This window comes from Anolis sagrei, chromosome 4, assembly GCF_037176765.1.
Source record: "Anolis sagrei isolate rAnoSag1 chromosome 4, rAnoSag1.mat, whole genome shotgun sequence".
Classification (NCBI taxonomy): domain Eukaryota; kingdom Metazoa; phylum Chordata; class Lepidosauria; order Squamata; family Dactyloidae; genus Anolis; species Anolis sagrei.
In genome coordinates, this window is record NC_090024.1 from 195,856,278 (window position 1) to 196,000,456 (window position 144,179).

Here is a 144,179-nt window from a genome sequence, read left to right on the forward strand (position 1 = left end):
GCAACATTGATGATCCATACTTGGTTTTTAACATTATTATTATTATTGTTGTTGTTGTTGTTGTTGTTGTTTTCTGGGCACTTAAAAACCCAGACAGATCAAATAGATGTCTTAAAATCCTTCTACCACCATGTTAATTACTTAAGTTAACTCAAGGAGAAGATTTGACACAACACATTGCTACTTATTTAGTTTTTAATTACAGTATATTTACTGAAGGATAGCGACAGGTGCCTGTGGGATTTTCTGCCTTACGCATCCAAATAACTGGGTTGGTTTTAGATACCATGTACCTTGAACTGGGCAGATAAAGGGTAATGTTTGCTTCCCCATGCGAGCCATCAAAATGTCTTTGACTAGCTCTAGTTTTGAACCAAATCTGAGCCTCACACAGCTATTTCAAAGTAGAGTATGACAAGATATGACATGATGGATCAACTGTATCTCATCTGCTCCGGTTGGGAAGTAGGGGCAAATTAGTCAGATTTTAGCTAAGCATATACCACTTGGTTGGTTTTTTAAATTTAAATATTTACTCTTATATTTATGTCCTTCCCTTAATCCAGAGATCTCAGGGCGGCTTACAATAAATTCAACTTAAAACAGTAATTCATTACAAAAGTGTAAAAAATTAAAATATATATTAAACAGTTTTCCAATTTTAAAACAGCCAGTTTACAAAAGCTGAAACATTTAAAATAATATAACTATAAAACAAGTGCAGCCTGGATAAAATCAGTTTGGCCTGAAGGCTTTAATAAAAAGCCAGGTTCATCTTGCTGAAATGATTTTAATGTTGGCGCCAATCAAGCCTCCAGAGGAAAGGAGGGATGTGATGAAAAGGTAGCAAATGATTATTTAATGTTTTATCATTAGTTTTTTTTATTCCCACAGAAAAACACTTCTGGGAATTTCTGCTTGATATATTCAAGTAATTGGCCATCCCTGGATACTGTGCAAGTTGACTGAGCAGGTTATGGTGGTTCACTGGTATCATTTGCTTTAGGCAGCAAAAGATCTTTGACTAGGAAACTATACAGAACACAACACACATTTAGGTGTTTTACTCCATCCTTTGTCTGCAACATGCAGCTGTCTTGGGAAGCATTTTTTGAAGTAATATTTTTTGGCATATACTACTATATTCTTACTTTCCAAAGAGATGGACCCAATCAGTTACTCTTAATAAGTATGGGACCTCATAGCTCCCATGTGGTTATTATGACTTCGTGTGTGTCTACATCAAGCATGGGCCAACTTCAGCCCTCCAGGACTTCAACTCCTACAATTCAAGGAAACAACTGGAAAGCCTGAAACTACTGAAAGACTACTAAAATGTTTTTGGTTTGAGGAGACATCTTTTTTTTTTAAAGCAGCGAATGTAGAACAGGCATGGGCAAACTTCGGCCCTCTGGGTGTTTTGGACTTCAACTCCCACAATTCCTAATAGCCAGTAGGCTGTTAGGAATTGTGGGAGTAAAAGTCCAAAACACCCGGAAGGCCGAAGTTTGCCCATGACAGGTCTACACTGTAGAATTATTCAGTTTGAAATCAGCTTAACTGCCAAGGCTTGGTGCTATGAAATCATGAAAGTTAAGCTGTACAAGCTCTTCCGACTTCTCTGCCAAAGAGTGCTGGTCCCGTACAAAACCACAATTTCCATAATGCACAAAATTATTAAAAATATTGTATAAAATAACCTTCAGCTCTGTGTATAATAAGGTGTGTGTGTGTGTGTATCATAATGCATATATACATAAATGCAGATACTTTAAAATCTTAAACCCCTGAATTCTCAGGTACTTCAAGTATTTTGAATAAAGGATACTCAACCTGTAACAAAAAAGAGAAGACACAAATCTGTTTAAATTTGCACATTTAAAATATTATTTTTCTAAATGTAATGTGCATATTTCTTTAAAATTCTATAGGAATTTGAAATATTTTATTACATGCAAAGCTGCCTGGGAATAAATGGATCAAGCCATGTTAATATCAATGAAATGTAGCTGAGATACCGCTATTCTTCATTTTACTGAGAAAGCCTATGACTAGGTGGCCTTTGTGCCTGGTCAGTCTCCAGATGCTGTTGGTGGGCAACTTGGTGCCCTTGTTTAACTGTTTTTTTCCCCTTCAAATTGAACAGTGCTTTCAAGCAGTGGATGTCTTTACATGGAAAATTAAGGGTGGAGCTGCACTGTAATGCAGTTTGACACCACTTTAACTGCCATAGCTCAATGCTATGGGATCCTGGGAGTTGTAGTTTGGTAACACACTAGCACTATTTGAAAGAGTAGTCTAAAGTCTGTGAAACTACAACTCCCATGATTCCATGGCATAGAGCCATGGCAGTTAAAGTAGTGTCAAACTACATTAATTCTGTAGTGTAGTTGCACCCTAAATGCAACCTCGGCCTTATCTAGATGCCAAAGGACTGAGGCATCCCCACAAAGTCTGCTTTGTGTGAAGAAAGAAGTCATAGTTTCTGGTCAATAGCACTAGTTTGGCAAAGAAACACCTCCAGGTTCAATCTCTAGTAGGGAAAGAATTATATTAGAAGGGCCGGAGCGGTATTGCAAGTCAATGCAGATAATACTGATCCAAATGAGCCACTGGCCTAATGCACTTTATTTTCTTGAATAAATGTTCCGCATTGTATCCATTGTGTCTATATTCGCTCCTCACACAACTTTTACAAAAGGAGATTCTGAAAGCTAAGCTCATCCATAAAGCAATTCCACGCAGCAGCTGCACTTAATATTCTTTGATCTATCTATATCTATGATTTTATGCTGGCCACATAAAAAGTCACAACACATACATTTGCACAGTTTCAGACCCTATGGTGATCAGGGCAACACATACTGGATGAGCTGGAACACATACTCCATGAGAAGCTGTATGCTATGTATGTAATTAATGAGCTTTTTTGATAGGAAAAAGATTAATTTGCCATGAACACTTAACTACTAACATCATTGGAAATGGGTAATAACTAAGTTCCTGCTGTTTTCCAGATTTTAAGGCCTTCCAGGCAAAAGACATTGATTCTGCAGAACAGGCTTTGTAATTTATATGCAATGTCTGGGAATGAATGAATTCAATCACTTTAATATCTAATAGATGCCACTAGTGTGGAGGGATAGCTTCTCTGTCAACCATTCCCAACATCTGTGCTGTTAGTAGCTAAAGGCAAAAAAAGTGATGGATTTGGCTAGGTGAAAGCTGACAACACACACTCTAAATTTAAACATTTGGAATTACACACATACACGCGCGCGCGCACACACACACACATTATACCTGAACAAGACAGCTTAATTGCTCCCTTTCTTCCAAGTCCTTTTTCCTTTTTTGTGAAAAAAAAAACCAACCATAAACAATAGCCAAGATCCTGGTAGGGTGCTTCCAGATAGTGCCAAAACCTGCGTTTTAAACATGGGTAAAGAATCCTGAGACCTGGCTGCACGTCCCCACACAAACCTGTTAGTCCTGGGATTGGGCCCCCCACCATCCTCACAGGTTGGAGGGTGGATGGGGAACATCTGCTGGAAGGTTTTTTTTAATCACTCTGTTATGTGCTGGACTGTATATGTGCACATGTGCATATCTTAATATAAATATAAGCAGTTTTGCATCTGCACATATAAAGTTCAGCCCATAACGGAGTGAATTTTTTTTAAAAAACTGCAGTCGGATTTCTCTCTTCCCCCAATTGTTTATTCAAGTTCTGTTTAATATTATAAAGTTTAAAATAGTTTCAAAGAGTTCTAATTGTTCTCTGTTTGTACTTCCTTTAAACCACCTGCGTGTCTGTTTCACAGCCCAATCAACTGATCAGCTGTTTCGGGCTTTTAAGTAAAGCACGTGTTTCATCCTGAGTGCAGGGATATACAGTGATGCAAATATGTGCATTTTCCAGACAGAATTGGGATATGCATTTTAAACTCCCTCATTTTAGGCACAGTGAAGAAGGGCCTGTAGTTGGAGAGACCACTAAGGATCATGTCACACCTGCTTCTTTAATGTACCCATGACTGGGAGACCACTTTGGATATAATTTCCCAGTACCCCAATTTGCAGCTCCTAAAAAACTCTTCATTTGGGATGCTGCCTGAGTGAAAAAGTAGGCTTTGGGAATTTCATAATTTTTCATTAATGTCCATAGACGTGAATCCCCAAAAATATCAGATTAAGTCAGTTTATGATCTCATGACTGCTGAACAGGATTCCAAAAATTGTTTGCAAGGAGCTATCCTATGAAGTTCTTTTGGGAGGGAAGGATTTTTTTTACATGCTAGCCCATGAGAGGAAAATCTGGACCACTTGACAGCCTATTCTGAATAACTTCCATAGCACTTGCCAGATACATTGTCTCAGAGACACTCCAGTTTGGAGGCTAACATTAATACAGATACAGTGTATGTAAGTTTGATAGGTGTTGTTGTATACTTTCATGTTGTTTCTGACTTATGGTGATCCTAAGGGTCCGTTCCTCCCCCCCCCCCCCCGCCCTGAGGCCAAGGGTGTGTGACCAACCCAAGGTCACCTACCTTGTTTTCATGGACAAGCAGAGATTTGAACCCTATTTTCCAGGGGCATAGTCCAATGCTCAAATTACTACGTTATGGTAGATATGGATGCTTTTAAAAAATTATATGGACTGAGGATATTGACTGTGTTCTTGAACAAGTGAGAGCCATCATATGCGTGCATTTCAGATCCTTGCACTTCCTGGCTTACTAGAAAACTCAGAGAGAGACTGACTCAAGTTAGTAAAGAGAGTAGTTAATGCCTTCTTAATGCAAAGCAGAGTTCAGATATGCTTGCTATAAGACCATTGTTGAAAATACAATTATAAGCTGTTATAAGATCATTGTTGAAAAGGTCTTTTCTCACTTCAGTCTATTTTCAGGCTTGACTATGGGACTTGGTGGATGATGAACTGGATGGGGGAGCATATTCCTGCGGTTAAGCTGGGCTTCTTAGTAGTTTTAAAAATAATTGACCATAGCATTCTCCTGGGCTGGAATTGGACTTGGAGACACTGTTTTACAGTAGTTGCTTTCCTTTCTGGAAGATCAAACCCAGAATGTGAGGCTGGGGGATTCCTGTTTGACTTCCTAGCCACTAGCTTGTGGATTCCCTCAGGTTTCTGTTTTGTACCCTGTGCTAATTAACACACACACACAGACGAAACTACTAGGAGTGATTGGGAGAAGTTGACCAGTATTTTCAGAGTCTGGTGCTACCAGTACATGTGTTATATCCAGCTCTACTACTCCTTTCCATCTCAATCCGAGAAAGTTGTCTAGGTTTTGGTTCTGTTATTAGTAATGTACTGGATAAATGTAAGCATAATGAAACACATTTCTGGTTGTTGGTTATAATGCTTGTTTTACTATTATTTATAATGTTTTTATGTTGTTTTAATATTTTATTTGCTATGTTTCAACTGTATGTGTTTGGGCTTGGCCCCATGTAAGCCGCCCTGAGTCCCTTTGGGGAGATGGAGGTGGGTATAAAAATAAAGTTCTTCTTCACACTCCCAGTCAGTCAAAGGGAGATCAGGGAATAGTTCAACCTGTGCTGGATAAGTTTTGGCAGAAGCCAAATTAGTATTTCTTCAGTACTCCTTCAGAACCCATTTCCCGACATTCTACATCAGGCATGGGCAAACTTCAGCCCTCCAGGTGTTTTGGACTTCAACTTCCACAATTCCTAACAGCCTACTGGCTGTTAGGAATTGTGGGAGTTAAAATCCAAACACCTGGAGAGCCAAAGTTTGCCCATGCCTGTTCAACATTCACTGCTTTTAAAAAAATATGTCTCCTCAAACCAAAAATACATTTCAGTAGTCTTTCAATAGTCTCAGACTTTCTAGTTGTTTTCTCTAGGAGATTCCAGGTTGCTGAATGATAAATTGGCTCCCTGTGTTTGTCCCTTATCTTTAAAGCCCAGCATAGAGAATGAGGGAGAGAGAGGAAGTCCGATTCTGGGAGTCCTTGGCTTCTTTATTGAATTCAGTGTTACACATGGGTGAGTGCATTAATCTGATGACGCTGGGATGTGCTTTGTTCCAAGCAGATGTGCTTTGTTCCTAGCAGAACTCATTCTCACCTCTTGGCCTTTCTTTGACACTCTGGTTTGTCCTCACTGTTATTCATGTTTCTCCTCTTCAACTGAATTGATTACAGATAAACATTCATCTGAAAACAGGACGCTTTGGCAAATATAATTATTAACTCATTGACTCTTTCATTTGTGACACACCTGACATACAGAGGCTGAAATCGCATGAGGCATTTGGAAAGTGAAATCACGTTTGGAAAGAGAGTTCTTGGACTAGATAATTTTTAACATTGTTTGGTTTGACCAATAAAACAGTAAATAAGGTTTTGATATTCTCTGTGTCTGAGATAATTTCATTACTGTTTTTCAGAGCTCTTATCTGTTGCCTTCCAGCCCATCAAGGCTTCCAAATCAACAGAAGAAAAAAATTAAAGTGTTAAAATACCGCCTAAAACAACTGATTTAAAAAACAAAAACGCTAAAACACTATAGGAGTCTCCCCTGTGTCTAAGGAACAAAGACCACACAAAATAAATAGTTTTAGTATTGTACTGGATACCCAAAAGGGATAGGAAGTCACAAACATATTTTTCTTCTCAATTTTAACAGCAAGCACTATGCCATTTTCTTTAAGTGTCCTGAAAATTATAGGAATGCACCTGGGAAACTGCAAGGGTCCTGGCATACTGCCTATTCTGGCAGACTCCATAATACAAAACTAGCATGGGCTCTGCCCACCACCACCACCAGCAATTATTAGTTGTTTTTGCTTGAGCAACCCATCAATCAATCAATCAAAATGTGTGTGGGAGACAGCTTTGGCTGTGTGGGTGGGGGGAAAGAAGGAATGCCCCACCAACTACTCAGAGGTGGGTGGAGAGGCCAGGAAGCTTGCTGCAGATTTTTCCTACCAACCATTTAGCTAAACTGGTTGCAAAATTCTATTCATACCTCTGTTGTACCTCAAAGTACGTTTTACTTTGAGTTATGGTCATTTATGTTTCTGATCACACTTTACGGCATTGAATGTTTGCCCGTTTGTTGTGAACCGCCCTGAGTCCCCATAAGGAGATAGGGCGAGACAGAAATAAGTTGTTGTTGTTGTTGTTGTTGTTAATATTACTATTAATATTATTCTCCTTGATTTTGTCTCATTTTATGGGCTTCTGGGACAGAAGCAGAAGAGACCATCAACAGAGGTTCCAATCTTAGATTCTTAGATTTGTTCCAGGTTCTAGGTAAAGGTGGGAATCATGTGGCCCTTCAGACACTCCCAGTATTTGCTGCCAGCATAGCTGATGTCAAGGAATGCTACAAAGTAGCTGAGATTCTGGACAAATTTTATTTCATCCATAAATGATTAAAATTTGGGAAACATTTGGTTGTGGATTTCAACTCCCAATATCTTTCGGTCAGCATGACCACTTGTGGTACTAGTTGGGGTATTCTTGGAATTGTAGGCACTTCTACTCAGAGTTTATGATATGTACCCTAACAATGCCTCTGTCAGAAATATTTTAAAAATCAACTATTTTTAATTACAAAAATGTAAATCAAGCTCTGAAAGGGTTAAATGGATACAATGACTCAGCAAAAACTGTAGCAGGTGTGCCTGTAGCCTAGCAGACCTCAGTCTGTGAGAGGTCTCTGTGGGAGAAGGCCCTCAGTATGAGAAGGCCTCAGTGTAAGTTTGCCTCAGTGTGTGACAGGCCTCAGTCTGAGAGAGCACTCAGTGTGAGAAGGTCTCAGTGGGAGAAAGACCTCAGTATGAGGTAGGCCTCTGTGTTAGTAGGACTCAGTATGAAAAAAAAAAAAACCTGGTGTGAAAAAGGCCTGGTGTGAGAAGCTTCGGTGAGAAGCCCCAGGTGGAAGGCCATCATGTGAGAAGCTCCAGTGTGAAGGCTGCTGTGTGTAAAAAGCTACTGTGTGAAACTTCTGTGTAAGTTTGTTGTGAGAAGAAGCTCTGTGACAGCAAAGCTACATGAGAAAGATGGCCAACATGGAAGCAAAGAAGGAAGTATAAAGAATTTTGTTTGTAAATAGTGCAACCATGTTATTTTTGCTATAAAGAAAGCCTCCTATGGAAGAGATAACATTGGTCAGTGTGTTTTCGTTTTTTTAATCACTTTTGGCTGTGGTGCTGGGTCATGCTGCTGTTAATAAGTTACTATGCTGTACAGGCCTGTAGCCAGGATTTTGATTGGGGGTGGGGGGGGGGGTTGAGTTTGATTCGGGGGGGGGGGGGGCTGAGTCTGAGTGAAAGAGGGTCTACCCTAGCAAATCTTTTGAATCATTACCCCAATACCCCCATGCATATGGGATATATTGAGCATGGTGATCAGATCATGATATGAATAAACATAACTGTTTAAATAATGTACCAGTAAGGCCTACTCACGGACCACCATGAGAATTTCGGGGGGGGGGGGGGGCTGAAGCCCCTCAAGCCCCCCCCCCCCCCGGCTACATGCCTGATGCTGTACATTTATGAGGAGGGTCTTTTGTTAACAAGCCCATTTGCACAAGAGCCTCCACTCTCCAATGAGAGCCTTAAACCTTAGAAAAGTTATTACTTACTATAAATTACACCCCCCAGCATCTGATATTTTCCTACCACAAAGGATATTTTCTTGCTTCAATTCTATCATGCAGAACAAGAGAGAGACTTTAGAGCTGCTAGTATGTTCTTTTGCATGTCTGTTGGCATCCTTTCAGACAGAAATAATATAAAAACATTGTTCATGATGGCTGTCTTACACTGACAGCTAGCAAGGGTCTTCCTAGCCTGTTCATGAAGAACATGACAAGTGTGTGCTGCTTTATTCTACCCTTCACTCCAGCTTATGTCAAAAATGAAAGCAGCCTTTCAGAAATGCCAAAGGCTGGCCTGACGTAGCCTTTAATATTTGCCTTCTGTTTGGTTTGTTAGAACAGAAGGGAGCCATTTACTCATTGTTGGCATTTTCTGAATAAAATATCAGTATTATCTCAATCAACATGCTTCGTGTTAAGAACATTTTCATAATTTGTATTGATTCAGCCATCCTTTTCCATCCCACATATTTTAGGCTTGCAAATTGAAGCGTGCTGAGTAAACGGAAGCCTGAGCCCACAGACTTTCTTTTTTTTCAAAAATCCTGACTTCTAGATCAATCTTCTATATGCTATTTTTGTTACTGGCTTATGGTACAATAGCAAACCTCAGCCTTGTAGCATTGTGTTGCACAGTTTAGGATGTTACAGATTTGTGTTTCTAATAGTACTTTGGACTAATTGAGAGGTATAGCTCAGGGCAGGGTGAATGAGGGCATTTCCTCCAATAAGAATTCTGGAATAGTTCTTCAAAAGTCCCCAAATTTCTAGCACGGCAGAATAGTCAGCCCTCTATATTCAGAGATTCAACATCCATAGATTCAACCAGCCATGGCTTGAAAATATTTGACTTAAGGGGCGCTTTTTTTACTATACCGATGTATATAATACTTGAACATTCATGTATTTGATTTTCTTAGACCCAAACTTCAGTGAATACTAAGGGTCCACTATAACTTCAGTTAAGCATTTAGAAATATAGCTCAGTTGTTCAAAGAAAAACGGCTGGCAAAATTACATAGGGATTGTGTGCACAGCAAATACAAAGGTTAGTTATTTGTTGTTATTATCACCTGCCATCAGTTCGACTTTGACATGTCATGACAATGTTATGAATGAGAGACATCTAAGGACCCTTCCACACAGCCCTGTATCTCAGAATATCAAAGCAGAAAAGCCCACATTATCCGAGTGTGGATTCAGATAACCCAGTTCAAAGCAGATATTGTGGGATTTTCTGCCTTGATATTCTGGGATATAGTGCTGTGTGGAAGGGCCCTAAGGCTGTATAAGGCAATGTAAATTCATATAATCCAGTTCAAAACAAATAATGTGGATTTTCTGCTTTGATAATCTGGATTCTATCGCAGTGTAGAAGGGGCCTTAGGGCCCTTCCATACAGCCCTTTATCCCAGAATATCAAGGCAGAAAATCACACAATATCTGCTTTGAACTGAGTTATCTGAGTCCACACTCAGATAGTGGGATTTCCAGCCTTAATATTGTGGGATATAGGGCTGTATGGAAGGGCCCTTAGTGGCTCTATTCTCAATAGCTCTGCTCAGGTTTTGTAGACTCAGGGGTCTGGCTTCCTTGATTTGAGTCTGTTCATCTGGAATGCAGTCTTCCTCTCTTCCTACTGCCTTTTCCCATACCAAGCATTTTTTCCCCTAATGAGTCACGTCTTTCCATGATATGGTCAAAGTCTGTTTACTCATCCTGACTACTTCTAGGGAGAATTTGGTCTTAATTTACTCTAGGTCCCTTTTGTTATTATCTAGGAAGCTTCAATATTGAAAGTATAGTGTTCTCTTCAAACTCTATGATTCTATAAACACCGATGAGAATGTGGTGTCGCCTTCTTAGTTTATGTGCCACTTTTCCAGGATGAAAGTTTTTAATTGATCAAGTATTCAAAATACCAGAGTTATGCAAGACTCTTCTTTATGCTATGTGTTGTTGGGAGTGGTGGTGATAAGAGGACTACAAAGCCAGGTCTATTTATTTTATGTATTAATTTACTTTATTTTTTTTATCCCACCTTTATCCCACTATAGGCAATGAAGGTCTACACTGCAGGATTGATGCCGTTGGACATCTCTATAATTACAATGGTTCAATGCTGTGACAACATGGGAGTTGTACTTTTGCAGGGCATTTAGACTCCTCTGCCAAAGAGTGGCTCACCAAACTACAAGATCAAGAATTCCATAGCATTGAGTTACGGCAATTAAAGTGGCTTCAAACTGCATTAATTCTACAGTGTGTTCACGCAGCAGCATTTCTAGACACATTACACTATGTAACATGATTTTTGGTCTTGGGTTATAAATGTCAGTCCCTAATTGGTTCCATTATAAAAACCTGGGAAAAGTTTATTAAATTGTAAAAACTTTGATTTTGTGGGACATTCTGCAACATATTTTGCTAGAGAGAATGCTTCTGGAACATGGCCATACAGCCCGAAAAACTTACAACCCAGTGATTCGGGCCATGAAGAGTTTTTTTTTCTCCCACCCTGGATATTCCACAGATATATAAATCACACTTGCCTAGTTTTCAACAGACCTCACAACGTATTGTCGAAGGCTTTCAAGGCCATAATCACTGGGTTGTTGTAGGTTTTTCAAGCTGTATGTCTATGTTCTAGAAGCATTCTCTCCTGACATTTCACCTGCAGCTATGGCAGGCATCCTCAGAGGTCATGAGGTCTGTTGGAAACTAGGCAAGTGAGGTTTATAAAAACTCTGGTCCTCACAACCGCTGAGGATGCTTGCCATAGATGCAGATGAAATGCCAGGAGAGCATGCTTCTGGAACAGTGGTTCTCAACCCGTAGGTCCCCTGGTGTTTTGGCCTACAACTCCCAGAAATCCCAGCTGTTAGGATTTCTGGCAGTTGAAGGCCAAAACATCTGGGGACTCACTGGTTGAGAACCACTGTTCTAGAACATGGTCATATAGCCTGAAAAACCTACAACCCAGATGGGCAAAACATCAGGAGAGAATGCTTCTGGAACATGGCCATACAGTCCGAAAAACTTACAACAGACCAGTGATGCCAGCCACGAAAGCCTTTGACAGGCTATGGTCCAGTATTTCTCAACCTTCCTAATGCCGCAACCCCTTAATACAGTTCCTCATGTTGTGGTGGCCCCCAACCATGATATTATTTTTGTTACTACTTCACAACTAAAATTTTTGCTACTGTTATGGATTGTAATGTTATATTGCCTATATGTGAGTTATATTAACTATATGGTTTTACTGGGTTGTTGTAGGTTTTTTCGGGCTATATGGCCATGTTCTAGAAGCATTCTCTCCTGACGTTTCACCTGCATCTACGGCAAGCATCCTCAGAGGTAGTGAGGTCTGTTGGAACTAGGAAAAAAGGTTTATATATCTGTGGAATGACCAGGGTGGGACAAAGGACTCTTGTCTGCTGGAGCTATGTGTGAATGTTTCAACTGACCACCTTGTATGGTTTTATTTGCTTACTGCTTTGTTGTTTTATTGATTTTGTTGGGCTTGGCCTCCTGTAAGCCACCCTGAGTCCCCTTGGGGAAATGGTGGCGGGGTATAAATAAAGTATTATTATTATTATGTAAATATCTGATATGCAAGATGTATTTTCATTCACTAGACCAAAATTGGCACAAATACCCGTTATGCCCAAATTTGAATTCTGTTGAGGTATTTTTTTGGAGGGTGGGGGTGATTTTTGTCATTTGGGAGTTGTACTTGCTGGGATTTATAGTTCACCTACAATCAAAGAGCATTCTGAATTCCACCAATGATGGAACTGAACCCAACTTAAGAGAGAACTCTAATGGCCAACAGAAAATACTGTAAGGGTTTGGTGGGAACCAGGCCTGTAGCCGGGGGGGGGGGGGGGGTGTAGGGTTAGGGGTTCAACCCCCCCCCCCCCCGAAATTTTTCAAGTTAAAAAACCCCCTGGTTTACTCATGAATTTTAACTGGTTAACCAAATCCCCATGCTAAGTCTATGAGGCGCAAAAAATTAAGAGTCCCTCCAGAACTGCAAGCACTATCTCAAGCAAATATTGACAATTTATTCACACTGTCATTACTTGCAGCAATAGCGGATGTAGCGAAGCAACCAAGTTGGGGGGGGGGGGGGCTTAAATGCTCTCATTAAGGAGGCCAGACTTGGTGGAGGCGGTTGACAGGGGCGGAGCTGCAGGCTATTGAAGGCTGCTCTGCCCCCTGCTGTGCTCTTTGCTTCAGCGTGAGCTAGAAGACTGGTTTCAACCCCCCTCCCGAATTTTTCAACCCCCCTCCGCCCCCCTGAAATTTTCAACCCTCCCCAAAAAAATTTTCTGGCTACGGCCCTGGTGGGAACTGATCTTGAATTTTGAAGTTGTAGTTCACTAACATCCAGACATCACTGTGGAGTCAAATAATGATAGATCTGGACCAAATTTGGCACGAATACTCAATATGCCCAAATGTGAACACTGGTGGAGTTTCGGGAAAATAGACCTTGACATTTGGGAGTTGTAGTTGCTGGGATTTATAGTTCACCTACAATCAAAGAGCATTCTGAACCCCACCAACAATAGAATTGGGCCCAACTTGGCACACAGAACCCCCATGAACAACAGACAATACTGTATTGTCAAAGGCTTTCATGGCCAGAATCACTGGGTTGTTGTAGGTTTTTTCGGGCTATATGGCCATGTTCTAGAGGCATTCTCTCCTGACGTTTCGCCTGCATCTATGGCTAGCATCCTCAGAGGTAGTGAGGTCTGTTGGAACTATATATAAACCCATTTTCCTAGTTCCAACAGACCTCACTACCTCTGAGAATGCTTGCCATAGATCAGTGGTTCTCAACCTGGGGTCCCCAGATGTTTTTGGCCTTCAACTCCCAGAAATCCTAACAGCTGGTAAACTGGCCGGGATTTCTGGGAGTTGTAGGCCAAAAACATCTGGGGACCCCAGGTTGAGAACCACTGCCATAGATGCAGGCGAAACGTCAGGAGAGAATGCCTCTAGAACATGGCCCTGTTGTTCATTCGTTCAGTCGTCTCCGACTCTTTGTGACCTCATGGACCAGCCCACGCCAGAGCTCCCTGTCAGCCATCATCACCCCCAGCTCCTTCAAGGTCAGTCCAGTCACTTCAAGGATGCCATCCATCCATCTTGCCCTTGGTCGGCCCCACTTCCTTTTACCTTCCACTCAGGGCCGTAGCCAGAAAAATTTTTTGGGGAGGGTTGACAATTTGGGGGGGGGGGGGTTGAAAATTTTGGGGAGGGTTGAAAATTTCGTGGGGGTGGGGTTGAAACCTGCCTCCTAGCTCCTGAAGCAAAGAGCACAGCAGGGGGCAGAGCAACCTTCAATAGCCTGCAGCTCCGCCCCTGTCAACCACCTCCACCAAGTCCGGCCTCCTTAATGAGAACATTCAACACACACACCCCCAACTTGGTTGCTTCACTACATGGGCTATTGCTGCAAGTAATGACAGTGTGAATAAATTGTCAATATTTGCTTGAGATAGTGCTTGCAGTTCTGGAGGGCCTCTTAATGTTTTGCATCTTATAGACTTAGCATGGGGATTTGGTTAACCAGTTAAAATTCATGAGTAAACCAGGTTTTTTTAAAAAAACCCTGAAACATTGGGGGGGGGGGGTTGAACCCCTAAAACTACCCCCTCGCTACAGGCCTGCTTCCACTTTCCCCAGCAAAATTGTCTTCTCTAGGCTTTGCTGTGGTCATCTGATGTGAAGTGGCCCATTCCAGTCCATTTCGGTTCGCTGACCCCCCGAATGTAGAACATGGCCATATAGCCCAAAAAAACCCTACAACAACCCAGACAATACTGTGCTTTGTGATGGTCTTTGATGACTCCTCTGACACCCCCTGGGGTCCCGACCCACAGGTTGAGAAACTCTGCTAAGGTCGGTCTGTTGAAGCAGCACGTCAGCGAGGCCTCTTGAGCAATCCTCCTCCTCCTCTTCAAAGAGTTGGACTAGGAAGGAAGGAACCCTTCCTGGAACCCCTGAACAAGCCCCGCCCCCTCAGCAGGGACGGCCAATCAGCGCGGGGGGCGTGACGTCACGGGGAGGGGAGCGAGCGCGAGGCTGGTCCGTCGCCTCAGCGGGTCCTTTTCCTGTGGCGGCGGCGCGCGAGGGAGAGGGAGCCGGGGCGGGGGGCCAGCGGAGAGGGGGAGGGAGGAAGGGACTCCCCGTGAGGAGGAGGAGGAGAAGAGCCGGCGCTTTGCTCTGCCTTCGGGGCGGACTGAACAAAGGAAGGGGTCCCTCTTCCGAGTGGGAACGAAGCCAAGAAAGGGAGCGGAGTTTCTCGCCGGCCGTTTGGGCTCAAAGTTCCTCTCGCGGAGGAGAAGGAGAAGGGAAGGGCCCAGGAAAGGGGAAGGCGAGGCGGCGATGCTGTCCAACTCCCAGAACCAGGGCCCTCCCGCCCTGTTCCCCAACCCGCCCCCTCCGCCCCCTCCTCCGCCGCCGCCTCAGCAGCAACAATTGGCCCCCCAACAGCAACAGCAGCAGCAGCAATTCCCTCAGTTCCACCTCAAGTCCGCCCTGCCGATCAAGAAGAACGCCATCACGGATGACTACAAGGTCACCACGCAGGTCCTGGGGCTGGGCATCAACGGGAAAGTCCTGGAGATCTTTAACAAGAAGACCGGGGACAAGTTCGCCCTCAAGGTAAACAAGCATGGCGGCGACAAACTTCAGCCCTCCCGCCCTCCAGGTGTTTGGGACTCCAACTCCCACCATTCCTCACAGCCTCAGGCCCCTTCCTTTTCCCCCTCAGCCGCTTAAGGAAGGGGCCTGAGGCTGTGAGGAATGGTGGGAGTTGGAGTCCCAAACACCTGGAGGGAGGGAATGGTCAAAGTTTATATATCAGTGTTGTCAACCTGGGAGTAGAGACCCCCCCCCCCAAAGACCATCACAAAACACACATTTCTGATATTTTTAGGAACCCAAATCCCTCCAGTATTTTCTGGGGGTCCAGTGTGGGAAGTTTGGCCCAGTTCTGTCATTGGTGGAGTTCAAGGGGCTCTTTGTAGGTGAATCTATACAAATAAAAATTTAATGTTTGTTTGTGGGATTAACATACCTGTATATACTCGAGTATAAGCTGACCCGAATATAAACCGAGTCGCTTCATTTTACCGCAAAAACTGATTCCTGATATTTTTAGGAACCCAAATCCCTCCAGCATTTTCTGGGGGTCCAATATAGGAAGTTTGGCCCAGTTCTGTCATTGGTGGAGTTCAAACGGCTCTTTGTAGGTGAATCGATATAAATAAAAATATAATGTTCGTTTGTGGGATTAACATACTCTATATACTCGAGTATAAGCCAACCCGAATATAAGCCAAGTCACTTAATTTTACCGCAAAAACTGAGAAAACAGATTGACTCAAGTATAAGCCGAGGAGGGTGAGAAATTCAGAAGTTACTGGTATATTTCAAAATGAAAATAGATACCAATAAAATTACATTAATAGGTAGGTTAAATATTTAATCTTGCCCTGGTGGAGGGAGTTGGACTGGATAGCATCAGTAGGTTAAATATTTTTGAATATTTATATAAAATTGTAATTCACGATAAGACTGCTCTAACCTTCTTCAGTGTAAATTTGCTTACGTATCCTTCCAATAATTTCCAATAATTTGCTTACGTATCCTTCCAATAATTCGCTTACGTATCCTTCCAATAATAATAAAGACAGTAAACTAATAAATGGAAAAAACTAATAATAGAGTGAAATAATAAATGGAATAATAACCATCATAGAGTAAAATAATAAATTTAATAACACTGATAAAATAAAATAATAAATGGAATAATAAAGTAAAATGATAACTATCATAATAATTAGAGTAAAATAATAAATGCAATACTACTACTATAATAATAATGACAGAGTAAAATAATAAATAACCTTGACTCGAGTATAAGCCGAGGAGGGTGAGAAATTCAGAAGCTACTGGTACATTTCAAAGTGAAAATTACCAATAAAATGACATTATCTAATTGAGGCATCAGTAGGTTGAATATTTTTGAATGTTTATATAAAATTGTAATTTAAGCTAAGACTGCCCTAGCCTTCTTCAATGTAAATGTGCTTACGTATTCTTTCAATAACAATAAAAAACATTAAACTAATAAATGGAATAATAATAGAGTGAAATAATAAATTTATTTATTTATTTGTCGTGTCAGGGCAACCAGTCAATTATATAATAAATAATAAATGGAATAATAACAATCATAGAGTAAAATTATAAATTTAAATTATATAATAAGTAATAATAATACATTTAAATTATATAATAATAATATAATATTATATTATATAATAAGTAATAATAATATTATATAATAAGTAATAATAATACATTTAAATTATATAATAAATAATAAATGGAATAATAACAATCATAGAGTAAAATAATAAATTTAATGATAACACTGATAAAGTAAAATAATAAATGGAATAATAAAGTAAAATGATAACTATAATAATAATAAATAGAGTAAAATAATAATTGCAATACTACTACTACTACTACTAATAATAGAGACAAAGTTGAAGTACTTTGGCCACATCATGAGGAGACAGCAAAGCCTAGAGAAGACAATTATGCTGGGGAAAGTGGAAGGTAAAAGGAAGAGGGGCTGACCAAGGGCAAGATGGATGGATGGCATTCTTGAAGTGACTGGACTGACTTTGAAGGAGCTGGGGGTGGTGACGGCCGACAGGGAGCTCTGGCGTGGGCTGGTCCATGAGGTCACGAAGAGTTGGAGACGACTGAACGAATGAACAACTAATAATAATGACAGAGTAAAATAATAAATAACCTTGACTCGAGTATAAGCCGAGGGGGACTTTTTTAGCCTAAAACAAAGGTTGGAAAACTAGGCTTATACTTGAGTATATACACTAACTCAAAAACCACTGGACAAATTGCCGCCAAATTTGGCCACAAGATACCTAATAACCCAAGGAGTGGCCATCATTAAAAAAAAAATTGATTTTGTCATTTGGGAGTCATTGCTGGGATTTATAGTTTAATAATAATAATAATAACTTTATTTATACCCCGCCTCCGCCACCTTCTCCTCGAAGGGACTCGGGGCGGCTTACATGAGGCCAAGCCCGTCAAATACAAATACAACTACATCAACAAAACAAGCAAGCAAATAAAACAATATAAATAATATAACTAAACATAAAGCAATAACACGTAAGAGATTTAAAAACACTATGGCAGGGCCAGATGTAATAGATTACAATTTTAAAATAGATTAAAACGCTGGGCTTGTACAGAGTAGGGTATGTCTAGACATGGGGGTTTTAGAGAGTGATGTAGGGAGATCTTACTTACAATCAAAGAACATTCTGAACTTCACCAATGATTGAATTGAACCAAACATGGCACACAGGACTCCCATGACCAACAGAAAGCACTAGAAGGTTTTGAGGGGCATTGACCTTGAGTTTGGGAGTTGTAGTTAACCTACATCCAGAGAGCACTGTGGACACAATCAATGATGGATCTGCACCAAACTTGGCACGAATATTCCATATACCCAAATATGAACACAGATGGAGTTTGGGGGAAATAGACCTTGACATTTGGGAGTTGTAGTTATTGGGATTTATAGTTCACCTACAATCAAAGATCATGCGGAACCCCACCAACTACAGAATTGGGGCAAACTTCCCACACAGAACCCCCATACTTAAGGCTATCCAGTCCAACTCCCTTCACCAGGGCAAGAAAATGTCATCAATGCCCTCCTGACAAAGAGCCATCCAACCATAGATATAGTTAGATATATATGATTCACACACACACACATAGTATCATAGGTTTGAAAGGGACCCCTAAAGAAGGACAATGATATGTTGCATGTTCCAGAGTAGGCAAACCAGACAATCTCCACATCAACACTGACAAAGAAACAGCAAAAAAATACTGTTTACCCACAAGCATAAAGACATTACATACATTAGAAACCAACACTTTCTAATTACTTTATTTTCCAGATCACCAAACTGGGCCACAGCAACGCGTGGCAAATAATAATAAAACGACAGCAATACTAATGATAATACAGGCAGTCCCGGAGTTACAAACATCCGACTAACAAACAACTCATAGTTAAGAATGGGGGTGAGACAACAGGTGAGGAAATCTACCCCTCATCTGTTGGGCCATCTGTCGGGGGTGCTTTGAATGCAATTTTCCTACTTCTTGGCAGGGGGTTGGACTGGATGGCCCATGAGGTCTCTTCCAACTCTATGATTCTATGTGAACTACAACTCCCAGCACCCACAACTCCCAAATGTTAAGGTCTATTTTCCTCAAACTCCCCCAGTGTCCAAATTTGGGCAGATATAGGTAGCAATTTAGAATGACAATGACAATGGACTGACCTGGACTATGATTTCAAACCTGCATTATTTAAACAATTTTAGTAATTTCAAAGCATTAACGAATTGTTTTCATTGCTCCACTGAAGCTTTCTCATCAATCCTTGTTTACACAACAATGCAATTATCACAGGGATGGAAAGTGAGGTGAAATCTTCTGAACAGGATCATACACAACACAAGAAACACCACAGGGGTGGTCAGCCTTTCCTATGCTATCCAAGAATCCCCTGGTAGCAAGGCGGGTAAAACAGTTGAGCTGCTGAACTTGCTGACCAACAAGTCGGCGGTTCGAATCTCGGGAGTGGGATGAGATCCCGCTGTTAGGCCCAGCTCCTGCCAACCTAGCTGTTTGAAAACATGCAAATGTGAGCAGGCCACTAGGAACTGTTCCTGTGGGAAGGTAATGGTACTCCATGCAGTTGTGCTGGCCACTTGACCTACGGACTATGCTGGCTCTTTGGTTGAGAAATGGAGATGAGCATCCCCCCCTCCCCCGAGTCAGACATGAGTAGACTTAATGTCAAGGGGAAATCTTTTCATTTACTTTTTATGCTATCCAAAGTGTGTGTGTGTATATATCTATATCTATATCTACAGCTATAGCTATAGATATAGACCTGGAATTGCATTTCAAAAATGTACCTGTTCTGACTTGCATTCAAATTCAGCTTAAGCAACCTACAGAACCTATCTTGTTTGTAACCTGGGGACTGCCTATAAATAATAAAAATGCAACAACTCAGGTTAGTGTGTGACATCTTTCAGGGGCAGTCCATCATTCTCATGTTGTACCTAGTTAAACACCCACCACTATATATAGCTAAATAAGCACACTCTCTTTTTCTCACAGGAAGAGGAGGTAGAAGGGGGCACTGTTTTGTGGCCTCTCAGGGCCCTTCCACACTGCCCCTTTATCCCAGGATCTGATCCCAGGTTTTCTCTTTATTCCAGGTTATCTGGCAGTGGGGGCTCATATATTCTAGTTCGGAGAAGATAATCTGGGATCCTATCCTGGGACAAAGGGCATTGTGGAAGGCCCGTAAGAAGTTCTCTCCTTCCCATTGGAAACTTTTTTTGAGGGAAAGGGCAGCACTTGGTGATGTCATCCCTCAGAGTATTTTTTCCCCTCCATTCCTCCTAACCAACAGCTGCATGAAAGAGGAGTTTCCCAAGAATGATGTTATCAGGGAGTTAAAATTCCATCTGAAATTACAATGCAGTTTTATGTTAAGGGGTTCAAATGATCATCTCTTGGCACTGCTCACAAAGAGTTGAAAACCACCCTTACCAAGTTCCTTTTGAAATTTTGCCATATTCTCTACTGCTTAAATGTTTAATCCTGTTGAGGGTGAGTGGATTTTTAAGCAATGACAAAGAAAACAAAAAGTCCCAGAATAATAACTTGTTATGAATGTATACATTTTGGGACACCCAAAGGCAGTAGTTCTCAACCTGTGGGTCCCCAGATGTTTTGGCCTTCAACTCCCAGAAATCCTAAGAGATGGTAAACTGGCTGGGATTTCTGGGAGTTGTAGGCCAAAACACCTGGGGACTCACAGGTTGGGAACCACTGCCCTAAAGGCATCCTGTCCTTGGCAACTAAGTAGGGTTAGCCTTGGTTAGTACCTGAATGCGATACTGTGAACAAATTCCAGGTGCTATAGATTATATTTCAGAAGACGGAATTGGCAAAACCACCTATTGAGTATTCTCTAAGAAAACTGTGAAATTCAGGGGATAGCTATAAGTTGACAGGTGACTGGAAGGCATCTAGCTATCTATCTCTTGTCAAAGGCTTTCATGGCCAGAATCACTGGGTTGTTGTGAGCTTTCCGGGCTGTATGACCATGTTCCAGAAGCATTCTCTCCTCTAATAGATAGATAGATAAACATCCAGACGAACCTGGAGGTTGGGATCCCTGGTTGGGGGGGGGCGGTCATGAGGGGGTATCAGAGGGCTCACCGAAGACCATCAGAAATCAGTTTTCTGTTGATCGTGGGGGTTCTGTGTGGGAAGTTTGGCCCAATTCTATCATTGGTGGAGTTCAGAATGCTCTTTGATTGTAGGTTAACTATCAATCCCAGCAACTACAACTCCCAAATGACAAAATCAACCCTCTCCAACCACCAGTATTCAAATTTGTGTGTATCAGGTATTTGTGCCAAATTTGGTCCAGTGAATGAAAATACATGCTGCATATCAGATATTTACATGACAATTCACAACAGTAGCAAAATTACAGTTATGAAGTAGCAACAAAATAATGTTATGGTTGGGGGTCACCACAACATGAGGACTGTATTAAAGAGTTGTGGCATTAGGAAGGTTGAGAACCACTGATCTATACACATACATATATACATATATACATACATGTACTAAGGGTATTTAAAAAACCATATTATGTATTCATATATGTTAACTTTATCCTCATAAGGGATCTAGAGAGGCTTACACCACAGGTTAAAAGAAATATAGTTGGTGTTTTATTCTTGTTTCCACCACATCCCAGTTCCCTTCTTTTGAAAGTCCCATTGCAGTGAGTTCCTGAAACAGAGAAAGTGATAGTTGGTTTCGCCATCATTGTCCTGAGAATTTGCTCATGGTTTTTCTCTCCCTCCCCCCTCCATCTCTGAGGGTGTTCGAAAGAGGAGGATGAGGATGTGAAATTAACCCACAATAGTTTTCTGCTTGACAGTAAAAGGAATGTGTCATTGCCTTTGGGAGAGCTTTCCATGATGAATCTTCTCCTGAGACAGGTCATCTCCTCTTGAAAGGCCATTAAAAAGAAAAACCTTTAAATGCAGACACAGCCCTATATAATAAAGGAAGCTCTTTGTAAAGAAAATGGAGACTCTTATGCTGTCATCTTGTCAGATCTGATGACGGTTCTCTCTCAGTTTGGACAATGGGAATGGAGCATAAGGTGATTTTGCTTTCTTGTGCCTATTAGGGGAGTCTTATTATTATAAATGCTTTTAAACATGTCCTCATGTCCATAACTGTAGGGCCTCTCTGCATAATATCTAAGCACGTGCATTTCTGGAGTACAAAGCCGAAGAAAGCCAGTAAAATCCAGTATTTCTGTAGATAAGGTTCCTTGGATAGAGAGTGACACGATTAGATTGATTTGCATTTTTGTTTCAGTTTAACAATTACATTTCATAGGTTAGCGGACAAAATAAAATGTGATATTTCTATTTGTAAAGTTTTTTGGATAGAGTTCCCAATTTTTTAAAAAATCCCTTCATATTGGTTAAATTAATATTTAAAAAAGGGTGAAATTGCTTGCCTGTATTAGGAAATATAGCACAGAGTCATGTGGACTTTAAAATTTGACATGTGATGTCAGAATGAGATCAAGGTTAGAAAAATGGGAAAGCAAGAAAAACCAAAAGGCAACATTTTGGATGTGCCTATGCTGTAGAAATAATGCAGTTTGACATGACTTTAACTGCCATGGTTCAATGCTATGAAAACTTAGGAGTTGTAATTTGGCAAGATACCAGTTCTATTTAGCAGGAAAGGCTAAAGATCTTGTAAAACTACAGCTCTTACAATTCCATAGCAATGAACCGATAGTTAAAGCGGTGTCAAATGTGTTGTTTCTGCTCTGTAGATGTACCCCTGGTGTAATTGCACACTTTTGTTTCATGTAATGGAGGGGTTGAAATATTCCTTAGAATCTGTGTCTGGTGTAAAAGAGCCCCCTTTGTGTTTTTCATCTGTATTTTAACATTAGTTCATATATAAAGCTGGTAGAAACAATGTCCTTTGTGAATACATTTGTTTATTTGTATAGTTGTTAATGTGTCAAGGACTTTATTTCACGGTTCATACAGAGTTTATAAGTAATTGTCCTGCTATACCAAGAAACAAGGTTTCATAGATTATTAGGAGAGATTTCAACCTGCAACTTCCTTCAGCTATTCATGCCAGAATAGTGGTTGTTTTAAAAGACGCACATGGACTAGGAGACTTACTTTTAAATCCTTGGTTGGCTGTGAAATTGACAAGCCGACCTTCAGTCATGTCTGTCTCTTGGCCTAGAATACCGTATAAAGCAGCTTTGTAAATAAGACTATATAAGTTACTGGTCCACAACAGTTTTACTAATTTGGCTGTCCACACACATTCCTGGATGGGGGCCATTTTCCAGCCTGAGGTAAAAGGCAAAGTTTTCAGCAGGTGGTGGAGCACTTGTTTATAATGAGTGAGTGACCTTTGTGCTTTTGTGAGATGTGGCTGAAGAAAGTGGGAATGAGCTCACAGAACCCTGATGTAACTGAACAGATGCACTACCTTATGTTACATGATTAGTTTTATACTTCTCCACCATGTGTTAAAAAAGTCTACTGACATGTTTCAAACACCTTCCAATAGTGAGAAAAACAGTTCTATGAGGTGTATCTACACTGTAGAATTCATGCAGTTTGATAACACTTTAACTGTCATCGTTCAGTACTGTGGAATCATAGTAAGTCATGTTAGTTTGGTGAGGCACCAGCAGTCTTTAGCAGAGAGAGTTAAATGCCTTGTAAAACTAAAACTCTCATGACTCCTTAGCTGTTAAAGCATAGTGTATTGTTCCCTGTACTTCTGTTTACTGATATTCTGTTTGTCTCGTCCATCATTCTTTTATGACTAAATATGAGAGTTAATTGTATTTTTATATGTTAGAAGCTGCATTTTGAGGGTTGGGCTTTAAAAGGTGGTCTAAATTTTTTTTTAGACAGAATTACAAATTAATGATAAAATAGCCTTTTTAACCTGAGCCCAAATTTGCCTTGGCCTTACGAGCCCATCACCACATTCTGTACTAATTGAGACACTGGCAGATTAGTCCTTGCTTTCTTGATCTATGAAATAGAAAGAATGCAAACCTACCTTACAGCCTTGTTGTAAGAATGCAATAAGATTTGAAGACATTAAATTAAATGATATAATTAAAATGTCCTAGTTTTTCTCAACTTTCTGCTTGATTCTTTCTCAACCTGCCTCCTGATAATGTCTTGAATAATTTATATTTTTCGTGGCTGGCCTTCAATGGAAACTTGCTGTTAAAAAACCCAAGATAGGTTTGGAAGACCTCATATTTCCCAAGGTTTGTTGGATGTTTGTTTTGAAATATTTCCTCATTCCTAACATTTTAAAAACGTGTCTGTGTCAGCTGTCTCTGCCCTTTTTATTGCAGAAATAATTGGGTGTGTGAGTATGGCATACCGTTTACAATATACAAAGAGGAAAGTGCTGTCTTCTGTGTGTTGTTTTTAGGTATTACTATGGCATGTATTTTTATGATAGACGTATAAATCTAGGGCATTAATACACAAAACCAACAAAACTGAATCCCACAGTTCTCAAGAGAAGAATAATTTGAGTATGGGGCAGACACATACCAATACACACCCCTTCATGTTTTTCTTTTCAAGTTTTAAAAGGGAAAGCGAATTGGCAATCAACCATTGCTGAACTTTATGGAATGTCTCCCATTATATGTCCATTATGGTCTTTAAAATGCTGTAGCCCTGGTTATTTATTTATTTATTTCTATTTTTATCTCACCTTTCTCCCAATGTAGTGACTTTGATTAAAGAAATTTGAGTTAGAATTCTGTTTAAGACAGAGCACTGTGGTATCCCATCTATTATATCAAAGGTAGCACATATATTGTGTGTGCGTGATGACTTTAGAAGGACTTCCACTAAACTTTGAATATCTTCAGAAATCAAACACATATGTTTAGGTTAGATGGGTACATTTGGTTTATTTCAGAAGAGCAGAACATTCTGTGTTTTAGACATAAATTTGCTCCCAGACATTAGTTGCTCAGAAATGCTGTGCATTATCCTGTTAATTACAAAGATAAAACAAAAAACAAGAAGTCGCCTCCTGTTGCAAATAATTCTTATTTCCTCTTTTTCAAAAACATCTGCTTTAAAAGCAACTGAAAAAGAAAACTCTGGCATTTCTCATACATGGAGACGTCTGTCTGGCTCCTCCATCAGATTTTCAGTGTAGCAGCGATAAATGCTGAGGCTAAGGAGAAACTTTTTAACAAAGAAAAGAAACATCCACCTCTTTACCTCTGGAGCTGAATGGCAGGTTCCTGCATTTTGCCTGAGAACATGAATGTTTATTGGTACTATTATATCTGAGCCAGGCTAATTCTCCCTCCCAGCTGTAAATGAGTAGGCTCAGTCTCTGTTTTGACAGAATGCTCTTAATCAATTTGGCAGTTGCCTCAGCTACTCTTTATTGTGTCATTCCAACACCCCTATGTGAAATAACCAGTCTTTGACAATAGATCCATGTCCACTGAATCTGCATGAAAATATCAGGAGGGGCTAACCCGTCGTACTATATAGTATCTGTCCAAATGCGTTTGCTAATAGTGAAATGGAGCAGAGGCCTGTGGGGGCCCATTTCCCTTTTGCTGGTGGGAAGAGGTTGCTTCTCCTCTGTATGTTCTAATTTTTCCAGTAGATAATAGTGTTTATGTAAATGTCTATGTATCATGTTGATTTTTCAAAGGGCTTCACTTACATCATTTTTAGTAATCTATACAGCATCCGCATATGAGTGCTCATACTGACTTAACATCATGCTAATAGGTGATTTTTAGCACAGTGGCAACTGCTTCCTCTTCCTTCCCCCCTGCAACATGTGAACAAAGGCTATGGAGAGATTCATAGTCCATGAGAGCCAGTTATGAAGGTGCACAAGTCGAGTCACCTTCTTCTGTTTCAACTGAAACAAGGTCTATCAACAGAACAATGCTGCTTCATCCTATTAATGATTCCAGACTGTGAATTGAAAGTTTTGATTAGAGGCGGTGTCTAGTTTAGTGATAGTATTCTAAGTTTATGGCAAGATGAGATACAGCCAGAGGTTGGCAAAGTTGATTTTATGGACTAAAGTCTCTAGTCAACATGGGTACTGCACATGGACTTATCACTGTGGGGCACTTCCCCTTTGCCTTGATTTCCTTTGTCTCGTAAATGAGATTAAGTAAACGGTTCGGGCAAAAGCAGTCATAAGTGAAGTCTTCCACTTTTATTACAACTACTGAATGGCTGAAACTTTTAGTAGATGAAACAACTGTATTTTCTACACTCTGCTGTGCACCACCCCAGCTTATCAATAGAAGATCATTCTCCTGATAATGGAGGGCATCTTGATGAACAGAGACAGCAGTTGAATGGAAATATATGGTATTCATTCAGTTGTTATCTGTTTATAACGGAAGAGATCAATTTAGCAGTGTCAACACAAAACCAATAAATGAAGAAATCGGATACCAGGAAATAATTGCAACAGAACTTGCCTTATTTCCGGCAATGCTGCTTGTTGCCAGGAGCTAAAGCTGAAACTTCCCTACAGTTTCATATTTCAGTTTCTTTCAAACATTGGCAATGTTTTTGTTGTCATTTCTTGTTTCCAGAACTCATGGGTATTATTAATACAGTTCTTCCCTAACGGGGAATTGAAAACCTCATAAATGTTAGATTACTGTTTATGGTTATGTTTGAACCTGATGGGACTTCCATAGTAAGGACTTGTTGCTGAATCTGTTCTCATTTCATTTACATGGCAGTTCATAGCTCATCTCTATAACTTAGCAAGGAAATCATGACCGTAAACAATGGTACTAGCAGTCATTCTGTTATTAGAGTCATTCATGTTTCTGCTAAATAAAATGGAAACTTTTAAGATAGTCCATGTAAATGAGTTGGGGAATTTATGCTTTTACTTCAGCAGTGAGAAAAAGTCTTGCAGATAACTTCCTTTGTAGAAATGTTGGCTGGTCAGTGATCAATGTGGTATGAAATGGAATTAGAAAAGCACTCAGTAGTAATTAAATCCTAGCCTAGTGTAAGTGAGACTTTTCTCTGGACTCGATGTTTCTCTTCTAGGCAGCAATTCTTTAAATTGGCAAGGGACTGTTCACTTTCCACTGACATTGAGAAAACATTATGAAATGTACTTGCAACTAGCCAAGTTCCTGGATTCTTGAAAGACTCATATTACATTTCCCTCATAAATTGAAGGTGAAGATCATCAGTTATAACAATTATTCCATAAAACGATGCAGAGATACTTCACCCTCACCCTTCTCCCTCAAACTCCAACTGCTGCTGCAAAAAATAAAATAACAAAAGTAGTAGAATGTATGTACTTGATTAAATCTGGAGTATTCAACTTGTGATTGAGATGAGCTCATGTATGATACAGACTTATGAGACAATAAAATGATGTCTCAGACTCTAAATTCTTTTTCTGGTCTGTGTTTACAAATAAGATTTATATGTGATTCAGGATGAGATACATGATTGACTTCCTTAATTCAATGTTTTATGAAAAAAAAATCCAGGTGGTTTGGTGTTGCAAATGCTTGAAGCTTTGTAGCCCTATGTAGATATACACAAAGCTTTTGTTTTGGGGTGTATTTGCACTTTTCCTTGTGGATCTAAATTTGTGTGTGCTTAGAGGTAGGATTTGCCTTGAGCAAATTGGCACTGCTATAGTTTTGAGATAATTTTAGCTGTCAGACTGCATGTAACAGCCTATTAGAAAAATGCCTTTGGATTCCATGGCTCATTTAGCCTTTGATCTAACTCTTCATTATCATTTGTTATTGAAGATGATTTGAAATGACTGTAACAAAAAGTGAGGTGAAATCTTTTGAACATACAAACAAATTCAACTTTTATCAAACCTACAGAACCTATTTTGTTCGTAATTTGGTGACTGCCTGTATATGACATCGCTTTGAGCATAGGCTTAAAGTCTTAATAATAATACCCGTGTTTATTGCAAGTCACCAAATTACGAACAAAATAAGTTCTGTAGATTTGATAAAAGCTGAATTTTTATGTAAGTCATAACAGGTACTTTTTAAAGTGTAACTCCAGCCAAAACTATATCTATTTTTAGCTTTTGATACCACAGGAAAGGGTTAACACCCCTGCAGTGTTTGTCTTGCTATCTGTGTTCCTGTTCAAAAGATTTCACCCCACTTTTTGTGATAATTCGAGTTTGAAAAATTTGGCTTGTTCTGGAAACGAGGATTAATGAGAAAGCTTTAGTCAAGACACCATAATTTGGTGTCTGCCTGTATATGGCAGAACTTTGAGGACAGGCTTAAAGTCTTAATAATAATACCTGTGTTTATGGAAAGTTGAGTGTTCCCCTCCTATCTTACTGAGTTCTCATATGGCACATTGCTGATTTCTATATTTCTCTGACTTTTTGATATGGAAAAACAAAATATGAAAGCTACAAGTACACAAGCCAAACACCCACATTTTAAATGGTCCGGAACAGAACCACACTGTTCGCTGTGATAGGTATATATTGAAGATGTTTATCACAGTATTAAGACAGTCTCATTTTGTTTAGTTTAAAATATTTTATGCTGATGTGGTTAGCCCAATTGCTAGTTATTCGTTATTTAATCAAACATTTCATAATGGCAGTCAGTCCAGTCAATTTCAGAACCAAGGTACTTGGATTTATGCTGATTCACTCTGAAGGGGATTCATTGGTTTAAACACAAGGATGTTTTCATCAAAGGGACTTGGAGGGCCTTTTGTTTGAATTGTGATTTCAGATGTTCTGTATGAGAATGAAAGTAGAAGAGCCATTTTAAGTATGAATGTCAATTTCAAACTGTAGGTTTCTTGTTTCATTTAGATTTAGGCAAAGGGAAACTGCAAAAAACTTTTTGTTTGCTAAAAAAGTATCCTGGCTGGACTGGGATTTGGATTTAACTGCTTTTCTGATTACATTGGTTTGGTTCTTATTTAAAATTCTTAGTGCCTAAGCCATGGTTTGCAGATCAGGAAGGCATTGCAGGTTATTTGTTCATCCCTCACCTGCCATTTTCAAATTCCCTCTTTTCTTTTCTGTTGTAATCCTCTTTTAGTGTTTGAAATTGGGGCACTGAGTTTGAACTGGGTTGGTTTTGTCATTGCTAATTGTTGATTTAATTATTCCACACATAGAGCAGATATATATTTGGACCTCAGAGGAACTGGCAAAACCACCTGTGAGGATGGTTTATTGCCTATGGAAACCATATGAAATTCATGGGGTCTGCATAAGTTGTCAGGTGACTCAAATACACACAAACCATACAACATATTATTGTTAACGTTTCATAAATTATATTCAGAATTTTAAAACCCACATTTTAAATATAGAAATTAAAAAGGCAGCAAATAAAATTAAAATCTGGTTGTGCTAGATTTGGATAGTAGTGTTAATTTTTGTTGTTTAATTCCATTTTACCTTGCATTTTATAAACAATAAAAAAACAGCAAATGAAGACTTCAGGTTAGAAGCAGTAGACCAGAAAAGACAATGCAAAGCCTGTTTTTCTCTTTGAGATCCCAGACAAAAAACGATTTTGAGGTCTCCAAAAAGCCCAAATGCCTTTTTGTAGACCTCAAAATAAAGCAGGGCCAGCATTATTGCAGATATTTCAGTTTATTTTTATATTATTTGGTAATTCACTTGAAATGAAGCATGACTTTCTAGATGAACATCATAAACTGTTGATTGATTTTTTGGCTCACATTTTGTTCTGAATGAGTCTTAAACCTCTTGGCCTGTGGCCATGTTGCTTCTGTATTGACAGCCCTTCCCATCATATTTTTGGCCCTGAATAGTAATTGTCCTATTTTCAAAACGTAGTTTTGTTAGTGTCTTGTGGTGGAACCAGCAAAGTATCTTGAGGCATGTTGCAAGACCATCCTAATAAATACGTCACATTTTACATTGCTCCAAGACTTTGTTGTTTGTCTTGTGACATTGTCTCATTTTCATAACATCAAGTACAATATTTACTTTAAATTCAAGCACAAAAGGTCACCCAATTCGTATTTCACTTTGTCCCTTGGAGTTGCCTTCAGAGTTTGTTCGGAATGACTCTGGGCTCTTCCACACAGCCCTATATCCCAGAATATCAAGGTAGAAAATCTCACAGTATCTGCTTTGAACTAGGTTATCTGAATCCACACTCAGATAATGTGGAATTTTCTGCCTTGATATTCTGGGATATTACTTACTTTCTTACTTAGGCGATCCCTCGTTGGACGAGTAAGATGGTCTTCCATTATGGATTTCCTTGTGGGTCCGTATGTGGCTGTGGAGCCCTATTCTTGCTCTGCATCTTCTTCCGCAGTGAGGGCATTGGTTTCCAGGTGGAAGGCGGTCCCGGTCGGGCTTGGCTTGACGCGCCTTCCTCCTGGCACGTTTCTCTCTTTCACCCTCCACTCGTGCCTCCTCAAATTCTGCAGCACTGCTGGTCACAGCTGTCCTCCAGCTGGAGCGCTCAAGGGCCAGGGCTTCCCAGTTCTCAGTGTCTATGCCAGAGTCTTTAAGGTTGGCTTTGAGCCCATCTTTAAATCTCTTTTCCTGTCCACCAACGTTCCGTTTTCCGTTCTTAAGTTCGGAGTAGAGCAACTGCTTTGGGAGATGGTGGTCAGGCATCCGGACAACGTGGCCGGCCCAGCGGAGTTGATGTTGGAGGACCATCGCTTCAATGCTGGTGGTCTTTGCTTCTTCCAGCACACTGACGTTTGTCCGCTTGTCTTCCCAGGAGATTTGCAGGATTTTCCGGAGGCAGCGCTGATGGAAACGTTCCAGGAGCTGCATGTGACATCTGTAGACAGTCCACGTCTCACAGGCATATAGCAGGGTTGGGAGGACAATAGCTTTATAGACAAGCACCTTGGTCTCCCTACAGATGTCCCGGTCCTCAAACACTCTCTGCTTCATTCTGGAAAATGCTGCACTTGCAGAGCTCAGGCGGTGTTGTATTTCGGCGTCGATGTTGACTTTGGTGGAGAGGTGGCTGCCAAGGTAGCGGAAATGGTCGACATTTTCTAATGTTACACCATTAAGCTGTATTACTGGCATTGGAGAGGGATTGGCTGGTGACTGCTGGAACAGCACCTTGGTTTTCTCAATGTTCAGTGACAGGCCGAGCTTCTCATATGCTTCTGCGAAGGTGTTTAGAGTGGCTTGTAGATCTTCTTCTGAATGCGCACAGACGACATTGTCATCAGCATACTGGAGTTCTATAACAGCTGTTGTTGTAACCTTGGTTTTGGCTTTCAGTCTGCTGAGGTTGAATAGCTTGCCATCTGTCCGATAGATTATTTCTACTCCGGTGGGAAGCTTCCCATCAACAAGGTGAAGTATCATAGCGATGAAGATGGAGAATAGAGTTGGGGCAATAACACATCCCTGTTTGACACCGGATTCCACTTTAAATGGGTCACTTTGGGAGCCATTGCTGTCCAAGACTGTTGCCATCATGTCATCATGGAGGAGCCGCAGGATGTTCACAAATTTGTTAGGGCACCCGATTTTGTGGAGGATGGTCCAGAGAGCGCTGCGATTCACTGTGTCGAATGCCTTTGCAAGGTCGATGAATGCCATGTACAGAGGTTGGTTTTGTTCCCTGCATTTTTCTTGGAGCTGTTGTGCAGTGAAGATCATGTCCATGGTTCCTCTGGAGGGGCGGAAGCCATTTTGGGATTCTAGGAGGGTGTCTTCTGAGAGGGGCAGAAGGCGGTTTGCAAGGATTCTTGCGAGGATTTTCCCAGCGGAGGTTAGAAGGGAGATACCTCGATAGTTTCCGCAGTCTGTTCTTTCCCCTTTTTTGAAGAGGGTGATGATGGTGGCGTCCTTGAAATCTGCTGGGATTTTCTCGGTCACCCACACTTTTTCTATGAGCTGGTGGAGTTGGTGTGTCAGCTCGGGTCCTCCCTCTTTAAAGATTTCAGCAGGGATCCCATCTGGTCCACTGGCTTTGTTATTCTTCTGTTGGCTGATGGCATTGCTGACTTCTTCCAAACTAGGCAGTGCTGCAAGCTCATACCTGGTTTGTTGTTGTGGGATTTGTGAGAGGACCTCTTCGGCCACATTGGAGCTGCGGTTCAGGTGGCTTTGGTAGTGTTCTTTCCAACATAGTGCAATTGAGTTTTGGTCCTTCAGGAGTTTGGTTCCATCTGATGAGCGTAGAGGCTGTATGCCATGGTTTCTTGGTCCGTAGATGACCTTTGTGGCTTTGAAAAATCCCTCAGCATTATGGGTATCTGCCAGGTGTTGGATTTCTTCAGCCTTCTTTGTCCACCAGATGTTCTTGAGTTCTCTTGTCCTTCTTTGGACCTCAGTTTTTGCACTGGCATAGATCTTTTTCTTAGCAGCACAGTTGATGTCTCTCTGCCATGCTTGGAAGGCTTTCCTTTTCTTGTCAATTAGCTGTTGGATCTCGATGTCATTTTCATCAAACCAGTCTTGATGTTTCTTGGCTTGGTATCCAATAGTTTCTTCGCAGACTTGGATGATGGAGGTCTTCAGTTTGTTCCAATGTTCCTCGACATTTTCGGGGTGTACTGTGGGTAGATGGTCCTTGAGTGCTGTTTGGAGATGGGCTCGTCTGGAGGGCTCCTGTAGGGCTTGGGTGTTCATTTTGCGCCTTGTCTTCCTTCCTTGGAGTCTGCGCTTGGGAGCGATCTTGATAGCCATCGAGGATCGAATTAACCTGTGGTCAGTCCAGCAGTCGTCAGCACCTGTCATGGCTCTTGTGAGGAGCACGTCACGGCGATCTCTGGCGCGTGTGATTACATAGTCTAAGAGGTGCCAATGCTTTGACCGGGGGTGCTTCCATGATGTCTTGAACTTGTTTTTCTGGCGGAAGAGCGTGTTGGTGATGACAAGGTTGTGCTCCGCACATTTGGTGAGAAGCAGGATGGCATTTGAGTTGCTGTTTCCAACCCCGTCTTTTCCTATGGTCCCTGGCCACAGGTCGAAGTCTCGCCCGACTCTTGCATTAAAGTCCCCCAGGAGGATGATTTTGTCCTCCTTAGGTATCCCCGATAGGACGGTGTCCAGCTGACAGTAGAATTTATCCTTGATGTCTTAGTCAGCATCTAGTGTTGGTGCATAGGTACTTATGATGGTTGCCCGTTGGTTTTTGGCAAGATCGATTCAGAGGGTTGAGAGTCGTTCGTTGATGCCAGTGGGTGCTTCGGACAGATGTTTCATCAGATCATTTCTGATGGCGAAGCCAACTCCATGCATTCTTTGGTCTTTTTCGGGCAGTCCCTTCCAGAAGAAGGTGTAGCCTCCTTTTTCTTCCTTCAGCTGTCCCTCTCCTGCTCTCCAGGTCTCCTGAAGGGCTGCTATGTCGATGTTGAAGCGTCCCAGCTCCCTTGCAATGATGGCAGTTCTGTGTTCGGGGCGTTCACTGCCACTGTTGTTCATCAGAGTCCGTACGTTCCACGTACCGAAGTTCATTTTCCTTTTTTGGCCGCAGGGTGGTGACCCCACTGGACGCGGCAGTCCAGTCAGGGATAAGTGAGGCAGACTATGTTTAGGGCACCTTTTCTAGCCCCCTCCCCATGTGGGGTGAGCAGAGTGGGTCCTCAAAAGGGCTGCTCAGTTGCGGATACAGCTGCTGAACTACTCAACTGCCTCGGACCTTGAGGTAGAACGACTGAGTCCGTACCCACCGCCCATGTGCCAGTCTGTGACTAGGGGCTTCCAGATTTCACAGTCCTGCCCCCGTCGCCACTCGCTGATCGCCATGGGACTTTGGTTGGTTTGTTTTTATTTTCTTTGGAAGACGCCTGTGCGTGGCTTTTTTTAATGTGTGGAGGTCAGTGCACAACTGATCAACACACAGACTTCACAGAGTGAGGTTCCACTAGTGATGTAGTTTAACACAATGACCATGGCTTCTCAGTCTGTTGCAGCCTTTTTCCGCCTTCGCAGCCGTTGTAACATGTACCATGTTATCCTCCGCCTGCTCCGCCGTTGAGGTCTTTGGGTCTTCGGACTGTGCTTGGTCTGGAACCTCCCCCGCGGCTACTCCTGGGAGTGCACGACTCCAGTTGTTGTGCCTACAGGTTCATCGGAACGCGCAAGCCCCCTCACCATGACAAGGTGACAGTCCATCGAGGGGTAGAGTCCATCTGGGATATAGGGCTGTGTGGAAGGGCCCTCTGACAATCCCCCATGTATGAACCTTCTCCTCATGCACGAGGAGCATCATTGGGTGCACTTTTCCATATCCCTTCCTTGTCTGAGTTTATGAGGATGCTTATTGGAGGGGAGGAAGCTAGTATTGGGGAGGGGCCAAAGGCACTTTGCGTTTGGCATGCTCACCTCCAATTTTGTCTTGCAGATGTCAAAAAAATAACTAATGTACAGCTCTGCTTGATATTATTGATTTTATAGTTTGTCATTGATAAATGTATCTGTTACTTTCTATGTAGTTAAGCATGGGTTCTGTTTTCTGAGTACATTTGATTTCAGCATTAGCTGGAATTAATTCTACAATTTGCTTACTGCAATGTCTCCACTGGCTTTTGGTGTATTTTAGGGCACAATTCAATGTGCTGTTTATGACCCATGAAGCCCTATATGGCTCAGGCCTGGCCGTTTGACAGCCCATATATTCCCATATGACCTTTCATGGCCCCTGAGATACACAGGAGAAGACTTCGTTTTCATTTCACCATCTTCACAGGTTTGGCTGGTAGAAACACAAGAGAGGGTCTTCTCAGTGACTGCCCCTAGACTCTGGAGCTCCTCCTCTTCAGATGTTAGAAGGACCCTCATTGCTGCCTTCTGTCATATTGTGAAAACTTTTTTTATTCAGGCAGGCTTTAAGAATTGAAGGCCATGAGAGTGGAAACTTGGTTGTGTGTTTTTTTTCTCCTTTGCATATATCAGAACAAGTTATGTTACCTACGAAAAAAGCCCAACATCAGGCAATAGATTTTTTAGGGGCAAGTAATTTGCATAAAACTGTTAATAAACTTTTGAGATCTCCAAAACGTCTCCTTGTCAAAGTCATTATTCAGTTGCATTGTCCAGTTATTCCATGATTTTGTATAATTATGTTGCATTAGCGAAGGCCTGCCCAAAAAGCCATGTTTTCCCCTTTCTTCAAAAAGTCAGCAAGGAGGGGGCTGATCTTATATCCCTAGGCAGGGGGTTCCACAGTCGAGGGGCCACCACTGAGAAGGCCCTGTTTCTCGTCCCCGCCAAATGCATCTGCGAGGAAGGTGGGACCGAGAGTAGGACTTCCCCAGAAGATCTTAACGTTCTAGATTGTTCATAAGGAGAGATACATTTGGATAGGTAAGCTGGGCCGAAACCGTTTAGGGCTTTATAGGCTAAAGCCAGCACTTGGAATCTCTAGGTTCTCTAGAGCTACTCTGGGGTCACCATCTTATTTATTTATTATTTATTTGCTTCATTTGTATACCGCTCTTCTCAGCCCTCAGGCGACTCAGGCGATCTTCTAGAACATGAGCATAGAGTCATGCTGGAGGATACTAGAGATTCTTGAAGAGAACATTTCTTTATGAAACCTTAGTCCTCCAGAGCTACTCTGTGGCTCAATTCTTAATTTTTGTCTAATAAGTCCTTTAAAATCGTGTACTCCTGGGTCTAGCAACACCTTGTGCACCTTTGTTTTACATTGCTGCAGTTTTGTGAATACACTGGATAGATTGTGGTCCAAAACTCACTGGATACATGTAATGGAATTTGAGAAGGCAGAAGAGTTAATGAGAGAATAAGCAAACTTGCCAAAGAAGTAAACTAGAGTGTGTTAGGAAATACTAAGTGGGAAAAATAAATTTTGCAGAAACACTTGCAGAAGTAGAATGAGATGGTTAGGGGATAGGTAATTAATTAGTTTGAACTGGAATTTAATAGTTTTGATGGCAAAACAAGGGCAGGGATAAATTGCTTTCATTTTTATTTCCCACAGTTTAAACTCCAGTAGCATTTTAAACTCCAATAGCATAGATAAATGTCTTCAGCTGTGGTTCCCAAAATAGCCTGCAGCAAGGCATCATTTCTTTGGCATCACAGTGACCCGCTTTATTTATCTTTTTGTTTATAGGCAGCAATGACAACTTGATATGACTACAGTTCCTTAACATTATGATTGAGGAATCTTAAATGTGTATCAGTCCTTAGAAAAAAATTCTGTTTGGAAGGTTCAGAAAATGCACCAGCATTTATATGCAGGAAGTTATTTCTGAACAGCATAGGTTTGTAAATGAATTGGTTGTGTTATTGAGATTATTATTACAGTGGAATTGTTCTAGAGCAGCATGTAAGAATGACTATAGTTTTTAATGGAAAAGTATGAGTAATCCATATGATGGAATCTGAACAGAAAAGGGAGTCAAATAGCTAATTTTGTGGTCTGGAATACTGAAGGATAGACTAGTTAGAAAACGTGGAGGCAGTGACAGACTTCGTATTTCTAGGTGTAAAAATTACTGCAGATGCAGACTGCAGGCAGGAAATCAGAATACATTTACTTTTTGGGAGAAGAGCAATGACCAATCTCGATAAAATAGTGAAGAGATCCGCATGGTTAAAGTAGTGGCATTCCCCATAATAACCTATGGATGTGAGAGCTGGACCATAAGGAAGGCTGAGCGAAAGAAGATAGATGCTTTTGAACTGTGGTGTTGGAGGAAAGTTCTGAGAGTGCCTTGGACCACCAGAAGATCAAATCAGTCCATACTCTAGGAAATAATGCCCGACTGCTCACTGGAGGGAAGGATATTAGAGGCAAAGATGAAGTACTTGGGTCATATCATGAGAAGTCAGGAAACCTTGGAGAAGATATTGATGCTGGGGAAAATGGAAGGAAAAAGGAAGAGGGGCCAACCAAGGGCAAGATGGATGGATGTTATCCTTGAAGTGACTGGTTTGACCTTGAAGGAACTGGAGATGGGCTGGTCCATGAGGTCACAAAGAGTCAGAAGCAACTGAATAAATAAACATCCAAAAGTGGTTAGATGGATGACCCTTTGTGAAAACAAGTTAGTGTTGACTAACACTATTTCACCCAGTTCTAGCTTTTGGCGTAAAATGCACCATTAGTTTTGCAAAGGCTATAGTAAGGCAACTTCTGCATACCTTTATAAATATCTCTAATTTAGATAGATTTTTTAAAAAATAAAAAGGTTTCTGAATAATGAGTCTAAGACTCTTTCAACCAGCATTCTGGTAGTTCTAACTGAAAAACAACTTTTCTAAAGCTATGAATTTAGTGGAGAATGTGGTTCTTAATGATTTCTGGTCCAAGCCTTACAGTTGAGGAATGTTTGGGGATCTGTTTTATGTTGCATTGCCAGTGGCCTGTGTAGCTGGCAGCACCAGGTAGAGCTTTTCAGTTAATTAATTTTATATTTACAGCAAATTCACATATGCATATATATTGCTAGAGCAGCACTTAGGAAATGCATGATTAGAATAAATAGTAGCTATGACTGTACAGTAATTATGACTAGCAGAGCCATTTTGTCTCCTCTCCTCCAACACAACACTTCTCATTGAATGCAAGTCCAACGTATATATTTATTCTCCAGTGATTCATTAACATATGCAGATCAGCCCATTAGTTCCTTTCTGTTCTCTTTGAAATCACCTGTGGTGAAGCTTCTGCACAATTCCTCTTCTTGCTTGTCAGTTACTTTCTATAGCCTCTTCTAGCTTGTCTGGGAGTCCCCCTTGTCTTCCTGAGACACATGGGATGTTTCCTCAGCCTGTTTCACAGGTGATGCATCTTTTTAAAAATGTCTTTGTTTAGAGCTAGGAAACATCCTTGGCTTGTAGAATGAATGACTTCACATGGTTTAGTCAGGGTAGTTGGATATCTGACTTCCTGTAGGGATGTCTTTGAGAGATATTAGAGCAACTTTGTTCCTGTTTTATCCTATTTTCTATCCTTGTATTCTCAGTTTTACAGTTTTTAGAATGCAAGTAAACCAGTGGAAGCATTTGTCTGGATTACACCATGCTGGCTCTTTTATAGAACCCTTGCTACATATAAAGAAGGCGGGGCAGCAGGTATAATGGGAAGAACATCTCTGTAGGGAAAACACTGTTGCTACTCACACAAGAATGGTGAAGGAAGAATTAAAAATAGGAGACTGTCAAAACAGTTTGCCTTTCCTGGTAAACCATTGCAGGAAAAACTGGTTTTTCAGCAGATTCGCCTCCATCCATGATCTCAACAAAGGATGCAAGGACGAAGACATGTTAGTGTGGATCAGTATGCAAATTGGTATTGTAAAACATTTAAGTGAGGAAGAACTTGGTAGCATAAGCTATCATAGTCTATGTCTACTTCATCAGACGCATGAAGTGAAGACAGGTACATGGGCAGATGTTTATACACCTGAATGAGCAGGTATGTGTGAATGCCAATTTCATATATCTACGTGTTTTGAATTTCTCCTGCTATTCACATTCACATCGGCTCATTCATGATTATAAATGCCTGTCTATTCTTTTTTCTTTACTCCATAAAGCCGATGAAGTAGATTCAGTCTCCAAAAGCATATACTGCAGACTTCTTTCTCTGTCTCAAAGGTACTACAGTATCCTATTTACAAGAAAGAGTTATCTGTATTATTATTTAGAAATTATTATCTCTTCCCCATTCTCACTATGTGCTCCAGTGCACATCTACTGGAGCAAAGCAAAAATTGATATGTGTATAGTTGGCATATTCACAGCAATATTTACAAATACAAGAAGGATTTTGAGGGAAATGATGACTAAGCTATACCTTTTTCAATTGCAAAATCATCTTGACAAACTCCAGGCTATCATTTAGAAGTTTTAGAAAGAAACTTTGAATGGTCATTCAGGGTCTGGTGCATTTTCATGCTTAAAAAGTTATTAAACAAATGTGCTAAAGTAAAAAAGAAATCTCCCTAGATCTCGTGATGGCTAAAGAACACCGTAGTTTTAATAATGCTGTACTTGCTTTAATTTTAACCCTCTCTTGATTCTTGGTTTTGAGGAAAATGTGTAATATAAATAAAGTGAACAAGAGTAATAACTATAACCATCACTCTACTACAATCTAGTACATTTGGATAGCCTTTCCGTTCAACTATCTCACTATACTATTAAAACAAACTCAATTTTGTCATAAAGAGTTGGGGCTATCAATGTGTTTTAGGCCAGTGTCATACCAATGCTATTCAAAAACAACAAATTTTGCTCTCATGTATCTAACTACATTCTGTCAGGGCATGTTATGTAATGACTAAGTGATGGGTAACCTAAAATTAGAATGCCATTTGAAATGCAAATGGTAGACTCTTCTGTCTAACTTCTAGCCATGTTATATAAATTAATTCATTTTATTTGTTGTAGGCCAGAGTAACAAACAATTACTTTCCAAGGCAATCATTGTATAGTCTAAAAAGGTGCCATAGGTTACTTCTGACATGCAGTCAAGTCCCCTGTATCTACCCTTTCTTTACAGATCCAACCTCCATGGCTCAAAAATGTTTTCCCAGAATCCAAACCTTGATTTGGTCATTTTATACAAGAGACACTATTTTACCACACCGTTGTAAATAATGGGGTTTGAGCATTCATAGATTTTGGTGTCCACGGGGGATCCTGGAACCAAACCATAGTAGTTATCAAGGATCCACTGTGATATGTGTGAACTTTGTAGAGAATGTTCGGTGCCTCACACATCAATCACACATTCAAAGGCTAGGTCCCACTTCATAATTAAGTATGGGGCTATGTGTTATGGAAGCAAAACACTTCATCTTGTCTCTCTAGTGAAAACAAAGCACTTCATTTTGTCAGATGTTTTTATTTCATTACTTGGCAGAGGAAGGTACTATCAGTGGTGCCATGGACATGATTAAACAGTTGTCCATGATCATATAGCATCTAGTGTCTCTTACAAGAGTTTTTGATAGATAGCCATTCATGCCTCATTGCAAGTATTTCCTTTTCTCCCATTACTTGTATGTTTTCTACACTAATTGCTGATAAACCACTGTTCACAAAGGATAGGAGAACTTCCTGGGTGACATCCTTTGGGTAAAAATCATGATCTCAGTAAAAGATGAGTACTGTATTTGGTAAAACCCTAGTTTGGTACAAGCAATAAGCTCTGTAATCAATACATTATTTCTGAACGTCTAATGTTACTTTCACTGTACTGAAACTGATAGATACTCTTTTAGCCTAATTTTGTTTTTGTTAAAAACTATCCATTGCTATGTTGGATGGGCTACACACGAGATGGGCAACCCATCATTTTCTAAATGTTTTGACCTACTTTTCCCTCAATCTTTGATCTTTAGAAATGACCTAACTGAACTCCAAACACTTTGAGGGCACTTGTTAAGAAAATTGAAAATTTAGTTTAATTATTTGTTGTTGATTTATTTTCTTATCTCTGGTTGGGTTTGGGCACCAACTATGTGAAACAGATGAGTTGCACATGCTTGAAAGCTACTGTGGTAGGGTTTCCAAGGATTGAACTGATTATAACTATGTTTGGAGAGGATAATGATGCTGAGGAAAAGAGAAGGAAAAAGGAAGTGGGCCGACCAAGGACAAAATGGATGGATGTTATCCTTGAATTGACTGGCTTGACCTTGAATGAGCTGGGGGTGGTGATGGTAGACAGGAAGCTCTGGCATGGGCTGGTCCATGAGGTCATGAAGAGTTGGAAATGATTGAACGAATAAACAACAACAACAACAACAGCAACAACAAGGGCTGTCAAGCATACAGAATTAAAGGATGGGCGAAGGGTCACTTGGTGTGTCCTCTTTATACACAGATAGAAATGAACAATTCACTGGTGATTGCACCATGCATAGCTGATGTGTATACAAAGCAGAACAACCCTAGTGTTTTGTAGAGCAATTATTTCCTCTGCACTTAAAAAGCCATGCTCAAGCTTACTCAAACTGCTCTCCAAAAACGGTTTGCCCTAAAAACTTAAAGGGTCTCAGGTCCCATCTACATTGCCATATAAATTCCAGATTATCTGCTTTGTACTGGATTATATGGCAGTGTAGACTCATATAATTCAGTTCAAAGCAGGTAATCTGGATTTTTTATGACAGAGTAGATGAGGCCTTAGAGCCAATACTGATTCCTAATTCTTAATCAATGGTGATAATTGTGTCCCCCTTCATTTGATACCCAATTTCTGTCAGTCCCATTAAGCATAGTCAATGATTTGTACATGCAATGGAATTGCATTTCAACAACATCTGGAGCACTACTTGATTCCCATCTGCTCCTCTGAATGAATGGTAGACTGGCTATTTTGCAGAGTGGCATTTTTAAAATAAGCAGACTAGTCCTTAGACAATAGAGTCATTTTCAAGGCTCTCTTTGGGTATCCCAAAACAATAATAATAATATTCCTAAAATTATTGTCAAACATCATTCCAGGCTAATACAGCAAAAGTTTCATTGTTAGTGTCTCCACTAAGTCAACTTGTTTATTTGGCTCTAACTGTGCTGCAATGACATTGTTTAGGAGCTCAGAAATACCCTGTGTATGATCTAGTTTTGGGGTCTTCAGCATGGCCCCATGGACACTCTATTGCTGTCCACCAGGCTTGCTGTCCTTTCCTGTCCCTGGGTTTAAAAGGAAATGCTGGTTCCCAACTCCAGTGTCATGTGAAAGATTCTTTAAAGCCCACAGGTGTTCTTAGAAAGTATACAACAATACGGCACAGTGTTTCCACTCACCCATAAAAGAGAAAAACAAACTGGGAGGGGGCCCTATCCAGAGGAGCTAGAGAAGGTAATTGGGAGCTGTTAAATGTATGTGTTTTCAAGAAATTTGATGTACGGTATTTTCTTGGCAAGATTTGTTCATAAAGAGGTTGCCTTTCTTTGAGGATGAATGTGTGACTTGTCTGTGCTGCTTAAGATCACCCAGTAAGTTTCCACGGTCAAGTAGAGATTTGACTCCTGATCACCCAGTATCTCGCATGCTGGTCGCTTCTGTGGCGAGAGAATCAGCCATCTACGAAGACGTTGCCCAGGGGACGCCCGGATGTCTTGCAATCCTGCGAGGAGGCTTCTCTCATGTCCCCCGGCTTTTGTATTTTTGTATTTTGTCTGTTTTTTTTTTTGCTTTGTTCTGTTAGAAATGTAATATAATCGACTGGTTGCACTGACACGATAAATAAAATACCCAGTATCTCAGTCCACTATATCATGCTTTCTGGGAGTGGAGGGGTGCTTCTCTTGATTTATCTGTCATGTTTTGGAGGGTCTTTTTGATATATAAAATGAAAACAAAAAAAGTCATGGGATCAATGAATAGAAAGAAAAATTAGGGTATTGCAAGCAATATGAACTCTCCAGTTCACCGGAAGCCTGCTTCAAACTTACATTGTCCAAATCCCACATCTTTCCCCCTTTCAACTGTCTAACTCTGAATAAGCATTCTAGTGAATCATAACATTCCGGTATCTTAACAGACCTCAGGAAAATAGTTAGATTGAAGATCTTAGTCCTTGCTGCATTTGCTGGCGTGTATGGGGCTTTCATTTTCTTTGTAAAGGAGGCTTGCCAGTAATCCTCAAATTGGGATGTCTCCCTGAAATCATCAGGGCCATAAAGCGTCCTTTTTTTTCTTTCCTTTTTGCATAAGTAAGGCTGATGATTAAGTCTGTCTGTCTGCGAGCTATGTGGGTTTCCAGCAAAGCTTGCCAGCATCAGCAGCTGTGTAATTATCCAAATGACATCATCATAGTGAAACGATGATTCAGCAGCTTTGAGCCCATGGACTTGCATGCCATGATTCTGATCAAGGCGTTCAGAATATTGAACTGGCTCTATGTCATGGATGAGAGCCATCAAGGGAGTACCTCATACACAGAGTGTATGCGCTAATGGCAGTAGTGAGAAATCCTTTGAAAGGGCTTGCTTATGGATATGAGCAGTGCTGTCTTTATTGACAGCCATGCTTTGATCTGTTGGAGAGCTGTGGAATCAGAGGCTTGTGGCAACCTTGCTGCTATTCTTGTGTCTGCCAATAAACTATCAGATGGCCTGTATGCTCCATCTCCCCTCCTCACATGAACTGGGTAAAATGAGAGTGACTGCTGGGTGATCCAGGCTGTCTGTCTTTATAGTTAATTGGTTTAGCAAGGGTTCATTTTGAAGGTCAGAGTTTTGTGGTACAAGACATCATAGAGCTTGCCTGTGCAGCTTCTTTCATAGATTTTTGCAGCAGTGTTCAAGCATCTTGTGGCTCTCTCTTCCCAGTAAAGTGTTTGCGGTCTGGTAATTAGACAGCATCTCTTGCCAGTTTAAGTGCTGGCATACAGCTGTTGAATGCGGGCAAAAATGGAACGTTCAGTATTGTAGTTCTGTACAAATGATTCTAGACAGCTTGTCTTAAATGAATACAGAGATCAGTTCTGATTACACAACTGCTTACCCTTTGCGAGGAACCGACAGCATTTGTTCAAAGCTAGCATGTGGTTAATTGAATTTGTTAGCAACTGGATACTATGCCTCATCACATATCATCCATAAAACAATTACTGTTATATACTCATGTATAAGTCAGTGGTCCAAAATGTGGATTTTGATATGATCTATAGATAAGTCAAGGGTTATTCGACACAGAGATAAAAGCACTAAGGCCACTCCAGGAGGGCATTTGCCTTGGCTGCCCTGCCATTTTCCTCTGAGGCATGGGAAAAGGCCAGAAGCAGTGCCAAGGTGGAGATAATAGAGGGGATCATTGCCTTTTTGTGATGGACCAAGCTCTTGTCTTTTGCCACTCTGTTCAAAAAAGAAATTGTTACTTTAAAAATATAAAAAATAAAAGTACTATACAGTAATTGCATTCATCTGTGGATAGGTTGACCAAGGTTTTTTGGATTGATTTTTTTGAATAAAATTTCTAGACTTATACATGTGGATATAGGATAGGTAAAGGAATCTGAAACATGGCCATGCTTGCTTTGAAGTTGTGGGAGCTGTTGCTGAAAAAGACAGCCTTTCCTGGCTCTGAAACAAAGGAGTAATAGTGCTATGATCGCCATCAAGCCTGTTCCACCAAAGCACAGATTATTTTGTTGAATTCTTTCAAATATTGGTGGCTTCCTAGCAAGCTTACCCAATATTTGTGGATAGTAGCATTTGCCTCTGCTTAAATGTCCAAGAATGCCTCAGAGCAAAGCTTCTTGGGGAGCACTGTGAGTAATGAAAGTGCCAAATGGCTTGTTCACCCACCTACTGGGAAGTGGAGGCCCCTGAGATCAAATCAGTAGGAAATCCTACTGGGACACTTGAGATTAGACAGCTGCCCATTGGGTGCCAGGTACAAATGCCATACCTTTCAAGATTTGTGTAGATTTGCATTCAACCCTGAAAGATCTTGACCTCTAAGAAAAATAACATAATGTTGTATCCTGTAAAAGCCAAAGTTGAACACATATACAGTGTTAAGAATCCAAACAACTTAAGAATCCAAAGCTTGTTTGATACTAGAAACACATAATTGAAAATATACACATAATATACAAACACACATATGCAAACACACATAACCACAGGTAAACATGTCCTGCTACTGATTGATTAAAACAACAACAGATTTATTGCTTTACTTTACTTCACCTTTTTTGCTTGTAGCTGTTGTCCATTCTTTATATTTTTACCTTTTTTTTGCTTATAATTGTTTTTCATTGTATTTTATACGTCATTATTTAAACATTTCAATAGAATGAAGAGACTACCGGTAATCGGAAATGATCAGTTTTGCTGGTTCATTTCCTAATATCATCACTCCTGAAGTTGTAACCATTCCCACGTCTCTCAACATCTCATTTTTGATGCAAGGACAAGTTGTTTTCCTCTTCATTTCTCACTTTGATAATACATTTGATTAACCTCTAGTTTACCTAGGGGTGAAGAGGCAAGTGTATTTAAGCTACTTATTCAAGCAGTTCATGTAGCTCTATGTGAGCTGCCTGAATAAATAGCTTAAGTGTACTTACCTCTTCATGCCTAGGGTAAACTAAAGGTTAATCAAAACCATCTACTTCCATGACTTGAAAAATGTTGCCAACATAGCCTTCATTTAATCTCTTAGCTTTTGTAATATGCATGAAGCTCTGACATCGGTGTTTAGGAATAACTTTGCACTAACCCAATTCTTACAACTTTGTAATGACCTGAAAACATTCTTAATCTATGCTTTTGTGAAAGTCATTTTTAAATGTGATGCTCGATAACAGTGTTCTGGTACACTGTTATCGATTAGATACCTATGAATAAAGATTGGGGTAGTGAGTACATTTTAAAACAAACCTTGATCCACTTGAAATCATACATCCCTATCTTCATACAATTCCTGTCCTGGTGGAACAAAAATTCTTTGCCTGCTGGTGGAAGGATAACATTAAGAGAGCCAAGCTACATAATAATAATGATAATAATAATAATAATAATAATAATAATAATAATAATAATAATAATATGGTACTTCTTACCAGCTCTTTCTCTACCTTTGAAGGGAGCTCCAGGTGTAGGAACAGAAAGCCATCTGGAGTATCTCCTATTAGAAAATCCCATTGTTTGACCAAGGACCATATGGGAGAATACAGTCCTTGAGATTGCCTGGACTCAAGCAGAATCATGTTTTGTAGCTCTAATAGAACTTTGCATTGTGCCTGGAAAGAGAGTGATGGAAATAATTCCCCTATCCATTTCTGTTTTATCCGTGAATATACTGGTTCAGGGTGGAAGCCATGTAGAACTCTACTTGTTACTGCTCTGAAACTCCAAGCAGTTCTAACCAAGGAAGAAGATTGCTAGGAGTGTGGAGGACCATGTAATTGCTACCGTGCCTCACACTCTGGAGTTTCCTTGCCATTTCTTCTCTTCTCAGTCACACTTTTCTGCTATACTATGAGTTTAGCACCTTGCATCTCAGCTTCTTATGGCAACCAGAAACACACCACTCTATCCACTACTGGATGCCAACATCAACTATACCTTTTGAAATGCAAGTTCTTGGTGGTGTCAGTTGAACAACACAGACACTTGTGACTTCTGGGAAAAATAGGATTAATCCAGAAATTGGGAGCCAAGACTCGATTTTCCTTTAAAATTAATGTTTTGAGACACACTGATGTATATATGGGAAGCTTTGTCCATCAGGAAATAGTGCGCCAGAGTCACTGATTTCTCTGCAGTGTGATTATAAGGATTACAAAGTGCATGATACCCTTATAACATGCCATGTATATACAGTATATATTGCATTTTTACATTTCAGGGTAATCATTGAATTGGATCTAGATTTATTTATAAAATCATAGTATCGGAAGACATGACAAGCACAATCCTCCTGAGAAATGGTCAAGAACCCCATTGATTTCAGTGGGTCCATTTTAAGTTACACTGCAGAACATCCAAATCTTTATGTCATGCCATTGTTTCTTTAGAGGACTTCAGAGTTTTATGGATCCAAAATGTTTAAGAAAGAAAGAAATATCAGAAAGATTAGAAAGAAATGAAGAGAAATGTAAAAAGAAAAACAAACAACAATCACCCATAAATTCACCTGACAAACATACACTTTGATCTTTATACTTTTTCTTTATTGTGTTCTCCTACTTTTGCTGTATTAAAAATCAATATATATATATATATATATATATATATTTGTATTTATAGGATATTTTAATCATTTGTATGTACAAAAATTTTGTTTAATGTCTTTTATGTTATTTGTTAATAAAAATTATTATGAAAAAAAGAGAAAGAAATATTACTGAATTCAAACATCAGTATAATGGGCTACTAAATTGACATGAATGGCTGGGGTATTCTGCTGGACATTGTCTTCTCACTAATGTGGACTTGGGCATATTTTATGTTATGCTTGTATGTTTTATCTGTGTCCGATGGAGAAATGTAGTAATTCTTTAGTAAATCAGCTAAGCCTTACATTGAAATGAGTTGCACATCTCTGACCTCAGATTGCCAAATCAGGCCCTGAATCAAATGGTGGATGGAGTAGATTTGTACAGGTCTACAAATCTACAAATATGAACGTGTGTGGTCTGGTGCTTTCATCATATTCATTTTGTTATCAAATCAAAATGTTTCCCTTTACTAAGGCATTTTCTATTCTTTAGTAAGGCTGTGAATCAAACTTTTAATGGTGGTTTCCTGTTGTTTTATTGATAAGTAAACTGTAAAATGAAGGATAGGCAAACAACTAGTGAAGCATGTATGTGCAGGATTTTTGTATGCTTCAGGAAAAGGCCTTATACTAGAAGCTCTTCCTTGAAAGAAATGAAGACCAATCATGGTTGCAGGAGAGAGGACAGAAATGGTGATACCATTAGCTGGTCCTACCTGATCTGCTTCCCTAACATCCACATTTCAGTCATTTTCAAAAGTGTGTTCCATGTACCTCATGACTCCACAAGTGGCACTATATGTTATACTAGTCCACACATTAGGCAGACAAATGAAATGCACAGAATGGTTGACACCTATTTTGATAACAGTACATGTGAAAGAGATCTAGAACTCTTTAAGACCACAAACTGAACATGAGTTAATAATGTTGCATGGCAGGTAAAAAAATCCAAAGTGATTCTAGACTGTATCATAGGAGTGCAGTTGGTCCCACCATGTTTGTGCTTTTGACATTCATGGATTATTCACGGATTTGATTCAAACTGTTTTCTATAGCAATCACTATGCCCTCCAGTGTGACTCAGTAGTCAGATTCCTTGAGTCATGCTTGAGGACCTGGACATTTCTAGGAAGAACATCTCTTTAGGAATCTCTAGGCCCTCCAATATGATTTATGGTCAGCTTCCAGCAGAAGTTGACCATAGAATAATGCTAGAAGTCCTTAACATTCCTAGTGAGGTCTTCTCATATTTTTTTAAAATAGTTTTTTTTTTGTTTTCTTTCACAGGGGTCCAGTGCCATTAAATGTGGAGGAGTGCCTTTGTATCAGTGGTTCTCAACCTGGGGTCCCCAGATGTTTTTGGCCTTCAACTCCCAGAAATTCTAACATCTGGTAAACTGGCTGGGATTTCTGGGAGTTGTAGGCCAAAAACATCTGGGGACCCCAGGTTGAGAACCACTGCTTTATATTGTCTAGATCAGCGTTTCTCAACCTGGGGGTCGGGACCCCTGGAGGGGTCGTGAGGGGATGTCAGAGGGGTTACCAAAGACCATCAGAAAACACAGTATTTTCTGATGGTCATGGGGGTTCTGTGTGGTAAGTTTGGCCCAATTCTATTGCTGGTGGGGTTCAGAATGCACTTTGATTGTCGGTGAACTACAAATCCCAGCAACCACAACTCCCAAATGTCTAGTCTTGAGAAACACTGGTCTAGATCAAGAGAAGTATAGTACCTCACATTTCTCTCTGTTGAAATTTATTTTGTTAGTTTTGGCTCACCTCTCTAATTTATTAAGAACATTTTGAATTATGTTCTCTGGCAAATTAGTTACGTCTCCTAATTTGGTATTGTCTGTAAATTTGATAAGCATGCCGACTCTTTTAGTCTCTGTTTAAAGTCTGTCATATTCTTTCCCAGTGTTTTGGCTAATGAAAGCATAGGTTTAGAACAAACCTATTACAAAACCTTCTGCAAATAGGCTTTCCCAACGAGATGACTGAGCACTTCCAGGTCAGCTTGGTCTTAAAGCCCCATAGCAACAAAGCTGATTGGCATTTGAACTTGAGAATTCCCGTAGAACAGGTTTGCCGTCTCCTAGGTAACAGAAATACACAAACATCTATCTGTAAAAGGACTGGTAAGGGAAGAATGTTTTTTGGCAGTCAAAAGCACATAAAGAAACTGCAGAACAAATGAATACACATGTGCATACACACATGAATTCATGTGCTTATAACTAACTTGCTGATTCTTGCTGACTTTTAAAAACAGTAATGTGACCCTTAATAAAAGTGGAAGCAGGCCAGACTTTTGAAATTAGTATGTAATAAACAGATTCCTCCCACTTGAAAGGCAATTGTATTACACTAGAAATCATTGACTAAAGCCAGGATTAAAATATGGATAGAAAATACGAACAATAGAAAATTGCATTTCAGTTATAAATTGACTAGGTAGCCCCACACTCGAAGGACATTTCTCTAAATCAGGGGTAGGAAATCTTTGTCCTCCAGATGTTTTGGATTATACGTTAAAGTTAAAAAAACATCTGGAGACCTGAAAGTTCCTTTACATCTTCTCTGAGTCTCCAGTACTTTGGCTAAGAGGTGTGCCATCAAATCCCCTGCCATGCTTGCTGTTGCTGCACTACATTTTGCATCAGCACTAAATAGTATAGCTAAGGGTCAGGGATGCTGGGAGTAGTGGTTCATATCCATCTGGAGAATCGTGTGATCTTCTTCCCTGCTGCACACGATAAATAGATAACCACCAGTGAAATTGTGTGAGGTGGTTCTTCTGAGTATTGTGTGGCTATCATTTTGTGTCATTTTTTATCTGTTTTCCTAACAAATGTTCTGCACCATGAAGTATCTGATCACAGTGGACCCTGTAAGCACTGGGATCAATGTCACATAGGCCTCATAGAAAAGATAACCTTGGCCCAGAAACTCATAGAAGGGGGATTGTTTAAAAGTTGGCTAGGTCCAACATTCCTTAGGCCACAAACTCTTTTCATAATGCTTCTTGTATAACCTGGATTGGAGAAGCTTAAATTCTTATAGTACAATGTTCTGGGGATTTCTCTCTATCAGCTAGGGAATTATTTGGTTTGTGCCCTGAGGCTGTGAAAATATCATTGTTGCTGAATATAACCTCCTGGGACAGGTTTGTGTGGTTAAATAATAACAGAGTGAATTAATAGGCGCCATATATGCTAGATGGTTTTATTTTTAAAGGTTACTTCTGGGTGTTTATGAGGTTAATTGTCTCCAGTGGTTATTGTTAGCCGTCTGTCCTGCTGTGTAGCAAGGACAGGGAAAATTGCCTTTAGTACACTTAAAATAGAAAAATCTCAGTGATGGAGAAGGTCCTAGTTTATCCCCAGTTGATGTAGGGAGTCTTTCATCCTTGGATATTTGGGAATACATATCTCACAAATCCTTATTATTAGCCATAGCAGGTATAGTGGTAGAGCTAAGGACAAAACATTTCGAGAGCCAAAGATTTCTGGATTATGCTTTTAAGTCTGTAATGCTCTCTCAAAGCATGTTTAAAAAGTCTAAATGTTTACAGGGGAGACACTAAAGAGCCACTAGTCATTTCTCTGCTGTTCTTAGATGTTCTATAAATTCTCTAAGGAATCTGAGTTGGATAAAGAAAGTTATTTGTGGAATAGGTTTGGTTGCAAATATGTAGGTTGAGAAAGAACAGAAGTGCTCACTGTCTGGCCCATGTAATTCTGTGCATAATAGCGCCAATACCGTATTGTTAAATACGAGTACAGTAGAGTCTTGCTTATCCAAACTTCGCTCATCCAGCGTTCTGTATTATCCAACACAGCCTGCCTTCCACCTGGATCTACATCTGTTTCAATACATTGTGATGTTTTGGTGCTAAATTGGCAAATACAGTAATTACTGCATTACCTTACAGTGCTTTTTTGTCAATTTGTTGTAAAACATTATGTTTTGGTGCTTAATTTGTAAAATCATAATGTAATTTGATGTTTAATAGGCTTTTCTTTAAACCCTCCTTATTGTCCAATATTTTTTCTTATTCAACGTTCTGCTGGCCCGTGTATGTTGGATGAGCTAGACTCTACTGTATATGTGAATCTGCAGGCAGCATACATGTGTCCTCATCTGTATTTAATATATGGGAGTATTTTCTCTAGACCAGGTATCCTCAAAATGTGGCTCTGCAGCTGTATGGGCCTTCAACTCCCAGAAGTCTTAACAAGCTTGTTCAACTGTTAGGAATTCTGGGAGTTGAAGGCTCAAACAGCTGGAGGGCCGCAGTTTGAGGATGCCTACTGTAGACCAGTGTTTCTCAAATTGTGCTCCTCCAATATTCCAGAAATACCAGCTGGCTTATTAGCGGTTAGGAATTGTGGAGGCTGAAGTCCAAAACATCTGGAAGAGCATCTAGATGGTAGCTGTTTGTCTGGTAAAATAAGAGTAGCATCTATTTCTTGTATTGGTACTAGATCAAACAAGCTGATTGTCAAATGATAGTTAGGAAGTGGTGGTATTTTTGGATATGTGATGGTTGACAGCAGGAAATGTATCAGCTTATGTTACCTAAAAATAGAAGTATGCACCTTTTACATCCCAAAATGCTTTCAATATGCTTTTAACCTACAGCACAAATTATTCGTTTATGCCTTTCTCTCAAGATTTTGAACCTCCCCTATTTATATCTGCTGTGTCATAAAGGAAAATGTGATCAAATAACTAAGGGTCAGAACCAAAGCCACATAGGAAAAAGTTCTAGAAAGCTCACAACTTCAGTGTAAATCAATAAAGATGTGAGATAGTAATGCAATACACTCCATTATGTGTGAATAAAAGAAAACTGACACAGAAGGTATATAAACTCAAAGTTGGAAAATTCCATATAATTAACTGTATGATGATGTAAAATACTAGGCACTAATTTTCATCAGGGAATTTTGTTTTTGACTTGAATTCCCTTTGAAAAGTTAATATATTGATTGTTAAAAGCAATAGTAAATTTTTTTGGTCATAAGAAAAAAAATCAGACTATGTATATGTATTACCTTTATTGGCTCAGTAGAGATGTAGAAGATGGATTTTGAAATACTCCTTTGGTCTGAGAAGCAGAAAACAAAGTATATATGAACAGATGCTTACGGTCAAAGGGGGGAAATCTACAGATGGTGTTTGCCAATGTATGAAAATGTCTTCTTTTTGACTTCCTGTACACCATTCGGTGTGTGAGTTTTTAAAGATAAATTTTTATTCATGTACCAATAGGATTCTATAAAACTAATGACAGTGAAGTCCTATAGATTGCATACTATTTGTCCCATAGACACCCAAGAAATGTGCATGTTGAAGTCCTTATTAATATTTATTTATTTATTTCGGGCTTTTATATCTCGTCCTATCTCAACCTCTGCAGAGGGACTCAGGACGGCTAATATTGCCATAAGGCAACAGCAGAAGTGATGGCAAGCCCTCGTGTCAGGTGTGCCACAAGGCATGCATTCTTCAGGTTCCCCCTGCCTCTGGAGAGCATGCTAACATCCCACTTCTTCCTTTGAGGCACAAGGCAGAAGCAGGTGGCTGGTGGGCTTCTTGGAAGCAGAGGAGCCCCATAAATGTGCAACTTGCAAGACTTGTAGAGAGATTGCTTGAGGAAAGCCTTATACACCCCTATTATAAGTGGCATAGGGCAGCCAGGTGAAATCGTCTGAATAGGTGAGGTGAAATCTTGGGGACTCTCTGTAAATAGTATTTATATATGTTTAACTTGATAGCAAAAATCCCTGTTAGAAGCAGTTTTAAATGTGATATCTTTGTCAGGGTTCACCTATTACAGTTTATTATGCACCCTTCTTTGGTGTTCAAATGTAAGTGGCCTATGCCATAATGGTGTGTATGTTTCCAAAAACAAAATAAATGATGTTCTTCTACACAGACATATGTGCCTAAACAATAAAAGAAGCAACTAGGATTTTGTATTGTCGAAGGCTTTCATGGTTGGAATCACTGGGTTATTGTAGGTTTTTCCAGGCTATATGGCCATGTGGCCATATAGCCCGAAAAAACCTACAACAAGCCAACTAGAATTTTTTATCAGCATGAGAATGAAATGAACAGAAGAGCTGATTATTGGGAAAATATTATACAAGGCCTTATGGTCATCGGAGAACAAAACAAAACTGCCTGGATTGTAGCTTTTCTGGTTTTGTTCTGTCTTTATGTCTCTTCGGATTTTTCAACAATAGGCAGCCAAGAAATAAAATACATATAATAGATTAATTAACAACAAAGTTATAGTATAATCCTCACTTACCGACATTTGCTTGCTTAGTCTAAATAACCCACAAGATGCTGTTGGGATTGGGAACTGACTTTGTGTTTTCGCATCTGACCATATTCGTAGTACAAGAATAAACTCTAGAGCAGACCTGGGCAACTTTGGCCCTCCAGGTGTTTGGACAGCCTACTGGCTGCTAGGAATTGTGGGAGGTGAAGTTCAAAACACCTGGAGGGCCAAAGTTTTTTCAGGTCTTCTCTAGACCCAGGCTTAATATTTGTGACTATTTTAAAATGGGTGATACAACTGTCTTCCCATTTAAAAATTCTGGATATTTGGTTTTAAATGTATAGCTCCCTTTATGGAGATGAAATGAAAAAAAAAAGACACTGTTTAAGGACTCACAGCAAAAATAAAACAAATGCAATTAAAAAAAATGAAGTACTAATTAATATCAGGCACCCAATCAGTTAAAGCCCCCTCAACAGCAACAAATACTAAATTCTTTTGGTGGTATAGCACCAGAGATTAGGCCAGCCTATTTGTTCTCTGCATACAATTTTTATTATGAAGGGAAAATATGAAAAGGTTTGAAACTACATTTCTCATTGAAGGCTCCATATACGTTCTATGAGTAATTTTAGGTCACCACTTCTAGTCACTTTGAAGAATTCTGGAATTTGTAGTCTAAGAGGTAGCTTTTAAAACTCTGTATAATAATAACAATAAAAATATTATTTTATTTCTTACTCTCCTGTCCTTGTGGCTTGAGGTGGGTCGCAGCACAGTACAAGTATTTACAAAGCTGTGTCAAGACTCATTTCTTGTTGACTAATTATAAGTGCATTACCAGCCCATTTAATGTTTGCTAGAAAATTACCCCAAGATAATTCAGTGTGGTCTGCATTTTGAGGTCAGTATGCCTGTAATCATGAAACACTCTTACAACCTCACTGTCTTTCTGATTCCTATGTAGCAAAGAATTTCCTCCACTTGTAGCAACCTAATTTTCATCCTAGCACAAGTGTCAAATCCAACATTTGATTCTGCTTGTGTAAGTCATTGCCCACGCAACTGCACAAGCTTTCTCATGGTCAGGTTGTGCAGTGCATCTTGAATTTATTATGTAGGACAGGGGTGTTCAAAGTTTTAAAACTGAGGGCCAGTTCACGGTCCCTCAGCCTGTTGAGGGGCCAGATTATAGTTTGAAAAATGCATGAACACATTCCTATGCACACTGCCTATGTTTTATTTTTAATGCAAAAAAAAAAAAAAACATGAAAGAACAATACAACATATAAAACGAAGAACAATTTTAACCAACATAAATGTACCAGTCTTTCAATGGAAGGTGTACGCCTGCTTTTGGCTGACGAGAGTCAAGTTAATTAGGATTGTTGCTGTCATGTGCCTTCAGGTCATTCCAGATAGTGGCATATGTTGCCTCAGAGTCTGGTGGAGCCTTCTTCTCTGGAGGTTTTTCAGGGGAGGTGGCATGGCCATCTGTTTGGAGGGCTTTGATTGTGGCAGGTGGGGGCTTATATTTGCTGCCTGGCTCTCCCCTTTTCTTTCCAAGGGAGGAGCCGCAGCGAAGGGTAGCCTTTTTGGAAAATGTGGAGCAGTGATGAGGGATGATGGTGGGGTGAAGAAGTAAGGGAAGGGAAGCCAGACTGGCACTCAGCTTCCAGGGCCCGCCCTTCCTGGCCATGCATCAGAAGTAGCAGCGGTGCCTGGGGCAATCAGGGCAATCAGGGCAGTTGGGGACCCTTCCTTTTCAGAGAAATAAAGAAAAAGTTATAGGGGAATAGAAAGAGAGAGACAAGGGGCCACCGGGACAGGTTGCCAAAGGGCAGAGCCACCCGAGGAGAAGACAACACATAATCAGGGTGAAGGGAGGCTAGAGGCCACCATTTCTCTCTCCTCCTGAGGAGCTCACCTTTTCTGGAGCCGTGATCCCCAAGAAGGAAAGAAGGCATGAAGAGAGGAAGGAAGTCAAGAAAGAGGGGAAGGATGGAGGGAAAGAAGCAAGAAAGGGAGGCCAGGAGAGAGAGGGCCGGTGGAAATTTATACAGGGGGTGCAATTGGCCCCTGGGCCGGACTTTGGACATGTCTGATGCGGGAGGTTATTATACTACAGTGGTGGTATGATCTCTTTTCATTGTTCTAGTTCTACTAGTCAAAAAACATAACTTCTTGTACTTTTTCTACTAGTATAACAGTCTTCAGTTATTCGTTTATTGAAAGGAATCCTTTCCCCTTTTTTTCTCAGTGACATAGAGAAGTGCAAGAGGGAAGGAGCAAAGATAATCCATTAATGCTAGCCATTGGATGTAAGGCAGTAGGACTGTAGCATCTGTTGTTTGACTTTTATTAACAAAACCTGGAGGGTGTAAGTGTAAAATACAATAGAGCGACGGGGCAGGCTAGGGAGGTATGCTTGACTATGAAATCCTAGCTTTTTAGATATTCACTGTTATTTTTCTCTTTCCCCTCTCATTTTTAAAGGCCATCAATATATTGAAAAAGAACGAATGAAAATAGAATTTAAAAACTATTAGCCTTTCTTCCAGTTTCTGTTAATAGTTGTAAGTCAGCATACTTTTTTGTAGGTACTTAGGTATGCTGTCAATTTTAGAAAATGTATCCAAGTGTCAATATTTAAAACAATTCTTATCTCACCTCATTTTTGATTTTTTTCTGGTCTCAGTGAATTAAGTGAACCAGCCATCCTTTCGCCTTTCCTTGCATCCCTGATTTGGTGCTAGTATGACTAATATTGCAATAACTAAAAGGAAATATTGTGGGAATGTCTTATTAGACACTCAAACAGCCTTCACACCCAACGCCTTATACATAATGTTGATCCTGTGCGGTCTTTGCTAATTGCATGCCCGGGCTAGAGATCTTCTTGTTCCTATTGTTTGGTTTAGAGCCAGGTAAATTATTGCAAAATATATAGTTCTGTTCTGCTTTCCTCTAATATTGGATGCTTGGCTTTCAAAAGCAGGCCCTAAGGTAGGGAAAGTTTGGGTCAGAATAATATGTTTTGTCATGAGCCAAAGAATCACCTCTGACTGGAACGTCTTTCTATAAATGAGCTTGTGCTTGTATTTGTGTTTCAGTTTCCCTGAAGGGCAAATGTAGTCAAAAATGAATGCCCTGAAATATTAAAAATGCCTTTTATTCCCTCCACTAGAAAAATAAATCTCTAGAATTGAAATAAAAAAAATCAATTCTAAGATTTCAATATAAAACCAAGGTTAACACGTGTTCAAAGAGTTATACACTATACATTTAAAAGGATGTTGTTTCTTCCCAGCAAGCGAGAGTCCAAAAGTGGCAGGCCCAAACCCAGCACCTCAATTCATGGGTGATACCAGATGAGAGACTCCCCCCTGGGCACTCAGAAGACTGGGCGCCTTAGAAGGCGCTGAACAGATTGCGCTCTGGCACCACGAGATGCAGAGCCAATCTTAAGAAATGGGGCTACAGGGTGGAATCCTCGGCATGCGAGTGCGGAGAAGAACAAACCACTGACCACCTGCTGCAATGCACCCTGTGCCCTGCCACATGCACGATGGAGGACCTTCTTGCGGCAACCCCAGAGGCACTCCAAGTGGCCAGATACTGGTCAAAGGACATTTAACCAAATACCAAATTTGCAAAATCTGCGTGGTTTTTTTTTCTTCCTTTTTTTTTCTTTTTCTTTTTCTTTTTAATCTCTGTGTTTGTTTTGCTCTATTAGAATTGTAATACAATGGTTGCTGATGACACGATAAATAAAATATTCCCAAATAAGGATTTGAAGTGGGCAGCTTTATAAGAAGTTGCAGCTTTTTGGAAGCCAAATGAAATTAGAGTGGCCAGAGGTCCACCGTTTTTCTTAAAATAAAGGGATTTTTAAATTGTAGAGAGAGGAACTGCAATCTGTCTAGTATAATGGTTCCCAACCTTTTTTAGACCAGGGACCACTTATAAACTTTGACTAGGGACCACTCTTCAACATTAGTACCAAAAAGGTTATGAATCAGTTTTTGGTCAACTTTAGATTCAGTTTGATTATTTGGGGTGCTGATTCAGAAAATTGCATTGGATAGTTTTTGATACAGAATATATTCCATCCAGTAGTCACCATCTGCTAGTCCACAGAAAACCATATTTTATAATCTAGAGCTGATGTGATAGTAGTAATGTTACATGGGTAGTCAACCTCTCCCCTCCTGACACCTCAGTTGTCTCAGCACTATAAGAAGGTTTCATGAGACCAGTTGCTCTTGTTGCTGTGTGGTTTTGAGGCAACAATGTAGTAATAGTGAGGCTGCTGACCATATTTTTGTTTTTTGGGAGCACTGGTGGTCCACGGACCACAGGTTGGGAACTACTGGTCTAGTAGATGAATCACAGTTCCTGGCAACTTGCATGAGGGGACACTATCTCTCCTCCTTTTTTGTCAGAAAAAGCACATTGAGAGGGAAATCAGGTCTACGAAATGAATCTTGGTACTGCTGTCTGCTGTGCTGTTTATCCATTTAATTTCTGTTTTCTAAAATAATGCAGTCATGGCAGAGAGGGTGCCCCATTTCTGGAACTGTCCCAGTGCTCCAATTGCTTTTGTTCTGCCTCACTTGCAGTAGAGAGAGTCGGTATTGCTTAAGAGAAAGTGACAAATGTTCGTGAATCTGCTGTCTTTCTCATGCCATTTGGGAACAAGTGAACTGTGTGCTCCACAGAACCAAAAGTGTGCCTGTGATCTTAAGTCGCATCACTTGCTGCAGTAAGTAGTGGCTTTGAATTAGTGATTCCCATTTGTCTCTTTGCATCTTATTGTTCCATAGTTGTAACAGGTATAGGTGTGTGAAGTATGGGGACAAAATTAATAATGATCATATTGTATATATATAAAGAAAGCATGTTGAAGTTGCCATGGGAGCAACAAGTCTAGCATGCAAGGTCATGGAAAGAAGTCACCTTCGCTCCAGTTACTTTGCAGTCTGTATGAATTAAAGTCAGCCAAGCATGCTGAACAATCCTGGAATACTCTTTTCTTGGCTGTCCCATTTGCTTGAATGTGTTTTATTATGAAAAGGCTTGCAACTTTGCAGACATATGTTGTACTACAGGTCTGGATATAGATTCATTGGCACATGGTCAGGCATTTCCCTAGAGAAATAGCATGGTCATTTTAAAATTGAGGAGCAGGTACCTTTGTATTTCTACTGATTTTTATTATGACACAACCATTTAATAGAAACCACATGTTCACTGGGAAGCAAGACCTGTTCATGGTAATAAAATTGGCTTCCCAGAATGCTCAAGGTCACATTCCTGACACAACAACAACAAAAAACTATTTACAAAAGATGTATGGTGCTAACTGTCCAAAGTGGGATTTGTGGGCTCACAAGGCTGTGTTGTTTATGCTAAGCACGCTGGCGATACTTATATAAATGAAGCATTTGGTCATTGAGGCAGAAAGCCCAAACAGCCATTCTGTATCTCTCCTAAGCTGCAATGATTGCAAAACCAACATAAAAATTCAAATAACTGAGTCTTGCTGTCCTTATATTATATCTCGGATTCTGCTGTCTCGCCAGGGTAGATCTTCTTGCCCTCCCTAATATAGTTCTTCACAGGTAAAGGAAAGGAAAGACATGTTTTTCTGAGAGGCACACAATTTTGTGTTGGTGCTGATGAAACTTGGAATCATCACCAAATAAACCTAATGTAATTTTCCTATAACTCAGGAATCATGTTTTTAAAGAACCTGATTAGATTTACAGTTATTTCTGCAGCTTTGGACATGCTGATGATTGATTGCTTCTATACATATTTATTGGTTGTTACTTGCTAACGTTGAGCAAATTACTTTCGTTGAGACTGATCTCATTGGTGGAAGTTATCCATAACAATGAAAGAGGACATACATGTCTCACTTAGGTTGAGATATTTTCAATAAATATATATATTCTGTGTGGCAGAAAGATGTGTGTGTGTGTGCTCATTTCTTTCTTTGGCAACACCATGTGGAAACACAATTGATGAAGAGCAGTGTAGTATAATGATTGAAGTGTCATATTAAGATCAAATAAGTTTAAATCTCTTATCTCATAGCTTTGCCTATTTATCTCATGAAACTGTTTCAAAGAGAAAATGGAGATGTAAGAGAACAAATGGAACAGAAATGTGACAAAAGAGAATTTCTGTGGCACAAAGTGGTATGGAATTAATGTAGCTTTCTGTCAGGCATCACTGTTGCATTTATGTGTTCTATCATGATGATGAAATTCCAACACAGGGAGGAATGGAATGAACCATCTGTATTTAAAATATCTCTTATATTTCCCAGAAACTATGTTACAGTAATTCTTTTGTTAAACTAACTGAAAAATCACAAAACTGTGCAAATTTTCAATTTACTCAGAACTTTATGGTAAAAAGCAAACCCACATGAGGTGAGGAGGAAAATGGTGTCTGCTGTTGAAACCATGGAAATGTAATGAGTATCTGTTAGGGCTTGAAAGGCACATTGACCCTACCTAGAGAACTTTGGAGGGTTGAACCCCACAAAATTGATTTTCTTTTCACCCAGTAGTCCTATTGGGAAGACAGAGCAACTTACAATGGTTTTGGCTGCACCTAACCCAATTTTGGCCTAACAGGTGCATTCTTTTTTTCAATAGGAAGTATTTTAGGCTTAAAACTGGTTGAGAGAAAAATGTCAGAATTGCCTCCCACATAAATCTAGGGGCATTGTGGGCATTTTTATTGAAACATTTTTTTTAAAAAAAATGGCATGGCCATGGGACACAAAAATGACTTTTTTCTGCTCATTCACCAGCTCTACCATAAAATCTGGATTCAAAATGTTTATAGAAACTGGTTTTATCTTGAAACTAGAACTGGATATGGGGGTATCTGCAAACTTTTGGCATTTATAGCCTTCTAGTGTTTTCTTAGTTTTTAATGTGTTCTTTAAAAGGAAAAAAAGTTGTCCAGGATGAATGTTAGAATAGATTTTATTGGAAAATGCTAGGAGTCCTCTTATTCAAAGCACTTGTAAGACTTAAGATGGAATGTGGGAGGGGGCTGTAGATCTTCAATTACTATAAGTTATACTACAATTATGCTGTAATTTGAAAGTCTGCAGCCCAATTACTCTTTTTGGTCTGCAGAGGGATGGAAAGCATCTGAAATCTCTCTGATCCAAATGGGGGCCATATGGAGAGCAGAATTTGGTCCACAAGCTAGATATTTCTTTTTTATTGAAAGAGAATGAGTTATACTCTCAGAGTAGACCGGTGTCTACACTTTGAAGTGAGTCACTGTTTTTAACATTTCCCTCCTGAAAATGTGGTATTAAATTCTATTGTTAACTGCAAGTGACAATTGCTGCCTCTTCTTGGCACCATCCTACACCAGTATGTAGTAATGAAAGGTCCACTGTTGTTTTTGCTTGTGGTTTCAGGCAGATTGAAGTGGTTTTCATGACTCTGATGCCAATGTTATCTTTTCATGAGCCTGTTTCTGTAATGGTTAGCTCCTGGGGGAGTCGAATGGTGGTTTAGATATGACTTTGGTTTGATTTAACACTAAATGGTTCTGGTGTCTCTGGGTACCATGGCAATATTACATATTTCCAGTATTGTTTGTATGAGTCCAGTCTGTGTTTGAGCAATGGTGTTATATAGTGAATTAACGTTATATTAAGATTCTGGAAGACCATGTTCAAATCCTGGCTCATACATTGAAACCCCTAGGCAAGGTACATTCTCTCAGTGTAAGTCGAAGGCAATGACAAACTTCCTATGAACAAATTTGTCAAGAAAACCCTATGATAAGTTGGAAGCACATGGCACCCACCAGCATATATTTAGAATGTAAGAAATATTAGATTGTAATAGATACTTATTTTTATATCCTAAATGGAGAATTTAGTTAAGACCAAGAAATTATGTTTTTTTAACATTCTACTTTTAAATATTATTTTTGTCATTTGTCAATATAGTCCTAGAATTATAGAATCATAGAGTTGGAAGAGATCTTGTGGGCCATCCAGTCCAACCCCCTGCCAAGAAGCAGGAAAATCGCATTCAAAGCACCCCTGAAGGAGCCTCCACCATACTCTGGGGCAGAGGGTTCCACTGCTGAAAAGCTCTCACGGTCAGGAAGTTCTTCCTAATGTTCAGATGGAATCTCCTTTCTTGTAGTTTGAAGCCATTGTTCTGCATCCTAGTCTCCAGGGCAGCAGAAAGCCAGCTTGCTCCGTCCTCCCTATGATTTCCTCTCACATATTTATACATGGTTATCATGTCTCCTCTCAGTCTTCTCTTCTTCAGACTAAATCTTCCCAGCTCTTTAAGCTGCTTCTCATAGGGATTGTTCTCCAGACCATTTATCATTTTAGTTGCCTTCCTCTGGACACATTCCAGCTTGTTAACATCTCCCTTCAGCTGTGGTGCCCAGAATTGGACACAGTATTCCAGGCAGAATAGAGGGGTAGCATGGCTTCCCAGGATCTAGACACTATACTCATATTGATGCAGGCCAAAATCCCATTGGCTTTTTTTGCCACCGCATCACATTGTTGGCTCATGTTTAACTTGTTGTCCATGAGAACTCCAAGATCTTTTTCACACATACTGCTCTTGAGCCACGTGTCTCCCATTCTGTATCTTTGCATTTCATTTTTTTCTGTCTAAGTGGAGTATCTTGCATTTGTCAATGTTGAACTTCATTTTGTTGGTTTTGGCCTGTCTCTCTAATCTGTTAAGGTTAAACAAACATCCTATGAACTTAGCTTATTTTGTATTTTACAGATAGGAAATTAAATTAAAGCTAAGAGACTGGGATGAAGTAGCCAATGATGTGCCTGTGACTGAGCTAGTTTAAAACTGTTTTTCCTGGTCTCACATCTTAACATTACCTTTCTCCAGACCCTCAAAAACCAGAAACAACTTTAAAAATCAATAACTACTTATTGAGCCATCCCTTGTTTCCCATGCATTCCTTTGAAAAGGTTAGGGAGCTGTTGGTTTTTTAACTACAATTCCTAGCATTTCTTAGCCAACATAGCCACTTTCAGTCCAGAAAAGTAACTGTTCCTAGCATTGACACTTCTTGAATATTTCATGTAGTGAGTGGACTCACAGCAGGAGCAGACAGCTGCCTTGATCTTGTGAGGTGTCTGGTTTGATATTGTGAGAAACATAATGCTGAACTAGATAGTCGTTTGATCTGATCTAGCAGAATCTCTTTTAAGCTTCTGTTCTATTAGTGGATGGATGCAGCTAGGTGATGATAAGGAAGCAGCAACATAGGAGACTAAATTGTAAGTTACTGTTCAAGTCAGTGAGGTATCTTTTGACCTTTTATTGGCCCATCTGCCTGAGTATTGTCTACATAATATGGATGAGGTGTTTTGTTTGTTCCAAGAGTGAATTGTTTTGGGACAGGCACGTTGTATTGGGGTATGCTAAAAAGCATTCCACAACCCTCCAAATGATTGTCCAACCTCAGCTACAAATAGTCACTCATGTGCATTTGTTGTTATGTGTGTTCAAGTCAACTTCAGGTTAATGTGATCATATCATGGGGATTTCTTGGCAGAATTTATTAAGAGAGGTTTGCTATGGTTTTCCTTTGAGCCTGAGAGTGTGTGACTTGTTTGTCATCTTGTGGATTTAATGGCTGAGCAGAGTCCCAGTCCAACACTCAAACCAATCCAATAATTGTATTACCACATCTCTCTTTACCCCCCTCACTCCTTCCCTCCCTCTATTGCTTGTAAATGGCTTTGAACCTCAATATATGCAGTCCCGGAGTTACAGACACCCTATTTTCAAATAACTCATAGTGAAGAACAGGGGTGAGATAACAGGAAGTGAGAGAAATCTACCCCTAGGAAGGGAAATTCACCACTGGGTCATTAACCTTTTCCTGTGATACCCAAAGCTTGCTCTATCTATCTATCTATCTATCTATCTATCTATCTATCTTTGGCTGGAGTTACACTAAAAATGTACCAGTTCTTACTTACATGCAAATTCAACTTAAGAACAAACCTACAGAATTTATCTTGTTTGTAACTTGGAGACTACCCATATTTGAAAGAGCACTTATCTATATGTATTCTTACCCAGTAACTAAGGTCTGCTTAAGGAGTCCTCTATTGTGTCCCACCAGTGGGAATGATACATTGTGTGAGAATGTTTGTGTGTGTGTGTGTAGGGGGGGGACAGACACTTTTCTGTTGTGGTATTGTAGTTACGGAATGCTAATAGCTACAGTTGTTGCTTCCATTGATTAATTTTAGTGTATAGCTTCCTATTAAAGTGTTTGGGTTTAATTTATTTTATCAATTCTGTAAAAACATGATATTTTAGCTTTTTTATCTTGTTAGATAAAAACTTCCTTTTTACTTATTTTAACATTTTAAATAGATTTTTATTGTACATTTAGATTGTATTGTACATTACTCTGAGATATTTGAATGTAGGATGTAACATCAAAAAATTAATAAAACAGTAAATAGTCTGTAGACACTATTCAATATTCGCAGGTCCAAGTTTGGGCCTGTTCTGGTAAAGGCAATTTTCTAAAAATGTATTCACAAGGTAGCTCAACTATACTCCATTGTCAGTTATTGCTCACTAAATAACCAGCTGGCACGATAGGTTCTTAGCTCTTCAGTCTTCTTCCTGCCTTTGATTGAGGCAACTCCTCTTCCTTTCCCTTGATGAGTTCAATTTGCTCTGATCTGTTTGTTTCCCCTGCCCACCATGTCCTGTACTATTTCTCTGAAATGTGTTGACTCATAGTGGCCTTCTTTCCATATACTCTAATGTCTCCTACACGAAAGCCACAGAAATTTGGCTACCTGCTTCCTACAGGGGAGATGAGCCATCCTCCACACTTTACCTTTTTATAGCAACCTGTAACAGTTTACTTACCATGATTCAAAGAGTGTTCAAACTGTTTCCCTGCTATCCTTCAAAGCACCATTATTGTGCTTGTAGACTTTGCAACATTATACTGCTTTGGAGGTCCCGTGACATTACCTATAATAATATGATAGGAAGAAGGATTCTACATTTGTATCTAATGATAAGCTAATGTGTCCACTTCTGGCTTCTTGCATACAAAACTGTTCCCTCTAACAAACCAGAGTTTGTTTGGTAATGTAAACTATGACAAGCTGTAGCTTGTTGGTTTGTGAACTAAGACTTGCTTAAAATATAGCTGATCTGATACCAGAACTATGCTTTTCCCTGTTTGCCCACCCTGGAAACAGATCTGACCAAAATGTAGGAGAAAAATAGGCTAGCAATTGGGAAAACAAATTGAATGCTGTTTGATCATCTGTGGTACAAATTTGTGGCCAAAAGTAACAAACCATACCCAACATAAGCTTTGGCTTGGAGTGACATCTGAATGCAACTTGTAACAGTGAAGAACACTGTTACTGCTGTTTCTCATTTCAAGAGTATTTACAAGGTTCATTTGGAGCAATGATTCTGAGCATGTTTTGGGTCAGAAGGTGTTCTAAACCCAAGATTTTCACCAATCAAACCTTTCCTTCCAGAAAGAAATAGCAAGCACAGGGAGATTGAAATTGGGAAGTGTGTGCACATGAAATTGTCATCCCTCCGTAGCGAGGCCCCCAGTCTAGATTGCCTCCACTGTTATACTTTAAAGACATTATTAATTGCATGAGTGTTATCCATGTTTAGACAAGAGGAGAAACATTCTCCAGGGCAAATAGTTGTGGCATTAGTCTCTCTACCTACGCTGCTCTCTATTTTTCATTATTCTTTCACCAAGTATGTATACATGTAAGTATATTGTAAAACATGGTTCGGATGCTATCATGGTATATAGTCCTGAGAGAAACACTAAAACGTCTCTTTTAGTTCTTACTTCCATGTAGAGAAAAAGACTGCAATATTTTTGCAGAGGACAGTATAGGCTCTAACCTGGTCAAAAAATGACCTGGCAGGCAACAGTAATCCTTGCCCAAGACCAAAGTCAGTAAAGAGGCATGCAGTTAAATCTGCCACATTGAACTGTGCTTTGTTTAGCCTTTGGGGGCTAGGGGCATATAGCTGGGAAGATTCTCCAAGCTTGGCACAGTACTGTGCAAATCCATTGCTGAATGAACAAACTATTGAAGGCTAATCTTCTTCTTCTGCCCTGCCTAATGCAAAAGGACAATTGTGTAATCCATCTGCATTAAAGATGGCAATTTCTCTCCTTTGTAATGTGTGTGTGTTCCTGTCAAATATAAGTCTAGCCATTATCTTATTTATTTATTTCATATACTACCTTTCTCCTGGAGCAGTATCCAAGGTGGCTTTCAAAGACAGTAAATTAAAATAATTGACAATAAAATTGAAAAGAATGTAGAGATTAAATGTATAAAAGATATGGTTAATAGTTTAACTGATTTATTGTACGTTTTGTGTAATTTGCATAATTTCTTTATTCTGAATAAATAAAAATAAAAAATACAGTAAAATTAAAGAGCAATCAAAATTAATTCATAATTTTTTTAAAAGCAAATTTAAAAATACAATGGTTTGTAACATTATATAACATCCTGAATAATCCACCCCCTCACACACAAACACATAAGTCTGCTTAAACAAAAATGTATTTGCATATTGATGAAAAGAAAGCAGGAAAGGGATTCCAAGGGCTGGGAACATCCATTGAGAAGCCTCTCTCTTGTGTCCTCACTAAGCAAGGCTATGATAGTGACGAACTGAGACAAAGCCTTCCCCTGAAGATCTTAAAACTGGGCAGGTTCATATTGGGAGATATGGTCCTTCAGATAGTTTGGACGCAAACCATTATAGGCTGTGGTTAGCACTTTGAATTGTATCTAAAAATGAATTGGTAGCCGGTGAAGCTGTTTTGACAATGGAGTTATATGCTCCCTATAACTGGCTCCAGTCAGTATTCTGGCTGTAGCATTTTGAACCTGATGTTTCCAAACAGTTTGCAAAAGCAGCCCCATATAGGGTTTATTACAGTTGGCCAAACATGATATAATCAAAACATATGTCACCATAGCCAGATCTGATGTCTCAAGGAATGGGTAAAGCTGGCACACTTGTTTTAGCTGTGCAAATGCACTCCTGGCTGCTGCTGAAACCTGGGCATCTGTGCTCAGAGTTAAATCCAGGCGAACATCCAAGTTGCGGTCCTCTGATTTCAGGAGGAGTGTCACCCTGTCCAGCACAGGCAGAATATTCCCTGGTCACTTTCAGATTGACAGAAACATCTCTTTCTTGTTTGGATTAAGTTTCAGTCTGTTTGCTCACATCTAGTCCGTTACTGACAGCAGACACTGGTTCAGTATGGAGACAGCTTGCTTGAAATTAGACTGAAAGGAGAGATGGAGTTGGGTGTCATCAGTATGCTTTTGACACTATACCCCAAAACTCTGGGTGACATCTCCCAGTGCTTTCAAGTAGATACTGAACAGCATGGGGTACAAAACAGAATCCCGAGGCCAGTGATCAGGGAATTGAACAGGAGTCTTTCAGAACCTCTTTATGAGTTTGCCCCCCTCCAGAAAACAGGTATCACTTCATAATGGTGCTCCCAAGTCCTACCTCAGAGAGGCAGCCCAGAATGATACAATGGTCAATGGCACTGAAAGCAACTGAGAGATCCAATGAAACCAAAAGAGTTACACTCCCCTTTCATTGGTCATCCATCAAAGCTTTCTCTACTCCTGAAGCCAGATTGAAATGGATCTAAATAATCTATTCCATGGAGCTGGGAGGTCACCATGTGTTGCAGAATATGTATATTATTAGATTGCCTAGTTGACGTGGTATGTCTAGTGCCAGACATGACTAAGAATCAGTTAGAAATTCAACTTCCTCATTTTTGTGGTACTTTCCTTCTTCATTTGACACTGGGTGGCTTATAGGTGAGAATTTTAATTACATTGTAAATTGTACTCAAACATACAAATTCAGTATTTTTGTTAAGTCCCTAAAGGCACTAGATCCCATCTGATTTTGGAAGCTAATAACATCAGCCCTAGTTAGTATTGGGATGAGAGACCACCAAAGAATACCAGGCCTGCAGGCTATATTTCAGAGGAAGGAACTGATAAAACCACCTCTGAGGATTCCTTGCCTTAAAAAAAACCTCTGAAGATTTATGAAGTTGCCGTAGGTGGAGGGCAGCTTGAATATCCCCCCCCCCCCCAAAGGCACTTGTATGTACAGCCAGTGGGAAGATAATACAATAGAGTCTCTGTTAACCAGATCTCAAGCAACCAGCAAAAATATCAAAGAAATGATGCTTTAAATTAAAAAGCTATTTTTATAATGCAGAAAAACTGTGTTACATTAAGTTAACTTTGTCTTTATTTGTCTTGTTTTGCTTTTAATTACTGTATTTTGTTATAAAGATCGAGTCAATACAGAGTTTATGACATGGTATAGTTTGGGGTATAGTATTAGGCTTATTTTTAATAAGCAGCAAGATTTATCCAGCATCTATGGGTGCTGGTTAACTGAGAGTCTGTTGTACGTGTTTTCTTCCTACATATAGCAAAGAAGTATTTTGTAACATTGCCTTTATGTGCAATGTATCCATTTGTGTCTGGTTCCTCCTTACAACAGCCTCTTAAATTAGCTTCCATTCGAGGGGATTGCAAGCATAACAAAGCCTCTAATGAAACAAATTTGTTACCATTTCTTTTACTTGCCTTTCTTTTTCTGTCAATGTCTTTCTTTATTTAACTGTGCAGTGGACAAGGAGAGGAAAGTGTCAATTACTAATGGCACAAGAAGTATCTAATAGATGTACATGAGATGTGTACATATAAAGCAAAACTGGATATTCTGAAATAAACATGTATGTGCTCCTTGCATCAGGTTCAACTTTTTTGTATAATTATGAAAACTGACAGGAAGAAAATCAACTCATTTGAAACATGGTGGCAGAGATAAGTAACAAAGATAGCATGGATTGCTAGAGCAAATCAAGCCTGAACTCTCATTAGAAGTGAAGATGACTACATTGAAACTGTCATTATTTGGACATTTCATGATATGACATGACTCATTAGAAAATATGATAATGCTTGATTAAGTGGAAGGAAGTAGGAAAAAGAGGAAGACCACTTATGTCCCTGAATTTTCAAGACTTGAGTAGGGCACATAATGACTGGAGGATCTTTGAAGTTTTTTACTCATAAGACCACCATGACTTGATGGCAAATAACAACACTGTACTAAACTGTAGGCAAGCTGGGAATGTATTGGGCTCTACCAGATATAAAGACAATAAGAAGTTAGCAGAGGTAGACAAAGTTAATAAATGTGGTTTCATATTCAGATCAATCTTGAGCTGAATTCAATAGATTTGGATATAATCTGCCTTAGTCCAAAGTGAGACATTTCTTCAAATGACTCTGAACTTGTCTTTAAATATGGATACATCCCAAACTCTCTATATGAAGCCATGGTGTGTAACGGTGGAGATGTGAGAGCCCCCCTTCATGGGTCTTCACAAAATTTCTGATCTAGGGCATTGGCCGAATCAGTCATTCTTCACTGTTTGGCAGAGAGAAAACTGCAGTCTTTGGATATATTTTTAAAAAATCATTTCAGCTGAACTAAAAAAAGAGACTGGGGTTTCTATAGGCTTTGAGGGTTTTCAGGAGAACTGTGTCATGCAAAATGGGCCGCCTGGGGCTGTATGAAGACCATGAGCTGAATGTTTTCACACAGAAAGAAATGGTTAATGTAGGGAGAAGGTAAAGAGCAGTATGAGAACAAAACAACCACAGAAGAATTTGGAATCTATCCTCTGACATGTTTCATGTTTCTTTCTTGGAGACCATTTTATGTCGAACAAATTGAAATTGAATCCAGACAAGACAGAGGTACTCCTGGTCAGTCACAAGGCCAAACAGGGTATAGGATTACAGCCTGTGCTGGATGGGGTCACACTCCCCCTGAAGATACAGGTTCGCAGCTTGGGTGTGATCTTGGACTCATCGTTGAGCCTGGAACCCCAGGTCTCAGCGGTGACCAGGGGAGCATTTGCACAGTTAAAACTTGTGCGCCAGCTGCGCCCGTATCTTGGGAAGTCTGACTTGGCCACGGTAGTCCATGCTCTGGTTACATCCTGTATAGACTACTGCAACACTCTCTACGTGGAGCTGCCTTTGAAGACTGTCTGGAAGCTTCAAATGGTCCAACGCTCGGCAGCCAGGTTATTAACAGGAGCGGCACTCAGGGAGCATACAACTCCTCTGTTGCGCCAGCTCCACTGGCTGCCAGTTTGCTACTGGGCACAATTCAAAGTGCTGGCTTTAACCTATAAAGCCCTAAACGGTTCTGGTCCAACTTACTTGTCCAAACGTATTTCCTCCTATGAACCAGCTAGGACGTTAAGATTGTCTGTGGAGGCCCTGCTCTCGATCCCACCTGCATCACAAGTATGGTTGGTAGGGATGAGAGACAAGGCCTTCTCAGTGGTGGCCCCTCGGCTGTGGAACGCCCTTCCTACAGAAATTAGATCAGCCCCCTCCCTGTTAGCATTTCGGAGGAAATTGAAGACATGGTTGTTCGAGCAGGCATTTGAATAGGCAGTGTAACTAATATAGAAAATGGAACAATTGGATGACGAGAGTGGATCTTGATTTTAACTATGAGACGATATGAGATGTTATGATGTTCTTAACTGTTTTTATCATGTTTTGAGTATTGTATCTGCTGTTGTGAGTCTGAGTCGCCCTGAGGGCTGAGAAGAGTGGTATATAAATAAAGTAAATAAATAAAAAAATTGAGATTGTCCCTTCCCTAACTTAGTGGGAAGTATAGTCTATATTTAAAAATCTTCAGAGGAAAGGCTGCTAGCATTTGAATAAGAAATGATGGGCTCTTGTGTTTATAAATGTCATCTTGTTTTGTTAAACGGCCATAGCCATTTGTTCATTTTCAGTGATATTCAGTGGGGAGTCACTGTGTTTCTCAACTTCTAAACGGGATCTGACAGACCGCAATTCAGCCTAGTATTGCAAATCTATGTTTGGGCTGCACAGCTTCTGTCTAGAGGAAGCTCTTCTAACTGAGCTGAATTCTTTACATGTAGAAAGGAGTATGTCTGGAGCAGATTCTGGGGAAGATTTTCTCCTGGCATGCTGATTTTCTATATTTAGATATTCCTTTTGTATGCAGCATGTAGTCAAATATGATATGCAGGTATTGAGGGTTATTCCACATAGAGGGGAAAGCACCAGCATTGCCTCCAGGGGTCAGCTGCAGATGGTTACTCCAATTTTTCTACCAATGAATTCAAAATTGCCAGGAGCAGCACTGTGGTAGAAAAGTAGAAGGGTTGGTGCTTCTCTGTCCTTTTGCCACTCTCAGAGAAGGAGATGGTCCCTTTCAAAATAAGAATAAAGAGTCCCCTTGGGGAGATAGGGCGGGTACAAATAAACTATTATTATAATATTGACTAGTGAATATGTTGACTCATCTTTTTTTTGGTTCAGTTTTTGAACTAAAATATCTAGATATGTACATTTGCATATACAGTAGACCTTAGCTGTGGTGAATTGAATCAGGGCCTCACATGCCGTCATTATATTTTGTTTGGACTATTGCATCTAGTCTACATGGGACTGCCGCTGAAGAGTGGTTGGAAACTAACTCTTCCAGTATATTGTATCAGTTGAAACACATTGCATATGGGTAAAATGTGTCACCGTTTTTATTGTTGGTTTGTGGGCTAACATCTTTTCCGGGAAAAATCTGAAGTGTTTGTTGTGACTTTTATTAAAGCTGTATAAGGCTAGTTTCAATCCATCATAAAGAGCACATACAAGCCAGGGAAGCCTCTTGTTCTTGCACTACCTGAGGCATTTTAATGAGATATATGAAAGAGGCTTCTTGGTGTCCATTCCCAACCTGTGCTAATAGCCTTGATAGAGCAGAACGGTGATATGTAAAATGAATGAATGAGTGTTTTTAGACCTGCAAGCCTTATGAGGTGATCCTATCTGTCAAAAGTAAACCCCATTGTTTTCAAAGGCACTAATGTGGGCGGTTTTTGCAACTTGCAAAAGGTCGCATGTAGATTTGTGGGAATATTTTTGCCATCTCAAAACCATAAATGTCAAGATCTCAAGTCCATAGATTATAACCACACAGTTTTGTACCTTTGTGGGCATATTTTTTGCTCTGAATTTCTGAAAATAAATAATGGTGCATAAACAGAGGTTGTCAGTAGTGCCTGTCTGTTGCCTTTTGAGTAGTTTTTCTTTCTACATTCCAGAAATAGAGAGTTAGTTGACACTGAAGGATCTTAGTATTATTGCTTCCCCTCATGAAAATATGACTAATGAGTTTTGTAATGAAGTGCAGCTTGGACGGAAGTCCTGCCTTGTTTACACAAGCTGTTTTCAATGCAGGGATGCAGGTTTTGCTGAACTGAAGGGGAACAGGCAAGGGGCCCCTGGCAGGTGGTTCCTATTTAAACACAACTCACTTTCTGCTTTTGTACTTTTGGAGAGGGCTTTTGTTCCCCTCTGAAAAGGCTGAATAGCTGCCACATCTGTCATTCTGGAAGAGTGACTATTTGCGGGTGTTTGAATAATATACTTAGCAGATGCCCTACTTGGCAGAGGGTCCTTGAGTTCCCTGCATTCCATATGCACCTTGAAGTGTGTGGTGTTGTTGTTGATGCATGCCTTCAAGTCATTTTCAACTTACGACAACCCTGTCACAGGATTTTCTTAGCAAGATTAGTTGAGAGAAGGTTTAGCATTGCCTTCCTCTGAGGTTGGGAGAGTGTGACTTGCTCAAGGTCACTCAATGATTGAATGGGGATTCAGACCCTGGTCTCCAGAATCAGATCCTAAGACCTTTCGATATAGGATGACAGGGCTATGTTATCTTTGGGATTCTGAGAGTTATAGTCTAGAACAATGGTTCTCAACCTGTGGGTCCCCAGGTGTTTTGACCTACAACTCCCAGAAATCCCAGCCAGTTAACCAGCTGTTAAGATTTCTGGGAGTTGAAGGCCAAAACATCTGGGGACCCACAGGTTGAGAACAACTGGTCTAGAAGGTAACATTTGCAAGCTCTTTTAAAACACTACATGTCTGTCACTGGGGTAGTTCTTGTGTGCTTGACGTGCTGTTTCTGGTGGACTTGCTTTGGATTCATCATGTCAAAAGTCCAGAGAGCTTTCCTTTACATAGTTTCTTAGCTGAGCTTGATGATACATTTCTCAAAACATGGACATTGTTGTGGTCATAGATAGGGGTCAACAACCTGAAACTGTTTTCAGACCAACCTAATGCAAAACCCTGGCTTAATGTCAGAATTATTCATGAGTGATATCCATCTCCCAGATGTGTGTTATGTATAGTGGAGGAAGGAGAGAGGGGTTGGTGGTGAGTGGGAAGGAGAGTGAGCTTGCCTACTTTTGGGGTCTTGTTCACCACTGGCTTCAGCTTAATTCACTTCTGGTTTGTGGATCCCAGCAGATTTCTCTGTGTGAATGTGACCCTCAATAGGAAAAGAAAAATATTGTTCACCCTAAATTGTTTTAGACGGGTTTGATTTCACAGAACAGCAGCAGCAGCAGCAGCAGCAACAACACACTTCAATGATTTCCATTTATCACCCAAAGCAGGATTACAAGCCGTGCCCTGTCTCTAGTTTGCAATACGAATTTGAAGATCAGAGATAAACCATACTTTACATGTTTTGATATAATAGCAAATCACGCTTTGTTACAAATCATGAAGTTATTTCTTGGGGTGGGACAGTACAAGTGAGGACAGAGACTATTTCTCCAAAATTTTATTTAATTTTGAAACTGGACATCAGATAGTCCTGGACAAATCTGTCTTTCTGTGCCTAAACGAATCCCAGAGTAGCAGATGGTTGTATGTAGGAAATCATACAAACACTTATAAAATTTGGCTTAATTCATTGGAGGAAGGGTGGTATTGGGCACAAATAAAATGCAATTAATACATTTTGCAAGAATGTTCTAGAAAAAAAATTATTGCAGATAAGATTGGCATTCATATTTGGAGGTTGAGATGTGAATATGCCACTTTTTACTGTTAATAACGTAAATATTTGTACTCTTCCCTTAAACTACCAGTAGACAAAATCAAATTGTGTTTCTCAAGTGATTCTTGAAAGCAGTGTTCATTCCCTCCCAATATATTTAGAGTAAACATGTGAGCCACATCCCTATCTTCTGCATTTGCTGACATCGGCAGACTTTTAATGGAAACAATGGGGATTATCACACGAAATAGCCAAAAAACAAAACTGTGGAAGAGATAAATGAATTAACTCAAGACTGAAGAACTACAAAACTGATAGTGTAACAATGACCATTCTGATTATTTTAGGAAATTTCCAGCTGCTTTTACTTTCTCTGAGTTCTCTGAGCCTGGAGTGCTGTCCTGAAGTTTTGGTTGCATACGGATTGACCCATGAAGCTTTGTTGCCTGGAGCAAAGGACAAGATGGCACCTTCCCACTCCATATACAGGAACAAACTAGACAAGTGCTTTGACTCAGGCTGTGGAAGGGCATCCCTGAGGGCAGAAGGCTGCTTTGTGAGACTAGTTTTCATTTCGACATGACTGAAACAATGGATAAAAGATTTGCAGGAGTTAGAATATCTGTAACCTCTTTTCAAACCATTTTGGGTGTGTGGGAGTTTTTCTTCATAGTAGAACATAACTGGTCTTAAAGAAAAATAGTTCATACATGCTTATAGAGGAGTGGTTCTCAGCCTGTGGATCCCCAGATGTTTTGGCCTTCAACTCCCAGAAATCCTAACAGCTGGTAAACTGGATGGGATTTCTGGGAATTGTAGGCCAAAACACTTGGGCACCCACAGTTGAGAACCACCGTTATAGAGGAACACATCAGAATTCTAGATATAATGTATCAGGTTGTTGTGTCTTTAAGGTGTTTCTGACTTATAGCTACGCTAAAGCAAACCTTTGTTCAAGGCTGAAAGAGAGTGACAGGCTGAAGGTCATCCAAGTGGATTTGCATGGCCAGACAGGGTTTCGAACCCTGGTCTCCAGAGATGTAGTCCACTGCTTAAACTGCCGCACTGCATTGGCTTTCAACCCATACATTGGACTTGCACGGGTTCTATAATATAAATCTGAACAAATGAATAGTTTTTGGGTTAAAATGTACTTATCTTTATAGTATTTATTGCTTGCTCATTTGTGATATTGAATATTTAAGCAAAACATAAACACATAACCTTTTAAAAACAAGTCGTCCGCCTCCTACTGTGTTTCTCCAAATTTAGCAAGACCAATAAGTGACATCAACTTCATTTACCTTATGCCTGGATTTGTTTTGTGGAATTGTTCAGGGGAGCTGTGAGATTTGTTTTTTGTTTTGTTTATATATTTCAAGATGATGTAGACACAGATCTCCCTCCCCCCTTAGTTCACTTGATCTTCATTTTTTGGGACATTTCAGGTAGTTCAGCATTCAAAGTCTCAAAAGGTTGTTCAGGTGTTGTGTTCTGAGTCCGTCCCCTGGACAAATATTTTCCAAATGCTAAGTGTCAGCTTTATTACCTCTTCAGTATGCAGCTACGCACTACATCATTGTGAAATATCACTACCATTTATGGTAACATATTAACAGAGGACGGAATCCAGATAGGTGAAGTGTTATAAAATCAGAGTTTGATTGTAGTGAGGTTGGACCAGGAATTGTGGTCTACATCCTCTTTTTGTATACCTTTAAAAATAGCAACCTGATCTGAATAGGTAATGATGGAATTCTGGTGATACGGATCTAGATTTGTGCAGGCTGATTCGCATTTTAATTGGCTGTTGTGTTTATGGGGTGCTCTGTTGCTGTGATGGGCAGCATCAGGCAGGTGTAGGACATACACACATCTCTAAACATTTAGATGCTTGTCCTTGGAAGCCACAGTTGGCTGCAGCTTCCTGTGACCTGTATCTTAATAGTACAGAAATCTATCCACAAGAGTGTGATATTTAAAAAAGGATCTGACTAGAAATGCAATGTTACATGCAGAAAGCATGCATATCGTTATTTGTTGTATTAAATTACATTTATAGATGCTAAGTTTTCTATATTAAATTTTGTGTAATTATCACTTTCCTATTTGCTTTACGTCTTTTGTATCCTTATCTTGTGTGATAATTCAGTAACTTTCTATTGTGGTATCATTTCATTGAATTTTTGCATTTACATGCTTACTTACTTGCTGTCACTACAGAAAAAAAAACCCAACAAGTATAAATAATTTTGACATGAATGAGCATGTTCAGTGTTCCTTGCAATATATATGGTATTTCTGGGGAATGTGGATTGAGATGCTGGTTTCATTAAACCAATCCATCTTTTGATAAAGATTCCTGCTTACTGAATAAAGCAGAGGCAGGTCATGGTCAGAAAGACGTCTTCTTTTGGCTTACTGAAATACATTCCTCCAGTGTTTTTGCTCATATATTGCTCTTCTTTGACCTATGGGAAGTAGTTGAGGTTTTTCTCAGGCACCATGCTTCCATTTCCCATGGCCTATTTTGGTAAGCATTAGCTGTAGCAGATAACTGTTCTAATACACTTAAACTTCTCTTCATGGTACAGTGCAATTTTCATGAAAATTCCAACTGTGTAATGTTATGATTTATTAAAACAGCAGTAGTTTATTTGACAGTAGCTTATTTCTACTGTGTTCGAGAGTGATTTTTTTTAGTTGTTCTAGGGTTGTGTTTTATATTAAGAAAAATTGTCTGTTTATTTTTGTAAGGGTTCTGTGAAATCTTTCTGTACCTGTCTTTGTTTGATTGTTGGTGTGATTCTTGGAATAAAAACCAGATATAAAAAGAGAGTGGGGAAAGACTTTTATTAAAGATAATGGATCAAAATGCTGGTCACAACTGTAATTTTGTATGGGTTTGCAGTTAGTTTTATTTAGGAACTCATTCTTGGGGAACAGGAACTGACTTTAGGTTGCCTTCACAGTCATGGCTGCATCCTATGAAATTCTGGGGTTCGTAGTTTGGTGAGGCACTAGAACTCCCTAGAACTCTCTAAATAGTAGTTTTTGTAGAAAGTGCCCGTGGCTTTTCAAGTAAATTCATAGCACTATAAGTTTGTAGTAGGCAAGGTTTTCAGATCTGTATCTTTTAGACAAATGTACATAACTTGGAGAGATCTCACAATTCTGTTCAGATCCTGATTTGGAAATAAAGCTGCCCTGAAGCTGCATACAACTGTAGCAGTGCTTTGAGCAACGTGAGGGCCACTTCTTTCACAAATGTTAGATTTAGATAGTGGTTTCCTGAATCTAATGTGTTGGCAAAGTAAAACATAAACCACACACCAGAAGTGACAATATACATTCATTCTCTCTCAGAAACACTGAATGAGAAATAGTGCTGAGTGCTAACCTTTTTCAAGATGGTATTTGCATATGCTATAGTTAAATAATTGTTTTGTAATGAGAAGAAAGCAAACAATATAGCAAAGCCCTGTAAAAACTGTGGAGGGTAAATGGAAAAATGGGATGGATGGAACAGCTGGTGCTTCAAGCAGAGCACCTGGTGAACCTCAGTTTGCTGCAAGCAGGGAAACAGGAGAGCCAGAATCTTTTCCAGCTGCCTCTGCAGGTGTTCTACTTGGTGAAGTGATGACCTTGGTCAGTGTCCCTATTCAGACACTATTTTGCACATTTCCGCCTGAGCTCAAAATGAAAGCTTGTAGGATAATCTCTTCTTCCTTCAGATCATGTTCTTCTTTGTCTTTCAATTCTTCAGCTGGCTTCCTATGTTAAAAAAACCCCAGCATATAAGGGTCATACAATGATGTGTTGGAAACAGAATAAGAAAAATAGAAGCTCAAGTATCGATTTCCTTATTTGTATATTTCACTGCAAATCTTCAATCTTAATTTTGATTACCCCCTTTTTGTCTTTGCCTCTCTATTCTCAGCTAGAGGTATTGTCTGTGACACTGACTGTTTTTCTATGCATTCCATTTTGGTGCTGGATCAATTTGTGTTCTAACAAACCTGGGCATACAACAATTTTAGTTAAAAGTCTGCCTAAACTATAACGTATGCCCATATTTAGAAGTCATGCTAAACTAGAGTGAAAACTAGCCACAACAAGCTTTGGGGTCATGCAGTCCCCTCTCGTACAAGAAAGTTTGGAAGTGTTTGCTTCTGTTTTCAGCAAACTACAGTTTAGCTTTCACCCAAGCCTAAATGTGATTTATATTTAAACAAATCAGCTTCATAACCCATAGCTTGAAGTTTTTTTTTAAAAAAAAAAAACCAGATTTAGGACATAGTTGTGTTAGGTATACTAAACTATGATTAATCTAAACCAGAAGGGAAAAAAATCAGACTCAACCTTTGGAAGCAATACAGTCATGTTGTATCGAAATGCGGGAAGCCACCTTAGGGGACAGATGGTGATGGGGAACATGCAGCAACAAGAACAAAGAGGACTTTATAGGTAATAACTTGTACTTTGAATTGGGACCAGAAACTTATTGGCAATTGATGGAGCTGCTTTAGTAGAGGCATCATGTGCTCCCTGTAGTTAGCTCCAGTTAGTAGCCTGGCTGCCAGTCTTTGCACCAATTGCAGTTTCTGAGCCGTCTTCAAAGGCAGCCTCACATAGAGTGCATTGCAGTAGTCCAGTCTAGATGTAACTAAGGCATGGACCGCCATGGCCAAGTCAGGCTTTTCAAGGTAACGTTGCAGCTGGCGCACAAGCTTTAACAGTGCGAAGCCCCTCTCGGCCACCACCAACACCTGAGCTTCAAGCATCAGCGCTGAACCCAGGAGGACTCCCAGACTGCGGACCTGTGTCCTCAGGGGGAGTGTAACCCCGTTGAGCACATGTAACCACCCTATAACCCGACTGGCCTCACGACTGACCAGGAAGATGCCTGACTTCAGGATTAAGATTCAGCTTGTTACCCTCATCCAGTCCATCACAGCTTGCCAAGCACTAGTTCAGGATCTGGGGAGCTTCCTTGGATTTCAGTGGAAAGGAGTAGTAGTGTTGTGTGTCATCTGTGTACAGATGGCGCAAAACTCCGAAACTCCAGATGATTTCACCCAGCGGTTTCATATAGATATTGAAAAGCATGGGGGATAGAATGGAACCTTGCGGGACCCCACAAGTCAGTGGCCAGGGATCTGAGCAGGTGCCCCCCAGTTTTACCAGCTGGGTATGATCTTCCAGGAAGGAGCTGAGCCACTGCAGTGCAATGCTCCATTTCGGAGAGCTACCCCAGAAGGATACCATGGTTGATGGTATTGAAAGCCGCTGATACTAACATGGAGTTAAAATAAACTCTGGCAAGTGCAGGTTTGCTGTGATTTGTCAACATGGACATTTCCATGAGAGTTCCAACTCCCAAGTGGAGGGCCACTTGGTAGACTGAATCATACCATTGGCTCATGTAATCCAGTATTGTCAACTCTAACTGACTGCAGATTTTTTGAAAAGGGGTTAGTTTTGGCTCTGAGAGTTAGGGTCAAGAAGTCTAACCCCCCTGAGCAGTACTGCTATCACCACCTTCAAGGTACCGAGATTCCCTTTATTGGAGGCCCAAGGACAATGACCGTGATAGTTCAATTGTAACTACTTCCTTTCAATCAGATTTTTTCCTAGCTGTATTTGGGAATCTTTGATATTCCCTAACAGTCTCAATTCCAATTCTATTTAGCTTCCAAAGTCAAATGAGATTTTATCTTATATACATCCCAGGCACTTCCTTTGTTCAGCCTAATTTATTTTCAGTCTCATTCATTGGTATTAGAGCTTGTCTTTTTAGCATCTGTTTAGAGATACAAGATCTTAAAGTAAGTGACACAGTACTAAGTGGCAAAAGCAAAAATGGCATCCATAGCCCTTCCTATGTTTCAGAATGGGCTATGGATGCCACTGCACTACACGCTGAGGCTTTGATCTGCCTTGAATACAACTGCCCATGTTTTGTTTTGTTTGAAGGAACCTAGAGCTACTGGTGTAGTGTAGTGCATGTGAAAAGTGACAATACTAGCCTGAAGTAGGTATAAGTTCATCTCTGGTGACGTAAGTCTCGGGAAGAAAGGGATTCTGGGCATGAAACATGGTGAATCAGTCATCCTGTGCATTTACTATCAAGGAAGTGGTTTGAGGTTTTTCTGAAGGCGGTTCTCCCATAACTCCTCTTGAAACATCAATTCCTAGTTAACTTTTGTTGCTTTGTTGATCCAGCATGTTAGGAGTTCACTGGGATCAGAGAGGGGGTGGTGGAAAATAATTGACCTGTGTGGCAGAAACATCAGAAGAGAGTCTAAGAATAGCAACAAAAATGTCAGGAAATTCACTGGTTAGTTCCTGTCCCCATCTGGAGTTCAGTTACTACCGGAGGCATGTGAGATAATAAGTATGCGAGTGCTGTAATGGAATCCAGAGTTGTTGAAAAATGAGATAATGCAGGAGAGAGGCTGGGCAGGAGAATCTTCATTTTCTGTAATACCATTTCAATAATTCCTTAGATAATGCAGACTTTTACAAAAATATTGGGGGTGGATTGGAACACATAAGTGTTGTAAATTCAAACTACTGTAATGGTTCCCTTTCTCGAGAGATGTAATTGTGTTTTTGGAATTTGGCTCAAATGAAACTTCCAGATCCCTAGAAAACAATGCCCAGAATTTTTAAAGGAAGTTATGAAACTAAGTTAACATGTTGTAAAACCACTATAGCTTTGCAGCACAAATATGGCTAAAGTAACTTTGCCAGTGGGCCATGTAGTAAATCTGGTCACAAGCCATAATAAACAAGAACACCATTGTAAATGTTGTAATAATTTTTGCTTGATTATAATTGTTCACTTTTGCTGTCCCCTGCAGAGCCTTTTCTTTTATAATTAGAAGCAGACCTAATTCTCTGCAAACATAGCGAACATAGCTGGACCATTCTGCTCAAGTCAGCTTTATTAATAAAGAGGTCTCCAAGATCCTTTACCAAGCATTAGTGTTTATTTCAAAGAGCGATATCCAATGTATCCAGTGGACGACAGCCACAATTTAGTCATTTTCACTTCTAGTAAGAGTTCAGGTTTGAAGCCTTATTTCATACATGCACACATCCATCCACGTAGTCACTCTGTCTCTCTCTTTCATTCTTTCTCAAACTCTTTCTCCCATTCATTATATATCTCTTTCTCACAACTCCTTTTTGCCTCTGTTCATTTAAGCAGTGGGAGTACAAACCTATCTTGTCTATGTTCCAAAAACTGTTTGTTGGTGGTTCAGAGAGGTCTTCTGATTAGAGCAGAATTTGGGAAAATGTATATTTTGGACTATAGTCGCAGAATCCTTTAGCCAATGTGAGCACTAAATATTTTAGCTGGGAGCTATGATTCAGAAAACCTGATTTTTCAAAAATGTAACCCATTGTCTCTGCTCCATGCAAAAATCGTGCTGGTGCTGAACTCAACATGCCTTGTATTCCTGTGTGACATTGTGATGAAGAGCTTTCTCAATTTGTTATCTCATCCATGGGTGTAAGTGGTACTAAACACTTTTCCTTTGAGGAAACCACAACCCTTTGAAAAAGCTACACCCCATTTTCAAAAGCCTGGGAGGCCCAGCAGTAAGGTTTTAAGCATTTTAAGTTACTTAGTCTCTTTTATAAGTCTACTGCCCTTTATTATTTTATTATTAAATATTATTGATTTTATTACATTTATTGTTCACCACTCAGATACCTTATGATCAAGGGCATTTTATAAATGTAAATATGGATATACATATATAAAATGAATTTCTAGTACTCTTACAAACTTGGTTTGTATAGTTCCTTTTTTATTACAATTTTTGCTGTTTCTTCATTGGTTATTTTTACTTCAATTGAATTAATTTTTCTGTAAGTTGTTATTTTATGTTTGTTGGTCCTGCTTATTATTTTGGCAAAATTTTGTTGTATCTTATGTGTTTGTGTTGCACTTCGTTGCTTTGTAAGCTGCCCTGAGTTCCTTTAGCGAGATGGTGGTGGGATATAAATAAAGTTGTTGTTGTTGTTGTTGTTGTTGTTGTTGTTGTTGTTACATGTATAACTCTGCTATTTACTAACTGCAGCATTAACATGTCCCTGATCAAAGGATATCAGGGTGATAAACAATAAATTCATAATACAGCTTACAATATGCAATACAGATTTCATTCTTTCTCCATTCTGACTAATGGGTTTAGGGTATGTTGTAATATGCCCATATTTTAATCTTATGTCCAGTCCCACTGCTTTGTCTATTGATATGGATATGAGTTTGGAATAAGAGTATACAGAATACGGGTAGAATAGAACAGGGTAGGAAATCTAATTAAAAAGGATGGAGCCCAAGTGATTTCTTCAACCTTTCTCATTCTTTTCTAACCACTGAATGACGTCTTCTCTCATAGCTTTATCCGAGATAGCTCTAACTTCGTAAGGTTGACTTGCATGCAGAATGACCTGTGACATATTTAATTGTCTACCAGGCTGAATTAAAGGTCTTAAGGCTGGCATCTCTTACGTGGGGATTAACAGTGGCTAGTCTACCTGATGCAGCATTTTGAAAATGAGTCTCCCGGAGTCTTATTCTTTGAGGCTAACTACTTCTTAATTGTCTGTGATAGAATTGTCAAAACGTCTCTCTGCAATAAAAACTTTATTTGTTTATTTAAAATTTATTTAAAATTTGTATATCCCAATCTTCTCTACCTCCGTAGATGGACTCAGAATATGTTTTCAGTTTTCCAAACAGTGTTTTCTTCCCTGAGATTAAAGTGAAGGGATCTTTATGGTCCTTGAGACCCAGGACTTGGAATACTTACATAGTTGCAGCCATGCCTGCTCTTTCCCACTCTCCTCATCTGCAGTCACTGGAGAGAAGCACTGCTGGCTGAGTGTGTTGTTTTAACTCATGAATGTGTTCTCTTCCATTCTTAAACTTTCTTAAATGCTCTTAAATGTATTCTTAAAGTTTGGAAGGCTTAGGGTTTTTTAGAAACTACAAATTCCAGAATTCTGAGATTTGTAGTCCAAAAAGTCATGTTTCTGAATTCTAAACCATAGAACTGGAAAGAGACCATATGAGCCATCTAACTCAACCCCCCCCCCCCCCGCTATGCAGGAAAAGCACATTCAAAGTACCCCTGATAGATGGTGTAATGGATTGGCCTACCTTAAAGGGTTGATGCTTGCTGGGGCTGGGGAGAGCTGAGGGGAGGAGCAAATGGGCAGCCTCGTGGCTAGGGTGACTTTGGGCAACTCACACTTTCTCAGTTTCAGAGGAAGGCAAAGACATTCCCCTTCTGATCAAGTTTTGCTGAACGAACCCCATAGTAGTTAATCACACTAGAGAAAAAATCTACTTAAAATCTAGTTTCTGCCTCCTGCAGAATTCTGGGGTTTGTAGTTTAATGAGGCTGTTAAAGACTCCTCCATAAACTACAAACCCCAGAATTCTGCAGGAGGCTGAAACCGGATTTTAAGTGGAATTTTTCTCTAGTTTTATGAGGGGCTTAGGGTTGCAGATGATAGAAGAACTTCAAGTTGGGTAGCTAAAGGATATGAAGAAAGCCTAATCTGCTATTAGTTTCTTGAAGGGAAAAATGCTAATTGAACAAATATTTCCTTTGAAAAAAACTTGACCCTTGGAAAAAACTATACTCAATTTTGAAAAGCCTGGGAGGTCCAGCAGTAAGATTTTGTATATAAATGTTATCAATAACAAGGGGTTTTTCAGTACAACCTTTTATCTCAAATGTCATACTTTTTTGAGGGGGAGTGGGGCAACTGGGGATCTTCCAGGTTCACAAACTTCTTATGTGAGGCTATGCCATGACTTCATCTTGCCTCTCATGACTTTATTATTTCCTTTGCTGCTTATAGTGTTGCCATTTCCTGTTTCCGAATCAGATTTAGAACTACTTTGGGAAATACCGTATTCATCATATGCAGGGGACTGCTTTTTAAAAAAAAGGTTTTTAACTAACTAGTTTAAAGCTCCTAGGAACACAGATTCGGAAGGGAGGGTTAAAAAGGTCCATGAAAGGGTTTACAGTTTTTCTGTAAACACAAATAAACATGTCATAATTTTCTTGACTATAATATGTTATCAGTTTTCTGTGTTGTTCATCCAGCATTCTCCTCCTCCTCCACAGATGGTATGTGATAGCACCTGTCAGATGGGGGGTATAATTTCCAAGTAGATCTTTGATAGGGAAGAATCAGCTTCCAAAGACAATATTGGGTTTCCATTACATGGAAATCTGGTATGGCTGAAGAGAAGCTTGGGTGTGGTCTCCCGAATGGGTTCCCATAATTTTTGTATCCAATCAGAGCTTAGTGCTTACTATCCATGCCAAATCTCCCATTTAGTAAGTAAGGCAGTGATGTCAAGTAAGGAAGCAGAAGGAGGAAGGAGTGTTGGGAGGACAGAACTGTGTGTGATCCAGACAGCCTGCTCTGCTGTCCTCTGGTATGATGCTAATGCTGTCCCACCAGCAGTATTAAACAAAAAGTGCATCTATACTGTAGGATTAATGTAGTTTGACACCACTTTAACTGCCACTGCTCAATGCTATAGAATTGTGTGAGTTGTAGTTTTACAAGATCTTTCACATCCTCTGCCAAAGAGAACTGGTGCCTCACCAAACTACAGATTCCAGGATTCTATAGCATTGAGCCATGACAGTTAAAGTGGTTTCAAACTGTGTTTAATTCTACAGTGTAATTGTGCCAAAGATTCCCCTGCCAGTTCTCTTAATTTTGTCAATTGAATTTAGGAGAAACAAGCATCTTGTCCTCAGGCAAGAAAATGCTAAGACCCAGTCAGAGTTGTTTACCTGCAAGCAGTTGCTATTATTTGTGTCAATGTAATAATTGACACAGATAACAACTGTGTATAATTATCCTTTTCCCCTAAAAAAAACCCTTTTAACTCATTCCTATGTTAGCTCCTCAAGTATATTTATAGAATGTAATCTCACTACCACTCTGCTTTTCCCCTCAATTCTTTTTACTTGGTTAAGTGGGAATGTCTTAGGGCACATCCAGACTGATTTATTTATTTGGTTTCTAGATGGAAAATGGTTCCAGTCAGTGTTGGTCCGATGCGCCTTCCTCTTGACATGTTTCTCCCTTTTGCCCTCCATTCATGCCTCTTGGGATTCCACAGCATTGTTGGCAACAGCTGACCTCCAGTTAGAATGCTCAAGGGCTAGGTCCTCCCAGTTCTTGGTGTCTATGTCACAGTTTTTAAGGTTAGCTTTAAGCCCATGCAGCTGTCTTTCGGGCTGCATAGGCCAACAGCAAGCTAAACTATTAATGGTCGGGAGCTCACTCCAATCCGGGCTAGCTTCGAACTCATGACCTCTTGGTCAGAAATGATTTAATGTATCTGGCTGCTAACTAGTTGCACCACAGCTCGGTCCTACATCTGCTTATAACTTGGATAGACTGAAAAATTTAGGTAAAACACATCATACAGATTATTGTATATACCCATGAATAAGTCTAGAAATTTTAGTCTTAAGAATCCACCAAAAAACTTGAGTCAACTTATCCACAGGTCAATGTGAGCACTGTGTCTTAACTACTACGGTATTTAAAAAAGGAACCATCCTCTTTTCTGGGTAGAGTGACAAAGGCAGGTCCATTCCATGTGAACCTAAAAGAAGTCCTGGCCCCCTCAACTCTTCCTGCTGTTGTTTTATTCTTGTCCTAAAAAGAATGATCTATATACTTATGTATATGTCTAGAATTATCCACAGGTCAATATGAATACTGTAAGAAGCACTGACCACCTAATTATTGTAATTTAGCACCAAGCACCCTACCTTGGATGACAGGACAGCTCAGTGCTATTTGTCTGTAGCAGGTGGGATTGGGGTGGCATGTACTTGCAATACTTCACATACCATTTGAGTATGGATTTAGCAATCATTTGAATAAACTCTTCCTCCTGAAGGGAGACCTCCCTCCTCCCTTTTTATATGTAGCAAAGAATTCTTCTCAGTTCCAAAGTCACAGTGGCTTTATTGGTGTGGATTCCCCCTCCTCTCATGGCGTTTGATAGTGTTTGGACTGTGCTTTGCCTCCACCAGCACCTTCTCTTTTCCTCCCTCTCTTGACCCTGTGCCGAGTGTATGCCTGCTGCCTGGCTGTAGCACACATACTCCGTGGGCCACGTGCTGCATTCTTTCCACAAGCTGTCATAGACTTGTTGGTCTGGCATTGCTGGTTGCAGTTGGTGCTCTAGGGATCTGCCTTCAGTAGCATAATTGTGAACTTGAGGATTTTACAGTAGCACCAAAAGGCAGCATTGCCATTTAGTCAAAAGGAGAAGGCAGTTCTCCAATGTCTTTTCCTCTTTGCTCCCTGTTCTTCCATTGCAAATCTAGCAATTTCAGAGTTCAATAAAGTTTATATTTTGGATTGCAGCAGCCACAATGGGCATTTGTGGAAGCTATCATTCAAAAAAGGTATTTATCAAGATTTGGAATGCTCGCTCTTAACAGCACTCAATGCCATCCTGATTGTTGCCTGTCAAACATGCTGGACAGAAAAATAATACTGTGAAACACGATTTTTGTTCCTGCATTATAATTATCATTTTCTAATTGGCTCTACCATTAAAAAATAAAAAAAAGTTTATTAAAACTGCAAAAGATTTGTTTTTATGGGACACCCTGTAGCACATTTTGCTATAGTTTTTGAATGAATATCTCATACATTCTATACCAATTCAACATAGTTTGTGGCAGCCACAAAAATGAAGTTTCTGGATATAACAACTACTTTCAAAGTAAGTACTGCACAATTAAACAAAAAATAACACTTTCAAACCAGGAACAGAATTTTTTTTTAAAAAAAATGTTGCACAATGTAATTACCAGTCAATATTCATGTGTTCAGATTTCTTTCCTTTCGGTTCTTAAGAAGTTGGAGTCATAGTGCTGACATAATAATATTAAAATGTTTTGCTGCCTAAAGAGGATTGTATGTGTATATTCACATATGTCATAGACTAGTACATGCAGTGAGTTTGGTTCATTGGGCAGCACTTAGTGGCCTTAGCTTTTACCCTTGGCTCATTTGTTGTGCTCTGAGAAAGAAGAGTCAGAAAAATACAGGTATTCCACATCAGGTTTACAGCTTGATGAAAATAAATAAAACAATGTGAATCCCCTTTCATTAATTAATCCAAATACAGTAAAAAAACAAAAACAAACCCTGTACTTCAGGGGATACTTAGGAAACAGGAAACCATGGATAATTGTGAACCCTATTGAAATGAATAACTTCCACCAGATGCTACCATAGAGTTGTCCTAGAGGACCTAGAAAATTTTATAGAGATGTATTCTCTCTAGGAATTTGCTAGGTCCTCCAGAGCAGTGCTATAATAACTTCCCATACAATCATTTCTTTAACTGTCATGACAACTCCCTCCATTGGTTGGAGATACTTGGAATTCTTGGCCAAAGAATTGAACTATGTCTCCCCAAACTATCTCAGAATCCTATGCAATGTACCCATGACAATTAAAATGGGATCAATACCCTATGATTGTATAGGACAAGAGAGCTCTATGTTACTAATAGTATTTATGCCATCAAAATGCTACAGTTTTTAAAGGTTTTCAAAGCAGCATTCCCTGAAGTGGAGGAGAAAGTGATGGTTTACTAATTCCTATCAAAACGACTATATAATCAAAGTGTGAGTTTCGCTGCATCACAAGCAGTTGCACTTCCCACATGAAAGCCAGAGCTTCATACCACACTTTTGGTTAAATGCAACCTCTGGTGGGTGTATTGCCTTATCCACTTCTGTGTTTATTTTTCCTCTGAATGTATTTGGGCATTACACAATTATAGCTGTTTAATACGACTTTTTTACTGTTGTTTATTTATACCCCGCCTGAATTGGATATAAATTAACTGACATGGCTTCTTATTGTACTTGTCATTCAGAAAGGTGCTTACCACTTCAGTGCACAATCCTGAACTTCAAAACTAGCAGTCAAACAGAGAATTTTCAACCCCACAGCAAACTATAAATCCTAGGATTCCATAGAATGGAGCCAAGATCATTAAGATGGTACCACACCACTGTACAGTATAGATATTTATTTCACAAATGACCTATGTAGAAAATACAACAATGTGTTTTGGCAATTATTGAGATATTCCTACATTGCATTTTTAAAGCTTCTTATAATAAATCTGTGTCTAAAGATCCCTCACTATCCAAAACCATGCTGAAAAGCCATCTTTCTGTGTGGGATGAGTTTTTATTTTCTGCATTGAGAAATAGTTAATGTGAGTTCTCCTTCAGTTTTCATTTAGACCAAGGCCCCTTCCACACAGCTGTATAAAATCCCACATTATCTGCTTTGAACTGGGTTATATGGCAGTGTGGACCCAGTTCAAAGCAGATATTGTGGATTATCTGACTTCATATTCTTGGTTGTAGGGCAGTGTGGAAGGGCCCCAAGACACAGGTTTGCTGCCTCAATGCAAAGTAGGTCTTTGCCAGTTGAGCTTTGGCAGCTTTCTCTCCAAGGCCTTTGACAGCATGTTACCCAAGTGCCAAAGATGATGCAGGCCTTGAGAAAGAACTGGAGGGGGAGGTATTGTTGAAATGTGTATTGTTGAAATGTCCCATATGCCTGAAGGGTTCAAGTGTTTGTAGCAAAAGGATGTTAATGGACAAAACTCTCGCTCCTTTACTGACATAAACTGGGAGGACTTAGTTGACTGACAGCAACCATTAATTCTTCTGCATGGTTTTATCATGCATTTTGTTCTAATATTGCATCTACCCACCTGACATTTTAGGTTGGACACTTCCTTACAATTTTTGTCATTGCCTGGTTGAAAAGCAGTTCTTATAAATTTGTATCTTGACAGTTTCCTTAGTTTGTCAATAAGTAAAAGTCAAAATTTAAGGGCTGATAATCTGGAAGTAGCCATTAACAAGATTTGCTCTAACTAAATTTCAAATGAAAATATAGTTTTCAGTAATAAAAATTGCTTTTTCCTATATAAATAACATCATCTTCACATTCATAAATGACATAACTAATGCATTTCTGTCTTTATGAAGGACCCTACCGTAATACAGGATTTTTCGGCTCTAGTTCAGCCTATCTAAAAGAAAATACTTTCCAGCTCTCAAATATGGGACCTACCTTCTAGACCTTTAAGAAAAATCTTTCTGGCTCTCAAATAAGTAAGGGACACCCTGCAATGCCTGGCCTGACTCTGTATAAATGTTTGTATTTACACATACTAACCGTACATTTTTCATTTTTGACTAGGCAATCAATATACAAACTTCACAAATTCAGCAATTTTGTGAAGCCATCTTTTATATTCAGATTTGGGAGTACATAAGAGACTGGCAGATCTATTATTCAAGCCTAAAATTCCAGGGCCATAAAAGAACTGGTAGGGATGTTATTCATCTTAGTTTAAGAGAATTTTATAATTTTTGATAGCAATTTGAAAAGTTACTTTTGTAGTTTATGTCAGTCTTCTCATTTGATAGATGAAACTTCTTCCCTAATTTAATACTATATTTCATGCTGCGGTTTTTGCTTCTTGGCAATTAGTATCCTAATGACATATGTCTTTTTTTTCTGGTCATGTATTTAATTTATGTTAGTGTGCATGCATGGGTATAAGGCCACTTTTCCTTGTGAGGTGTGTGGGAGAGGGTGTTTTTTTAATGTCTCAAGTTGTGTAGAACTGCATTTCTGTGGGTTGTTACATGAAAACAACAAAACACAGGGACACTAATAGCGAAGAGATTTGAATCCAATTTAAACTCCATTAGGCAGACAACAGCAACTTCAAATTTAGACACCTTCATGGTCTGTATTTACAAGTGTGCAGCATATAATTAACACTGCTCGTTTGTGCTCCCAGCAGGGTAATAGACTTAGCTACATACAAATGTAAATAGAGTGGTTAATAAGCATTTTCTGGGGAAGGGGAAGCGGGCTTGTTTGAGGCACAGAGCTCCCCCTACTGGAAAAGGCAAAAATAGTTTTATTCAAGAGGAGATGTGTCATACTCCCTATTAAACAATAGGGTGACTGCTCTCACTTGCTTATGGCTTAAATTATTTAGAGTTTGAATGATCCATAAAAGAGTAACTAAAATGGTCTGGAGGTGAGAATGGAAATGTGTGTATAAAGTTTGGAAAACATTTGGGATTTTTACTCCCCCACCTCCAAGAATGGAGGGATGTGACAGAGCAACCTTTCCAAACAAGCACCCCCCCCCCCCAATGTACATTAGTGTGTGTGTGTGTGTGCACACCTTCACATCACCTGCTGAATTATGGAGACACAGTGAATTTCATATACAAAGAACATTCAAAGGCTTATTTTCCAGCTTCTTCCTTTGAAATATAGGCAACAGCACCTGGTATTCATTGAACTACACTTCACAGATTCCAAGATCAAATACCTGTTGATGGAAATTGCAGTTTAATATATCTAGAAAGTACAGATATCTGCAGAGGTTCGGTTCTGGAATCTGCTGTGAATATGAAAAAATGCAGATGATCATGATCCACGTTGCTAAATGGCAACAACGTAAGTGCATACTTTTCAGCACGCCCATGTTCACATTGCCACCATTTACTAATATGGACACTGTGGAGTCCACTGTACCAAAATAGAGGAAGGTTGTGTTATTAAGAAAATAGAGAAAGTATTTTTTCTCTTGAAATACTAAAACCCCAAAGCATACACTGTAGCTGAATGTTAAGAGCATTCTGAGCAGAGAGAGAGGAGAGATGTAGTAGTTCTCAAAATTTACAAAGTTTATAGTTGAACTGTGGCATTTGTTCCCAAAAACTGTGGTGGTGATGACCACCACCATAAACACTTCTAAACGAAGATTAGCTCTGTCATGTATGAATTTGTCCACCACTTTTGGGATTAGAAGGAGCATTCCAGTCACTGAGGGAAAAGTACAAAGGTTTGATGAGATATGACCAAGTGACCTTCCCCTCATGTCTGCCTTGTGGGTTTCCCATGGGGATCTGGTTGATCATTGTGTGGAAACAGGATGTGGGACTGAATGGGTTGTTGGCCAGAACTCATTTGCTATCTGGACACAGACAGTTTGTAATATTTTTCAAAATGTGGCCTAGTTATTCAGAATATTCTAGCTACTGACCCAAGATATATACCATAGTGGAATTTCATGGCCAAGTGAGGAATTTGAACTCTGACCTTTCTGATCCTACTCTGTCTTCAGTCTTGTTAATTAGAGACAGAGTTGGGTAGTCATGCTGTAATTTGGGGCACCAGACATGTGGGTTAATCTCTGCCACTTGATGGGAGAATAGGCTCTATAATGAAGTTGTAATCCAAAACATATTTAGTGGTTTGCACAGGAGACCATTGCTTAGCAAGTGACTTCTTTCCTTCTTATTAGTGCCCAGAACTGTTTTTCATGTTCTCAGTGGAAGCTAGTTATTGCTTCTAATTTTTACCAAATCATAGCTCCTTTGTAGCATTGAATCAGAAGCTAAGGCTTCCACGTGGTTCCCCTTCCATAGATTGGACATTCCCTTTCAAGAAGTAGTTTGAGGAGATGAAACAAGCTGCTTCCCTTTATCAAACTTGGCCTGATAACTAATGTGTCATCAGATAGTTTCTTCCCATGAGGTTACAAGGCACGGTTAGAAGGAGACCATTATGAAGTACAGTCTTTCAAATCCACCACTGAGTTTCCAGAATTCTGTACTTTTGAGGTGGCAAATTGAAAATGGAAGTTAAGCAAGTCTGGCATGTGTGACAAACTATATTAGCTGAAATTCTCTCTTCTGCTTACCAGTTAAAAGGCAAAGAAACACTGTGTGCTTTTGCATCTGGCCACCCTGTTTGCTATAACGAGCTTGAATCATTTCCCCTCTGTTATTTTAATTACATAAGTAGTGCATTCACTAAATGCCCTTTTAAATGTCCCTTGAATTGATAGTGTAACAGTCTGTTGGACTGAAGTAAGCGTCTTAATTACCCAGATTACGTTAATGCCAGAATGTTCGTGTCTGGCACAACCCCATGACTGTGGATGACATACATCTGGAGTCCTCTGGCCCTAGACCAAAAATATCTGGTTTGCATGCCTTCACCACAAGATGGCAGAGTTGTTTGCATTATATCCTGGGAAAGCTTAAAGTTTTCAAAGACAGCGTCCTCTGAAATTTTCTTGAACTGTCACCATACACTTGTATTATGACAAAGCTAATTCAAATCTCTGCATGTTCTTGAAGATCTCAGGGCTTTGACCAGCCTTCACTAGTATTTTTTGGTGTCTGTTTCAGCTGTGGGGTGTCAGAGGTAATGGGGTGGGGGGATAAGATGGAGTTCGGTAGAGCTGGGAAATTCACCCATTTGCCTATTTTTAATTTATATCCCATCTTTCTCCCAATATGGGACCCAAGACAGTTTACAATCTAACTGTAAACAAAACATATAACACAAAATTTAAAATAAATAAATAAAAGAACAGTCAAATTAAAGCATTAATTTAAAACAATTAAAACCACACTTGCAGTAATATTGCAGCAGACACCATTAAAATCCTTCTGCCCTAGCCAGTTAAGATTATTATGCTTGGGACAGGCTTATGGAGGAGATACGGATAGTCAGAAAGGGACCTAAGTCATATAAGTCATAAACAGCACTTTGAAATGGACAATGCAGCTCATGTAGCTGTTTCCAAAAGGCAAATCTAGAGATGATACAGAATGTTGAACATCAGTAATGGAATTAGATCTTGTTCATGCATTGTATGTTAATCACTTTTCATGAATGTGATAATACAGAGTTGAGAGAGTTGTATTACAGGTTTTATAGGATATAGACTATAAAATTAGTCTAAACAAAATTGGACCCATAGAGCAGGTATTGTGTACTAGCCAAGAGTATCCTCAAACCCAAGAAACTTGTGTTCAAATCCTTGTCATCTGTAAAATGCCTACTTGGTCTGGGTCTTGGGAACTTTGCCTCATTTCCCAGTTTATAAAATGGGAATTTTGATGTGTCTCACAGATGTGAATGCAGCAGATGTGGACATTTGCAAATCATATGTTCATTTGACAAATTGTGTGAAATCCGAATTGTGTGTCATCGTCTTGTGAAGCAGACTTTCTCCTACAGTAGAGCAGGGATCCTGATTAAAATGTTAATTATTAATCAAAAGGTTTACATAAACAGCTGGGCTAGCGGAAGTGAAGGAAAGGAAAAAGACTTAAACTTCCTTCTCCCTTTCATTTTCTAGATGCTACAAGATTGTCCGAAAGCACGCAGAGAGGTGGAGCTCCACTGGAGGGCATCTCAGTGTGCACATATCGTGAAGATTATAGATGTCTATGAAAACCTTTACCAGGGTCGAAAATGTCTTCTCATAGTCATGGAATGGTGAGTATTGTGGATTCTGGGATGAAGCAAACAGTGCAGCTTACCCTACTTGTGCACTACAGCTTAAAACCTTGGAGTCCCTCAGACTTCAAAATAGCAGGGGATTTGTTGGTGACTTTGTCCAGTACTCATCCACTTACCTTGATTCCCTGCACAAGAAATCCATTACTTCCATTACCATGCTTTCAAACTATCAATACATTTCTTTCTCCTTAAAAACAATCCTATGTAATCCCATATGTCATTCTATGAGTCATCAGAATCCTTATAAAAATCCAGAATGTTTGACCTATTTCTTCATGGAAGTATAACCATATCAAGTGGTAGTTTACAGAATTAAATTCTAGATTTTAATGATAATGTCATTTTAAATAGTTTTATTACTTCTGCTTAATTTTGGGGGTGGTGGGAGTATTTTGTGCAATTTATTAATTGTGCACTGGAGCCCCTTGTAGTGCAGTGGGTTAAAGCGCTGAGTTGCTGAACTTGCTGACTGAAAGGTCTCAGGTTCAAAACTGGGGAGCGGAGTGAGCTTCTGCTGTTAGCCCCAGCTTCTGCCAACATAGTAGTTTGAAAACATGCAAATGTGAATAGATCAATAGGTACTGCTCCAGCGGGAAGGTAACAGTGCTTCACACAGTCATGGAGCCACATGACCTTGGAGGTGTCTACGGACAACTCCAGATCTTCAGCTTAGAAATTGAGATGAGCACCAATCCCCAGAGTTGGAAATTACTGGACTTAATGACTGGACTTAATGTCAGGGGAAACCCTTTACCTAACCTATTATTTATTTTATTTTATTAAAATGTGTATGCTACACTTTTTTGAAGAAGTATATACAAAGTAGCTTAGAAAACATTTGAAATGCAGTCAGTTTTGAAAACATGACAACCACTCTTTCTAACATAGTTCAATAGGCCATGACCCATCCCTTCATGTGATCGTTTGGTCTTAACAGTGAGCCATAGATAAATCATTTGTCTTTCACTTATCTTAATGATCAGAAAGGTACATCTGGAAAGAAGTACTTCCTTAAGGATAGAGATCCAAACTAATTTAGAATTTTGAAAAGCATTACTGGCATTTTGCAGTTGGACTGGTGGCTTAATTAAGTTGCTGTCTGTTATTTTAACTGCAGAGGTCTGCCTCATTTTCCATTGTGACAAAGAGAGATTCTGGGTTGTTAGATGTGATAATTTCTATCCACAAGACCACTATCATATTAGGATTCATTTTTTTACTGTCATTGAGCCATCTAAACCCCAATCCAGCAGCTCAGCAACCTAGCCCAACTCTAATGACAAAAGTAAACAGAGTTGGCTGTGATTAGCACACTTCTGACACCCAGATCATCTACCCAGTGGTTCTCATGTACATGCAAATGTCATGAAATAGAATTATGAACCCATAGCCAATTGATTGAATTCCTCCAGTGTTACTGCATGTAACTGTCTTTCAGAAAGAAGCAGAATCACAATGGACACTGTATCTCTTACCTCTACCTCACAGAGTTAGTTCAGTTATTATGCTTGATACCATGATAGGCACTAGGTTTAATGCAATTAGTCTGTCACATTGTTGATAGCTTCCCTTTGAGTTGACAGTGAGTCCACTCTGGAAGATGTCTATAGGGTCCTCCTGCTGAGAAGGCCTTGTCCTATGTAAGAGTCAAAATTCAGGCTTTTGAATTTTAGCACCATCTCTTTTGCCTCCTTTATGATTTTTAACATATTTTCCTTCAAAAGTTCACATGATATCCTCATAAAGGTATCACTGTTTTGAGGACACTGGATTTTGTTGTATTTTGTGGTGTGGACAACAAGGCTAATGAATTTGAAATCAAATTACAGGTTCATTTGAAATCAGATTACAGGTGGTTGGCTACTTCTTCATTGCTGTTCCAATCTTTCACTTATATCTATTGAAGAACCTTAGTGTTTGTCCCTGCCGTTGCTTGGTTGGAGGAGTGCTGAGCATATTTTCAGTGCTGTGGTTAATTCTACTTGAACTTTGGACATCCCAATGATGTGGTAGTCACAGTCATATTGAGATATGTGCTGATGGTGTTCACCATGACGCTCCCTCTTCAGACAGTCTGAACCCCAAGAGGTTAGATATGATACAAAGCCCAAAAAGAAGTCAAAACTTGAGGCCTGAGAATAAAAATGTTTTGTGGTTTGCTGCGTCAGTAACATTTATTGTAACCGTACTTTTCTTTTTTACTTCTAGTTTGGATGGTGGTGAACTCTTCAGTCGAATTCAAGACAGAGGAGATCAAGCTTTCACAGAAAGAGGTATGAAGGGATACCACATAGGTCTTAAAATATAACAAGAATTTGCTGTATGAGTGGTTTTGTTTCATTGCCTGTGGAACTGAGTCTGAAGACTGTATTGTAAGACTTTTGGCAAAAAGACTATGTTTTAAGAGGAGAAACAGGTAATAACTCAGTTCATGTTTCACCCAGTGTGACATGATTTAGAGGAGGTGTGGACAGACTTCAGATTTGTTGGATCAACATTGTTTTGTTTTTGTTTTTTTAAGTAACCCCTAGATCCATAAAAAGTGCTAGGTAAGAAATGGTAACTTAGGAATAGATTTGGATTTGGATGTAATAAGTTGGTGCAGGACCCCGAATCTAATTATCTGCTGTACCCCATAACCATAAAAGAATAGGTGTAAGGACAATCACTTCAATGTATTAAATTACACACACACACACGCACAAACACACACACACACACATTACATCCTTCAGTATTAAAAGACACAAAAATACAAACACAAATCTACATCACAGTTGCTACAGAACAACAAGCTGCCTTCGAAGGGAGAGGGTTGTTTCGCTCTTGTCATACAACCTTTGCATGGCTGCTTAGGGATATGTAGCGAGATCTTGATCTATCTTCTGCCTACCTCTGACTGAAACGAATGCAGAAGACCCACAAACAGTTTAGATTCATCTTAGCCGAATCTCCTAGTGTTGTCTGAATTGCCAGCTTTTAGCGAAGTCTTTTCCTTTTATATGAGTGCTGAAAATGAATCCCAACACACTGGAGGGGCATTTCAGTTATTTACTGATTCTGGGCAAGTATTTTACATATTCTTTGCTGGTTTTGGAGGATAGCAACGTGTGAATAGCACTAAATCAAAATAAAGATGATGCGTAGAGACACATAACCTGTAGAGCTTGGAAATGTTAACTTTTTTGGGAAAGTTCCCAATAATTGCGACTAATATGACAATGGCAAGTGGATTCTGAATCTGTGGTCCATACACGTAGCTTTTTCAAACTCTGTATCTTAATCAGTTGTATAGAACATGGCTTTATATTCACCTCAATTCCAGCAATAGCTAACAGTGTGGAACGAAGAAGAAAATATACTGTGTGTTTATGTCAAGAGGAAGTATATTTTGTTTAGCTGTTGAAGAGACATTACAAGAAACACAGAGCTGCCACTGAAAATGGAAGTCCCGTGTAATATTCCTTTCCCCCCTTTCCATTACATGAGACTTGCACTTTCAGTAGCAGGTCCACGTTTCTTGTAATATTTTCTTCTGCTCTGAAATGTGCTCAATCAATGTTGTGACTTTGCTGTTGTCATTTTCTTGTGTGTGCTAGCCTTTTCCTGTTTAATTACATAGAATTTTTTCTTTTCTTTTTTTAACAGAGGCTTCTGAAATAATGAAGAGCATTGGAGAAGCCATTCAGTATTTACATTCAATCAATATCGCACATCGAGATGTTAAGGTACTATTGGCAATAGATGTGAGCAAAGCCTGCATTGTAACCATATTTTAGCACAGCAATTATGCATCTGGGGAGAACTCTAGATGGTTTACATCATATAGTTCCTTTTTAAATTAGAACTGGACCTTGGGATATGCTTATTTGCAAGATCATGTTGTTTTCTCCGTCATAGTTGAAGAGATTCCCAAGTGTCAAAAGCAAGGTTTTTAGAGAAAGTGACTTCCTTGTAGAGTGGGAAGACTGCAACAATTAAATTATGGCAAGGATAATGCACTGCTCCCAAGGCAGCATAATCGACTTTGCAAGCTTCCTTTTCTTTGCTTGTTACATAATTGCACATCACCTACCGGTAGTTTAATTCCATTCCTTATTTGGTCTGCAGCCAGGCATGCACCCTCTCCTACGTTAAAAGTCCTCATCAGGAAAACAAGTTCCTGTTTGTTCAAAGGATGTGAAATTGGATTAGGAACTTAGGCTCAATTGTTGTGTTCCTATTATAAGCATGTGAGCGCATGTTAAAATAATATATAAAGTGGTGTGTATGTGCACAGGACAGAATTTCCCAAGTGATATGAGTTATATTTTGCTGTCTTTCTGTTCTGAATACAAAGCTATTGTTTTCAGCTGAGCTATCTATCTATCATCATTAGCTTTATTTATATCCCAACTTTCTCCTCATGGGGACTCAAGTCTGCTAGCATCTATCCACACTAAATAGTTTAAAAAGAGCAATACAAAAGTTTAAAAAATAACCGTGTGGTAAAAACAATTAAAATACAGCAAATACGTTAAAATGGCAATTAAAACTCATATCTGCCCAATCCCACCCATGCTCCCCACAACCTCCCTTTACCCTCCCCTTATCTAGACCTGTAACAGTAAATATCAAATGAATATTTGGTTCTCTCCTATGAACATCTCTTTCTTTTGCTTATATTATTAATATTGAAGTAGAAAGGCACAAATAATCATAATAATCATAATAATAAACTTTATTTGTACCCCGCCACCATCTCCCAAAGGGGACTTGGGACGGCTAACATGAGGCCAAGCCCAAAAATTACAGTACAGCAAAAGTACAAAGAAGCAAAAATAGCATCAAAATAAAATACATGAAATAACAAAATAAAATAAACAGTTACTAAATAACCTGACAGAGAAATAGGACACAATGGGCGGGCCAAATGCACAGGATAACATTGATAAAACCCTGGATGAGATAAGTAGTGGGAGAATGTGTTTCTGAGAGAGGAGCTTATAAGGGGTGAACAATAGGGTTAGACCTTCATTGAGGGCGGGGGGAAAGTGCATCATGACGACGAAACTGTAGTTGAAACAGACAAAATATGGAATATATTTTCACTCACCAAGGGCACATTGGAAGAGCCTAGTTTTTAGGTCTTTCTTAAAAGCTGCCAGGGTAGGGGCTTGCCTAATCTCACTAGATAGCAAGTTCCAAAGCCGAGGGGCCACAGCAGAAAAGGCACTCTCCCTTGTCCCTACAAGTCGTACTTGTGATAAAGGTGGGGGTGAAAGGAGGGCCTCCTCAAAGGATCGAAGCGATCGTATAGGTTTATGGTAGGAGATGCAGCAAACATTTAGTAGTATATATGTAAAGGATGTGTGTTTATGTTTTATTGTGTTTTTCTCTACCCTCTTTGTCTTCTGACCACAAGCAGCTCATAGATTAAGGGGAAAGGGACCTCTTCACCCAATATTGCATTGATGTCTCAAACCCACTTAGTCCACAGGCTGCCATTGTTTCTGCTTTCACTATCTCATATGAACAGCCATTTATGTTGTCATTTATATGCAGAGATGCCTATTTATTTATGCATGTTGGGATATATCCATATTCTTAAAGAGCAGAAAAACATATCATTAACATGCCAGATGCATACAGATATTGTACACACAATCTAACAGTTGATTATGTCTGCTCCTTTCTCTATTGAACCCTTATCCAGGAAAACCTCACAGTCCCACATGTCCCTACGCTTTGCATGTATTTTTTTTTAAAAGAAAACAAGTAAAAAAGGTCTTATAAAATAAAACTCCCAACAAAATAGGGCCATCAATAACAGAGCAAACACATTTGATAAATAAAATATTCAAAAGTGAATCTGGGTATAAGGAAGCAGAGTACCATCAGAATACTACACCTAAAGAATTTATCAATAATGAATAATACAGAAAAAGAGGGAATATATACATAGGGCGTGCCAATGCATATATACAAAGAAAGAATGGAAATCTAATGATGAACTATACCAGGAATTGATACATGAACAAACATTTAACAACAAGAACTTGATTAGAGCACAGTCAGTAGAAAACAATGATAGAGGCAATTTAGGAAAAACACGGTTTTTTCTGCACACATACTCCCACGAAGTACAGCCAATTTAGCTCCTATTGAGATCAAAACAGATAGTAAAGACACTATGTGATTACAGGTGAGGGAAGCCTGCTGTGATCCCAAGGAAGGAAATAACTTAGTTTGAGTTAATCCTGTGTCAGTACTTGCAGGGAATAAATTGTTTTCTCTTGTTACCATTGTGCCAATGTTACGCCATCTAGAAGCACTGGGTACAGACCTTCAGTTTGATGCTGACCTTAACTTGGGTGTCACCAGATGTACAGTTCTGTCAGTTAATATAATACAATGTCCCTGTTTCGTTGGATGAATGTATGTTTTTTGTAGCTTCAGAATATGGGCAATGTGCTTATTGGGGTGTGGTCTAGCAACTACTTATTTATTTATTTAGAACTTTTATATACCGGTCTTCTCAACCTCCACAGAGGGACTCAGGCTGGTTCACAACAAAAATTCACAAAGAGTAGTTTAAAATACCACACCACATAATGCACTAATACATAAAATACATTAAAATACAATAATATAATTACATAAGGCCAAGTTATCAGAATAAAATCACAATTCATCACCAACTATGTCCTTGCCTTCTTGATATATCACCCTTCATCGACATGGGATTCTCCAGGTGTTGGCCATGTTGGCTGGATATGATGAGAGTTGACTCAAACACAAGTAAAGGACACCAGTTTGGAGGTATATGACACTGAACAAGAAGGAAAAGACTAGCTGAGCCTGGGAGGTTATTATAAGTGTCTCTCTCTGAGTGGGATCTTCTGAGATCCAATACTCTTTTCAATTGTGGCACCAGTTTGTGGAACAAGCCCGCAGGAGGATTATCTGGCATTACTTTCATCTTTTCAGTGCTTTGCATTTCTCCAGACCATTTAAAATTATTTTGGTTTGTTTCTACTCACTGTGTATTAGTCTACATTATTCCTGCTATCTTTCATGGTTTTTTGTTTTGTTTTACTTCTTTCCAAGTAGTTTTAAGTCTACCCTAGGGTATGCAGTGCAGTGGTAAATGTGAGAACAAATTAATGAATCCATGATTGACATATTTTTGAGATGTACATATTCATAGTAAATTGTCTCGTGCGGAGGCCTTTGCAAAGTGGTGAAGAAAGAAACATTCTGTTAAGCTGATATTTCCGATTGTCTCTTGCAGCCAGAAAACCTCCTATATACTTCAAAAAGACCGAATGCTGTATTAAAACTAACAGACTTTGGATTTGCCAAAGAAACCACCACACATAACTCCTTAGCTACGCCATGCTACACACCATACTACGTAGGTAAGTAAATCGCTTGAGAAAATTGTGTCTTTCAGTTTCTGAGACAAGACACTTATAAGCTTCCATCGGCTTCTTTCTTAGTGATAGATAACTGATTCTGTGTTTGAGTGAGCTAGTGTGGTTTTTGAATCGCCACATGTGATAGCATTGAAAATACCATATGGATTACAATATGAGACTGCAGTATGCATTTTCCTCCCCTCTTTAGCTCCAGAAGTATTAGGCCCAGAGAAATACGACAAGTCCTGTGACATGTGGTCCCTTGGTGTCATCATGTATATTTTGTAAGTAAGATGCTTATTTTTTGGTGTACTTCTTGGCATGATATCTTGATTGTATCTACTACTACTCTATGTTCTCACAGCAGGCTGAAGTTGCAGAACATAAGTAGGGTAAAGGGAGGCTCTGGGGAGGGAGGGTGGGATGGGGTGATATGAGCTTTAAAGGCCATTTTAATATATTTTCTGCATTTTAATTCTGTTTTTACCACACTGTTATTATTTAATTATTTTTTTAACTTTTGTATTGGTTTTTTTTTTGCACTGTTTAGTGTGGATAGATGTTAGCCACCTTGAGTCCCCATGGTCTCAAATAAATAAAGATAATATTAAGAATAATAATCTTTAGAGTTAGATTCTCACATCTCAGCTACAGTTTCTCGTGTCTTAAGTTTCGCACTTCTCAGTTCATATACTTTTTTCTCCTTTTTGCTTAATTTTCCAGAATGTCAACTTTGCTGCCATATCCTAGCCATTTTGCACTCTGTTACTGATGCAACATTGACCCTCAGCCTCTTGGCCAGGAACCCCTTAATACAGTGACAAGTACAATATGTTATCTAACTGGCATTTGCAATACAAGAAAGCAAAATGGATAGTTACCCCTCCCCCTCCCAACAGATGTACCTCAGATCTGAATTCTCCTCTGCATGTCCTCTGACTGTTTTTCTTTTTTGTGCAGGCTGTGTGGTTATCCCCCCTTCTACTCCAACCATGGTCTGGCCATTTCTCCAGGCATGAAGAAACGAATCCGAATGGGTCAATATGAATTCCCAAACCCGGAGTGGTCTGAAGTATCAGAGGAAGGTAAACATGTTCTTTTCTGGAAAGAGTGGAGGCAAAATAAATTTAACAGGATGTTCCTAAAACTACCTATGTAGTGAGAATGAACATATGCAATCAACAATTGAGCACTTCAAATTACATTTTTAGGAGGATGGGTATTGGGAGGTGAGGCACAAATGCAGCTTGCTACAATCCAGGGGAAATGGCTCTCATACAAAATGTGAATAACAATGCTAATTAGGATTACATTCTTAAATTATCGGTTAACCTATGCAATCTGTCACTTTTCCAAGCTTCTCCATTGTGAGGAAAAGAGGAAGGGAAACAAGGGATTGCAGAAAAAACAGAAGAAAGAAAAGTGTCCCATTCACAACTGACCTCAGAACTGCCCACTTCTGGGATGTGCTCCTTATTAAATTTACCTCTTAGAAAAAGAGGCCAATAGACAAAGGAAAAAAGTTACACATCCTTGCTATGCATACCAACAGGAGATCTAGTCCCTTTAAATGTAGTGAAAATTACTACCTGTAAAATACAAGGCTGTGTCACATGAAGAAAAGTAAAAAAGAAGCTTAGGAGAAGCTCTTTAATAGTTAAGAGAGATTGGATGTGTAAACTTTCATTACATAGGTATTGTCACACAGAGCAAAATAACTTTTGCTTTTGATGGAGTGGGGTCAGAAGATTAATCTGCTCTTAAAAAGGAGAAAAATAATAACAAAATTGTAAAAATACCTCTTTTGAAGTGGGACCTGAAAACAGAGGAAGCCAATAAGCAAAAAAAATCCCCAGGAAGGAAGTGGTATCATTACAAAGAGATAAATGGGAAGAATGTGGCATGTACGTAATGCAAAAACATGGTAGCCTAGGAGACTAAAAATGAATCAAAATGATTCATTGCACTAGAGAGATAGCAAGCAACTTAATATGACATATACAGTATTTCCAGTGTATGACTGTTCCTGGAGAGAGGAGGGTGAATGGGAGAGGGAGGAGAGGGGGAAAATAGTGGAAAAGGGATGGATACAAGTAGGGAATTAGGGTGATTACATCTGAATTTTAAAAATCTCTTTTTTGTTAAATTGTTAAAATGTATGTACTGTAAAAGTCGCCTATGTTATCTTCTAAAAATTTTCATGAGGAAAAGTGGTTAATATTATACTCTACTTCAGTGGTTCTCAACCTGTGGGTCCCCAGTTGTTTTGGCCTACAACTTCCAGACATCCCAGCCAGTTTACCAGCTGTTAGGGTTTCTGGGAGTTGAAGGCCAAAACATCTGGGGACCCACAGGTTGAGAACCACTGCTCTACTTGTTTCTCCCAAATAAAAAAAAATACAAGATTTCCAGCAAGAGGAGTGATGGTGGGGGGATCCCGGATTTGCTTGGTTTCCCATTCTCATATGTATAGGCAAAGTAACTCTGATTCACCTGATCTGATGTCACCGCCAGACCCTCTCACACATAAATATCTATTGTTTTTTAAAAAAATACTTGGATGTAAGATGCAGGGCAGGTCCCCATTATAAAAAGTGGCTTATGTGTGTTTTCTATACTACTTCAGGTAGATCCATTCTCCTGTGTAAGTGATACCACTTCTTTAGGGATTTCTCCTAACTTTGAAGAATTATTGTAATTTTGGGATGTGGTGTGCAGGGACAGAAAGTAATGTTTAATGCTGCTATTTTCTTCCACTTTCAGTCAAACAGCTGATTAGAAATTTACTGAAAACGGATCCAACACAGCGAATGACTATAACAGAGTTCATGAATCACCCTTGGATCATGGTAAGAATCCAGTTATTGTTTCAGGCAAGAAAAAAAGTAACTCTTCAAAAAGATGCAGGTGTCTAAGGTGAGAAACAGACGATCTAAAGCATCTTCATATAGCGGCTAACTTCCAAATTATTTTTCCTCTGCAGCAGTCAATGCAGGTGCCACAGACACCGCTGCACACTAGTAGAGTTTTGAAAGAAGAGAAAGACCTATGGGAAGATGTCAAGGTGAGTTGTCTCCCTGGTTTAGCTCACATATTTCCATCTGATTCTTCCTTGGCAAATATTTGGTGCTGATCATTGTTCAGGAGAGGATGAAAAGGCTATCTAGTCAATATGAAATGTAGACTATTTCTTGTCTTGAGGATTCCTAATTTGGAAACAGGAAAAATGGGATTTGGGTAGTGGTTTGGGGAAGTAGCCAATGGTAGTTTAGTATTTCTTATTATTCTGTGTGGATGAATACTTAAATGATTTCATGTGTGAACTGAACTGTTTTATAGGATTTTCAATATTTCATTATATGAGTTTGCTGAAAGTTTAGCCTGAATTATGTTGATAGTTCCAACTAGAGTAGAATCATTGAACTAGAGTAGAATCATTTAGATACATGCTGACTTTCCAACTTCCAGAAATCCCAGCCAGTTTACCAGCTGTTAGGGTTTCTGTGAGTTGAAAGCCAAAACATCTGGGGACCCACAGGTTGAAGAACCACTGCTCTACTTGTTTGTCCCAAATAAAAAAAAATACAGGATTTCCCTCTGGAAGTTGGAAAGTCAGCATGTATCTAAATGCCTTTTATCCAATGGGTCTAATTCAGTGAAATTAACAGTTGGACTCCGCACTCATCTCCACTGCAACTTGGAAGTTAGTTCTGTGTCACTAATAAGATGTCTTCCTCTCTACTGCACTTTTAGGAGGAGATGACAAGTGCCTTGGCCACCATGAGAGTGGATTATGAACAAATCAAGATTAAGAAAATTGAAGACTCATCTAATCCATTGCTTATGAAGAGGCGGAAGAAAGCCACTGCCCCTGAACCTACAGCACTCCCTCACTGAGGGCTCAGTAGAGCCAATCCCAATGGTTGTGAAAGCAATAACTATATCTATATATTTTTAAAACAAATCAGAGATAAGACTGTCATATCAAGCGCATGGAATTCAGATCTTTATACCAGACTAGTTATTTTTTTAGCTGCCCCTCGTGATTCTGGCCTATCTAGGGCCAGGCAGGAGACAGCTGCACTCTGTACAATACATAATACTATTATATTTTTATTTTTGTCCTGTAGGGGAAAGTATTTTCAGTAATTGGGTTTTTATTGGTTAAAATCTCCTGCTTTTCTCCCCCCTCTCCCCCGAGACACTGAAATTCCTGTGATCAGCATATTTAAGGGGAAATATTTACACATACATACATATATACATATGTATATGTATAGATCTCACTACTGTAGAGCTGAACTTCAGACAGTCAGAGTCCTGTGCTAAGTACTGTGTCGTTTTTAACAGTTAAAGGCTATCAGTTTGCATCAAAAGAAGAATCAAGGCTGTTGAAGAAATGCCACCTGAAGCAAAGGCATTGTTGATACTGTGGTCTTCATTAAACACCAGTAACCATTCCTTTGCAGTTGGACCTAAAGTACGGTTTACAGGTCCTAGGAGATACTCAATTGTCCCATGTGCAAGATACCTCTTTAAACTGGAAGCGCCCCCCCCCCCAATGCCTTTCTCCTTTCTCACTCCTGCTCTTCTTCTTTCTCCACCTCCCTCCCTCCCTTTCTTTGGGTATGCACAGGATTATTTTCCCCTTAATTGTGAGTTTGTGGATAGTATGTAACAATGTGCTAGGATATGTATTAAATGTCTATAAGTGTAGACAGGAAGGCCCCACCCCACTTTTGTATTCTTGAATTTTTGAGGGGCAGCTGTTGAATCTATAATGCGCCCAGAATTCAATTATTATCTCAGGGTTATTTGGGTGAGTGGGGCGGAAAGCTGTTGCGTGATGGTTGATTGTTCTGTTTCACTAGCTGAGATGACCTTCCCAAAGCACTATGCCAGCATATATCCTGTTGCCTAGTTTCCATCACCATCTCATTCAACATAAAAGCCTACATTTTGGTGCAATTTAAAAATCCTGAAGTCAGTTGGCAGGCTCATATCCTCTCCAACAATGAATCTTTTTCTACTGGCTGCTGTTTTAAGGAACAATAATGGAACAGCCACTTATCTTTACCAAGAATCCACAACTCATTGGAATGCTCAACAAAGTCTGAAATCAGAGTTCTCCATCCCATTGCACAATAGCCTGAAGTTTGGGTGGGTACAATTTGTCATCTCCCCACTTTAATGGAGTACCTTAAAAATAGGGCTCTCTTGGGTGGACTTCTTGATGTCTTTGGGTGTTATCTTGACAACATAGCAGAACTGCTAATAATATGGTAAGAAGTCCTACTCATGAAATCAAAAGACTTCACTGGAATTTGAAGGAGACGAGATAGAGCCTGTATGGGCTATAGGCTTCCTCCGTTGTTCTAGTTTCTGCTAGGAGACAGCTGCCTGAAGTCAAGCCCTCTTAAGGCTTAGTATAAGTACTTTTGGTTAAGTACTTTCTACAAGAAAAAGGTAAAAGGTACCTTAACATAAAATATTGCCTCGCTCTGTTGGTGGTCAATTCACTTGTCTGACTCTTTTGATATATTTTTAGTCCATAAATGAATATCATTTGCCATGTTTGTTTCACTGGCATTTTAATGTTTTTTAAAAAATCCACACTTTTCTTTTCTTTTCTTTTTTAAAAAGAAAGGTCTAGCTTTTAGGTGACATTTTAGACACTGTATGGAATTTTCATTTGTAAAAAAAGTTTCTTTTTTTTTTTGGTTGGTGTCTCATGCTGAAACAAATTCTTTGATTTGCGTTCTCCATTCTGGATTAAAGACACCTAATACAACAGAGTCTACTTTTGTGTGATCCATTATAATGAAAGCATGGTGTTTTGGCTTACCATCAGTCAGTTAGAAGAAGAAGGCTTTCATGGAACAAAAGGTGGTGATACCTGGAGCAGAAGAGTCCCATCAAAATCCTTTTCAGTTTTTAAACATTTTAATACAGTTCAATTTTTCGCAAATAATTGGTTTCAAAATACAGTTACTCATGATGCATGCAAATAGATTATTCAAAGATGTAGCATTTTTAGCTGTAGCTTGTGTTGAAATAGGATGGAAGCAGAATTGCATTACAGAATCACACTATTAGCAGCCCTTTCCTACCTACCCATGCAAATTATGATGTAACTACTTTTCTTTGCACAAAATCCTGTTTGTGCCAGTCCCCAGACTTCACTGAGTCTTGAACAGATGAAGTGAGGAATCCCAAGTGGGAGATCCTTCCTGTGCAGCTCTAGATAAGGGAAAGAATGCTAGGAGACATGCTATATTTGATATCCCCTTCACAATCATTTTATCATCAGCAGCAACAACAGTAACAACAATAATTTATTATGTTCATTTCATTCTTCTAGTTAGCAGACCAGGAGCAGCATATAGAACAGTATTAAATCATGTAGTATAACTAGAAGTGTACAACTGACAAACTATAAGAAGCAAAAAAACAAATGTTGCTTAAAGATAAAGCATTGTAACCCTGCAACAGGAAAATTAGATTTTGTTTCAATATCATAAACATCTGGAAAAGAGAAATCAGAAGAGAGCCTAATGGATTCCATTTGGGAAAATATTTCATAGTCAAGGGGAATCACAAAAAATAATCCATCTTTCATGTTCACTCCTGAAAGAGTCTGAGTAAGAGTAAGAGCAAATATTTTAATTATTATATTTATATTCCAGAGATTGCTATATGGGAGCTACCAGTGCCTGCCTAATGAACTTTGATCCTTAAGATGTTTTGATTTTAAAACGGATTTATTTTCTTTGGCTAAAGGGTTACAAACTTTCCCTAAAATGAGCATGACTGCTCACTTTCCCCTGCAATGAAGTTATGTTCTGTTGGCTGGTTTCCAGAATGGCAGCTATATCCCCATGACTAGTAGTGAAAAAAGGCGCATTTGGTAAAGGCAGACTGTGGGCCTCAAAGCTCTTACAACCTCACTTCTTAGGTTTCTATTTTCTTCTCATCAGTGAGGTGAAATAACAGCTTCAGTGGTGATGGTTTTCACATTCAGTACTTCCCAGTAGCCCTTGAGCTCCATAATGTGTGCCAGGAATAAATATGACGGTGCTCATATGCATTTGTTGTCCCTCTGGTAATGGTAATTGTGATCCTCAGGTCAGGAAAGGTTGCAATAAGCTGAGTGACATAAATCCTGGAAGCAAGAAAGCAATGGAATTGAAAACATAATTTTGTCCCAACATGGAGTTGTTTTGCAAAAATCTTAACTGCATTTTGAACCAATTGATGGTTCTAGTCCAGACATGGGCAAACTTCGGACCACCAGGTGTTTTGGATTTCAACTCCCACAATTCCAAATGATTGCAAGCATTTCTAAAGTGGAGTGTGCTGATAAATCATAGAATCAGAGAATATTAAGAGTTGGAAACGACTATGTGAACCATCTAGTCCAACCCCCTGCCAAGCAGAAAAACACAAAGCACCCCCAAGAGATGGCCATCCAGCCTCTGTTTAAAAGCCTGCAAGGAAGCAGCTTCCACCACCAAGGCAGTGAGTTCCACTGCGGAACACCTCTTACAGTCAGGAAGTTCTTGCTAATGTTCAGGTGGAATCTTCTTTCCTATTATTTGAACCCATTGCTTCAAGTTCTAGTCTCCAGGGCAGTGGAAAACAAACCTGCTCCCGCTTCCTTGTGGCATCCTTTCATATAGTTATACATGACTGTCATGTCTCCTCTCAACCTTCTCTTCTGCAGGCTAAACATCCCCAGCTCTTTATTTCACTCCTCATAGAGTATGGTCTTTATTTGTCATTGTGTCACCCTTCATCATTTTGTCACCCTTCTCTGGACACCTTCCATCTTGTCAATGGTCCCTGCTACACTGCCATATAATGCAGTTCAAAGCAGATAATTTGGATTTTATATGGCAATGTAGAAGGGACTAGGGCTGGGCGGTTTCGTTTCGTTAATTCGTAATTCGTTAATTTTTTTAATTACAAAACGATAACGAACCATTCTGGAGCAATTTTAAAAAAACCGAATTTTTAAACACGTTTTGTAAATGCTTCGTATTTTGTTATTGTATTCGTTTCGTTATTGTTCCGAGGTCGTTTTGTTATTATTTCCGCATGTCTGGGGCAAGTTTTTTGTTTAATTAGTGAAAAAAATGATAATATCACACCAACAGTCAACAACAGAGGGAGAGGGAAGCTTCAGAAGTTTTTGGAGGTTTTTTAGCGTATTTCACGGTCGCGTCCGCCATTAACGAATCAATTCGTTATTGTTTCGGAAATCGATTCGTTAATGTTTTGTAATTTTTTTCGCATTTACGAAATTTCGTAAATATCGAACTTTTTAAAAGGAAAATTTTGTAATTATTTTAAATAACGAAACGCAAAAACCCCCAAAAAACGAATCGATTTTAGAAATAAAATTTTCCGTTGTTACCCAGGCCTAGAAGGGACCTATATCTCTTTTAAATTGTGGTGCCCAGAATTGGACACAATATTCCAGGTGAGGTCTAACCAAAGCGGAATAGAGGGGCACCATGACCTCCCTTTATCTCTCTGCCTTCTTGAAGCCAAACATACAGTACTCCTGTTTAGGCTGAGGTTCTGCTGCACTAAAGTGAACTGCAATCTGGAGTGGAATCTCACCGGATTGGGTTCCTCCCAGAACGTTCAGGGGAAGCAATCACATGGAGCTGGAGTTTCTGCCTATCGGGAAGAGCCAGAGTTGTTCCGGCTAGGAATCCAATCCAAGTTTTGTTTCTCTCTGTCTTGCTGTTAGAACTGGTTTAGGGGGCAAATCCCAAATGGATGCCCCCCCCCCCCCATGAGGGTCTGCCTCCAGGGGCAAACCAAGAATGGGCATCTTGGAAGTCTGAACAGACTCAAAAGTGGAGTGGACAGATCAAAAGACAACCTGGCAAAAATTGTACTACTTAAAAGAATCTTCCACCCTGTGCAACTGTGGAGCAGAACAAACTACTCCATATCTAGGTTGTTTTTGGGGCTGTGTGGCTATATTCCAGAAGCATTCTCTCCTGGCATCTATAGCAGGCATATTCAGAGGTTGTGAAGTTTTAATTTGCAAAAATATCAGTCATTAAAAAGTGGCAATGGCAAACCTCTTCTGAATAAATCTTGCCAAGAAAACACTTCAATTGACTTGAACTCCACATCTGTATGCCTGTCCATAGTGTCCTACCTCATGCACAGAGGAGAATTGTTTAAAGCTACAGACAGTGCAGTCGCTGTTGCCCGTTTTTGGTCTAAAATTATTTAGCCATTTGTGCTCCCTCAATTTTATCATTTTTAACCTTATTTATGCAATGCATTTGACACAAAATAAATAAAGGGGGCACTGTTTGTAGGTCGAAACAGCATCTTTATGTCAAAGCACCACTCTAGGCTGAATGACGATTTCTAAGTTAAAGCATACTTATGTTGCGACATTTTTATGTAGAGGTTCTACTGTACTCCTTTTGATGCAGTCCAACATCCCATTCACTTATTTAGCTGCTGCATCACAGCTCCACTAGATGGAACTATTGGTACAACCACTACCCTTAACTTCTGGCCCTAAGTTAGCATTCAGACATAATTCAGAACTGGGTTGAGTGAAGACTGTTTTGCAAAAAAAAGGCACATTCTTTTTATTCTGGACAATTTCACTGTCACCAGTTCTCATTGGCAGCATTTTATCTTTTTTGGATAAAGATTTTCTCTCTTAATTTTGGAAAGACTTAGATAAATGGAAGAGATGACAAAGACTTGTTTGCTGTCATGTGCCTTCAAGTCAATTCATATTTGTGTTGGCTTTATCGGAGTGTTTTCTTGGCAAGATTTATTCAGAAGAGGTTTGCCATTGTCACTTTCACAAATTAAAACCTAGTCTCCTAGAGTCCTAGTCCAACATTTAAACCACTTACACCACAACAGCTCTCTGCTAGACATTTAGATATCTCAAATTGCTGCTAAAACAACTATTGCTACTTGACTTTGTTTGTTTTTTTTTAAATATAATGTTTTATTAAGTTTATCATATAAAAACAAGTATGACATATAATACAATACATATAAAAGACAGACATGGCAAATATCACATATATACAAATACGTAACGTTCATTCATGAAGTGCAGGTTACAGAACATAGGACAAATACGGTGTGCTCACATCTATCGACAGAAACCCCAGCGAACTCTCGACCCCTTCCCACCCCTCCCCCCTTCCCCCTCCCCTCTTTAAAGTTAAAACCGACTTCCCCTCATTTTCATTCATTCTCATATCATTTCATAATGCTGCATTTCTATTACATCTATATCATCCTCCATTTTTCAGATAAGTTTATCTTCCTATTACTGTGTTTCCTTTTCCATATAAGACTTAAATAAGCTCCAGTCGGTCATCGCCGCTCCTCTTCCATTGTTCTGTCTTAGCCAGAACGTTAGCTCGTCCATTTCCTGGATATCCAGGACTTTATTTCGCCATTGCACAATGGTGGGTATCTTATCTTGCTTCCATAGGCTGGCGAATGTCATCCTGGCCGCGGTTGCTAAGAAAGTAAACAACTTTTCTAAGTTAGTATCCGAAAAGAAGGAGTTGTCGAACATTCCTAATAAGTAGGCTTCTGGACGTAATGGATAATTTAGCTTAAGGATTTTCCTGCATTCGGTATGGATAGTCCTCCAAAACTCTCTTGCCTTTGGACACTGCCACCATAGGTGATAAAAGGACCCCTCATTGATTTTACACTTCCAACATTTGTTGTCAGCGTTTTCATACATTCTAGCTAACTTTTGTGGGGTCAGATACCAACGGTGTAGCATTTTCAACCAGTTCTCTTTTAGGTCAGAGGCGTATGTATATTTGAGTCTTTTCTTCCATATAATCTCCCATTCTTTTAAGTGGATAGTTCTTCCTATGTTTCTTGCCCAAAGGACCATTGAATTTTTAATAATCTCCTTTTCGGTTGCCCACCCCAGTAAGGTTTGGTATAAGAGTGTTATAACCTTTTTATCCTTTTTATGGAGTTTGTCCCACAAATCTGTTTCCTCTCCGAAGTTTAGCTTCCTGTCCTCTTTATAGCTTTCCTTAATTTGGGCATATTGCAGCCACGAGATGTTCTTAAAGTTTTGAGATATTTCCTTTTGGGTTTTAAGCTCCCAGGAACCATTCTTTTTACAGAGAATATCTCTGTAAGAGGGCCAGAAAACCCAGCCCAAGAGTCTACGATGTTTCGCCTCAAGAGGGGATATCCATAGAGGGGTTTTTTGGAAGAAATGTTTTTTATGTCTTTCCCAACTTGACTTTGTTAATTACTGTTATCTGTATATACACGAAACACTGAGTGGCCTTGTAAAATGCCTCTGACAGACTGTGATATGCCAATACTTTATTTTGAGCAAACATTGAAACCAGTATTATGTGGACTGAACTGTCCGCTTTGAAGTCATACATTGAACAAAGGGATACAGCAATTCAGCCACCTTGAGGTGACACAGAAAATCAGAGAAAGCTTTTGTTTGCTGTTACAAATACTCCAGTTTAGTTCATTGTACACACAATGCAATATTTTTCAGAAACTTTGTCACTATAAAAAACACTATCCACAGAGCTAGAGAAGCATGTGCCAGCCATGTAGGACTTTAAAGGTAAAAACCAACACTTTGTACTTTGCCCAGAAAGTAATTGGCAGACAGTGGAGTGACTTTTGTATAGTTGTAACATGTTTACTCCTGGATGTTCCTGTAACCAATCTGGCTACCATGTTTTGAACCAGATGCAGTTTCTGAACTTGGTACAAAGTAGCCCAATGTAAAGTGTATTGCAGAAGTCTGGCCTTGAGGTTACCAGCATGTGCACTACCATCTTTAGGTCCTCAGATTCTAGGAAGGAGTGCAGCTGGTGTTTCAGCCAAAGCTATAGTAAGCACTCCTGATCATTGCATCAACTTAGGCTGACATTCAGAGAGATGGATACAGGAGCATTCTCAAGCTGTGGGCACAGTTTTTCAGTGAGAGTGTAACACCATCCAAAACTGGTTGACATATCTCCACCCCCAGGTTAGTGTTGCAAGGATTCCCTGGTATTTTCTCTAGGGATAGAAATGCTTTGCAATTTCTATCATAAATTAGGACCTGGATTTCGTTTCAATTTGACTTTTATCATGCAGCCCATTTATTTATTTGGTTTACTTTTACCCCGCCCTTCTCACCCCGAAGGAGACTCAGGGCGGCTTACACAACCAAGGCACAATTCGCTCCCACCTACAGCAACAATAAAACAAAATAACGCCAATTAACAATCAGCAGCAATACATTACATCTATACTCACTAAAAACAATAAAACCAATAAAAATTTCATACAAACCGATATAAACCAATTACTCCTTATTGCCGGTCAATGTTCGCTATCTCTTAGTTCAGTGTTTCCTTCCACATTTATCAGTCCTGCCAGTCTTATTTGTCTGGTTGTCCTTAACTAGTTAGCAGATTGCCCGAAGGCCTGGTCCCACAACCACGTCTTTACCTTCCTCCTGAAGGACAGGAGTGATGTCGACGCCCTGATCTCCACTGGGAGCGAGTTCCACAGGTGAGGGGCCACCACTGAGAAGGCCCTGCTCCTCGTCCCCACCAGCCTCGCTTGGGAAAGCGGTGGAGTCGAGAGCAGGCCCCCCTCAGATGATCTTAAATTCCGTGGTGGGACGTAGAGGGAGATACATTCGGACAGATACGCTGGACCGGAACCGTACAGGGTTTTATAGGTCAAAACCAGCACCTTGAATTGAGCTCGGAACTGAACCAGAAGCCAGTGGAGCTGACACAGCAGAGGGGTGGTGTGCTCTCTGTATGTCACTCTGGTGAGCAGTCTGGCTGCCGCTCGCTGGACCAGTTGAAGTTTCCAAACCGTCTTCAGGGGCAACCCCACATAGAGTGCTTTGCAGTAGTCTATTCGGGATGTAACAAGAGCGTGGACCACTGTGGCCAGATCAGACTTCCCAAGGAACGGGCGCAACTGGTGCACAAGTTTTAATTGTGCAAAAGCTCTCCCAGACACCGCTGAGACCTGGGGTTCCAGGCTCAGCAATGAGTCCAGGATCATTCCCAAGCTGCGAACCTGAGTCTTCAGGGGGAGTGCAACCCCGTCTAACACAGGCTGTAACCCTATTCCCTGTTCGGCCTTATGACTGACCAATAGGACCTCGTGTCTTGTCTGGATTCAGTTTCAATTTGCTAGCCCTCATACAGTCCGACACAGCAGCTAAACATCGATTCAGGGTCTGGACAGCCTCCTTGGTGACAGGTGGAAAGGAGTGACAGATCTAGACATCATCTGCGTAGAGATAACACCTCAGTCCAAAACTCCGAATGATCTCCCCCAGCGGCTTCATGTAGATGTTAAACAACATTGGGGACAGAATTGAACCCTGTGGGACTCCACATGACAATGGCTGTGGGGCCGAACAGGTGTCACCCAGTAACACCTTCTGGGACCGTCCCTCAAGAAAGGACTGGAGCCACTGCAAGGCAGAACCCCCAAGTCCCTTATCTCTGAGGCATCCCAGAAGGATACCCATTACATTCTCCAGACATTCACTCAGAGGAGACATGCTATCCTTAGCTGAGGCTGTTTTTGACGGCATGGAGAAATATACTTGGGTGCCCTCAACATACTGAGAACACCCTGCACCCTGCCTATGGGTGATCTCTCCCAGCAGTGTCATGTAATATTAAAAAACATTGAGCACAGAATGGCACCTTGTGGGATGCCAAATAACAGCTCCTTTTCAAAGGAGCAACAATCTCAAAGCACCACCATCTGTAACCTGCCTGAGGGGTATGACTGGAACTACTGCAGCACAGTGTCTGCAATTTCTAATCCCCACAGGCATTCCAGAAGGATACCATGGTTGAGGGTATTGAAGACAGGTGAGAGGTCTAGAAGCACCAACAGAGATCCACACCCCTTGTCAGTGTTAAGACAGAGATCATCTACTAAGGTGACCATAGCAGTCTCAACTCCATATCCTGCTCTTATGCTAGAGAATTTATCTGTGATATGTTTGCTAAAAGCTTCACAGTGAGCTACTTAAGTTTCTAATAATGGGTTTGGCATGGGGAGTACCTGAATTAAACCTCTCAGCTGGACATGAATCTTCAGACGCAATGCGTGTAGAGAAGGAAGTTTGCTTTGTTGCATGTATTGCCAACTCATAAGAATTAAAGGTGCCCTTTATACCGTGTCTTGCCACATAAATATTGGATTTTCTCCCATCTGCACTCTAGTTGTCATGCTTCCCATTTACCAGGGCACCTGATTTGCAACAGGGTGGATAGGATGTTTGGGAGCAATCATGTTAATAGCCCTGATTAGATTCTGATTCCTTTTATTGACCAGGGATTCAACAGGATCATTGGTGATGCCAGTCATAGACCTCCTGTAATCTCAGATGATCCATTAGACTTCGAGGGTGTGGTTTAATAGGTACTTTGTACTTCAAATGTTTGCCACTTTCTTCAGCTTTAACATGATCATTCAAGCATGAGAATTGACCAAAGGCTAGGAATATACCACGGGAGTAAACCTCTGTTACTATTAAATCTTTTACAGATTTAATAGGTCTTGGGAGGGAATATGAGCCACCCTGGTATATGCCACCAAAAGAAGTCTTTAGGAGATCTGAGACTGCAACCCTTTCCAGTTTAAAACAGACAGTCACATGCAGCTCCTGAATCCAGTGTTTAGTCATTTGATCTCTTTTTCTTTGTTTCTTTTTTTGGTGAGGCCTCTCATTACCCCTCAAACAGCTGACTAGGTGCAACTTTTTTGCTTTCTTAATCTTGCTCTTTCCCTGCTTATTTGTGCATCTATTTCATCTGTAAAACAGGAAAGGGAGGAAAATTAGTTTCTCCCCTCTTACCAAAATTATGTCACAAATAACAATCATATTTTCCAGATACCCTGGTAAAAGTAATGTAGAGTCAGCATGGTGCAGTAGTTTGAGCAGTGGACTGTGACTCTGGAGACCAGGGTTGGAGTCTTCCCTTGGCCATAGACATTCACTTGTGGTACATTTACACTGTAGAATGAATAACATTCTTGTTTATCAACCATGCCTCAAAGTTATGGACTCATGGGTGTTGTAGTTTTCTAAAGTCTTTATCCTTCTCTGCTAAAGAGTGCTGGTGCTTCACCAAACTACAACTCCCGGGATTCCATAGCATTGACCCATGGCTGTTAAAGTTCTATAGATGCACTCTGGGTGGCTTTAGATAAGTCATACAATTTGAGCCCCAGATAGGATTATTTCAGGGCCCTTCCAGACAGGCCCAATATCCCAGGATCTGATCCCAGGTTTTCTGCATTACACTGGGGGCTCATCCAGACAGGGCACAGAATGCACACCCTCCCAGATATTCGCAACTGGTGTCCAAATGATGCCCCATGAAATTGCAAAAAGTTTCGGTGCTTTCCGCTAAGATAATTTGTTAGTGGGTTTGTCCGTGCCTTCTTGTAAGGCGTGGGTTGAACCCACTATGGCCACTGTCTGGACTGTCCACTTAGAAGTCCTGGACTTCTGAGGGGGCAATCCAGAAAGCAGTCTTGTATTTTTTTGAGACCGCACTGCCAGATAATCTGGGATAAACAGAAAACCTGGGATCCTTCTGCCTTGGATCATTTGAGTCTGCACTGCCAGATAATCTGGGATAAACAGAAAACCTGGGATCAGATCTTGAAGTCACACAACAAGAAGTGATGTCTAAATATAAAAAAGAGAGAAGGGGAAAAGAAGAACTCCAAACACATGTTTAATTGTGAAAAAGAAACTATGACAATGTAATGCTATTGTATTCTCTAATCCAGGCCTTCTAAATAGCTTGAACTACAGCTTCTATCAGGCCCAGGCAGTATAGGAATCAATTATGCTTGTTAATCCTGATAGGAGTTGAAATCTAACACCTTTGGAGGGCATTATGCTGGGAAAGATAGCGTTGATATTTTAACACTATGTGGCATGTCATGGTGGGTTTGTGTAAAGAGTGAACTATGAGTCAGAATGGTTAAATCCTTGGGTGGCAGCTCGCTATTGAAAGGTACAACACACCCCTTTTCTCACGCTTTGCTCTTGACAGTTAATAAACGACACATGTACGGTGAGGGGTTAAGCACATGAAACAGTCCCCATTTCTCTGAAGGCATCATTGTTAAAAGAAATTATTTTGTCAATGAGTAGGAGGTGGTGAGACCGAAGCACAAGTGAACTCATTTCAGTGGGTAGAGAGAGAGTTCTCAAGCAAATGTTCCATGCTCAACTGGGTAGTGTGCATCTCCTATTTATAATTTTCTCAAACAGAATATTACAAATGATAAATAGTGATGAAGCAAAGTTTTCAGGAAGACGGGTTGTGTTTTATCTAATAAAAGCACAACATGGCACTAGAACATAAATAGTGGAACTGTGCAATGAAACAACTTTCCAAATTATATCATGTGAAATTAACAAAATACAAAATAACTAAACTCCAATCATTAGTGCAACATAATAATAGAAACAGCTGGATCAACTAAAATATCTTGTGAGGCAGGGCAAGGATGATCTCTAATGCTCACCAGGAAACTACAACTGTCAGCCAACTTTACAAAGAGAGAAGTGCATTTGACATGAAAGCACAGGAATGTATATGCATGCTCCAGGGATGACGGGCAACATGGTGAATTAGGCCCCACATAATGCAGGTTAACAGCACTGAACTGCATTATATGAGTATACAGCTAGAGAAGTTTAGAACTAGGAAATATCTTATTGAAACTGGCTCTTTTTATTGACTGCCAAAAAGTATATGAAAAGGCTTTCTCTCATGCACTCTAGTTTTTAGAAAGATGGATTTTGTCATGGATGACCATTCTCGACTGTTACCTTATATTTGTGTATAGACTAAAAGAATGATTACTTCATAATGACCACTTGTATGTTGGCTTAAAGTCCAGAGCACCGTCAAAAAGGTGAAATGGTAGAAATGTGGAACCCTGTGTTATGCAACTATTATCTATTACGAGGGTTGAATGAAAAGTAAAACCTCCACCTTTGTTACTTGGGTTTGGATGGGAATATTTTAATAAATCAAATGCAGAAATAATTCTTAGAATGTGCTCTTTAACTACCACTATTCACTTTTCCACACAATCACCAGACAATTGGATACATTTCTGCCAACGATATTGAGCTGGAATTGAATCTTCCATTCAAAGTATACTGGTTTTATACCTGAATGGCCAGCTGGAACTTCGGTATTGTAACCAGATGGGATGGAGAAGCCTCAATAATCCATGGACCAGATGTTCCCATGTTCATTGTTTATGTTTTAAATTGAAATCAGATTAAATTAATCCAAACAACTGCAAGTGACTTCTGGAGTGAGAGAATCTGCCATCTGCAAGTACATTGCCCAGAGGATGCTTGGATGTTTTACCATCATGTGGAAGCTTCTCTCATGTTCCTGCATGAGAAGCTGGAGCTGACAGATGGGAGTTCACCCCGCTCCCTGGATTCGAACCACCAACCTTTTGGTCAGCTGCCCTGCCGTTACAAAGGTTTAACCCATTGCACCACCAGGGGCTCCTAATAACAACTAAAGTGGACAAGTACTGACAAGACTATCCATACTGTTGACATTTACATTCAAGTTTAAGTAATATCAACCACATTATTCTTGAAGTTTGTTTCAACCACATCAGTCTGGACAACCAATTATGTACATGAAATGTTGGTGCAAAAGTAAGTTTGATTTCCTTGCTATCCTTACTTTGAAATGGGTTCTAAGTTGAGTTTTGTTGGGTGTTTGGCTCATTTCCAACAATAATTGCGGAAATCAATTAGATCCAGCAGCTTTTAAGTGTATATCATATTAATGACTGCAACACCTACAATAATTAGTTTGCTATGTAATAATTGATCATAGAAATAGAGTTCTGAAATGCTGTTTCACCTTCTTCCCATTATTCATAATGCTTGATGGAATACAACATCAAGCATTATGACCACTAATATGTATATTATAGAGGAAATACATCTGGCCTATGTCTGAAAATGGGCCTGAAAGAGAAGAACACACCAACCTATGTCTGAGAAAATCTAATATAAATTGTTTACAGTCACTTGCTGGTTGTCAGGGTCTGCAATACAGATGAAGATGAAGGGCTGCCAGGTCCAGCATTTGAGTCAGTGGAAAGCAGGGATCAACAACAGCTGCAGCCTGACACTGAGGAAGCTACCCCTGCAGTGCAGGACCAAGTGCCTCCAGCAAGGGGGAGAGCAATGAGGCAGAGTTAAGTATCCCAGAAAGACTGCAACTGAGGACTCATGCTATTCAGGTGCGTAGATCTGCCCGGTTGGCACAGAGAAGGGCCAACAGGTGGGAGCACTTGTACTATGGAGCACAAAGAGTAGCAGTTTGGATTTGGTCTTTGCTGGGAGCAACGTTTGAATTTGCTACAGCTTGGAGTTCTGTTGGATGACTTCGTGTGTCTTATTGTGTGTTAGACCTTGACTTTGGACTATGTATTATTTAGATTTGTTGGTGAGGATTTTAGGACTAAACTATTGACTACACCTCCTGGATTATCCCTGCCCAGTTGGTTGTTTGAATCTACTTTGGCTTTGACCGTGGACTGACTGATGATGAGCATAGTGAGTGACTGTTTATATTGAGAGATGTTGTGCAGGGTTGCAACACTGGTCTGGTTTTGTCACACATTGAGCCATGGTAGTAAAAGTGAGTATTTAACTGTCCAGTGTAGATGCACCCCCAATGGAAATCCATGCCATCTCCACTGGGGTATATGCACACTGTAAAATTAATGACACTTTATCTACCATGGCTCAATGCTGTGGAATCATCAGAGTCATAGTTTTACAAGGTCTTTAGCCTTCTCTGCCAAAGAGTGCTGGTGCCTCACCAACTACAGATTCCAGGATTCTATAGCACTGAGCCATGGCAGTTAAAATGATGTTTAAGTGCATTAATTTTATGGTGTAGATGTACTCTGAGTGGGAGTGGGCAGTAAATTTCAGTGGCTAAAAGATCATATAGATAAGTCACACAAGTCTATTTTCAGATCAGTTAACCCCACTGGGTTGTTGTTGATCTATTCTTCTTGTAAGATGTATTAATTCTCAGAGTGTGTTTGTTGGATTTCTGTTGATCTATAACCCAATTTACAAATAAAAAGTGGTTTGCAACTTCAGGTGGAAACTGAACATGGCATAAAGCAAGATTTTCAAAGATAAAACAAAGTACTGATCCTATTTTTGCTGCTTCATAATCAGAATCAAAATCATGGCAGCCTGCAAGAGAATGGTATTGTTTATGACTGTGTTTCAAAGAACTTGGGCAAAAAAAAACCCACTTTATTTTGATATGTCAATGATGGAAATGATAGCAGACACAACTATATGCTGTAAACAGAATGTGCATAAAGAGGATTTTTCATCTGGCACATGCGTGTATAATATCTTATACATCTTCCCTTCTTTACTCGACTTCCTTTTTTATTAGAAAGACAAAAACTACGCAAACAATAGAAGAGAAAGCTCTTTAAAGAAGTTAAGGCAAAATAGCAGATATTTAAACCACAATGAAATTCGATGACAAAGGGTTACCCAAAATATCCACATGTCTGATAAACATGCACTGACTTACATTTCTCACTAACAGTTAAATGCATTGCTTCTATCTATCGTTCTCTCATTTTTCTACCTATCTATATTAAAAGAAAGGGGTTTGTCTGTTGCTGCATTACATTAAAACAGTGGAATGACGCTAAATTTGGAATGGTCTGGCTTAAAAGACATGGAATACACAAAAATTACACTGATAGTCTTGGGTGGGTTGGGTTAGGGTGAGGGAGCATGTTATTTATGCAGAATAGTATGTTGAGACCCCAGAAGGGCTTTGATGACCATCTAATCCAACCACTGTAATCCTGAAAGTACTTGGTCATCAAACAGAAATTATACATACACAAATGATTTTATACACTGACTTTTTCACAAATGTGCCATAGCAGAGCGCAAGGTTACTTGTTTCTTCTTCAACGCGGATTTACTTCTAGCATCATGTAGCCACCCCCTTTTTAATCCAGAAACTTCCGCATTTTAGGTGTGGTGTAGAAGGACCCTGTGTCTATATTTGCCTGTGGGTCCCCAGGTGTTTTGGTCTACAACTCCCAGAAATCCCAGCCAGTTTACCAGCTGTTAGGATTTCTGGGAGTTGAAGGCCGAAACATCTGGGGACCCACAGGTTGAGAGCTACTGCTTTAGAAATAAGAGAATTGGGCAAGGATTGTGGAATGTGGGAGTAAGGGAATGATCCGGAGTTTTGGAGTTGGGTGCTATCTCTACTACTCTTTTCCACCTAACTCCAAGGAAGCACCTCGGGTGCTGGATGAGTGTCTGGCCGTTGTGGCTATCTGGATGAGGAGGAACAAGCTGAAGATCAATCCCAACAAGACAGAGGTCCTACTGGTCGATCGTAAACCAGACCGGGGTATAGGGTGGCAACCTGAAGTCACAGGTCCGCAGTTTGGGTGTCCTTCTGGACTCATCACTTACGCTTGAGGCTCAGGCGTCGGCGGTGGCTGGGATGGCCTTTGCACAACTAAGACTTGTGTGTCAACTGCAACCATACCTCGCGAAGGCGGATCTGGCCAGGGTGGTCCATGCCTTAGTCACATCCAGATTGGACTACTGTAATGCACTCTACGTGGGGCTGCCCTTGAAAATGGCTCAGAAATTTCAGTTGGTTGTTAACTGGTGCTCCTTACAGGGAGCGGTCAATCCTCCTGTTTAAGGAGCTCCACTGGCTGCCATTTATCTTCCGGACCCAATTCAAGGTGCAGGTTCTTACCTACAAAGCCCTGAATGGTTTGGAATCTGCCTACCTGCATGACCACATTTCTGTATTCGAACCCACACGATCTCTTCGTTCATCTGGAGAGGCCCTACTCACGCTCCCACCTGGATCGCAAGCACGATTGGTGGGGACGAGGGAGAGAGCCTTCTCAGTGGTGGCCCCTCGACTCTGGAACTCACTCCCTAAGGACATCAGGCATGCCCCATCTCTGGCAGTCTTCAGGAGGAGCTTGAAAACATGGATGTTCCAGTGTGCCTTCCCAGAATAATGAACTCTGTCCCCAAAAAGCACTTTATATCGATTTAGGACTGCTTGTATGTCTCTATCAGTGCCCTACCTCCTGTATCTTGTTCATGCCTAGCATTATTTTTAAAACCTTAATTATATTTGGCCCAGCCATAGATTTTAATTGTGCACTGTATTTTGTTTAATGTTTATGCTTTTTGTATTATGAGATTTATTTTAATTGTTTTGTATTGTATTGTTATTGTGTTTTGCTTGTATTGTTGTATTGTGGGCTCAGCCTCATGTAAGCTGCACCGAGTCCCATGGGGAGATGGTAGCAGGATATAAATAATAATAATAATAATTATTATTATTATTATTATTATTATGGAAACATCTTACAATTGCCCCTCTCCCATCAATGAAACTGTTTATTAATTGTTTAAATGGCTCGATTCATCTTCTTAAGATCCTTTCTTATTTCTGTTCAGTTGTTTTGCCCCTTCTCTAAAATTTGATTCTGTGGTTGAAGTTACAGGAACAACTATATACTTCAATGTACTTTTAGTTATAGCCTGCCGAGCACAACCTTCAAAAATAAGCTGCCATTGGTTTCCCCACTACATTGGTGGCTCTGTTACTTTCTCACCAGAGTCACAGAAGAGAAAATTCAACAGGTGTACAATTTCTTTAGTCATAAAATGTGGGTAATAGAGAAAGTTTTCTAAAATGTGGGTAATGGGAAAAGTTTTGTCAGATGAACTTGTGCAGGCTTTGGCATTGTTAGAAGGGTGGGAAAATTGACACCTCCCCCCACCCAAAAATTACCCCCAATCTATATGATTTTTGGTGTGACTAAAAGGCATACATATGGGGCCCCCTCAATTCTCTCTCATTACTCCCTTTTAAAAAAAAATCTCCCACGGGAAGGCAGAAGTGGTCACCCATGGTGATAAGGAGGGATTTTTTTGCTCTTTCTATATGGTGTTATATAAGTAAGTCATGTTGACTCACTGTGGCCAACTCACATTTTAATTGCCAAACTAAGATAGCATGTGATCTTGAGGCTTTTGTCACTAATATTGTTATGAAACGGGTACTTGAGAATTTGGAAATTAGGAGTTAAATTGAATTTTAAAGCATGAAAAGAAAATGCACCGTATTGTTTTCTTAATTTTAAATAAAGACAGCTCTGGTTGCCAATGGATGACCAACACAGGAAACTGGACAGGGGAGTGTGTTGTCATGACACCACTGGCCATGACTTCCTCCTGGGCTATTTTGCTGGGATAGGAATGAGTGGCTCCACTTTCCCCTGGAGCAGCAAACCCAGAAGTTAGTGCTGGGGGATTCCTGTTCAACCCCATGTCTCCTGACTTCTTTGGTACCTCAATTATGTGTCCCTCCACATTTAATATGTACATCAAACTACTGGGAGAGGTTGTCCAGAGCTTTGGAGTGTGCTAACATCCATAAACAGACAATACTCAACTCTAACTACTCTCGGTCTAAGGTCCTATGCTTCAGTAATGAGGGCAAACCAATCAAACCTTAATTCAGATAGAGGGGCTTCTGGTCAGCTGAAATAGAGATTAGATAATAGGTATTCAGCCTCTGACAGATGGGATTACTTTTCTCAAGAAGACACAGGGTTGCAGTTGGGGTATACTTTTGGGGTTAGCATTGGACCTGGAGACCCAGGTTGCTGTGGTGGCCAGGACTGCTTTGGCATAACTTAAAGCTTGTGCGAAAGCAATACCTGTTCCCTGCAATGTTGGATCTGGCCTTAATAATAACCTGTATGGATTATTTTGGCCCCTTATACACCGTCAGATAATCCAGTGTTATCAAAGCTGAAAATCCACATGATCTGCAGATAATCCAGAACTTTGGCCCCTTCTACACTGCCAGATAATCCAGGTTATCAAAAATGAAAATCCATGTGATCTGCTTTGAAGTGGATTAGTCTACACTGCCATATAGAATCATAGAATTGGAAGAGACCCCGTGAGCCATCCAATCCAGCCCCCTGCCAAAAAGCAGGAAAATCATATTCAAAGCACCCCTGACATGCTTTCCTGTCTCTGAATAGTGTTTGGAAATTTCATTTGGTTCAAAGAGCTGCAACCAGAATGTTAGTTGTGGCAGGTTATACAGGCTGTATTATGCCCATACTGAAAGAGCTCCACCGGCTGCCAATTTGTTTCTTGATATAATTCAAAGTGCTGATCATGATTCAGGTATAGGCTATTTGACAGACAGTATCTACCTGTTTAAGCAGGCCTGGTTTCTGGGATCATCAAGAGAGCCCTTTCTCTCAGTTACACCATCACTACAAGCATGGTAAGTGGAACTTAGGATGGATCTATACTGCTATATAATGCAGTTTGAATCCACATTATATAGACCCTTGTAGGCCCATATAATGCAGTTTGAACTGCATTGAACGGCATCATATGGGTCTATTCTGCATAATTTGGCAGTGTAGACATAGGTTTAATTATGTCACCATTTTATTTCATTATTTGTTTCATGTGATTCTTTATCACTTGCTTGTGCCAGATTGTGTGTGCTATTTATTGTTGTTGCTGGTGTATTGATGGGCTACTCTTCATAGATTTGTTTTCAGATAGCCACAAAACAATGATTCTGTCATTGGCACACTAGCTGCATTGAGCATATGGGAAAGGGTTAATTAAATGGTTAGAACAGATACATGTCAGGCCAGGCCTGTAGCCAGGATTTTGTTTCGGGGAGGGGGGGCTGAGTTTGGTTCGGGGGGGGGGGGGGCTGAGTCTGAGTGAAAGAGGAAACCTTTTGTATCATTACCCCAATACCCCCATGTATATGGGATATATTGAGCATGGTGATCAGATCATGATATGAATAAACATAACAGTTTAAATAATGTACCAGTAAGGCCTTCTTGCAGACCACCATGAGCATTTCGGGGGGGGGGGGGGGGCTGAAGCCCCCCAAGCCCCCCCCCCCCCGGCTACATGCCTGTGTCAGGCATACAACATGATTTTCTAACTAAACCATATACTATTTCCTAAATGTGGGTAAGCTTTGACATGCACCTGTATGTATTTTTAAATATCTGTCTAGAAAAAAAAAAACCCAGTACTATTTCTGCTAGCTAATAACCTCACTGGTGGTTACTATATTGCTAGTGTACCCACAGAGACATACTTTGGTTTGGGGAGACTTCCCAAAAAGTGTCGTGCCTTCTGTGCATAGGTGAATACTTGTATAAGTCACAAGACCTTTTCAGTGGCTGTGGTAAACCAACTTGTGTAGAAACATAACTTCACAACTAATTTAATTGAAGCCCAGGTTTATTTCTGAGAAACACAGTAATGACTACAGATATGTGGAGCACTGACCTTGTCTACTACATAGCAGTTACCCCAAATTCCTTTGATTCATGAAACTAGGAGTACAAAAATATTAAGGAGTACAAAATATTCTGCTATTTCAGGTATTCAAATAGACTAGGAATGGGGAAAATGGAAGGAAAAAGGAAGAAGGACCAACCAAGAACAAGATGGATGGATGGCATCCTTGAAGTGACCGGTTTGACCTTGAAGAAGCTGGGGGTGGTGACGGCTGACAGGGAGCTCTGGCGTGGGCTGGTTCATGAGGTCACGAAGAGTCGCAAGCGACTGAATGAATGAACAACAAAGGAATGGGGAAGCTCAGCCCAATTTTTCCAGTCCCGCAAGTCTCCCTGAGTTTTTCTAAAGTCATCAAATCTCCACGTTTTAATTTTTTTCTAGCAAAAATCATTCCATAAACATCTGAGAAAAACATAAAAAACACAAATGACAAAATTTCCTCAGTTTTCCAAAAATAATTTTAAAACATATGGAAAAAACAGGAAGTGAAAATAGAAATGGATTTTGCAATATTCCTGTCGAACTTCCTGGAATGGGGAAATGTCTTGTTAAGTCCCCCATAGCTCTGTAACCTTTAAACTCTGGAAGATTTGGAAAGCTTTTGATGAGTCAATTTTGCCATGTTCTTCAGGGCTTTATGTTCAATTCATTGGCAAGGTTGAAGAGATATTAAGTTCCTGCTGCTGGGTTTGAATGAAGAGGAAATCCATGGGTTCTGGGACTGGAAAAAAGTTCTTCCTGGAGAGCATTGGAGGTGGCAGCTTTTTTCATAAACAAGAATAATTCGATTTTTAAATGGCAATTTAAGAATATGTTAAAATGGTAGAGGAGAAGGAGAAAGTGAGAGCATTTAAGCTGGGTATTTCTGCTCCTTATATTCTTTCCCTTCTTAATTAATAAAACTCATAGCAATCTGCACAAAATGATTAAATTCACTTCTGCTTAAAGCAAGCTTACATAACAACAGACTTGTAGCAAAGTACCACAACAAAGCTACTTAAATTTTTCTACTTGTGACCAATTTTAGCCTAGGAATTTTTTATGTGAGCCCAGGTATATAAAATAGGTACAAACCCCAAACATTTCCTGATAACAAATTAGCATTTGCAAGGCTTGCTTAACGGGAGAATTTTCCTTTTTATGAATTATGGCTGAAGCATCTTCTGAAGAGTCCACTGTAAACACTGCAGCCACTAAGGACTTCATCACATTAGTCTTCGACCCTGTCCTACAACGCTTGCAGGACGGATCCAGGATAGAACCCACCGGAGCCCATCATATGATGCTGGGTTACTTCTGGCAGGACTCTGTCCTGCAATCATTGTGGGATGGAGCCCTGAGAACATGGGAAGCTTTTCGTATTCACATCCAGTAGGCCAGGGAAAATGCAGGGGGAAGCCGGGCAACAACACTTTCCCCCGTGGAATGGTGAAGCAGGCAATGTGGGCAATGCGGGCCATGGGGTGAAGGTTTCCCCCACTATCCGCTGGATTTGCCCCACTGCCCCACAGATGCCCTCACTTTCCCCTGGTTTGAGGACCTTTATCTGATGAGTCCTAGGTGACGCTCAGAAAACTTTTACTGTTGCCAAATTTTTCAGGACCTTAACATTGAGCTAAGGAGACACCATTTAAGAAACAGTGTATTAGAATATTAAACCACTTGATTTACTGAATTCCTGACAATACCACTCTGTCAGTCTGAGCGCATCTCAGGGTGCAGAATTAACACAGTTATATCTGCCATGACTTAGTGCTATGGAACTATTGGAGCTGTAGTTTGGTGAATCACCAGAACTCTTTGGTAGAGAAGGCTAAAGACCTTGTAAAACTACAAGAGGACTGTGTGAGACAGACGTTGAGTTTCTATCTTACAAGCATGAAAGTTCTCATAGCTGTGGTTTCTCACACCATTGAAAAATGGAGATAGTTTACCTTAGTTGTGCTTTCCCCTCTGTATAGACTGTAGCACATGAGGCAGCCTGAACCTTTGGTGATGGTTCCTATCACACGACACTGTGCATTCTGCTATCCGTATTGTGATTCTCTCACAATCTGCCTACAGTTCACAATCTTGCAATCTTGCAATGTTCCCATCTCATCTCAGGAAAGTGCCACCAGTAGATATGCTTCGCCTTCTCTGCCCCCCCCCCCCCCCGGCCCACTATTCCCAGGTTGTTTATTTTTACTTGAATTCATGAATCAGCACAATTTCATAGTTGAAGAGAAGTGCGATATCGGTGCTGAATCTGGTATGTATCCACTATTAACAACAGCAGGCTTCATGTGATAAAGTCCTAGATCTTCCCAGCTTTTCACAACTGTTCTTTGGGGTCTAAGAGATTATAGTTTGGCACCACTTGTTAGATTGCAAATTTTCATTTTTAACTTTTGTCTAACAGCTGCTATTATAAGAAACCATGAAATGGAAGGTGGGAAGAGAAGCATAGCTACACCTCTGCTAAGGTCAGCTGCCAGCCTTGTAGCAACAGCTACTTTGCAGCAGGGCTCCCAGAACTGTTTCTATCCAGCTGTGGTTACAAGAATCAACATTTCTTTTCTCCCCTTAATAGTTCTTTATCCCTGCTATGTGTAAGCAAATGTCTTCAAGTCACTACCATGTTATGGTGACTCCATGAATGTCATAGGTTTCCATAGACAAAGGATACTCAGAAATGGTTTTGCCAGTTCTTTCCTCTGAATTATAGCCTACGGCACCTGGGATTGATTGGTGGTCTCTCATCCAAGTACTAATTTAGGTCCTACCATGTCTTAAATTTGGGCACACATGGGCAGGGACAGAATATAATACTATTTATCATAAACTAACTTGGGAGCATTTTTGTGCTAAAGGGTAGAGTATAATTAATATGTATTAATATTAATATGTATTAATTTTAATTTAATTTAAATTCTAATTTTAATGTTACTGGAATTGTATGTGTTTTAAGGCATTGAATAATCGCCTATATGTAAGCTGTCTTGAGTCCCCTTCAGGGTAAAGAAAGGTGGGGTAGATGTAGGGCAAATAAATAAATAAATAAATAGTAATGGGTTATAAATAAATAATCTAAATAAAATTAACATTAGTATTTCACTTAATGCAACAACCTTTTCATGTATATTCATTTTAAATACCATCATAATACTATGCTGTTTTTGTTGATCAATGTTTTTAAGGATAACAAATTGGTGAAATTACCCATGAAATTATCTCAGGAAGCCTCTGGAAGTAGCTTCCATCACATTCCCAGAGGGAAATGCAGAGGAAAGTCACGAGAAACCAACAAAGCACTTCCTTCCCTTGTACTTTTCCACCTACGCTTGTTCCTTGCACATCTTCATTGCATCCCTCTCCCTTAATCTCCCTTTCGCCTCCTCTTGCCTTCCTTTGTAGCCTCATGCCCCTTGCCATACTCCTTAGCTTGAATTTTCTCTCATCCTTTGCCATTTTCTCCTCCCTTGTATTTGAATTTGCACCCTTCTCTTCCCTGCTTGCCTTCCTTCGTCGCCTTACCCTCTTACGCATTCCAGATTTTTGTTGTCAGAATGGCTTCAAGAAAGTGGTTTCTTTGTTATTTTGTGGCTTTCCTGAAATACCCCCTTCTAGGATTGAGCAACTGGGAAATTTGGTGATGTGGCTGTCTGAAAAAAAAAGTTTTCTGTGCCATTTCCCATAATAAAGGTGTTCTGGTTTGAATGGGGACAAGAAAATGGTTTGTGGGATTCTAAATATAATTTATTGTCTTGTGTGTAATAAATGTGTAAAGGAGGGTTTTCTTCAGCTTTCTGGATATCTTGTATGGTTCCTTCATACCACGCCAATGGATACAAACCACTTTAAGTAAGTATACAAGCCTCTAGAAATTGTGGTGATTAAAATTGCTGAGGAATGTGGACCCAAAGGGGTGACAGGTCCTCCCCTCTCTCCCATCGCCCATCTCAAGGGTCTCATCATTAGGCATTATCTTTTAAAAGGCCTCTATGGCAGTGGTTGCCAACCTTTGGTCCTCCAGTTATTTTGGACTTCAACTCCCAGAAATCCCAGACACTTTACCAGCTGTTGGGAATTGTGGGAGCTGAAGTCCAAAACACCTGGAGGACTAAAAGTTGGGAATCACTGCTCGAGGGAATACATGGTCAGTGGTATATCAACAAAACACCTATGGGTTGTTCGGTGTATGTGTTAGCTTCATTGATTGGGCCACCAGGGATTGCAGTGTGCAAGGATTCGTTAAATACCTTCCAGAAGTTTGCTGAGGAGGAAAGTAACCTATTATCTTAAGAAAAGATTGAACAGCCATGATTATGTTACTGTATATGATTGTACAATTTAACTCAGCATCAAGCATTTCCTGCCTGTCAGGGGAAAAGTTGATTGTTCTTAAGGCAGTGTTTCTCAACCTTCCTAATGCCACAACCCCTGAATAAAGTTCCTCATGTTGTGGTGACCCCCAACCATAAAATTATGTTCATTGCTACTGCATAACTGTAATTTTGCTACTGTTATGAATTGTAATGTAAATATCTGATTTGCAGGATGTATTTTCATTCACTGGACCAAATTTGGCACAAATATCCTATACTCCCAAATTTGAATACCAGTGGGGTTTTTTTGGGGGGGGAGGGGGTTGATTTTGTCATTTGGGAGTGGTAGTTGCTGTCATTTATGGTTAACCTACAATCAAAGAGCATTCTGAACTCCACCAACAATGAAATTGAACCAAACTTGGCACACAGAACTCCCATGACCAACAGAAAATACTGGAAGGGACTGGTGGGCATTGACCTTGCAATTTGGAGTTGTAGTTCACCATCCAGAGAGCACGTGGATTCAAACAATGATAGATCTGGACCAAACTTGTCACAAATACTCTTTATGGCCAAATGTGAATACTGGTGGAGTTTGGGGAAAACAGATGTTGACATTTGGGAGTTGTAGTTGAACTATATATCTCAGCAACTACAATCAAAGAGAATTCTGAACTTCACCGATAGAATTGGGCCAAACTTCACACACAGAACCCCCCTGCTTTGAAGGGACTAGCTGGTGTGAGCCTCCTTCCAGCCTCGCATGCTCTCCCTCGCCACGCTGCCATGTGCTGAGGTGTCCCCTCCCCACTTGGGGTCTCAAAAACAACCCCCCCTTGCTGAGAGGATGGTCAGTCACAGCGGAGGACGGCTTTTGGTGGGAAGGTTTGCCATCTGCTTCCAAAAAGGAGATACCTTCAGCCTTCTCTGCCAAAGGAGTTCCTAAGACTATCAAAATATATGTTTTCTGATTGTCTTTGGTGATCCCTCTGAAACCCCTCAAGACCCCCACAGGGGTCCCAACCCCCAGGTTGATAAACGCTGTCTTAGGGAATTGATGACATGTCAGGAGCAAGTCGCTTCTGGTGTGAGAGAATTGGCCGTCTGCAAGGACATTGCCCAGGGGACGCCTGGATGATTTGATGTTTTTATCATCCTACTGCAAAAAAACAAGGATCTGTAGGTGGTTTGGGAGACTTTAGCTTTGCATGCAAGGTGGTGTCTCCAGAGAAGGCATTATGTGTATGGGCAGGGATTTAAGGCTCAGTAGGATCAGTAAAGGGATGAAAGAGCATCTAAAGATCTAGATTTCTTGAAAGGTTATAATACTGTATCGGTATGGCAAGATGTATGGCAGGTTCTGCTGTGGAGCACCTACACAATAACACAGGAACCAGTTCAGCACTGGGACACTGTTCACAGTATTTACTGATTGCAGATTGGAACAGAAACAGGAATTATTTTTTTCCTTAACCGATTTACTGAGATGCACCAAAAATGAATCATCATTTCGGAATCAGTGCTAGACTGTAGAAGAGCACTGAAAATGAAAACGATGGGGGCGGGGACATTCTACAGATATATAAACCCCACTTTCCTTGTTTCCACCAGACCTCACAACCTCTGAGTATGCGTGCCACAGATGTAAGCGAAACGTCAGGAGAGAATGCTTCTGGAACATGGCCATACAGCCCAGAAAAATCACAGCAACCCAGTGATTCTGGTCACGAAAGCCTTCGACAATACATCTACAACTAGTTTGTTGCCTTTTTTCTTGTGGGCCTATGCTTTTACTTGTATTGGGGAACGGAAAACTGGAAAGTGGTGCATTTATTTATTTATATACCATATTTATATCCCACCTTCCTCAACTCCAGAGGGGACTCAAGGTGGCCTTACAACAGACAATAATTTGCTGCCATACACATACATCATATAAAAATTAAATTTAAAACCAACAATTAAAACATGAATTATTAAAACATCATTGCATTGCTAGCTTGATAAAAGTTGTCCTTCTGTGTGTCATATTCAGACAACAAAGGTGTGCAGCTTCTAACAGAAAAAAATAGTCATATTTTAAAAATGCACTACAGCTCTAGGATAGTTCCATCATTTTGAGAGTTTGAACATTGTAAGACAAGAATTCTTAACTTTAATAAACTTAGGCCCGTGACTTTGAGGCTTGGCAGGAAGAGAAGAGTTGTAATGTGGAGAGGAAAATAATGGACTGAAGCCTATTTCCTCTGTCAACCACCTTCTTTACAAAAATACATGTGTCAAACCAATATGCAAGCCACTGTCTTAATTTGCCCTTTTTCTGTAAACCTCAGACTTTCAGTCAAAAGGTCTCTGAGATCTAGGACACTGATCGAAGGTTCCTTGTAGCCACCAACCTGTCCAGATTATGTTAAACATAGCAGAGAGGCTTACAACAAATTCCAATATTAGATTCAGATATTGGTTGTCTTTCAATTAAATATAATCCAGGTTCAGCACAAATTAATTAATAATATGGGAAACTTCATTTCATAAGCCATCAAAATTTCTGCTGCAGTTTATTTAATTGACATACATCTTATAGTAAAATGTTTTATACGCGAGCTGCTGATGCCCCATTGCTGAAAGAGTCAGAGGATATACACAGGGAAGACTTCTGTATAATAGAATGCATGCAATCCAAATGCTGTGGCTGCCACTGGTGTGTGCAAGCATTTATCTTCCTCTTTTTCATGTCCTTCACAGAGGAAGAGACCACTCAAATAAGGGACCATCACAGTGGCTCCAGTAAACTAATGCATCAGCACAATATGTGCTTCCAGCGAGAGAGAAGCCTGAGCAGCCAGAGGAGGAACTGATTCCTTCTCTTTCCTATTTTTTGGGGTGTTTAGCAGGAAAAGGAGAATATAGGATTATAGGGAATTGCCTTATACAGAATGAGACCAGTGGTCCATCTTTGTCAACTTTAAGTGGCAGGTTCAAGCTTTCAAGGTTCCCTCACACTCCCTGGAGCAATTGCATCACTGATGGGGAGTGTGTGCAAAAGGCATGGGCCTGTTCTAGATTGGCATTGGGAGAGCAGTCTCTCCCATTGGCATTGGGAGAGCAGTGGGCAAGTTAGGAGGGAAAGCAGCCAAGTGATACTGAATGGCTGTTTTTGCCACCTGCACTCACTGAAGGGCTAAAGAGCTCTGTCTTTCTACTCTAGGCTGGATTTCTTTACAGCAATTCAACTTACTCTCATCTGCTCTCTTGCGCATGCTGAGCTGGGCTTCTCCACAGTCCCTTTTCTCTTTCTCACACATTTCTACAGAGTAGTTCCCTGGTTCATCTCCCCCTTTTTTTATTTAAACAAAAGATATTTAAAGAAACCTTCTCAATATCACTTTCCAGCCAATCTTCTCTTCCCCACCATATGCCAGCAACTGAAAAGACTTTTGACTTCAGCAACACTTTCTTGTGGTTTTCCCACTGTATGCCAATGCACATGCTTTTGTCTGGCTTGCTTTGATATGGGTTTACTTTGCAATTCTGATGGCTGAAAAACTCATTACCCACTTCTGAATGAGCAAACCATACATTGCAAATTTCTAGAACTTTTCCTGTTCTTTCCCTGTTCTTTCCCCAACTAAGTGTTCTTTGCTGTGCTCCCTAGGCAGCATCAGGAGTAAGGAACTGAATACTGCATGTGTGTGCGTGCAAAATATTGTAGCCAGATCCTCAGGTATACATATTATTGCCCCTTCGGCATCTAAGACTGTGCATGTGTGTACATGAACTTGTGTGAACTTGGGCAGTAATGGGCAGTAATATGGATACCTGAAGTTCTGGCTACAATATGGGAGAAGGGGTAACACCACGAGTTATTTCACTGGTTGACACCAACCTTAGTGACACCACTGGCTTGGGACATTTCCAGATAGGCATTTAATGTGGGCAGAAATGGGTTAAAATAACCCATTGTCATCTGCATTCCTGTCCTTACACCACCCCCCAAAACCCGGGTTTTCCCAGGTGGGTGTCCGTATGCTAGCCTGAAAACTTCCAGGATGGCATTGGGCCACTCAATCCCCCACCCCAAAAAGCCTTTAAAAAACTTACCGCTTAGAAATGATGTTCCAGGAGGTGGAGGGCAGGGGCCTAATGGTGGCCCAGTAAGTTTTTCTTTATTTTAAAAGTTTTTGGGGGAGGGTTGGGGAGGGGGTGGGCACCCTCCTTGCTTCTCTAGACTTTTGGAAGCCAGAAGAAGTGAGATGGGTGTGGGGACTGACCCCCAAGAAGACCCAGGAGTGAGTGCCCCAGGGTTCATGCCCCATTAGAACTCAGTCTTCCAGGAAGCCCCGGGTCTAATTGAGTATTTATTTAATTTGGAACGAAGCAAAGTTTTATTGCTTTGTCCTGAATTAATCTTCTTTTACCCGAGGCATTGGTTGGGTGCCTCGGGTAAAAGTCCGACAGGGACCGCATTTTTGGGCCCTGTCTAGAAGGGTCCTTGGAGATCCCTCACACTATTTTGCAATCTCCCATTTAAGCAGTAACCAGGCCTAAACCTGCTTGGCTTCTGAAGAATGAGGTGAGAAGTATTAAGGGTTATATGCTGATCAAGTGACAAGAAATTCCTGTGATAGCTTTGTCTTAAAGTCACCATAGGTCAAAAATAACTTGAATACACAAAACAAGAGAAAACCTTTCACTAATACATTGCCATTTTCAGCACTGAGAGCAGCAGTTCAACTTCTCCTCCTCTTGAAGCTGAGAGAGGGAAAACTCCTAAAAATCAAGACAAAAATACTACCTAAACTATTTCTTGGATACCCCCTGAAACTAAAGAATGTGCTCTATTTACATGCTTGTTTTGCTAAACATACAAACTCAGCAAAAATTCGCTGATGAAGCTGAAATCAGCATCACATCTTCCCTTTTTCTTGAAATAAAAGCTGAACATGGCAAAAGCTGAACATGGCAGCAATTGCTTTCCATCCTCGCCTTTCCTGCCACCTTCTCCTTTAATGAAGGCACTCCCTGCTATCATTCCAGGGTTTGTCAATAAGAAGATGGTTAAAAGATGAATCATTTTCTGTGTCCTTGAAAATTATTCATCTCTTATTCATCAGATCTAATGGTAAGAACCTGCTCAATACTGGGGGTCGTATAATCTCTTATCACATTTATGTGGGTATTTTAGACAAAAGTCCTGCCATCCATAGTTATTGTTCATACTGGGGCTGATAGGAAATGTAGTCTTAGGGCTTCATCAGACAGGTGGGGGGAAACCAGGGGAAAGTGGGGCTGGTGGGACTGTCTTATCCCATTCCCTCCGTCTTTCCCCATCTTCTCAGATGGCCAGTTATCCCAAGGGCTTACCATGTCTTTCCCTGTCTTTCCTCTACTTTATCACCCAACCCCTTAAGGCACTCTTTGTGCTCTGTTTCGATGCGCTTAAAACTTGTTCTCCAGCTGTGCCAAGAGTACAAGGTCCAACAAATTCCTCGCTTGCCTTGCAGACAATTTCATGGTCCAGAAGGTAGAAGAGGCAACAAGGGGATTGGCTACTCTTGATCTCATCCTAACAAATGCGGAGGACCTGATCGATGCGGTCGAAGTGGTAGGATCCTTAGGGGCAAGTGACCATGTGCTCCTGCAATTAGAGGTACAAAGGAAGGCCGAAACTAAGACAAGTCAAACCCACATTTTGGACTTTAGGAGAGCTGATTTCCAAAAAATGAAGGAAACGCTGAGCAGCATTCCGTGGACACAGATACTAAAAGGCAAGGGAGCTACGGATGGATGGGAACTTCTCAAGAGTGAAATACTCAAGGCGCAATTGCAAACCGTGCCAACAAAGAGAAAAAATAGGACAAGTGCAAAGAAGCCAGAATGGATGTCCAAAGAACTTCTAACTGTGCTAAGACACAAAAGAGACATGCACAAAAAGTGGAAAAAGGGAGAAATCACCAAAGAAGAATTCAAACAAATAGCCAACACCTGTAGGGAAAAGGTCCGCAAAGCTAAAGCAAAAAACGAGCTCAGACTTGCCAGGGACATTAAAAACAATAAAAAGGGCTTCTATTCTTATGTCAGTAGAAAAAGGAAAAACAAGGAGGCGATAGGACCTCTTCGAGGAGAAGATGGGGCAATGCTGACAGGGGATAGGGAAAAGGCAGAACTATTTAATGCCTTCTTTGCCTCGGTCTTCTCACAAAAAGAGAGTCTTCAACCTCAGCAAGATGGAGTGGATGAGGGATTGGAGGACATCCAACCCCAAATTGGGAAAGAAGTCGTCCAGGAATACCTGGCCGCTCTTAATGAGTTCAAGTCCCCAGGACCAGATCAACTACACCCAAGAGTATTGAAGGAACTAGCGGAAGTCATTTCGGAACCATTGGCAACCATCTTTGAGAGTTCTTGGAGAACGGGAGAAGTTCCAGCAGATTGGAGGAGGGCCAATGTGGTCCCAATCTTCAAGAAGGGAAAAAAGGACGACCCAAACAACTACCGTCCGGTCAGCCTCACGTCGATACCGGGCAAGATTCTGGAAAAGATTGTTAAGGAAGTGGTCTGCAAACACTTAGAAACAAATGCAGTCATCGCTAATAGTCAACATGGATTTATCAAAAACAAGTCATGCCAGACTAATCTGATCTCTTTCTTCAATAGAGCTACAAGCTGGGTAGATGCGGGGAATGCCGTGGATGTAGCGTACCTGGATTTCAGTAAGGCCTTCGACAAGGTCCCCCATGACCTTCTGGCAAGGAAACTAGTCCAATGTGGGCTAGGCAAAACTACGGTGAGGTGGATCTGTAATTGGTTAAGTGGACGAACACAGAGAGTGCTCACTAATGCTTCCTCTTCATCTTGGAAAGAAGTGACGAGCGGAGTGCCGCAGGGTTCCGTCCTGGGCCCGGTCCTGTTCAACATCTTTATTAATGACTTAGATGAAGGGCTAGAAGGCATGATCATCAAGTTTGCAGACGACACCAAATTGGGAGGGATAGCCAATAGTCCAGAGGACAGGAGCAGAATTCAAAACGATCTTGACAGATTAGAGAGATGGGCCAAAACTAACAAAATGAAGTTCAACAGTGACAAATGCAAGATACTCCACTTTGGCAGAAAAAATGAGATGCAAAGATACAGAATGGGGGACGCCTGGCTCGAGAGCAGTATGTGTGAAAAAGATCTTGGAGTCCTCGTGGACAACAAGTTAAACATGAGCCAACAATGTGATGTGGCGGCAAAAAAAGCCAATGGGATTTTGGCCTGCATCAATAGGAGCATAGTGTCTAGATCTAAGGAAGTAATGCTACCCCTCTATTCTGCTTTGGTTAGACCACATCTGGAATATTGTGTCCAATTCTGGGCACCACAATTCAAGAGAGATATTGACAAGCTGGAAAGTGTCCAGAGGAGGGCGACTAAAATGATCAAGGGTCTGGAGAACAAGCCCTATGAGGAGCGGCTTAGGGAACTGGGCATGTTTAGCCTGAAGAAGAGAAGGCTGAGAGGAGATATGATAGCCATGTATAAATATGTGAGAGGAAGCCACAGGGAGGAGGGAGCTAGCTTGTTTTCTGCTTCCTTGGAGACTAGGACACGGAACAATGGCTTCAAACTACAAGAAAGGAGATTCCATCTGAACATTAGGAAGAACTTCCTGACTGTGAGAGCCGTTCAGCAGTGGAACTCTCTGCCCCGGAGTGTGGTGGAGGCTCCTTCCTTGGAAGCTTTTAAACAGAGGCTGGATGGCCATCTGTCAGGGGTGATTTGAATGCAATATTCCTGCTTCTTGGCAGGGGGTTGGACTGGATGGCCCATGAGGTCTCTTCCAACTCTTTGATTCTATGATTCTATGATTCTATGTGCCTATACTTTGGGTAGTCAGACATGGCCATGGTGGTCCATGCTCTTGTTATATCTCAAATAGATTATTTCAATGCGCATATGTGGGGTTGCCTTTGAAGACTGTTCAGAAGCTTCAAATGGCCCAATGGACTACAGCTAGGTTGATCACTGGAGTGGCATACAGGGAGCACACAATTCCCCTGTTAAGTCATCTCCACTGGCTGCCAGTCTGCTACCAAGCACAATTAAAAGTGCTGGCTTTATCCTGTAAAGCCCTAAATGGTTCCGGCCCATCTTACCTGTCTAAACATATCTCCTCCTATGAACCACCTCGGAGAGTAAGATTGCCTGGTATTGGTTCTGCCTCCTTCACAGATGCGTCTGGTGGGAACAAGAGACAGGATCTTCTCAGTGGTGGCTCCTCGACTGTGGAACTCCCTCCCCAGTGATATTAGAGCAGTTCCCTAAATCCTGGTCATCAGAAGGAAAGTGAAAATCTGGCTCTGAGATCAAGTCATTGGAGATTATCTGTAGTGCAATAATAGCTATGGAATTATGTGCAATTGCTTTTGAAAGGGCCCCAGATTATGATTGTGGATTGCGTGATTTTTAATGGTGATTACAATATTTTAAATGTTTTAATGTGCATTTAATTTTAATTATAAAATCTTTAACTTAATGTATTTTAACTGTATATTGTCCATTGAATAGTTGCCATATGTAAAGCCGCATTGAATCCCCTTCGGGGTAGAGAAAGGAGGGATAAAAGTAGAGTAAATAAATAGATAAGTACCCTTATGTCATATGATGGCCTCTGTGGGACTCTGTTTTGTAAGCACATGTTGGATTAACAGTGGCACTTGAGAGATCTGAGAAGCTTGTGGGAAAAGATTGGGAAAAGTGAGAAAGTGCTAAATAGGGCTGCCAGAATGAAAACTGGAAATGGCTACTGATCTTTAATGGTTGCATAGAAGAGGGCATATCAGTAGATGTTACTTGTTACCTGGATGAATTACATTTTCATCATCATAGCTTTTAGGAAGAGATCAGCCTCAAGTTTCAAATTAGTTGATTTTCCTCCTATCAACTTTCTTCATTTCCCTCCTTTTACCAATTATAGATAGAAATAGGAAATACAATTATATATCTTCATAGTTCAGGATTGTGTAATTCGGGATTATTTCATAGCTGATCTTCTATGAATGACCATAGATCAACTTCAGTTGAAAAGTTTTTAACATAACTTGACATATAATTGAAATAGTTAAACATTAACATGCTAAGAAACTTACTAAATGGATCCCTCACAATATATTTTAACAGATTATTTTATTTCCCTTTGTGCTTTCACTGAAAAGAGGGAAGAAAATATCTCACACTTGGAAGACCATTTTTGCTTTTTCGACACAAGTTGCTAAATAGCAGAATTTGTTCTTGGTAATGCTGAAAATACCTTCATAAGAACTGTTTAGAAAATAGCTGCGCATGTCTCAAGACATGACTGGAGGATGAATAAAAGTAGAAAATTAGATCTAATTGTCTTTGCCTCTGTTGATTTCTCTGTTCCACCTTCTGTCACATTGCACATATAAATTACCATTGATATGGCTGCTATTGTGAGAGATTTAATTTTCTACACTGACCCATACTCCAAAGCTGATTTTGTGTTCTGTATTCTGGATCAGCCTTCCGTATGGGCCACACAGGAAGTCTCCCAGCTGCTGCAGAGGTGGGATGCAATCCCCATTATCCAGTTGTGGAGAATGTGGTTTGGTGTTGCTGGACAGCCCCATCCTATCCCATCTCTTCCTTAGCACTGCATGTGATGTCACTGTCTGCAATACCTGGCCAGCAGAACCCATGTTACAGCTGGAGACTGCTGTGACATAGAGGGTGGAAAGGGTAACAAGAATGGTCATCTAGCCATCTGAACCACATCTGGCTCCACTGTGTGGTGATGGTGGTAGGAAGATCCCATGTGGCTCATATGCAAGGCTGATCAGTGAACAACATGCCGCATCAGTATGGATCAGTGTAGATCATGGGATGTCAGTAGGGACTGCTGCAGTTTAGTTTCCACAAACCCAAAATTCCACAAGCCCAAAAAGAGTTTAGTTTCCACAAGCCCAAAATTTGAAGATAGTCTGAATTCCAAGGCAGAATTTAGACTTTCTCCCGACTTTGGCTAATGTAGGGCAAGACCACGTTAAGGTGGTCTTCCCCAGATCAGCTCCTTGCAGCATTTGGCTGTAATAGAGCTGATCCAACTCTACACTGACCTAAGTGGTCAATGTAGATGTGGCTTTAGATCAGTAGTTCTCAACTTTCCTAATGCCACAACCTCTCAATACACTTCCTCATGTTGTGGTGCACCTTTTTAACACGTGCTTTTTAACTCTTAACCCTATCCCTCCACAGCATCATTTAGCCACCCCCCCCCCTCTTTTAACTCAGTTACTTCTGGGTTTTACAGCATGAATAGAAAGGCCCATTGACTCTTGTGCTATAGTCTCTGAATCAGACATGCGTGACACCCTGAAGATCTACCACATGATCCCTGTTACTCACTACTTTTTCACAACTGGAAAATGATTAGGTCATTGAGAGGTTTAGATCTATTTAAAGCAACATTGAACTCAATGTATCCATCTTGAGAATGAATTTATTCTTCTCTTCTCTGACCTTCTGACTAGAATCCCCTCCCAGAAAGAGCTAAGCTAAACTGTGATGAATTATGAGTGAAATGATTCACATTGGGCATCTCCACTATTCATTTAATCACAAACATTTCAGCCTCCAGTATTATGCAAGTCTGGACTTTGTTTGTACTTAACTTGCATTGCCGTAGATATGTGGTCTACAAGTCCATATTGTGGTATCTGCCTGAGAGTGTCTTCTCCATTGGGTTGCAGGAAGTTAATCATGTTATCACTACCCATCTCTTTCAAAGAGTTGAACATTGTGTGAAAGGATTTTCCATCTCACTGTTTATTGTGGCTTTCCCAACAGACAGGGAAGTGAATGGGTAGATTGGTAAACCAGCTTTTAAGAACATGCTCTCCAGTTTTCAAAATCACATTGGAAATTAAATTCAGTACTACTATTCTGCTTTATACTCAAATGACATAACGTTCACTGGTGTGAAATTCCAAGAAGGGCATAATCTGAACTGGATTTCCTGAGAGTGATGCCACTTTTAAATCATACTTCTTTTATTTACAGATATATTAGTGGAACAAATAAAGACATGCAACATTGCATTATTAATAAGAAGGAAATCAACTATACCTGAAGTACTTGCATATTGTAGTCTCCATATGACCAAAAAAGTATCACTCAACTCTCTCTCTCTCTCTGTTTTTTTCCAAAAATTAAAATTTTCCCGCACAACTGCATATCTCTCTCAGATTAAGTCCCCAATCTCTAGTCAAAGTAAGGGACCACGTTTGTGGCAAACAGAACAAATAACTTCTGTTTTACTCCATCATAATTCATCACGAGTGTCCAAAAAATAGCTGGGAGTATTTTTGGCTGGGACAAACAAGAATGCCCCAAATAGAAAAACCAAATAAATTTCTTTGGATCTTGGTCTTGGTTTTAAATGGTATTGCTCAATACCTACTGCAAGATGGCTGAACCAATTGGAGATTACAGTGCTGCAACATGTAATTTCCATGCAGGAAAAAAATAGAGAACTTCAGCACAGCCATGTTTGGCTTCAAGAAATAAATGCTTTCTAAAATTAGATAAGTTGAAAGGACAAATCAAAAGGGTCAAATGTCTCAAAAATGAAATGCACAGTACTCAAAACAAAAATAATGGATAATCAAGTGCTGAAAGAAAGTCCACATTGTTACTAGCATAGGTATCAAGCAAAACCTTCCAAAATTGAAGTCAGAACAAAATGCACAAAAACCTAATGCTCAATTTGCCAGCAGTAGGGGTTACAGTTCAGAGTGGGAGTGAAGGATGGGTAGCTGCCATGCCAGGGCAGAATCCGTGCCTTCTTCCCGAGAGTTTCTGTAGTCCAGGAAAACTCTTCTTTTGCTGCAATGAGAAGCCAGCCAATGAATCCGAACCTGCTTGGGATTCATTGACTGGTGGATTTCCTCCCACCTGGCCTGGGTGACCCAGATGGTATGTCTTCACTCTGGTCATGCGATACAATATTTACTCATTTAGGAGCTCCACTATGAGGAGAGGTAGTTCTCTCTCAGCCAGACCTTGTTCTTATATAGGGATCAGATACTGGAGTAGTATCCCCTCCAATATTAGCCATGAACGTGCACCGCACCCTGATTTTTTCCTCATTGACTCTTATAAGAGCTGTTCAGCAATGGTGCAATTCATTCTAGTCTTCCCTGCACAAAGGTGTTTTCCCAAGGAACCATCCATGCGTTGGGTGCCAGTGCATGAATACTTTCTTCCTGAAAGTGAGAGTATGGATCCATTTTCAAATAATGGAAAATAGCTCATCATGAAAGAGATATTAGATGATAGACACAGCAAGTGGTTGAATCCAATGCATGACTTTTTGAGGCTTAGAGGACTGGCAATGTGGCTTGGTTGTTGCACTGGAAGCAAACCCTATGATTGCCTAACTTTTCTTTCCAAAGTGTTATCACAACCAGGACTGTTGAGATCAATTTATCTCCTCATTAATCTATTGTGAGACCATCACCAAGAGCAAAATACTCTTTGAAGTAAATCCCCAAACCTAGGCTACCTGATGCATCTATCCACCTCATCACATGTAGAAAAAACAGCACCCTAGCATGCTGCCAAGATGCTTATAATAATAAATCATAATAATTATTTATTTGTACCCCACCACCATCTCCCCAAAGGGACTTGGTGCGGCTAACAAAGCACTTCAAAGCACTGCAAATAAAATAAAACCTATTGCATAGATATCAAAGTGACAAAAAAATGAGCAGACACCCATAAAATAACACATAATAAAATTAAAATTCTTCTTTGGAGCTCGCTGGACGCCATCATATGATATCAGGCAGCATTTGGTGGGGCTCCATGGAACATGGAACATGGGAACATGGAGCTCTTGGAACATGGGAGGCTTCTCGTGTCCTTTGGTCTACAATGGGGGAAAGCCAGGTGGCAACACTTCCCCCTGTGGAATGGGGTAGGGAGTGCAGCAGACAATGCGGAGTGCAGAGCACCACTTTCCCCTCACAGCCCCCACAGATTTGCCATGCTGCATGGCAAATCCCCCCACTGCCCCATGGATTATGACTTCAATGTGATCAGGACCTATTTGGATATGGAGACCAATGTTTGCTTCAAATTGAGCCTACCAAATTGGAGGCAGAGGGAGGAAGTCTTTGACATGTCCTTCATCAAACATGTGCACAAAGGGACCTGCCTAGTGGTCACCTTGCAGGAAAACTTCAAGTGAGCAAATAACACCTGGAAATCCATTCTTACTTCCAAGTGCTTGTGTAATGCTTGTCTGTAGGGTGGCCAGTTTGTCCCTGGACAGGCAGGAACCCCTCCCACAGAGTCTAGCTGAATGTCCAGGTAAATGAGATAATGAAATAAGATGAGATAATGGGATATCTTTTCTTTTGGGGTAAGGTGTCCTAAGCAACTCATCTAATGCCTGGCATGAGTCCAATACTTTGTAGCACTGCTTGCTTTTCTCTGGGCTGATGAACAGGAAGTCATGTAAGTAATGCATGACTAGTGAAGACTCTGCCCACATCTTGACTTCCTATTTCAAGAAAGGATTGAATGCCTCAAAGGCAGCACATGCCACAGAACACTCCATTGGCATGGATTTATCAACATACCAGCCATTATCCCAGAACTTGCAATCTAGTAAACAAAAATAATCTAGTTACATCGGGAGCTGAATGTAAGGTGCATTTTGCCATATTCCAGAACATAACCCAGGTGGATGACAACATGCCCTGTCTGAAATATTAGAGGCATGGCTGGACTGGTATCTCATTTGCAGTGGTGATGATTGCTGCAGAGCTACCTGAGTTCTCTTTGATGGGTCTCAATTAATTAGATTCAAACAGACTCCATCCTGCTTCCTATAGGGTTAGTACAGGCTGAAGTTATTGGCACTGTAGCTTGTTAGTTGAGCAAATTAAGTTCCCCAAGGAACAACCAGAGGCAGTTTCACATATCAGATAAGTGAACATAATTGTAATTCTATGTAACAACTAATAATTTTTAAAATAAAGTCTTACGACAAAATGACTTGTTACTTGAAGAACTACTTTCTATCCCTGATACAAGTGACACCATGCTAACTTCCCAATAATCAATATCTTTCACTCTAAAACACTACTTATACTTTTCACTCTTCTATAAGTATGAATAATATTCTGTTCCAAGAAACACAGTGGGATTTATAGAAACATGCACTGTAATCAGTCTTTGGTCAGAGAACCAAAGTGAAAGGTTGGTTAGTGGAGGAGCTGAACCAAAGTGGTGTAAGTCTTTAGCTGGAGCGCTAAAGGGTGGTCCTAGCTATGTGAGGGCAGGCCTCAGGGGTCTATTATAACTAGATTAATCTTCAGTCTTGGTATTTTAAGATTAAAATATTCAGTTGAATTATAAGTAAATTATAAGGGAAGAAACAAAGTTTTAAAGAAAGGAAATAACAAACATTAAGGTGGCAGAAGAGAAACTATTCTTAAAGATTAATAGTAACAGTTTCATGTTTTCAGAAGAATAAAGAGTTAACTGTAGCATCAACAAGAAAATATTGTGTAACCGGCCAGCTTGTGTGAACCTGAGTAGTCTTTAAATAAATAATTTTCTGTTCAGTTCAAATACTGAAGGCTTGAGTCAAATTATTACAGAGAGGATTCTCCACAAAAGAGAAGTCTGAAGATCCTGGGGAGCTGAATACAATTGTGTGGTATTGAGCTACACATATTAAAGAGGCACAAACAGGTATTTTAAAAGTCATCTCTCTCATACAAGCCTCACTTATATGTAAAATATACATAAAATAAACAAAGCCTCAGCAACACGCACCACTACTAGCTTAGGTTCCTCATTGACCTGGTTTTATATATATGTTTGTCGTTTGTTTGTCTTCTTTTACAATTGTTGGCAGCGGTGGGATAGAAAAATAAAATCCCTCCTGTCACGCAACAGATCTGAGTGCATCTCATCTGCTTTCAGCACGTCAAATGTATATATCTTCTTCAGATACCTGAGGTAATCACTTAGGTAACCCAGTTCAAACATCCCAGAACATAATTTAAATTAACAAGCCATCAGAAAAAATATTAATCTCAAAAATCTGCCCTGTGTGTGCAAAGTTCTGATCAAACCAAAGATAAGGCAGGACAAGAAGGGGGTTATGAGGCCTGGTGTTCTGCTTTGTCTTTGATGTAGGTGCAATGTGAGTCACACGAATAACTGGTAACAGAGGTTTTTAAAAAATATTTCCTTTAGTTGATTGCTGATAAAGAGATGCTGGAAACATCATTTCCATTCATAAAATAAGATCTCTGTCAAAAGAGTAACCAGAAGGTACTACCACAATCTATTACTAATAATAGCCTAATTTATCTACATTCTAGTATATTTGCCTAGTGGGAGCCCTTTGAATTTGTTGTCATCCCCCTTATGCCTAGAAGACAATGTGTTGATTCTAGAATTGCAATTTTACATTCACTCATTGTTTT

The 144,179-nt window shown here is 40.0% G+C and overlaps 1 protein-coding gene across 1 annotated transcript; it reads left to right on the forward strand.

Moving 5' to 3' along the window:
• The first annotated feature begins 14,831 nt into the window (after positions 1–14,831).
• Positions 14,832–105,638, forward strand: MAPKAPK2 (MAPK activated protein kinase 2). The gene is made up of 10 exons (XM_060772865.2): positions 14,832–15,348; positions 92,280–92,419; positions 94,652–94,716; positions 96,092–96,171; positions 99,717–99,843; positions 100,052–100,127; positions 100,804–100,928; positions 102,607–102,692; positions 102,827–102,907; positions 103,597–105,638. Exons 1-10 carry the CDS (start codon positions 15,070–15,072, stop codon positions 103,738–103,740), a joined length of 1,203 nt encoding a protein of 400 aa, XP_060628848.2. The 5' UTR covers positions 14,832–15,069; the 3' UTR covers positions 103,741–105,638.
• Positions 105,639–144,179: the final 38,541 nt, after the last annotated feature.

Coding starts and splice junctions, on each gene's coding strand:
- MAPKAPK2 (XM_060772865.2), top strand. CDS start 15,070: ATGCTGTCCAACTCCCAGAACCAGGGCCCTCCCGCCCTGTTCCCCAAC. Junction 15,349..92,279: donor GGGACAAGTTCGCCCTCAAG/GTAAACAAGCAT, acceptor TTCATTTTCTAG/ATGCTACAAGATTGTCCGAA. Junction 96,172..99,716: donor TCGCACATCGAGATGTTAAG/GTACTATTGGCA, acceptor TGTCTCTTGCAG/CCAGAAAACCTCCTATATAC.